The sequence below is a fragment of the Colius striatus genome, chromosome W, assembly GCF_028858725.1.
Source record: "Colius striatus isolate bColStr4 chromosome W, bColStr4.1.hap1, whole genome shotgun sequence".
Lineage (NCBI taxonomy): Eukaryota > Metazoa > Chordata > Aves > Coliiformes > Coliidae > Colius > Colius striatus.
The window spans coordinates 37,383,467-37,505,362 of NC_084789.1; the positions used below are offsets into that span (position 1 = coordinate 37,383,467).

At 44.5% G+C, this 121,896-nt stretch overlaps 1 protein-coding gene and 1 pseudogene across 1 annotated transcript; one reads left to right on the top strand and one right to left on the bottom strand.

The window, feature by feature from the left end:
- Nucleotides 1–18,539: 18,539 nt before the first annotated feature.
- LOC133628394 (endogenous retrovirus group K member 25 Env polyprotein-like) lies at nucleotides 18,540–26,489 on the bottom strand. The gene is made up of 2 exons (XM_062016532.1): nucleotides 26,007–26,489; nucleotides 18,540–23,501 (listed from the first exon to the last, which is right to left on the bottom strand). Exon 2 carries the CDS (start codon nucleotides 20,848–20,850, stop codon nucleotides 18,934–18,936), a length of 1,917 nt encoding a protein of 638 aa, XP_061872516.1. The 5' UTR covers nucleotides 20,851–23,501; nucleotides 26,007–26,489; the 3' UTR covers nucleotides 18,540–18,933.
- A 54,871-nt stretch (nucleotides 26,490–81,360) lies between these two features.
- Nucleotides 81,361–107,448, top strand: LOC133628430 (tektin-3-like; annotated as a pseudogene).
- The last annotated feature ends 14,448 nt before the right edge of the window (nucleotides 107,449–121,896 follow it).

The window sequence follows — 121,896 nt, forward strand, 5'->3', positions numbered from 1 at the left end:
CTCGAAAGTCTTAACTACAGCCATCAGGTCAGCAGTTGAACTGAACTGCCTGGGGAGTGAACAGTTAGATTTTGCCATTTTCCATTCTCCCACCAAACCACTCCCGCTTTTGCTTGGATCTTACTTGCACGGTAAAAACAGTCAGGCCTTTAACGGGTACTGCTGATCTCAACGGCCGGTCTTCCATTTGAAATTTAACAGAAAACAATTTATGGGCCGGATAATGATTATGGATATGACAATAAGGCCCACTGTCATTCATCAGATTGATGCAGTGCCCAGTTCAAGAACTCATCTGTGAGAGGAACGAAAATGACATCTGCCTCAATCCCTGCTATTTCCAGCAGACGTTTCCTGGCCTTAACTATTATTTTCGCAATTGCCTCAAGCCTCGTGGTAATTGTTTTTTGCAAATTATATGCCAAAATATCCACTCCAAGATCCTCAATAGGTCTTTCGCTACTGAATCCCATTGCATCAAGACTGCCATTACATGCTGGTTTTGACTTATCACAGCAATGTTAATTGACAGGTCAGGATCATATGGGTGACTGTAGTTATTGACTATCTTGTTTCCTATTTTTTCTATTGCTTGGATTTGCTGCCGAGACAGTTTTCGCGCACTATCAGCCTCTACTGAGCCCTTTAACAAAGGCATTAGTGGCGCAAGATCCTTATTCGTGATACCACATATGGTTCGTACCCATTGGATATCACCTATTAGCTTTTGAACATCTGTTAAGTAAGCAATATCTGTTTTAATTGCCACCTTCTGAGGATAAATGCGTGCATCGGTGATGATATTACCTAAATATTTCCAAGAGGCGTGCATTTGTACCTTCTCTGGCGCCATCACCAACCCGGAGATGCTTAACTGCCGGTTCACTTCTTGTAGAATACGATGCTGGTCCAGGTCTTTTCCTGCAATCAAGATATCATCCATATAATGGTAAAATAAGACACGAGGGTATTTTTTGCGCAGAGGTGCCAGCGCCCAGGCAACGTAAGTTTGACAAATAGTTGGCGAGTTCTTCACTCCCTGAGGTAAAACAGTCCATTGGTATCGTTTTGCTGGCTCTTGTTTGTTAATCTCTTAGAGGACTGTAATTTAAGTTTTTAAAAGGGTACTTTATACGTAGAAGGCCCGGAGAACTGAGACCTGGATGTGAAAGCCAGTGTTTCAGGCACCCCGTGGGTTCTGGAGGAAAAGGCAAGAGGAAAGAGGACTATAAGGAGAAAGAGAATACCCCTGAAGATTACGACTGCTGCCGAGAAGATCATAAACCTCACTGCTCTAAGCAACCGAGTAGGTGAAGGAGACAGAGGTGTACTGGGAGTGGGGTACAGAGTCTCTCAAAGCCTCAAACTGGGAATCCTAAGATCCCAAGCCTACCTCTAAGAAGGGCAAAAGCGTTGCACCTAAAAGAATGTGGGGTGAAAAACTAAAAAGGAAAGTACCATTTTATTTGATAAAGGCCCCACCCATTATCCGGGGATGGTATGTTGTTATCTGGCTGATGGAGTGGTTAACTCTCCTGCTGCTAGTTATGTTATATCATGAACCCTCCATTTTATGAGGCAATCAAACTGAACCAATCAGACCTTTGAACAGCTCAAAGTGGGTTTGTTCGAAAACCAGTGTAACCCCATGCCTCTTTAAAAGGTATTTAATGCCAGCAGTGAATATTTTATTCAGGTAACCGTTGTTCCATGCATTTTATAATCACCCTGAAGAGTTTGTCTATAATCATTGCAATACCAGCACTTTGTCACATTTGCAGCTGCTTTCCTGTGAAAGCTATCTCTAATCTCACTCACTTCGACTGCTCAACTCACAATTCAAAAAGTACAGACTGTCAGTAGAAGTTATACACTGCCTATGGGAGCAATGTAAAAGCTGGAAGGCAGACCCCACGTACAGCAGTAAGAAGACCCCCATGTAGACTATCAGCCAGCACTGTCTCACATTTGCAACTGCTTTCCTGTGGGAGCTATCTCCAATCCCAAGCTCTTGTCCTCGTCAGTTCCCTTTAAAAATACATTCTGTCAGTAGAAGTTATACAACTGCGTATGGGAGATACAGGAAACATGGAAGGCAGACCCCAACTACAGTGTTAAGTGGGTCCCAATGTAATCTATCAGCCAGCACTGTGTCATATTTGCAGCTGCTGTACTATGGGCACTATATCCAGTCTCACTAACTTGGACGACTCAAGTCGCATTGAAAAAATATATGCTGTAGGTTAAGTTATAGCACTGCGTATGGGAGCTACAAGAAAGCAGGAAGGCAGATCGCACCTACAGTAGTAAGTAGGCCCCCATGTAGTCTATCAGTCAGCACTGTGTCACATTTGCAGCTGCTTTCATGTGGGAGCTATCTCCAATCCCACTCACTTATACTGCTCAACTCCCATTGAAAAAATACAGACGGTCGGTAGAAGTTATACCACTGCGTATGGGAGCTACAAGAAAGCAGGAAGGCAGATCGCACCTACAGTAGTAAGTAGGCCCCCATGTAGTCTATCAGTCAGCACTGTGTCACATTTGCAGCTGCTTTCATGTGGGAGCTATCTCCAATCCCACTCACTTATACTGCTCAACTCCCATTGAAAAAATACAGACGGTCGGTAGAAGTTATACCACTGCGTATGGGAGCTACAAGAAAACAGGAAGGGAGACCGCATCTACAGTAGTAGCCCCCATGTAGTCTATCAGCCAGCACTGTGTCACATTTGCATCTTCTTTCTTGTGGGAGTTATATCCAATCCCACACACTTGTACTGCTCAAATCCCATTGAAAAAATATTTGCTGTCGGTTAAGTTATACCACTACACATGGGAGCTACAAGAAAGAAGGAAGGCAGACCCCACCTACAGTAGTAAGTAGGTCCCCATGTATTCTATCAGCCAGCACTGTGTCACCTTTGCAGCTGCTTTCCTTTGGGAGCTGTCTCCAATCCCACTCACATGGAATGCTCAGCTCCCATTGAAAAACTACATGCTTTCCGTTAAGTTATACTACTGCGTATAGGAGCTACAAGAAAGCAGGAAGGCAGACCCTACCTATAGTAGTAAGTAGGTCTCCATGTAGTCTGTCAGCCAGCACTGTGTCACATTCATCTACTTTCTTGTGAAAGCTATCTCCAATAACACTCACTTTTACTGCTCAGGTCCCATTGAAAAAATATATGCTGTTGCTTAAGTTATACCACCTCGTATGGGAGCTACAAAAATCTGGAAGGCAGACCACACCTACAGTAGTAACTAGGTCCCCATGTAGTCTATCAGACAGCACTGTGTCACATTTGCAGCTGCTTTCCTTTGGAAGCTATCTCCAATCCCCCTCATTTGGACTGTTCAACTCCCATTGAAAAAATACAGACTGTCGGTATGCTGAAGACGATGGGAGAAAAACCCACCCTGTAGTGCAACAAATCTCAACTTTATTTGCAAGGATACAGATCTTTTATAGATACTATAATCAGGCTCGTACATATTGCAAAAGCTAAGCTCGTCATTGGTTCCCAGTTAGATGCAAACCTTGCCCTTGTCTCAACATACTCCAGATACTTGTGTCTGCTTAACACAAACTAAGCTCCGTTTTTTTTTATCTTTAGTCCAACATCCTAACTGTTTAGCCAAGTTCATGCTGGCTGCTCCTCCTGGCAAAAGGGAGGCAACTATGACTTGCTTCAGGTCACTCCAAAATCGTGGGGGACCAATATCAATACAATCAAACTCATAATAAATACGTTTTTTGCGGGAGCTGTTATTATGGTCAGCAAGCTTCATTAGCTTGGTTAAGTTAGGGTGGAATAAAGAGAGTTTTCCCAAATAACAGGGTCCACCCGGGGGATGTACTGGTATTCCGTTCCAGGCCCTTTCTCCGCAGATTAAAAATATACCCGTGGGCAATTTCTTCGGTGATGTAATACCAGAGACATTACAGCTTACAATTGCTTAAATATCGTTTCTGACGATAGAAGAGTCTAAGGTGGCCCAATATTTTCGATTTCTATTAAAGTCATGGATATCCTGTGACATAAAACTTATCCAGTTTTCCCATAATTCCACAAGTCTATTTCCTCAGGGGGTGAGGCTAATATGGTATTAAGGGACTTAATTATCTCACATTGACCTTTCCCGTCTGAATGATCGTGATCATCGCTAATTGTGTTCAGCCCCGTCCTATTACACAAGATGTTATTATCTACTAGTCCACAAAATTCCTCCAAATTCCACACGGGCAATCCTATCAAACATGTTTTAAAAGGATTAGTAACCCCTCCCAAACTAAGACAAAGAGATGATTGACCAGTTTGATTAGCAAAGGTTATCCAAATATTATCTCTTGACTGATTAAAATGCGTCAAGCTGTTAGCAATTATAGTTACACTAAAAGCTATGGTTATAACAAAACATCTCATTATTATTCATTAAAAATCACTATCTTTTTGTTATATAACCTTCAGTCTTTTAATTGTTAGCCAGTCCTCCAATGACCGCAAGACGAGGGTGTATTTATTCTCCAATCTCTTCCTGTCCTTTTTCGGCAGATGATTTGATCTCCGCACCTTCAAGGACAGCTCTTGTCCACCTGACTGGCACCCAAATGGATCTTGTGGGAGAATAAACACACAAACACCCACGTCCCCAGTATAATACTTTGGCCGGAAGCTGCCATATCCCTGTTTTAGGGTCACGATATTTAACCCATATTTCTTTCTTTCTCTCCTTTTGTGCCTTTGGATTATGATGTATTATTACAGGTGGTAGCTTCTGTTCCCCAAACACACACAGGTGGTTCATAACAAATAAGGCCTTTAACAATTTCATATGTGGATCTTTAACATCCCCATATTTACCAAGATATCTTTTGAGAGTCCCATTAGCTCTTTCTATTATGGCCTGTCCTGTGGGGGAATGGGGAATCCCTGCTACATGTTTAACTCCCCATTGCCTCATAAACTGTTCTATCCTTTTACTTATATAGGCAGGTCCATTGTTTGTCTTTATTTTCTGAGGAATTCCCATTGTTGCAAAACAACTATATAAATAACGCTCCACATGTATGGCCCTCTCCCCTGTCTGTGCTGTTGCCCAAACAAATTTGTTCCATGTGTCTATGGTTACATGCACATATTTTAGTCTTCCAAACTGTGGCACGAGTGACATCCATCTGCCAAACTTCAACCCCTTGTTTACACCATGTCCTCACATCTGCCACCACCAGCACCTCCTCTCACTCCACGCCATGCCCATCTCTTCTGTACCTTCCACCTCTCACGTTACAACCCGAGATCTTCCGGACGCCTACCACATCTCCCGCTCCTTATGCTCGATGACTCCAGTGTCCTGTGGCACGGGCTGATACATAACATGTCTGCCCAGCACATATGCTAGCTGAGCCAATTGCAGGAAGATATGATCAGGTGCTGGTCGCGTTCCATTTCACTATTCAATCTTGCCAATAGTTGAGTGACTCCATCTTGATATGCATCACGGCGACCACTCCGAGAAACATGTCAATCTGCAAGAGAGACTCAGCAGACCGTTATACTCATATCTTCTACGTCCCATGCTCTCCCCCTCCCTAAGACGGCTGAGCTGTGAGCGCATTTAACGACCGCCTGTCCCTGGCTAGTGCGAGGGATACCGCGGCTCAATGCATGGGGATAGCTGGTATGTCCATGACCCCTCCGGGCAGCCTGCTCCACTGTTTTTAATAATTCAAATTTTACTAACAAGCATCAGACCTCCATAATCAGCAGCAAAGCTAGCGTGTTTATAGTACTTCTAGTTGGTCCTTTCTTTAAAAGCCAGCTGTAGTTTTCTGTGATAAGCCTTGCAGTTTCACATGCTTCCTCAGCCTCCTCCTTGCTCCAAGTTGTTATCTCGTAGGTATTTTTGCTTCTTCATTTCTCACAGTCGAGAGCAGCTAAAGGAAAATCTGCACATTAGTTTAGCAACTCATGCCTGGTAAGCTGCTTCTTATCCACTGAAAAAAAAAAAATCACAGATGACAAACAAAGTTATTATACTCGTGCTAAAGGTAAAATCTCTATCAGGTCTATGTTGCAAAGTTGTATGGCTAATACTACTTACATTACTAATCAAGTCTTCTAATGTCATTGAGGTTTGGTTACTTTGTTTGCTAGGCCAGCATCCTAATTTGCATAGCTGAGTTAATAAAGCAGATACTCCTACACCTGGAGCAAATATACTAGTTGCTATTATTGCTGAGAGAGACCAAAGGTAACATAGTCATCACATTCGCCAGTAAATGCATGCACAAATTGTTTTGGACAATGATGTTTCTAAATCATTGTGTGATTAGGCATCAAGATCGTCAGTTGTCCCAAACTGCATGTTCCCCTTTGTAATCTCAAGGGTATTCCAGGCCATGTCTGGTCCCCACAGATCAGAAAAATTCCCTTTGGTAACTGTACAGGCACAAGACTAGACCTGGATCTTTTTGGTGAAGTATAATTGCAACAAGATGTTGTGTTCTTATAAACGCCCAGGATCGGATCCACATTCTGTCCCAAATGTTTTGGTATTGCTGGTAAAATTAAACATAACACAAAAATCCATCTTTATAGATCCCAATAATTCTAACTCCTGTGGCTCTGTTGTCATTATTGGCAACCATGAAATGGTCAAATCCCAGCTGTCAACTTTGCCACTGCCCTTAACTAAGGGATTTGGTTTTAATGCATTTGGTACAGGCCATTGTGCCACATCTGATGGAACTCCCACCAAACAGGTAGAAAAAGGATTCTCTGGAGTGGCCATTGATAAACATATTGTAGACTGATTGATTGCTTTGGCCAGTGTAAGCCACATGTTTTGCTTGGGTTGTTGAAATTGCCTAAAACCATTTACCACAATAATTTGAAGCATCAACAGTAAGACAAAATCCTTTTTTTTTTTTTTACTCCTGATCAAAAAAAAAAAAAATCCTTCACCAATGAGTCTAAAACATAAACCATCTTTTAGCTTCTCCATGTCAAAATGTTCTGTTCTTCCAAGTTCCATTCCTGACACCTAAAACACCTTAGACAGTTTCCACTGTAAGAAAACCACTATTCATCATCACATTTACAGCAAAATGCATAACATCACGACCAACAGTTTTTACACTCTTTTAGGCAAGGGATTGAGGACGGAAAGGATGAGCCCAGCGGTCCGTGAGGACTGGGGCCGGCCGTGTCGGCACGAGGTGTGTGTGGGGAGGCACTCCGGAGACACTGACCGGGCGTGGGAAGCGACTACGCTGTGGCGGTGGCGGCTGCGGATGGAAGAGGCGGGGGGGTCTGGCTCACTCCGTGCCATCCCCGGCGCCAGCGGTGCAGTCGGTATTACTCTCTCCTGTGTTTTCTTTGTCTTCCCTTGCGTGCCCGATGGTGCCCAGTCTAACATGGGATCGCGCTCCCCCACTCTCCTCTGATCATCCTGCGTTGCACCCCCGCCCGACTCCGCCCGCTTGGCATTCCCCTGCAAGTCGTCCCAGGGGTAACTCGGCGGGCTGCGCTCGAATGGGAAGCAGCTCTCCCACGTGGGCTCTACTCCAAAGCCCCTTCGCCTCTCTGACTTTGTAAAAACTCTTGTGTAGAGCAGAACTTTTTTCTTTACTCTGCGCAGATGCACCACCCCCCGTCTCCTCACCAGACTCCGTCTTCTAGCTCTCATTTCTGCCACTTCTCCATGCAGATCACTCATCTTCAGTGGCCAACGAGGCGGCGGACTTTTCCCCTTTGTCCCGCCTCCATTTCCGTCAGGCACCAACTTTGGCAGATCGTGGGGTGGCTGACTTTTCTCTTTTCTCGGTATCATCCGCCTCAGCGCCACTCCCGGCACTACTCTCGGTGCTGCTCCCGGCGCCTCTAACGGCGCTTCTCTCGGCGCTTCTCTCGGCGCTACACGTGGGGGGTGGGGGGTAGCATTACTTTTGAGATGGTAGGATCCAAGTGGGTGGATTGGAACCAGTCAAGTTCATAGGTTTTATTCTTACTCTGTGCTGCTGATGCGTGCTCAGCAGCCTTCTTTTCTGCCTGACGTTTCAACAACTCATTGTGCACTATCCTCCAAAGTCTCCCTAACTTTTCAGCTATCTCATCGACTTCCAGGGTAGTCTCCCACAGAAAATCCCCAAATTTACGCCATTCGCTCAATTCATGCACTGTACGTGGATTCTGAAACACTCCCTTAGCATACCCATAAGCTAACAACTCTGGTAGGTCCTTTTGCAGATCTATACCCTTTATCTGTCGCTTCTGCAAGAATGCAGTAAATAAATCATATGCAGCTTGCCTTTCCATACCTATTATCATCAGCGCGCTGTTGCAGCCCTTCAAGGTCTGGCGGCACATATCGGCCGGGCTCGTCTACACGGTCACCCAGGGCACGGCGTGTTTCCAATTTTCACGATTATTGCCGTCCTTCGTTGCTCCGCCGTAGCACCCAGTTGGTATATCACGTCCTTCATGTATCGCGTCGGGGTCACCATTTGCTGAAGACGACAGGAGACAAGCCCACTCTCTAGTGCAACAAGTCTCAACTTTATTTGCAAAGATACAACTCTTTTATAGATACAATAATCAGACTCATACATATTGCAAAAGCTAAGCTCATCATTGGTTCCCAGTTAGATGCAAACCTCAACCTTGTTTCAACATACTCCAGATACTTGTGGTTGCTTAACCCAAACTAAGCTCCTGCTTTCTCATCCTTTTATTATACAACTCTCTTGCTCTCACGTCCTTGAGCAGGAGTCCACTATCTTATTGCTCACTGCCTAACCAGCTGGATTCTATCATGTCCTCTGTCCTCTAGCCAAGTCTCCACAAAACTCCCCACAAGACCCCACCTACAGTAGTAAGTATTTTCCCATGGAGTCTCTCAGACAGCACGGTGTCACATTTGCACCTGCTTTCCTGTGGGAGCTATCTCCAATCCCACTCACTTCGACTGCTCAGCTCCCATTGAAAAAAATACATGCTTTTTGTTAAGTTATACCACTGAGTATAGGAGCTACAAGAAAGCAGGAGGCAGACTCCATCTACAGTACTTAGTACTTCCCCATATAGTCTCTCAGCCAGCAATATTTCACCTTTGCAGCTGCTCTACTGTGGGAGTTATCTCCAATCCCACGCTCTTTGCCTCGTCACCTGCCTTTAAAAATACATTCTCTTGGTCTAAGTTATACCACTGAATATGGGAGCTACAAGAAAGCAGGAAGGCAGATCCCAACTACAGTAGTAAGGAGATCCTCATGTAGTCTATCAGCCAGCACTGTCACGTTTGCAACTGCTTTCCTGTGGGAGCTATCTCTTATCCCACTCACTTGGACTGCTCAGCTCCCATTGAAAAAATAAACGGTGTCGGTAGAATTTACGCCACTGCGTCTGGGAGCTACAAGAAAGCATGAAGGCAGATCCCAAGTATAGTGGTACCTAGGTCCCCATGTAGTCTCTCAGTCAGTACTGTGCCACCTTTGCAGCTGCTTTCCCGTGGCACCTACCTCCAATCCCTTGAGCTTGGCTTGCTCAACTCCCATTGAAAATACAGGTTGGTGTTTAAACTTATGCCTCTGCCTCTGACACCTTTAATAAAAGAGGTACGCAGACCCCATCTACAGGGATACGTACATCCCCGTGTAGTCTATCAGCCAGCACTGTTTCATATTTGCAGCTAGTTTTCTGTGGGAGTTATCTTCAATCCAAAGTACTTGGCGTGCTCAGCTCCCTTTGAAAAAATGAATACTGCCGTTACAACTTACGCCACTGCATCTGGACAGTACAAGAAAGCAGGTACGCAGATCCCACCTACACTGTACGTAGGTCACGTGTGAGTCTATCAACTTGCACTGTGTCACATTTGCAGCTGGTTTCCTGTGGGAGATATCTCCAATCCCACGCACTTGGCCTGCTCAGTTGCCTTTGAAAAAATACAGGCTGTCAGTAGAAGTTATACCACTGAGTATCTTTGGAGAGTTTTGTGGAGACTTGGCTAGAAAGAGGACATGATAGAATACAGTTGGTTAGGCAGTAAGCAATAAGCGATAAGATATTGGACCCTTGCTCAAGGACGTGGTGTCCTTGAGCAAGAGAGTTGTATGATAACAGGATGAGAAAACAGGGTTGAGAAGCCACAAGAGTCTGAATTATGTTGAAACGGGCAGAATTGACATTTAACTGGGAACCAATGATGAGCTTAGCTTTTGCAATATGTGTGAGCCTGATTATTTTATCTGTAAAAGAGTTGCATCTTTGCAAATAAAGTTGAGACTTGCTCAGCACTACAGGGTGTTTCTGTCTCCCGTCGTCTTCAGCAAATGGTGACCCCGACGTAATAGAGGCTTGGCGCCACGGTGGAGCAACGAAGGGGTTCGGGTCCTATGCAACAAGGACGGAAATAAGCGTGAAAATTGGGAAAATGTCGTGCCCTGGGTGACCGTATAGACGAGCCTGTTCGATATGTGCTGCCAGACCTTGAAGGGCTGCAACAGCGCGCTGACGATAATAGGTATGGAAAGGCAAGCGGCATATGATTTATTTACTGCATTCTTGCAGAAGCTGCAGATAAAGGGTATAGATCTGCAAAAGGACCTACCAGGGTTGTTAGCTTATGGGTATGCTAAGGGAGTGTTTCAGAATCCACGTACAGTGCATGAATTGAGCGAATGGTGTAAATTTGGGGATTTTCTGTGGGAGGCTACCCTGGAGGACGATAAGACAGCTAAAAAGTTAGGGAAGCTTTGGAGGATAGTGCACAATGAGTTGTTGCAACATCAGGCAGAAAAGAAGGCTGCTGAGTACGCATCAGCAGCATAGAGTAAGAATAAAAACTATGAGCGTGACTGCTTCCAATCCACCCCGCTGGCTCCTACCATCTCAAAAGTAATGCTCCCCCCCCCGCGTGTAGAATATGGCCCTGGAGGCACGGACGGGGTACGAGAACCATGTGAGTCATCAGCCCCTTCTGAGGAACAGGAGTGTCGGCCTAAAGAGCCCCCGCCTCCCCCCCCCCCCCCCCCCCCACTTGGTGAGCCTGTCTCTGGGGCAGAGAGTGAACTGGCAGAGGCCATCGCAAGGGAGCGGAGGGAGGCTTGGTCTGCACTCGCAAAGGATTGTCTGGGAAAAGGGGATGGCAATGCACTGGAAGCAGCCAGAACTTTGGCGTGTCCACTGGTATTCCAATCCATTGCGGGGGGAGGTATGCAAGCAACAATTTCTGCTCTGTATTGGAAGTTGCTATCCTAGTTGCGGTCCACGGTCAGCCAGTTCGGGGTAAATAGTGAACCAGTGAAACAAATGATTGACTATGTATGGGGAACCCAATTGATACTGCCCACTGACTGTCAAGGCATAGTAAAACTTATTTATACACAACATCAGCAGCTGTTATTTAATGCACATTGGCAGGCATTAGTGAATGAAAGTGTCGCAACTTAGTGTCAGCAAGGCGACCCTCTCTGTGGTGTGACGGTGGAAGAGCTGATGGGTTTGGGACCCTTCCTCCGTACGGAGGCTCAGGCTTTGATAGGGCCTGATAAGTGTAGAGAGGCAATGCGATTAGTAAGGGAGGCTATGGAAAAGGTAAAGGACCCAGGTGGAGTGCCAATATATATGGGAATCAAATAAGGTCGGGATGAAACGTTCGGGACCTTTATTGATAAAGTTGCCTCCGCCATAGAGAGGGCTGGACTTCCGGAATATATGCGTGGCACCTTGCTAAAACAGTGCGCCCTACAGAATTGTAATCCAGCTACCAGGACAGTATTGAGTACGTTAGGAGCCAATTGGTCAATTGAAGACGCTTTAGAGCGTATGGCCCAGGTCCCAACAGGTCAACAAGCTTTTCTCGTGGAAGCTATTAAGGGATTGGGATTAAAGCAACAGGCGAAAGCAACTCAGAATCAGGTGTTAGCCGCCCTTGCACCCCTTCAAGCATCCGCTGTGACCACTCAAAGGGGATCTTCAAGTGGACGAATAAAGTGTTACCGGTGTGTCGGAATGGGACATTTCTGTCGTGAATGCAATGCTACAGGAATCTGGTGTCAAAAATGCCAAACAGACAATCACGACACCGGGACGTGTCGTCGCAGGTCAGGAAACTCCAATTCAAGCGTGTCGAACTGCATTGGCCGCGCTCAGACACAAGTCGCAGCTGCAGCTCAACAGATGTCAGCAGCTGCCTCCAGCCAGCCACAAGTGGGAGCCTCGGAATGGACCTGGCAGCAGCAGTAGATGTTAGCATTATGAAAACAAGCCCATAGAAGATACCCACTGGAGTGAAAGGTCCAACCACTATAGGGGGATGAACAGTGGGCGCATTGTTGTTAGGACGCTTGTCAGCTACCATGCTTGGACTCTTTGTTCTCCCCGGAGTTATTGATGCAGATTATTTGGGAGAAATTATGATCATGGCCCACATCCCCTTTCCACCCATACAAATTATGAAAAATCAGAGAACTCCGCAATTAATACCATTGGAACAAATGTCAAAAGGAATAAGACCAATAAAAGAGGACTTAAGAGGAGAAGGGGGATTTGGCTCCACGGGAGGACTTACACTGTTGACTATGGATCTCAGTGAAAGGCCTAGACGCAAAATAGACCTTGAATTTCAAGGACGAAAAAGGTCCTTGATGGGATTATTGGACACAGGGGCAGATTCCAGCATTATCAGCCCAAGATGTTGGCCACAACACTGGCCCCTGCAACCGGCAGCAACTACTGTGACTTGTGTAGGAGGATTTACTCTGGCTAGTCGCTCTCTACCCATCTTGGTTCATGTGGATGAGAAAACCATAACTGCTAGTTTTTCTGTTGTGCAGTTGCCTCCAACCGTGCAATGTCTTATTGGTCGAGACATACTAGCCAGGATAGGAATGGTCCTAAAAAATGAGCACCCTTTGGCATAATGGCCGTTGCATGGACTTTCCCACTTCCTATTACCTGGAAAACAGCCGAGCCAGTATGGGTTAAGCAATGGCCTTTAAAAAAGGAAAGTCTTGAGCATGCTCATGAGTTAGTGCAAGAGCAACTTGCCCAAGGACATTTAAAGTTATCTACAAGCCCGTGGAACACTCCTATATTTGTTATTAAAAAGAGATCTGGCAAGTATTGTTTGTTACATGACCTACGTGCAGTAAATGAACAAATGGAACCTATGGGAGCATTGCAGCCAGGACTACCCAGTCCGGCTATGATTCCACAGGGTTGGCCTAAAGGACTGCTTTTTTACCATTGCCTTATATCAGCGGGATACAGAACAGTTTGCTTTTACCTTGCCTGCAATAAATAGAGAAGGTCCCGACCATCGTTTTGAATGGACAGTTTTGCCCCAAGGCATGCGTAACAGCCCAACTATCTGTCAGCCGTATGTTGACGCAGCTTTACAACCCTTTTGATGACAATGGCCTAACATTATCATCTACCATTACATGGATGATATCCTCTTTTCTCAGCCTGCACCATTTACAGAACAACAGGTGGAGGAGATTCGACAGGCACTGGCTCAATGCCACCTTGTGCTAGCTCCAGGAAAGGTTCAGTGTACAGCTCCATGGAAATATCTTGGATGGTCTTTATCAGAACAGCTCGTAGTACAACAGAAGTTACAGCTCCAACTACAAATAAAGACCCTGAATGATGCTCAGAAGCTTTTAGGGGATCTGCAATGGCTAAAACCAATAGTGGGAATACCCAACGAGTTGTTAGAAAAACTACGACCACTTTTGAAAGCAAGCAACCCCACGCGTCAAATACAGGTAACACCAGAGCTTCAGGATGTGCTTCAACAAATTATGGACCGTGTCATACAAGGGCAGGTCCGACGTCACGATCTTGACTTACCTATTGACTTAACCACCTGGTATAGCACAAAGTATTTGCTTGGGGCCTTGACACAATCTCAAAAGAAAATGGGGAAGGTAGGGGTTCTAGAACGGATTTCCCCAGCCTTACAACAAACAAAAACCCCTTTTCAAAAAATTGAGATGTTGGCGAGACTAATAAAAAAAGGTCGTGAAAGAGCATTACAAACAACTGGTGCTGAGCCGCATACGATAAGGATACCAATGAAAAGGACTCTTTACAATGGTATTTAGACAATACAGAAGATCTTCAGGAGGCGCTCTTAGGTGGCGGCAGTATAGTAGCAACAGACAAAATAATAAAAGCACCATTACAATGGCTAGGAAAATGGAATTGGCTAGTATGACCCAAACGGGAGCCGGCCCCCATCACGGATGCGTTGACAGCATACACGGATGCAAGAAGAAAGTCTAGAATGGCGGCAATAACCTGGCAAGAGCAAGGGGAGTGGAAGCACCAACTAATAAAAGCAGAAGAGAAAGACACATTACAAACCTTGGAACTGTTGGCAGTAGTATGGGCCATGATGAACCTGAAAGGGCCCCTGAATGTGGTTACAGACTCGTTCTATGTCGTGGGTATTGTAGAGAGAATCGAGGACGCCTCCATTAAGGAAGTGCAGAATCCCAGACTATTTGAATTATTAATACAGCTGCAGAAGGCAATAAAGCTTAGGGAGCATGTTTATGCCATTATACATATCAGGAGCCATAAATGGAACATTGGGCTGGGAGAAGGTAATGCTAGGGCAGATAAGCTGGTCACAGTGACACATAACACGCCTCTGTCCAAACAGATACTAGCCAGAGAAGCGCACTCCCTGTTTCATCAGAATGCACGGGGCTTAGAACGAGAGTTTCGATTATCGCTAAAGGATGCAAAGGCTATTGTTAGAGCTTGTCCCATTTGTAGCCATCAAAATGGAGGTGTTGGCTTAGGCTTGGGGGTGAACCCTAGAGGATTATCTGCAAATGAAATTTGGCAGATGGATGTCACTCATGTGGCAGAGTTTGGAAGACTAAAATATGTGCATGTATCATAGACACATGGAGCAAATTCGTTTGGGCAACAGCACAGACAGGGGAGAGGGCCATACATGTGGAGCGTCATTTATAGAGTTGTTTTGTCGTAATGGGAATTCCTCAGAAAATAAAGATGGACAATGGGCCGGCCTATATAAGTAGAAGCATAGAACAGTTCACGAGTCAATGAGGAGTTGAAGATGCAACAGGGATTCCCTATTCCCCCACAGGACAAGCCATAATAGAAAGAGCTAATGGGAGTATAAAAAGAAATCTTGGTAAATATGGGGATGTGAAAGACCCACATATAAAGTTGTTGAAGGCTTTATTTGTTATGAACCACCTGTGTGTTTGGGGAACAGGAGCTACCACCTATAATAATGCATCATAATCCAAAGGCACAAAAGGAGGGGAAGAAAGAAATATGGATTAAATATCGTGACCCTAAAACAGGGATATGGCAGCCTCCGGGGAAAGTATTATACTGGGGACGTGGGTATTTGTGTGTTGATTCTCCCACAGGATCTATTTGGGTGCCAGCCAGGTGGACAAGAGCTGTCCATGAAGCTGCGGAGATCAAACCATCTGAGAAAAAAGGACAGGAAGAGATTGGAGAATAAATACACCCTCGTCTTGCGGTCATTGGAGGACTGGCTAACAATCAAAACACTAAAGGTTATATAACAAAAAGACAGTGAATTTAATGAATAATAATGAGATGTTTTGTTATAACCATAGCTTTTAATGTAACTATAATAGCTAACAGTTTGACGCATTTTAATCAGCCTAGAGATAATATTTGGATAACCTTTGCTGGTTAATCATCTCTTTGTCTTAGTTTTGGAAAGATTACTAATCCTTTTAAAAGTTGTTGGATAGGATTGCCCGTATGGAATCCTAAGGAATTTTGTGGACTAGTAGACAATAACACCTTGTGTAACAGGACTGGGCTGAACACAATTAGTGCTGCTCATGATCATTCGGATGGGAAACGTCAATGTGAGATAATCAAGTCTATCAGCCAAAACTGTGTCACATTTGAACCTGCTTTCTGGTTGGAGCTGTCTCCAATAACACTGACTTGTACTGCTCAGGTCCCATTGAAAAAATATATGCTGTCGATAAAGTTATACCACTGCGTATGGGAGCAACAAGAAAGCAGGAGGGCAGATCCCATCTACAGTAATAAGTTTGTCCCCATGTAGTCTGTCAGTCAACACTGTGTCACATTTGCACCTGCTTTCTGTGGGCGCTATCTCCAATTCAACTCATTTGGACTGCTCAGCGCCCATTGAAAAAATACAGACTCTCGGTAGAACTTATACCACTGCGTATGGGAGCTACAAGAAATCAGGAAGGCAGACCTAACCTACAGTATTAAGTAGGTCCCAATGTAGTCTATCAGCCAGCACTGTGTCACATTTGCACCTGCTTTCCTGTGGGCACTATCTCCAATCCCACTCATTTGGACTGCTCAGCTCCCATTGAAAAAATACATGCTTTCTCTTAAGTTTTAACAGTGCATATGGGAGGTACAAGAAAGCAGGAAGGCAGGCCCTTCCTACAGTAGTAAGTAGGTCCCAAGGTTGTCTATCAGCTAGAAATGTGTCACATTTGCACCTGCTTTCCTTTGGGACCTGTCTCCAATCCCACTCACTTGGGCTGCTCAGCTCCCATTGAAAAAATACATGCTTTCCCTTAACAGTGCATATGGGAGGTAAAAGAAAGCAGGAAGGGAGACCCCACCTACAGTAGTCTATCTACCCCATCTACATGTAGTCTATCAGCTAGCACTGGGTCACCTTTGAAGCTGCTTTCCTGTTGGAGCTATCTCCAATCCCACTCATTTGAACTGCTCAACTCCCATTGAAAAAATACAGACTGTTGGTAGAAGTTATACCACTGCGTATGGGAGCTACAAGAAAGTAGGAAGGCACAACCAGCTACAGTGTTAAGTAGGTCCCCATGTAGTCTATCAGCAAGCAGTGTGTCATATTTTCAGCTGCTTTCCTGTGGGAGCTATCTCCAATCCCACGCTCTTGGCCTCGTCAGCTCCCTTTAAAAATACACTCTGTCGGTAGAAGTTATACCACTGCGTATGGCAGGTACAAGAAAGCCGGAAGGAAGACCCCATCTACAGTACTAAGTTTGTCCCCATGTAGTCTATCAGCCAGCACTGTGTCACATTTGTACCTCCATTCCTGTTGGCGCTATCTCCAATCCCAGTCATTTTGACTGCTCAGCCCCCATTGAAAAAATACTTACTTGCGGTAGAAGTTATATCACTGCGTATGGGAGCTACAGTAAAGTAGGAAGGCAGACCACAACTACAGTAGTAAGTAGGTCCACATTTAGTCTATCAGCTAACACTGTGTCACCTTTGAAGCTGTTTTCCTGTGGGAGCTATCTCCAATAACACTCACTTGTATTGCTCAGGTGCCATTGAAAAAATATATGTTGTCAATTTAAGTTATACCACTGCGTATGGGAGCTACAAAAAAACTGGTTTGCAGACCCTAACTGCAGTGTTAAGTAGGTCCCCATGTAGTCTATCAGCCAGTACTGTGTCACATTTGCAGCTGCTTTCCTGTGAGCACTATCTTCAGTCTGTTATGGAATAGGTCATTTTCGTTAATCAAATCATGAAAGTATAGTTGTGCAAGGAACCATTTAAAGTCATTTTAAAAGTCTTGTAAAACTTTAACCGTAAAGTCTCTACAATGTGCACAGGTGCAGTTGGCTAAGGTGCTTATAGCAGGTACAATAGGTTGTACATGAGCTGATAAGAGCCAAGAGATGAGTTCATAAGCGGGACACTAGAGGAAGACTACTTCCTCACAATGGAGGAAAGGGAAATGATTCGAAGAGCAGGAATGAGAATCTGGGATCAACAGCACCAGGCAGGACCAGACGCACATGTGAAATGGCCCTTGCAGAGGCCCAATTGGAATAATCAGATGGCGGAGCACAGAGCCCATATTGCAGACCTACGAGCCATCATTGTCCAGGGAATCAGAGAGTCTGTTCCCCGAGGACAGAATATTAAAAAAGCATTCAATGAGAGACAGAGAAAAGACAAAACCCCAACTGATTGGCTTGAGAGATTATGTAAAAGCCTTCAACTGTACTCTGGAGTAGATCCAGCAGCTCCAGTGGGACAGGCATTATTAAAGACCCAATTTGTGGCAAAATCATGGGTAGATATCTGAAAGAAACTAGAAAAATTAGAAGATTGGCAAGAAAAAGGGCTAGAAAGGGAAACAAAAGCCTGGGAGACAGGTGCATTCAACAGGAAGAAAAAAAAAAAAAAGGAATCAAAGGATGATGGACTGTTTTTAAGGAAGAATAGGGGGAGTCAGGGGCTCTATTTGCTGAGGACCACAAGAGTAATCGAGCCCTTGATAAAACTGAAGTTAGGTCCTCAGCGTCAGGAAGTACAATACTCCCATATTGCCAGTTAAGAAATCTGATGGGACTTATAGATTAGTACATAACCTCCGGGAGATAAACAAGAGAACTATTACTAGGTTCCCTGTGGTAGCTAACCCGCACACCTTATTGAGTCAGTTGAGTCCAGAGTACCAGTGGTATAGTGTCAGAGACCAGCTCTTTCCAGGACGATGAAGGACAGGCGGACCACTGCTCTTAGGGCAAGTGACAGTTTATTGCTTCTTCTTATGCTCTTTTTATAGTCAGTACATATCGCAAAGGTCATCAGTATAGGTTAACAAACAATATGAGTACGTATATTTTCTATATGCTACAAATCAATCAAATGTTATCTACAAAATTTATGGTACTGTTTACTACATTTTTGTGATATATGTTCCGTGGCTACAAGACATCTGGTGTCCTTATCATTGTTGTGTATACAGGATGTTTTTGCTTAAGTTAGGGGCTTTGTTTAAGGAGCCAACCCTTTCAGGCAGGCTTCCTTAGAAAGGATTAACCCTTACCAGGCAAATCCTTTCGAGGGCCATTCTACCCTTTCAGGCAGATTGGTCTCATCATTTCACCCTTTTTTCTTTTTATTCAGTATGTATTGTAGCGGGAACGTGTTGTGTAGCCATTAATTGTAATTTTTTAGTTTTTATACTCGTTTGTTTTATCATATCATACATTAAACGAAATATGCAAGGTAATACTATAACTAGGACAATTATGCATAAAGTTGCTCCTATAAGGCAATAGATTCCTTTATAAAATGAAGATAAGGATGGAAAAGAAGCTTTTAAAACACTAACAAAATCATGAGCACGTTGGGCGAGAGGCAACTGCAATCTTTCTATATTTTGTAAAGAGAGAATTTCTCCATGCAATTGTTTTAAGTTAATTGAAGAATTGGCATTATTCCATATCCCTGATAAATGTTTTTGTATCTTAGGCCAATCATAACAGGATTGATTCCAATGAACTGGTGTCACACAGATGGCTTTATATGCCGCATGACACGACAGTGATTCTTTGATGGCTAAAGCTTGAATTTCTTGACCCATAAGATTAACTGTGTCATATAACGCATTTAATTTTCTCTCAATCTTATCATCCCATAATGCTTGTTCTTTCAAAGTATCAATCATAGTTTCAGAAATGTTGTTTATATATTGTGCAGTTTGAATGCTAGTAGTTAAAGATATGGCAGCCATGGTAGTAACTGATATGGCAGTTATTATCGCGAGAACTCCTGCTATTATCATACCTACAATTCGTTTTTGACGCATAAGTGCTTGAGTTACAATAGTTAGCACTTCAGAGCCTTCATCAGCATACCAATCATGTGTTAAATTGACGGGTAAAAACACATATGGTGGTTGTTTCAACATAACAAAATTCAAAATAGAAGAGTTAACACAATTAGATAAAACACAATTTGTACAATTTACAGAGTGATCCGTTGTATTTATAATTAGTGTAGATCCACTCAAAAATACATAAGGTTCTGGTACACATGCTTGAAACCAAATCTCAGTATTGTTGGTAATTTGATGCATTGTTATACCAGATAAAGAAGGTTGCCAGGTGATATTTGCTGCTCGAAAAACAGCTTTATCCATTGCTCCTACAGCTTTCCATATTTGGGTAAATAGAGTAATATTATTCATTGTCCATATACCTTGATATAGTCCAGTAAGTCGTTGTGATGGACGCCAGTCACACAAATTTGTAACGTTATTACAAGTAAGATTGCATGCATGACATAATTTCCAATCTGGAAGAGATGTGCTTATTCTCCTTCGATTACAAAGAGGAATGTTAGCAGGGAAATGTGCTAAATATGTCACACTAAAATTTGGATACAACATTTGAGCAGACCAATGTATTCCGTTATAGTTTTGGAAATCATTCCGGGCTAATTGGGTAACCATAATACATCCATTAGTAGTATTTTTACTAAAACAAATTGGTTGAGTAGTAGAATCAAACAAACCAGAATAATTGTATGGTACAGAGAACCTAACAAGATGAGACAAATCTTCTGGTCCTAAAAAACTAGTGTCATTTGTATACACCGGAATATCAATCGGTTCATCCCATGTTACAGGATGAAGTAAAGGAGGAAATGTAACAAATGCCCAATATTGTGTCGCAGAAACTCCCTTGTGTAACATCCATATTATGCTAAGCCAGTAGGCAAAGATCTGTAATGATGACCAATAGTTAAAATCATGTTGTTGTGGTTGAGGTTGTTGTGGTATCAGCATCAGGCGTTGAAACCTCTTTCGGAGCTTGCCTATTTTCGTTTTTGGCATGTCGAACACAGCGTTCCGGAATCCACCGAGGTACAGGCTCATCTGTTGGGAAAATACAAACATACCCTCTACCCCATAATAGAACCGGGTCAGGGCCTCTCGTGGATCCATCAATAGGATCTTTCCATAATACTGCAGGTTTCTGCTGAGCTGGGGATTGCCAATGACGATCAGCAGCCGAAAGGCCAGCTGCATCGAGAGTAAAAAAGTTTAAAACAAAAAGAGCATGATTTAACAAAGACAAAGGAGTGTCCTTAATCCCCCATGTCCCCGTTTTTAATTTCTTTAATTGTGTCTTCAGAGTAAGGTTAAAGCGTTCAATCATGCCTTGACCCTGTGGATTATAAGGAATCCCTGTTTTATGTGTTATAGAAAAATGAGCACAAAATTTTGAAAATTTAGCACTAGTATATGCTGGGCCATTATCTGTCTTGATAGTCTTTGGTATACCTAAGACTGAAAAACAGTGTAACAAATGTGAAATTACTTGTGCGGTTGATTCTCCAGACAAAGGAGTGGCTACTGCAAAATGAGAAAAGGTATCAAGGGTTACATGGATATAAGAGAGGCGGCCAAAAGAAGGATAATGAGTAACATCCATCTGCCAGAGATCATTAGGTAAAAGACCTCGAGGATTAACTCCATAATGAGGAATTGGTAAAAAAGAAACACATGAAGAACATGTTCGAACAATTTCTCTAGCTTGTTCTCGAGAGATATGGCACATACGTTGTAGAGTAGCTGCAGGTAAGTGATGCAGAGAGTGCAAACGCTGGGCTTCTGCAACAGTAGCAACAGTAAAACGAGTTAACAAATCAGCCTGATTGTTGCCGTGACTCAAAGGTCCAGGTAATTTAGAGTGACTACGAATGTGTCCTACAAAAAGAGGTGCATCTCTTATTATTAAGAGAGATTGAATCAGACCAAAATATCGTTGTATAAAAGAAACTTTAGAAGCTATGACAGGAACTGTTTCTAAAAATTGTAATGAAGTGACAATGTAACGACTGTCAGAATAGATATTCAAAGGCTCAGAAAATTTCAACAGTGCTTGATAAATTGCATATAATTCAGTCATTTGTGCAGAAACATTCTCTAATTTCCAAACAAATTGGTCTGTAGGAGTATACAAAACTGCTTGTCCATTAGATGATCCATCTGTAAAAACAGTCAATGCTCCTGTTATAGGGGCTCCTTTAACGACCCTAGGAAAAGCTAAAGAATGATAGGTAGCAAAACTAAGAATTTTATCAGAAGGGAACTTTTGTGTTATTTCTCCAGGAAAAGCAGCTAAGGCTACAGCAAAATCGTCTACAGTGGCCATCAGCCAAGTAATTTGAGCAGGTGTGTATGGAATTCCAATTACTGCCGGTTCTCTCCCAAGATGAGTAATACATAACTTTCGTCCTTGTTTAATTCGTTCTGCTATCTTTTGAGGATATGAAACAAGAACTCCTTTTGCAGAGTGAGATCCATGTATCCAACACAGAACACCGTCTTGATACAAGACTCCTGTAGGAGTCATTACTGTAGGCAAGATATATAAAAAGAAAGACTTTGTTATGTCTGCATATTGTAATTGAGCATTTTCTATGGCCTTTTCAACCAATCGAAGAGCTTGTTTTCCCTCTTCTGTTAACTTGCGAGGAGAGGTAGGATCAGGGTTTCCCTCAAGTATTTTAAAAAGAGGATGCAAATCGGCTGTTGTTAACTTAAGAAAAGATCTGAGCCAATTAATGTCTCCCAAAAGTTTTTGAAAATCATTCAAGGTTTTTAAAGAATTTGTTCGTATGGCAATTTTTTGTGGCATAAAAGATTTAGGATATAGTTGAAACCCCAAATATTGAAAAGGATATGATTTTTGTACCTTTTCTTGTGCTATTTTCAAACCATGTTTAGTTAACATCTGTTCAATATGAGCATAAGCATGTTGCAACTTATCGATAGATGAGGCTGCTAAAAGGATATCATCCATATAATGGATACAAAGAACATCAGGAAATTGTTGTCTAGTCGCTTTTATACTTTCATGAACAAATTTTTGACAAAGAGTAGGACTATTAGCCATTCCTTGAGGCAATACTTTCCATTGGTAGCGTTCCATAGGTTCACTAAAATTTATGGATGGAATGCTAAAAGCAAATCGACATTTGTCATCTGGATGTAAGTGGATAGTGTAAAAACAATCTTTTAAGTCAATAATTATTTTTTCAAAATTTTGAGGAATGGCAATAGGACTAGGTAGACCAGGTTGTAACGCTCCCATGGTACACATTGTTTTATTGACTTCTCTCAAGTCTTGGAGAAGTCTCCATTTCCCAGACTTCTTTTTTATAACAAAAATAGGTGAGTTCCATGGTGATGTGGAAGGTTCTATATGACCTAATTGTAATTGTTCCACTACTAATTGACGAGCAGCTTGCAATTTTTCTTTAGTTAGAGGCCATTGATCAACCCAAACAGGATGATCTGATTTCCAACAGATTTTATCTGCATACATAGTTACTGATAAATTTATCAGATTAACTGCTAGGCGTATAAAGGTATGCACCCATTTGTGTCAAGATATCTCGGCCCCAGAGGTTAAGAGGCAAGCTTTCTAGTACATATGGTTGAATGGAACCAGAGTGTCCCTCTTTGTCTGTCCAACTTAACAACTTACAGCTTTGAAGAGGCAAATTTGCAACTCCAATTCCTTTTAGATCAGCTGAAGCATGCTGTAAAGGCCATTCTTTTGGCCATTGTTTTAAAGTCATTACCGATACATCTGCTCCGGTGTCCAAGAGTCCTGTAAAATTTTTACCATCAATTGTTAACTGAAGTTCAGGTCTCTGATGATTGATGGGCTGTAAAAGATAAACATCAGTAGATCCAAAACCGCCTGTTCCCCGAATGTGGGAATCAGCTTTTCCTATAGATGAAACATAAGGAATTAAAAGCAACTGTGCAATCTTTGTTCCTGCAGGTAGATTAAAGACAGAAATTTCAGATTGTAACATAACTTTTAACTCTCCTTCATAATCACAATCAATTAGTCCTGGTATAACTCGCAATCCTTTCATGCTCAGACTACTTCGTCCCAATACCAAACCGCATGTTCCCGCAGGTAATGGGCCATATATCCCTGTTGGGATAGCTTGTGCCCCCATTTCAGGTGTTAATACGAAGTGGGAGGAGGAACACAGGTCCAGTCCGGCACTATGACTGGTGGCTCGGTGGAGTTGTGAAATGGATTGTTTAGCTGGTGCTCTGAGGTTTGCACCTGCACAGGATACATCCCCTGTTTGTTTGGGTGGGCCCGGGGCAAGCCCATTGAGAAGTTTCCCGACTGTAAGGAATTGCCGTTCTTATCATATTTAGATCGGCATTCATTAGCCCAATGATTACCCTTTTTGCATTTTGGGCATAAACCTGGATTTTTTCCATTATTACTTGGAGTCTTTTTATTATGACATTGACGTACTTGATGCCCCATTTGTCCGCAATGAAAACAGCTACCAGGAGGGCCTGCAACCCTTCTGTTTTTCTTAAATTGCATTGCAGCTAAAACTTGCTCAACAGGTTTGCCCTGTTGTGCTGCGGCAGTGACTATGCCTTGAATATATCCAGAGCTAACATCAGAACATAATCTGATATAGTCATTTAATGTTGATTTATTTTTCCAAGGTCTTAATATGGATTGACAGATATTATTAGCATTTTCAAAAGCTAATTCCTTAACTAAAATCATAGCTGAATCGGTGTCTTGTATGAGCCTAGATGAAGTTTGTAACAAACGAGATACAAAATCATGATAAGGTTCATCTGGTCCCTGTCGGACTTTAGTTAATTCTTCCCTAGACGTTCCATGTCTAGGTAGCCCTTTCCAGGCTTTCAAACCAATTTCTCGAATGGCATCATATGTCGCAGCAGGATAAGTTAATTGTTGTGCCAGATCAACATGCGGTCCTGTGCCAGCTAACATTTCATGAGTAATTCCTTGTTGGCGAAAGTGTGGTTTTTGAGAATAATCATAACAGGAATCCATAAAATCTGTAAGCCATAACAAATATTCTCCTCCCGTTAAGGTAGCTTTAGCTAAGCCTTTCCAGTCCCATGGGGGAAGAACTTCAGCTGCAATGGTCTCTAAAATAGCAATAGTATATGGTGCAGTTGCACCATATTGAGCAGCAGCTGTTTTCAATTCTTTAAGATTCTTAAATGGAATGGATGTATATGTAGCAATTCTAACATTGGCTTGAGTAGGGTGAGGAGCATATGTTATAGGATAAGCATGCAATATTTTTGAAAACCCACTCACATCTTCACCTTGTTGTTTAGCTTGTAGCAATGATAACTGTAAGGGTGAGTGAGGTGATATTTGATGGTATATGTCAGGAGGGGGCGGACGTCTACCAGCTTCTATTGCTGGTAAAACAACAGGTTCCTTTTTTAAAAGTGTTTGCTGTTTCTTCAATTTAAAAGGCGTGTTAACAAACACTTGATCATCTTCATTATGATACTGAGCAGCTTCTTTTTCTAATTCAGCTTCCTCATCGGAGGATAATTCTTCAGATAATTCTATAGGTCTCAAGGCGCTCTTGCTTTGTTTTAACGGTCGGCATTTTTTACCTCCCGTATTTGAGTACATAAGAAAGGGATTTTTAAAATTAGATTCCTGAATATCTTTTTGTTCATTATTGATTATTGATGGATATTCAGGTGGAGCAGAGGGTTGTGAATCAGGATTAGTAAGAGCAGAAGGTTTTAAACCTGAATCCGCTGAACGAGATCGAGGACGTGTTTGTCGTTGCCATTTATCATATTCAGTATCACCTTGTAAACATTCTTTAATTAAAGTCCATAAAGGAAAAGCATCTATAGGGATCTTATCAGGGCCATTAGCAGCATAATAGCTTTTAATGTTTTCACCAACCTTATTCCAGGTTTCCAAGTTAATAGTGCCTTTATTCGGAAACCAAGGACACACAGTGTCTATAAATTCTAAAAATCCACCCACTTGCTTGGTGGTTATAGATATATTTCGACTTTTTAACAACGTCTTAACCATAGCTACAAACAGCTGTCTTTCCGTACTATGTACATGTCCCATATTTTAAATTGTAAATGCTGAATATGAGGGAGCCCTACCGTTGAGTCACGAGGTTCAGTTTGGACCCCCTTGCTTTCTAAGACACCTTATAGAAAGGGCTTAGGTGCGGCTGGATCCAGACTTAGTCTCAGACTTGGTCAACGGAAAATCTAAGACAAAAAGGGATTTTTGTTTTTATTTTACTGAGATAAATTTCTACTTTCTTATATTTTACACCTTCCTAGTAGTTCTGCCGCCCTTTATTTCCCCTTTTCCTTACCGCGGTTCTGTTGATTCGGAGGCAGCTCACCCTGGTCAAAGGCAACCGAGTTTCCCGGGTTTCGGCACCATTTGTCAGAGACCAGCTCTTTCCAGGACGATGAAGGACAGGCGGACCACTGCTCTTAGGGCAAGTGACAGTTTATTGCTTCTTCTTATGCTCTTTTTATAGTCAGTACATATCGCAAAGGTCATCAGTATAGGTTAACAAACAATATGAGTACGTATATTTTCTATATGCTACAAATCAATCAAATGTTATCTACAAAATTTATGGTACTGTTTACTACATTTTTGTGATATATGTTCCGTGGCTACAAGACATCTGGTGTCCTTATCATTGTTGTGTATACAGGATGTTTTTGCTTAAGTTAGGGGCTTTGTTTAAGGAGCCAACCCTTTCAGGCAGGCTTCCTTAGAAAGGATTAACCCTTACCAGGCAAATCCTTTCGAGGGCCATTCTACCCTTTCAGGCAGATTGGTCTCATCAGTATAGTGTGCTAGACCTTAAGGATGCCTTTTGGGCATGTTCCCTGAAAGAGGAGTGCAGGGATTATTCTGCTTTTGAATGTGAAGATCCTGACACCCATAAAAAACAACAGTTGAGATGGACTGTATTACCACAGGGATTTACAGAGTCCCCCAATCTTTTTGGACAAGCACTAGAACAGATCTTGAGAAATTATGAGTTAGGCAAAGAAGCTATTTTAGTTCAATATGTGGACGATTTATTATTAGCAGGGAGACATGAAGAAGCTGTTAGACAGGAAAGTATTAAATTGCTTAATTTCCTGAGTTTACAAGGGTTGAAAGTGTCTAAATCTAAATTACTGTTTCCTGAAGAAAAGGTAAAATATTTGGGACACTACTTTATAAAGGGAAGTAAGAAACTTGATCCAGATCGAGTAAATGGGATACTGTCCCTACAAGCTCCAAAGAGTAAGAGACAAGTTAGAAAGCTTTTAGGTCTGTTGGATATTGTAGACAATGGATTGAAACTTTTATTAAGAAGGTAAAATTTTTGTACCAGAAATTAACTCGAGATGGATTAGATAAATGGCCCAAAGAAGATGAAAGATATTTTGAGAATTTAAAAGTGGATTAGATTAATGCTCCTCTGCCTAGCCTGCCTGATGTTAGAAAACCTTTTATTTGTTACCTTTGGAGGGGAGTTAAAGGTGTTTTCTCCCCACAACATTCGGGGGAGGTATTACAATAAAACGTGGAAAAATGGATAACAGATGCTAGGCTCTTAAAATATGAAGGTATGTTTGTCCACTCTCCGAAATTAGAAATAGAAACCACCAGTATTAGGAGCCAATACCCCATGGCATCCCCAGTGTTCCGGAAGAGTGAACAGAATGAATGGAGAAATTAAGAAACAGCTAATGAAATTAATGTTGGAAACAGAAATGTCCTGGATTAAATGTTTACCCTTAGCTTTGTTACAGACACGGGGACTTCTCTGTTTGAAATGTTGTAGAAAGGGAATGGTGGTACAGAGACCACCCTTAGATATTGCTATCCACACAGTAAATCCTGGGGACAAAGTCTTGATAAAAACCTGGAAAGAATCATCTTTAACCCCCCGATGGGAGGTTCCTTTTCTTGTCTTATTTAAGGACCAATTTCCCAGGATCAGTGGGAAGCTGCAGAGGTCCCAGGAGAACTGAAACTTCAGTTGCATAAAAAGTGACATGTTAACTGAGGAGTGGAGTGTAGGGATTTCCTTTTTGTAAAATAATAGTTTAATGTTTACATTGTGATCGTCAGAAAGGTGTAAGATAATCGGTGGGACTGTAATACCTATTTTAAAGTAACAGATTGTGGAATAGAAATACCTTAGAAGTATAGAACAATCTGGGTCCAGTGGGGACTGTAATTTAAGTTTATAAAAGTGTGCTTTATACGTAGAAGGCCCGGAGAACCAAGATCTGGATGTGAAAGCCAGTGTTTCAGGCACCCCGTGGGTGCTGGAGGAAAAGGCAAGAGGAAAGAGGCCTAAAAGTAGACAGAGAATACCCCTGAAGATTATGACTGCTGCCGACAAGATCATAAACCTCACTGCTATAAGCAACAGAGTAGGTGAAGGAGGCAGAGGCATACTGGGAGTGGGGTACAGAGTCTCTCAAAGCCTCAAACTGGGAATCCTAAGATCCCAAGGCTACCTCTAAGACGGGCAAAAGCGTTGCACCTAAAAGAATGTGGGGTAAAAAACTAAAATGGAAAGTATTATTTTATTTGATAAAGGCCCCACCCATTATCTGGGGATGGTATGTTGTTATCTGGCTGATGGAGTGGTTAACTATCCTGCTGCTGGATATGTTATAGCATGAACCTCCCATTTTATGAGGCAATCGGACTGAACCAATCAGACCTGTGAACAGATCAAAGTGGATTGGTTCGAAAACCAGTGTAACCCCATGCCTCTTTACAGGTATTTAATGCCAGCAGTGAATATTGTATTCAGGTAACCGTTGTTCCATGCATTTTATAATCACCCTGAAGATTTTGTCTATAATCATAGGAATACCAGCACTGTCACATGTGCAGTTGCTTTCCTGTGGGAGTTATCTCCAATACCATACTCTTGGCCTCGTCATCTCCGTTTAAAAATACATTCTGTCGGTCTAAGTTATACCACTGCCTATGGGAGCTACAAGAAAGCAGGAAGGCAGACCAAACCTACAGTATTAATTGGGTCCCAATGTAGTCTATCAGCCAGCATTGTGTCACATTTGCAGCTGCTTTCCTGTGGGAACTATATCCAATCCCAGTCACTTGAACTGCTCAACGCCCATTGAAAAAAATTATGCTGTCGGTTAAGTTATACCAGTGCATATGTGAGCTAGAAAAAAGCTGGAAGGCAGACCCCACCTAAAGTAGTAGGTAGGCCCGAATGTAGTTTGTCAGCCAGCACTGTTTCACATTTGCACCTGCTTTCCTGTGAAAGCTATCTCCAATCCCACTCACTTGGACAGTTCAACTCCCTTTGACAAAATATATGCTGTCGTTTAACTTATAACACTGCGTATGGGAGCTACAAAAAGTTGAAAGACATACCCCACCTACAGTACTAAGCAGGCCCCCATGTAGTCTACCAACCAGCACTGTGTCACATTTGCACCTGCTTTCCTGTGAAAGCTATCTCCAATCCCACTCACTTGGACTGCTCAACTCCTATTGAAAAAATACAGACTGTCGTAGAAGTTATACCACCGCGTATGGGAACTACAAGAAAGCAGGAAGGCAGACCCCACCTACAGTGTTAAGTAGGTCCCCATGTAGTCTATCAGCCAGCACTGTGTCATATTTGCACCTGCTTTCCTTTGGGAGCTATCTCCAATCCTACTCACATGGCCTACTCAGTTCCCATTAAAAACTACATGTTTTCCGTTAAGTTATACCACTGGGTATAGAAGCTACAATAAAGCAGGAAGGCAGGCCCTTCCTACAGTAGTAACTAGGACCCCATGTAGTCTATTAGCTAGCACTGTGTCACATTTGCAGCTGTTTTCTTTTGAAAGCTGTCTCCAATAACACTCTCTTGTACTACTCAGGTCCCATTGAAAAAATATGCTGTCAGTTAAGTTATACCACTGCGTATGGGAGCTACAAAAGTTGGAAGGCAGAGTCCTCCTACAGTAGTAAGTAGGTCCCCATGTAGTTTATCACCAGGCACTGTGCCACCTTTGCAATTGCTTTCCTGTGGTATTTATCTCCAATCCCACGGTCTTGGCTTCGTCACCTCGCATTGAAGAAATACAGGGTGCCGGGAGAAGTTAGACCACTGCCTCTTGGAACTTTAAGAAAGCTGGAAGGTAGATCCAACCTACAGTAGTAAGTAAGCCCCACGTAGTCTACCAGCCAGCACTGTTTCACATTTGCAGCTTCTTTCCTGTGAAAGCTATCTCCAATCCCACTCACTTGGACTGTTCAACTCCCATTGAAAAAATACCTGCTGCCGATAGAAGTATTACCACTGCCTATGGGAGCTACAAGAATTCAGGAAGGGAGACCCCACCTATAGTAGTAAGGAGGTCCGCCTGTAGTCTCTGAGCCAGCACTGTGTCACTTTTGAATCTGATTTCCTTTGGAAGCTCTCTCTAATCACTCAGTTGGACTGCTTTGATTTCTCTGAAAAAATACATACTGGCAGTAGAAGTAATACCACTGCGTAGTAGAGATATAAGAAAGTAGGAAGGCAGACCACACCTACAGTAGTAAGTAGGTCCCGATGTAGTCTATCAGCCAGCACTGTGTGACATTTGCAGCTGCTTTCCTGTGGGAGCTATCTCCAATCCCGCGCTCTTGACCTCGTCAGCTGCCTTTAAAAATACATTCTGTTGGTAGAAGTTATACCATTGCGTACGGGAGCTACAAGAATGCAGGAAGGCAGACCCCACCTACAGAAGTAAGTAGATGCGCATTTAGTCTATCAGCCAGAACTTTGTCCCATTTTCAGCTGCTTTCCTGTGGGAGCTATCTCCAATAAATCTCACTAGGACTGCTCAGCTCCCATTGAAAAAATACATGCTGGTGGTAGAAGTTATACCACTATTTCTGGGAGCTACAAGAAAGCAGGAAGCAAGACTCCATCTACATTAGTAAGTAGGTCCCCATGTAGTCTCTCAGCCAGCACTGTGTCACCTTTGAAGCTGCTTTCCTGTGGGCGCTATCTCCAATCCCACGCACTTGGAATGCTCACCTCCCATTGAAAAAATACAGACTGTCGGTAGAAGTTATACCACTGCGTATCGGAGCTACAAGAAAATAAGAAGGCAGACCCCACCTACAGTAGTAAGTAGGTCCCCATGTAGTCTCTCAGCCAGCAATGTGTAACCTTTCAAATTGCTTTTTTGTTGGAGCTATCTCCAATCCCACGCTCTTGGCCTCGTAAGCTCCCATTGAAAAAATATATGCTTTCCTTTAAGTTATAGCACTGTGTATGGGATCTATAAGAAAGTAAGAAGGCAGACCCCACCTACAGTAGTAAGTAGGCCACCATTTAGTCTATCAGTCAACATTGTGTCACATTTGCAGCTGCTTTCCTGTACGAGCTATCTCTAATCTCACTCACTTGGACTGCTCATCTCCCGTTGAAAAAATACAGACTGTCGTTAGAAGTTATACCACTGCGTATGGGAGCTACAAGAAAGCAAGAAGGAAGTCGTACCTATAGTAGTAAGTAGGCCCCCATGTAGTCTATCAGTCAGCACTGTGTCACATTTAAAGTTGCTTTTCCAGGCCCTTTCTCCACAGATTAAAAATATACCCGTGGGCAATTTCTTTGGTGATGTAATACTAGAGACAATACAGCTGGAATACCGTTTCTGACTTCAAAGAAGAGTCTAAGGTGGCCCAATATTTTCAATTTCTATTAAAGTCATGGATATCCCGTGACATAAAACTTATCCAATTTCCCCCAGTTCCATTAGTACCGAAGCTTGCATTGGCACTTCCAAACAGGTCTATTTCCTCAGGGGGTGAGGCTAATGTGGTATTAAGGGACTTAATTATCTCACATTGACGTTTTCATATGTGGGTCTTTAACATCCTCATATTTACCAAGATACCATTTGAGAGTCCCATTAGCTCTTTCTATTATGGCCTGTCCTGTGGGGGAATGGGGAATCCCTTCTACATGTTTAACTCCCCATTGCCTCATAAACTGTTCTATGCTTCTACTTATATAGGCCGGCCCATTGTCTGTCTTTATTTTCTGAGGAATTCCCATTGTTGCAAAACAACTATATAAATGACGCTCCACATGTATGGCCCTCTCCCCTGTCTGTGCTGTTGCCCAAACAAATTTGCTCCATGTGTCTATGGTTACATGCACATATTTAATCTTCCAAAATCTTCCACATGAGTGATACCCATCTGCCAAACTTCAACCCCTTGTGCTCCCATCTGCCACCACCAGCACATCCTCTCACTCCACGCCGTGCCCACCTCTTCTGTACCTTCCACCTCTCACGTTACAACCCGAGATCTTCCGGACGCCTACCACATCTCCCCCTCCCTATGCTCAATGAGTCCAGTGTTCTGTGGCACGGGCTGATACATAACATATCTGCCCAGCACATATGCTAGCTGAGCCAATTGCAGGAAGTTATGATCAGGTGCTGGTCGTGTTCCACTTCAGTATTCAATCCTGCCAATAGTTGAGTGACTCCATCTTGATCTCCATCACGGCGAGCACTCCGAGAAACATGTCAATCTGCAAGAGAGACTCAGTAGACCGTTATATCTTCTACGCCCCATGCTCTCCCCCTCCCTTAGACGGTTGAGCTATGAGTGCATTTAACGACGGCCTGTCCCTGGCTAGTGTGAGGGATACCGTGGCTCAATGCATGGAGATAGCTCGTATGTCCATGACCCCTCCCGGCAGTCTGCTCCACTGATTTTAATAACTCAAATTTTACTAACAAGCATCAGACCTCCATAATCAGCAGCAAAGCTAGCATGTTTATAGTACTTCTAATTGGTCCTTTCTCTAAAAGTCAGCTGTAGTTTTCTGTGACAAGCCTTGCAGTTTCACACGCTGCCCCAGCCTCGTCCCTGCCCGAAGCTGCTATCTCGTATGCATTTTTGCTTCTTTGTTTCTCACAGTCGAGAGCAGCTCAAGGACAATCTGCACATTCGTTTAGCAACTCATGCCTGGTAAGCTTCTTCTTATCCACTGAAAAAAAAAAAGCACAGCTGACAAACAAAGTTATTATACTTGTGCTAAAGGTAAAATCTCAAGCAGATCTATGTTGCAAAGTTGTATGGCTAATACTACTTACATTACTAATAAAGTCTTCTAATGTCATTGAGGTTTGGTTACTTTGTTTGCTAGGCCAGCATCCTAATTTGCATAGCTGAGTTAATAAAGCAGATACTCCTACACCTGGAGCAAATATACTAGTTGCTATTATTGCTGAGGGAGACCAAAGGTAACATAGTCATCACATTCGCCAGTAAATGCATGCACAAACTGTTTTGGACAATGATGTTTCTAAATCATTGTGTGATTAGCCATCAAGATCGTCAGTTGTCTCAAACTGCATGGTCCCCTTTGTTATCTCGAGGGTATTCCAGGCCATGCCTTGTCCCCACAGATCAGAAAAATTCCCTTTGGTAACTGTACAGGCACAAGACTAGACCTGGATCTTTTTGGTGAAGTATAATTGCAACAAGATGTTGTGTTCTTATACACGCCCAGGATGGGATCCACATTCTGTCCCAAATGTTTTGGTATTGCTGGTAAAATTAAACATAACACAAAAATCCATCTTTATAGATCCCAATAATTCTAACTCCTGTGGCTCTGTTGTCATTATTGGCAACCATGAAATGATCAAATCCCAGCTGTCAACTTTGCCATTACCCTTAACTAAGGGATTTGGTTTTAATACATTTGGTACAGGCCATTGTGCCACATCTGGTGGATCTCCCACCAAACAGGTAGAAAAAGGATTATCAATAGTATGACAAAATCCATTTTTTTTTTTTACTCCTGATTAAAAAAAAAAACAATCCTTCACCAATGAGTCTAAAAAACAAATCACATTTTATAAACATTTTTAACACTTTTTTCTTTCTTTTTTACTGTGTCACTGAATTCTCAATGCCAAAATGTTCTGTTCTTCCAAGTTCCATTCCTGACACCTAAAACACCTTAGAAAGTTTCCACTGTAAGAAAACCACTATTCATTATCACATTTACAGCAAAATGCAGAACTTCACGACCAACAGTTTTTACACTCGTTGAGGCAAGGGACTGAGGATGGAAAGGATGAGCCCAGCGGTCCGTGAGGTCTCCCAAAAACTCCCCACACTATAACTTATACGACAGCATATATTTTTTCAATGGGACCTGAGCAGTACAAGTGAGTGTTATTGGAGATTACTCCCACAGGAAAGCAGCTGAAAAACTGACAAAGTGCTGGCTGATAGACTACATGGGGACCTACTTTCTAGTGTAGGTGGGGTCTGCCTTCCTGCTTGCTTGTAGCTCCCATATGCAGTGCTATAACTTCTGCCGACAGTCTGTATTTTTTCAATGGGAGCTGAGCAGTCCAAGTTTGTGGGATTGGAGATAGCTCCCACAGGAAAGCAGGTGCTGTCAGATAAATTATACCACTGCGTATGGGAGGAACAAAAAAGCAGGAAGGTAGACCCCACCTACTGTATTAGTACTGTATTAGTAGGACCCCATGTAGTCTGTCAGTCAGCACTGTGTCACATTTGTAGTTTCTTTCCTGTGGAGCTATATCCACTTCCACTCACATGTACTGCTCAACTCCCATTGAAAAAATACAGTCTGTCAGTAGAAGTTATACCACTGTGTATGGGAGCAACAAAAAAGCAGGAAGACAGACCCCCACCTACAGTAGTACGTTGGTCCCCATGTAGTCTATTAGCCAGCACTGTGTCACATTTGCAGTTGCTTTCCTGTGGGAGCTTTCTCCAATCCGAGTCACTTGGACTGCTCGTCTCCAATTGAAAAAATATATGCTGTCGGTTAAGTTATAGCACTGCTTATCGGAGCTACAAGAAAGCAGGAAGGCAGATCCCACCTACAGTAGTAAGTTTGTCCCCATGTAGTATATCAGCCAGCACTCTGTCACATTTGCAGCTGCTTTCCTGTGGGCAATATCTTCAATCCCACTTATACTACTGCGTATGGGAGCTACAAGAAAGCAGGAAGGCAGACCCCATCTACAGTAGTAAGTAGATCCCCATGAAGTCTATCAGCCAGCACTGTGTCACATTTGCAGCTTCTTTCCTGTGGGAGCTATATCCAATTCCATTCACTTGGACTGCTCAACTCCCATTGAAAAAATACATGTTGGTCGTAGAAGTTATAGCACAGCCTATAGGAGCTACAAGAAAGCAGGAAGGGAGACCCCACCTATAGTAGTAAGTAGGTCCCTATGTAGTCTCTCAGCCAGCACTGTGTCACATTTGCAGCTGCTTTCCTGTGGGAGCTTTCTCCAATCCCAATCTCTTGGACTGCTCAAGGCCCATTGAAAAAATACATGCTGTCGGTTGAGTTATACCACTGCGTATGAGATCTACAAAAAAGCAGGAAGGCAGATCCCACCTACAGTAGTAAGTGGACCCCTGTTATAAGTTGCTGTGATAAAGTTCACTAGCCAATTTAAATGACTCACAGATCAAGTTTATTAAGCAAGCGGCAAATAAGCAAAGCAGCTCTGGGCGGCCGGGAGACTCTGCTCCACCAACGACGCGTGACCCCCCCCATCCCTTTTCACAGTCCTTTTATACAGTCCTTATCGGTCTGGTGCATCGCTCCCTGGTGTACTCTGACTCTGTTACAAGACTTTTAAAATGACTTTAAATGGTTCCTTGCACAACTATTCTTTCATGATTTGATTAATGAACATGTCCTCTTCCATTACAATCCCCCCTTTTGTTTTCTTCATGTCGTTCATCAAATCTAAGAACATCTTTAGCCATTTCTAAAATAGGTGTTTCACTTATTTCATCCTCTCCGTTGGCTGCTTGTATTGCTTCCTAACCAGCATTAAGTGGACTGCTTCTAGCCTGCTTTTTACAATCTCCATTACCTTATTGAATACACAAGGCCCAGTCATCAGCACTAATACCAGTAGAATGCCGGGCCCAGCTATAGCTGAAAATAACGTCTTGTGAGCCAAGGGGAATAGTTGAACCATGACTTATACCAAACTTATTGCTATTCCCTTTCTTGTTTTCGTTTCTCCAAGTCCTCCCGTAATTTTGTCATCATGTCTCTCACTATACCGGTATGATCTGCATAAAAACAGCATTCTTCCCCTAGGGCTGCACACAGTCCCCCTTGTTGTAAAAACAGCAGATCCAACTCCCGGCAGTTTTGTAAAGCTACTTCTGAAAGATTGGAATTTCTGGTTCTGCTGCACTAGAGATGTAATCCCTGTCCCTGCTTCCGCTGCCCCAATTGCCATCACGGTAGCTATAGTTAGGGCTATGAAAGGCTCCGGCTTATGCCGGGGCACCCTGATATTCCAATGATTATAGATTATAAAATGCATGGAACAACGGTTACCTGAATACAATATTCACTGCTGGCATTAAATACCTTTAAAGAGGCATGGGGTTACACTGGTTTTCGAACAAACCCACTTTGAGCTGTTCACAGGTCTGATTGGTTCAGTCCGATTGCCTCATAAAATGGGGGGTTCATGCTATAACATAGCCAGCAGCAGGAGAGTTAACCACTCCATCAGCCAGATAACAACATACCATCCCCGGATAATGGGTGGGGCCTTTATCAAATAAAATGGTACTTTCCTTTTTAGTTTTTCACCCCACATTCTTTTAGGTGCAACGCTTTTGCCCTTCTTAGAGGTAGGCTTGGGATCTTAGGATTCCCAGTTTGAGTCATTGAGAGACTCTATATCCCACTCCCAGTACGCCTCTGCCTCCTTCACCTACTCTGCTGCTTAGAGCATTGAGGTTTATGATCTTCTCGGCAGCAGTCGTAATCTTCAGGGGTATTCTCTGTCTCCTTATAGGCCTCTTGCCCACGGGGTGCCTGAAACACTGGCTTTCACATCCAGATCTTGGTTCTCCGGGCCTTCTACGTATAAAGCACACTTTTATAAACTTAAATTACAGTCCCCACTGGACCCAGATTGTTCTATACTTCTAAGGTATTTCTATTCCACAATCTGTTACTTTAAAATAGGTATTACAGTCCCACCGATTATCTTACACCTTTCTGACGATCACAATGTAAACATTAAACTAATATTTTACAAAAAGGAAATCCCTACACTCCACTCCTCAGTTAACATGTCACTTTTTATGCAACTGAAGTTTCAGTTCTCCTGGGACCTCTGCAGCTTCCCACTGATCCTGGGAAATTGGTCCTTAAATAAGACAAGAAAAGGAACCTCCCATCGGGGGGTTAAAGATGATTCTTTCCAGGTTTTTATCAAGACTTTGTCCCCAGGATTTACTGTGTGGATAGCAATATCTAAGGGTGGTCTCTGTACCACCATTCCCTTTCTACAACATTTCAAACAGAGAAGTCCCCGTGTCTGTAACAAAGCTAAGGGTAAACATTTAATCCAGGACATTTCTGTTTCCAACATTAATTTCATTAGCTGTTTCTTAATTTCTCCATTCATTCTGTTCACTCTTCCGGAACACTGGGGATGCCATGGGGTATTGGCTCCTAATACTGGTGGTTTCTATTTCTAATTTCGGAGAGTGGACAAACATACCTTCATATTTTAAGAGCCTAGCATCTGTTATCCATTTTTCCACGTTTTATTGTAATACCTCCCCCGAATGTTGTGGGGAGAAAACACCTTTAACTCCCCTCCAAAGGTAACAAATAAAAGGTTTTCTAACATCAGGCAGGCTAGGCAGAGGAGCATTAATCTAATCCACTTTTAAATTCTCAAAATATCTTTCATCTTCTTTGGGCCATTTATCTAATCCATCTCGAGTTAATTTCTGGTACAAAAATTTTACCTTCTTAATAAAAGTTTCAATCCATTGTCTACAATATCCAACAGACCTAAAAGCTTTCTAACTTGTCTCTTACTCTTTGGAGCTTGTAGGGACAGTATCCCATTTACTCGATCTGGATCAAGTTTCTTACTTCCCTTTATAAAGTAGTGTCCCAAATATTTTACCTTTTCTTCAGGAAACAGTAATTTAGATTTAGACACTTTCAACCCTTGTAAACTCAGGAAATTAAGCAATTTAATACTTTCCTGTCTAACAGCTTCTTCATGTCTCCCTGCTAATAATAAATCGTCCACATATTGAACTAAAATAGCTTCTTTGCCTAACTCATAATTTCTCAAGATCTGTTCTAGTGCTTGTCCAAAAAGATTGGGGGACTCTGTAAATCCCTGTGGTAATACAGTCCATCTCAACTGTTGTTTTTTATGGGTGTCAGGATCTTCACATTCAAAAGCAGAATAATCCCTGCACTCCTCTTTCAGGGAACATGCCCAAAAGGCATCCTTAAGGTCTAGCACACTATACCACTGGTACTCTGGATTCAACTGACTCAATAAGGTGTGCGGGTTAGCTACCACAGGGAACCTAGTAATAGTTCTCTTGTTTATCTCCCAGAGGTTATGTACTAATCTATAAGTCCCATCAGATTTCTTTATTGGCAATATGGGAGTATTGTAAGGGGACATACAGGGCTCAAGTAGTCCTTTAGATATTGGTTTTTCTATTTCTGGTTAATCCTCGTCTACCTTCTTGTGACAAGGGGCACTGCTTTACCCTTACCGGCAGCCCAGGGTTTTTCCTAAGTCTATAATTACGTCTCTCCCTAATAAATTATGATCAGCCTCTGGAACTAACAAAAACGATCCTACAGCATATTTTGCTGCTTCAGATTCTATCAGTACCTCCTTCACAAGAGGTACTTTAAATGTTTCCCCTTTTGCCCTTATTACTTGACTTACACCCCTGGGACAATCACTGGATCGTAGATCTCTCAGCCCGAGTCCACTAAAAAGTCTGCTTCCTGACGCTGAGGACCTAACTTCAGTTTTATCAAGGGCTCGATTACTCTTGTGGTCCTCAGCAAATAGAACCCCTGACTCCCCCTATTCTTCCTTAAAAACATTCCATCATCCTTTGATTCCTTTTTTTTTTTTTTTTCCCTGTTGAATGCACCTGTCTCCCAGGCTTTTGTTTCCCTTTCTAGCCCTTTTTCTTGCCAGTCTTCTAATTTTTCTAGTTTCTTTCAGATATCTACCCATGATTTTGCCACAAACTGGGTCTTTAATAATGCCTGTCCCACTGGAGCTGCTGGATCTACTCCAGAGTACAGTTGAAGGCTTTTACATAATCTCTTAAGCCAATCAGTCGGGGTTTTGTCTTTTCACTGTCTCTCATTGAATGCTTTGTTAATATTCTGTCCTCGGGGAACAGACTCTCTGATTCCCTGGACAATGATGGCTCGTAGGTCTGCCATATGGGCTCTGTTCTCCGCCATCTGATTATTCCAATTGGGCCTTTGCAAGGGCCATTTCACATCTGCGTCTGGTCCTGCCTGGTGCTGTTGATCCCAGATTCTCATTCCTGCTCTTCGAATCATTTCCCTTTCCTCCATTGTGAATAATATAGTTCATCCTAGGTATACAGATTCAGCCCTAAGAACTGATCTAATCTCTCAGACACACCCAGAGGATCCTCTACCAAATCTCCTCTTCAGGTGGGCTCTTAGCTTTCTTTTCCTTAAGAGCGAACAAGGATACCTTATCAGAAGGTTGGGGTATCCAGAGACTTGCATATTCAATTTCCTCTTGGGTAATGGTCTTACCATTTACCCACAAATTGAGGTCTGCTCATAACCAGTCATGAAAAGACCCAAATATGAGCCAAATAATATAATTTACCTGTATCCGAGTCACGGCACCAAATCGTTATAAGTCGGTGTGAAATAGTTCACAGGCCAATTTAAATGACTCACAGATCAAATTTATTAAGCAAGTGGCAAATAAGCAAAGCAGCGCTGGGCGGCAGGGAGACCCTGTTCCACCAACGGCACGCAACCCCCCCCCCCCCCCATCAGAGTCCTTTTATACAGTCCTTATAGGTCGAGTGCATTGCTCCCTCGTGTACTCTGCGCATGTGCCGGTGTTGTTACTAGGGGGTCTTCTTCTGCCTCCTGGTGGTCGTAGGGTGGTGACTGGGATGAAGTCAGAAGTCTTCCTCTAGTGGCTTGCTCATGAACTCATCTCTTGGCTCTTATAAGCTCATGTGCAATCTATTGTACCTGCTATAAGCACCTTAGCCAACTGCACCTGTGCACATTGTAGAGATTTTACGGTTAAAGTTTTACAAGACTTTTAAAATGACTTTAAATGGTTCCTTGCACAACTATTCTTTCATGATTTGATTAACGAACATGACCTATTCCATTACAGACTGGAGATAGCGCTCATAGGAAAGCAGCTGAAAATGTGACATAGTACTGGCTGATAGACTACATGGGGACCTACTTAACACTGCAGTTAGGTTCTGCAGTCCATTTTTTTGTGTAACTCCCATACGCAGTGGTATAACTTAAATCAACAGCATATATTTTTTCAATGGCACCTGAGCAATACAAGTGAGTGTTATTAAGATAACTCCCACAGGAAAACAGCTTCAAAGGTGACACAGTGTTAGCTTATAGACTAAATGTGGACCTACGCAGTGGTATAACTTCTACCGACAGTCTGTATTTTTTCAATGGGATCTGAGCAGTCCAAATGAGTTGAATTGGAGATAGCGCGGACAGGAAAGCAGGTGCAAATATGACACAGTGCTGACTGATAGACTACATGGCGACAAACTTATTACTGTAGATGGGATCTGCCCTCCTGCTTTCTTGTAGCTCCCATACACAGTGGTATAACTTTACCGACAGCATATATTTTTTCAATGGGACCTGAGCAGTACAAGAGATAGCTGCAACAGGAAAGCAGGTTAAAATGTGACACAGTGTTGGCTGATAGACTTAATTATCTCACATTGACCTTTCCCATCCGAATGATCGTGAGCACCGCTAATTGTGTCCAGTCCTGTTACACAAGGTGTTATTGTGTACTAGTTCACAAAATTCCTCCGGATTCCATACGGGCAATCCTATCAAACACCTTTTAAAAGGATTAGTAACCCCTCCCAAACTAAGACAAAGAGATGATTGACCAGTTTGATTAGCAAAGGTTATCCAAATATTATCTCTAGGCTGATTAAAATGCGTCAAGCTGTTAGCAATTATAGTTACACTAAAAGCTATGGTTATAAAAAAACATCTCATTATTATTCATTAAATTCACTGTCTTTTTGTTATATAACCTTCGGTCTTTTGATTGTTAGCCAGTCCTCCAATGACCGCAAGACGAGGGTGGATTTATTCTCCAATCTCTTCCTGTCCTTTTTTGTCAGATGGTTTGATCTCCGCAGCTTCAAGGACAGCTCTTGTCCACCTGGCTGGCACCCAAATGGATCCTGTGGGAGAATCAACACACAAATATCCACGTCCCCAGTATAATACTTTGCCTGGAGGCTGCCATATCCCTGTTTTAGGGTCACGATATTTAACCCATATTTCTTTTATTCTCTCCTTTTGTGCTTTTGGATTATGATGTATTATTACAGATGGTAGCTTCTGTTCCCCAAACACACACAGGTTGTTCATAACAAATAAGGCCTTTAACAATTTCATATGTGGGTCTTTAATATCCCCATATTTACCAAGATATCTTTTTAGAGTCCCATTAGCTCTTTCTATTATGGCTTGTCCTGTGGGGGAATAGGGAATCCCTGCTACATGTTTACCTCCGCATTGCCTCATAAACTGTTCTATGCTTCTACTTATATAGGCCGGCCCATTGTCTGTCTTTATTTTCTGAGGAATTCCCATTGTTGCAAAACAACTATATCAATGACGCTCCACATGTATGGCCCTCTCCCCTGTCTGTGCTGTTGCCCAAACGAATTTGCTCCATGTGTCTATGGTTACATGCACATATTTTAGTCTTCCAAACTCTGCCACATGAGTGACATCCATCTGCCAAATTTCATTTGCAGGTAATCCTCTAGGGTTCACCCCCAAGCCTAAGCCAACACCTCCATTTTGATGGCTACAAATGGGACAAGCTCTAACAATAGCCTTTGCATCCTTTAGAGATAATTGAAACTCTCGTTCTAAGCCCCGTGCATTCTGATGAAACAGGGAGTGCACTTCTCTGGCTAGTATCTGTTTAGACAGAGGCATGTTATGTGTCACTGTGACCAGCTTATCTGCCCTAGCATGACCTTCTCCCAGCCCAATTGCCTTCTGCAGCTGTATTAATAATTCAAATAGTCTGGGATTCTGCACTTCCTTAATGGAGGCGTCCTCGATTCTCTCTACAATACCCACGACATAGAACGAGTCTGTAACCACATTCAGGGGCCCTTTCAGGTTCATCATGGCCCATACTACTGCCAACAGTTCCAAGGTTTGTAATGTGTCTTTCTCTTCTGCTTTTATTAGTTGGTGCTTCCACTCCCCTTGCTCTTGCCAGGTTATTGCCGCCGTTCTAGACTTTCTTCCTGCATCCGTGTATGCTGTCAACGCATCCGTGATGGGGGCCGACTCTCGTTTGGGTCGTACTAGCCAATTCCATTTTCCTAGCCATTGTAATGGTGCTTTTATTATTTTGTCTGTTGCTACTATACTGCCGCCACCTAAGAGCGCCTCCTGAAGATCTTCTGTATTGTCTAAATACCATTTTAAAGAGTCCTTTTTCATTGGTATCCTTATGGTATGCGGCTCAGCACCAGTTACTTGTAATGCTCTTTCACGACCCTTTTTTATTAGTCCCGCCAACATCTCAATTTTTTGAAAAAGGGTTTTTGTTTGTTGTAAGGCTGGGGAAATCCATTCCAGAACCCATACATCCCCTATTTTCTTTTGAGATTGTGTCAAGGCCCCAAGCAAATACTTTGTGCTATACCAGATGGTTAAGTCAATAGGTAAGTCAACATCATGACGTCGGACCTGCCCTTGTATGACACGGTCCATAATTTGTTGAAGCGCATCCTGAAGCTCTGGTGTTACCTGTATTTGATACGTGGGGTTGGTTCCTTTCAAAAGTGATCGTAGTTTTTCTAACAACTCGTTGGGTATTCCCACTATTGGTTTTAACCATTGTAGATCCCCTAAAAGCTTCTGAGCATCATTCGAGGTCTTTATTTGTAGTTGGAGCTGTAGCTTCTGTGGTACTATGAGCTGTTCTGATAAAGACCATCCGAGATATTTCCATGGAGCTGTACGCTGAACCTTTTCTGCAGCTATCACAAGGTGGCATTGAGCCAGTGCCTGTCGAATCTCCTCCACCTGTTGTTCCGTAAATGGTGCAGGCTGAGAAAAGAGGATATCATCTATGTAATGGTAGATGATAATGTTAGGCCATCGTCATCAAAAGGGTTGTAAAGCTGCGTCAACATACAGCTGACAGATAGTTGGGCTTTTACACATGCCTTGGGGCAAAACTGTCCATTCAAAACGATGGTCGGGACCTTCTCTATTGCAGGCAAGGTAAAAGCAAACCGTTGTGTATCCCGTTGATGTAAGGCAATGGTAAAAAAGCAGTCCTTTAGATCTACGATTAACAGTGGTCAACCCTGTGGAATCATAGCCGGACTGGGTAGTCCTGGCGGCAATGCTCCCATAGGTTCCATTTCTTTGTTTACTGCATGTAGGTCATGTAACAAACGATACTTGCGAGATCTCTTTTTAATAACAAATATAGGAGTGTTCCACGGGCTTGTAGATAACTTTAAATGTCCTTGGGCAAGTTGCTCTTGCACTAGCTCATGAGCATGCTCAAGACTTTCCCTTTTTAAAGGCCATTGCTTAACCCATACTGCCTCGGCTGTTTTCCTGGTAATAGGAAGTGGGAAAGTCCATGCAACGGTCATTATGCCAAAGGGTGCTCATTTTTTAGGACCATTCCTATCTGGGCTAGTATGTCTCGACCAATAAGACATTGCACGGTCGGAGGCAGCTGCACAACAGAAAAACTAGCAGTTATGGATTTCTCATCCACATGAACCAAGATGAGTGGAGAGCGACTAGCCAGAGTAAGTCCTCCTACCCCAGTCACAGTAGTTGCTGCCGATTGCAGGGGCCAGTGTTGTGGCCAACATCTTGGGCTGATAATGCTGGAATCTGCCCCCTGTGTCCAATAATCCCATCAAGGACCTTTTTTGTCCTTGAAATTCAAGGTCTATTTTGCGTCTAGGCCTTTCACTGAGATCCATAGTCAACAGTGTAAGTCCTCCCGTGGAGTCAAATCCCCCTTCTCCTCTTAAGTCCTCTTTTATTGGTCTTATTCCTTTTGACATTTGTTCCAATGGTATTAATTGCGGAGTTCTCTGATTTTTCATAATTTGTATGAGTGGATAGGGGATGTGGGCCATGATCATAATTTCTCCCAAATAATCTGCATCAATAACTCCAGGGAGAACAAAGAGTCCAAGCATGGTAGTTGACGAGCGTCCTAACAACAATGCGCCCACTGTTCGTCCCCCTATAGTGATTGGACCTTTCACTCCGGTGGGTATCTTCTGTGGGCTTGTTTTCATAATGCTAACATCTACTGCTGCTGCCAGGTCCATTCCGAGGCTCCCACTTGTGGCTGGCTGGAGGCAGCTCCTGACATCTGTTGAGCTGCAGCGGCAACTTTTGTCTGAGCGCGACCAATGCGGTTCGATGCGCTCGAATTGGAGTTTCCTGACCTGCGACAACACGCCTTGGTGTTGTGATTGTCCGTTTGGCATTTTTGACACCAGATTCCTGTTGCATTGCATTCATGACGGAAATGTCCCATTCGACCACACCGGTAACACTTTATCCGTCCACTTGAAGAGCCCCTTTGAGTGGTCACAGCGGATGCTCGAAGGGGTGCAAGGGCGGCTAACACCTGATTCTGAGTTGCTTTCGCCTGTTTCTTTAATCCCAATCCCAGTTCCTTAATAGCTTCCACGAGAAAAGCTTGTTGACCTGTCGGGACCTAGGCCATTACAATTCTGGAGTACAATTCTCTTAGGCGCACTGTTTTAACAAGGCGCCACGCATATATTTCAGAACTCCAGCCCTCTCTATGGCGGAGGCAACTTTATCAATAAAGGTCCCAAACGTTTCATCCCGACCTTGTTTGATTCCCATATATATTGGCACTCCACCTGGGTCCTTTACCTTTTCCATAGCCTCCCTTACTAATCGCATTGCCTCTCTACACTTATCAGGCCCTATCAAAGCCTGAGCCTCCGTACGGAGGAAGGGTCCCAAACCCATCAGCTCTTCCACCGTCACACCATAGAGAGGGTCGCCTTGCTGACACTGAGTTGCGACACTTTCATTCACTAATGCCTGCCAATGTGCATTAAATAACAGCTGCTGATGTTGTGTATAAGTTAGTTTTACTATGCCTCGACAGTCAGCGGGCAGTAGCAACTGGGTTCCCCATACATAGTCAATCATTTGTTTCACTGGTTCACTGGCTGACCGTGGACCGCAACTGGGATAACAACTTCCAATCCAGAGCAGAAATTGTTGCTTGCATACCTCCCCCCGCAATGGGTTGGAATACCAGTGGCAACGCCAAAGTTCTGGCTGCATCCAGTGCATCGCCATCCCCTTTTCCCAGACAATCCTTTGCGAGTGCAGCCCAGTCCTCCCTCCGCTCCCTTGCGATGGCCTCTGCCAGTTCACTCTCTGCCCCAGGGACAGGCTCACCAAGTGAGGGGGGGCAGAGGCGGGGGCTCTTTAGGCCGGCACTTCTGTTCCTCAGGAGGGGCTCATGGCTCACATGGTTCTCATACCCCGTCCATGCCTCCAGGGCCATTTTCTACACGCGGGGGGGGAGCATTACTTTTTAGATGGTAGGAGCCAGCGAGGTGGTTTGGAACCAGTCACGCTCATAGTTTTTATTCTTACTCTATGCTGCTGATGCGTGCTCAGTAGTCTTCTTTTCTGCCTAATGTTGCAGCAACACATTGTGCACTATCCTCCAAAGCTTCCCTAACTTTTTAGCTGTCTTATCGTCCTCCAGGGTAGCCTCCCAGAGAAAATCCCCAAATTTACGCCATTCGCTCAATTCATGCACTGTATGTGGATTCTGAAACACTCCCTTAGCATACCCATAAGCTAACAACCCTGGTAGGTCCTTTTGCAGATCTATACCCTTTATCTGCCGCTTGTGCAAGAATGCAGTAAATAAATCATATGCCGCTTGTCTTTCCATACCTATTATCGTCAGCGTGCTGTTGCAGCCCTTCAAGGTCTGGCGGCACATATCAATAGGACTCGTCTATACAGTCACCCAGGGCACGGCATGGACCCGAACCCCTTCGTCGCTGCGCCGTGGCGCCAAGCCACTATCACGTCGCGGTCACCATTTGCTGAAGACGACGGGAGACAGTCACACCCTTTAGTGCTGAGCAACTCTAAACTTTATTTGCAAAGATGCAACTCTTTTATAGATACAATAATCAGGCTCACACATATTGCAAAAGCTATGTGGCACCGTTTCCACGGGTATCTGACTCCGATGATGAGTGATCTACATAGAGGAGTGGCAGAAATGAGAGCTAGAAGACGGAGTCTGGTGAGGAGACGGAGGGTGGTGCGCCTATGTGGAGTAAATAAAAAAGTTCTCCTCTACACAATAGTTTTTCCAAACTCAGAGAGGCAAAAGGGCTTCGGAGCAGAGCCCCCGCGGGAGAGCTGCGTCCCATTCGAGCCCAGCCCGTCGAGTTACCCCTGGGACGACTTGCAGGGGAATGCCAAGTGGCCGGAGTCGGGTGGGGGTGCAGCGCAGGATGATCAGAGGAGAGTGGGGGAGCGCGACCCCGTGTTAGACTGGGCACCATCGGGCACACGAGGGAAGACAAAGAAAACACAGGAGAGAGCAATACCGGCTGCGCCGCCGGCGCTGGGGACAGCACGGAGTGAGTCAGACCCCCCCCCGCCCCTTCCATCCGCAACCGTCGCCGCCACAGAGCAGCCGCTTCCCGCGCCCGGTCAGTGTCTCCGGAGTGCCTCCCCACACACACTTCGTGCCGACACGGCCGGCCGCAGCCCTCACGGACCGCTGGGCTCATCCTTTCCATCCTCAGTCCCTTGCCTCAACGAGTGTAAAAACTGTTGGTCGTGAAGTTCTGCATTTTGCTGTAAATGTGATAATGAATAGTGATTTTCTTACAGTGGAAACTTTCTAAGGTGTTTTAGGTGTCAGGAATGGAACTTGGAAGAACAGAACATTTTGACATTGAGAAGCTAAAAGGTGGTTTATGTTTTAGACTCATTGGTGAAGAATTTTTTTTTTTTTTTTGATCAGGAGTAAAAAAAAAAATTCAACAATTCAATTTCAACAACCCAAGCAAAACATGTGGGTTACACTGGCCAAAAAAATTAATCAGTCTACAATATGTTTATCAATGGCCACTCCAGATCATCCTTTTTGTACCTGTTTGGTGGGAGTTCCATTAGATGTGGCACAATGGCCTGTACCAAATGCATTAAAACCAAATCCCTTAGTTAAGGGTAATGGCAAAGTTGACAGCTGGAATTTGATCATTTCATGGTTGCCAATAATGACAACAGAGCCACAGGAGTTAGAATTATTGGGATCTATAAAGATGGAATTTTGTGTTATGTTTAATTTTACCAGCAATACCAAAACATTTGGGACAGAATGTGGATCCCATCCTGGGCGTGTATAAGAACACAACATCTTGTTGCAATTATACTTCACCAAAAAGATCCAGGTCTAGTCTTGTGCCTGTACAGTTACCAAAGAGAATTTTTCTGATCTGTGGGGATAAGGCATGGCCTGGAATACCCTCAAGATAACAAAGGGGACCACGAAGTTTGGGACAACTGACGATCTTGATACCTAATGACACAATGATTTAGAAACATCGTTGTCCAAAACAATTTGTGTATGCATTTACTGGCGAATGTCATGATTATGTTACCTTTGGTCTCCCTCAGCAATAACAGCAACTAGTATATTTGCTCCAGGTGTAGGAGTATCTGCTTTATTAACTCAGCTATGCAAATTAGGATACTGGCCTAACAAACAAAGTAACCAAACCTCAATGACATTAGAAGACTTGATTAGCAATGATATAGTATTAGCCATACAACTCTGCAACGTAGACCTGCTAGAGATTTTACTTTTAGCACAAGTATAATAACTTTGTTTATCAGCTGCGTTTTTTTTTTTGTCAGTGAATAAGAAGAAGCTTACCAGGCATGAGTTGCTAAAACTAATGACCAGATTGTCCTTGAGCTGCTCTCGACTGTTAGAAAGGAAGAAGCAAAAATACCTACGAGATAACAACTTTGAGCAAGGAGGAGGTTGAGGCAGCGTATGAAACTGCAAGACTTGTCACAGAAAGCTACAGCTGGCTTTTAGAGAAAGGACCAATTAGAAGTACTATAAACTTGCTAGCTTTGCATCTGATTATAAAAGTCTGATGCTTGTTAGTAAAATTTGAGTTATAGGCTGCCCGCAGGGGTCATGGACATATCAGCGATCCCCATGCATTGAGCAACGGTATCCCTCACACTAGCCAGGGACACACGATCGTTAAATGCGCTCACAGCTGAACCATCTCAGGGAGGGGGAGAGCATGGGGCGTAGAAGATATGACGATCTACTGAGTCTCTCTTGCAGATTGACGTGTTTCTCGGAGTGCTCACCGTGATGTGGATCAAGATGGAGTCACTCATCTATTGGCAGGATTGAATAGTGAAGTGGAACACGACCAGCACCTGATCATATCTTCCTGCAATTGGCTCAGTTAGCATATGTGCTGGGCAGACACCTTATGTATCAGCCCGTGCCACAGGACACTGGAGTCATCGAGCATAGGGAGGGGGAGATGTGGTAGGCGTCTGCAAGATCTCGGGTTATAACGTGAAAGGTGGAAACTACAGAAGAGGTGGGCATGGGGTGGAGTGAGAGGAGGTGCTGGTGGTAGCAGATATAAGCACATGGTGTAGACAATGGGCAGGCCTATATAAGTAGAAGTATAGAACAGTTTATGAGGCAATGGAGAGTTAAAATTGTAGCAGGGATTCCCCATTCCCCCACAGGACAGGCCATAATAGAAAGAGCTAATGGGACTCTAAAAAAATATCTTGGTTAATATGGGGATGGTAAAGACCCACATATGTAATTGTTAAAGGCCTTATTTGTTATGAACCACCTGTGTGTGTTTGGGGAACAGAAGCTACCACCTTTAATAATGCATCATAATCCAAAGCCACAAAACGAAAGAAAGAAAGAAATATGGGTTCAATATCGTGACCCTAAAACAGAGAAAATCAGAGAACTGCACAATTAATACCATTGGAACAAATGTCAAAAGGAATAAGTCCAATAAAAGAGGACTTAAGAGGAGAAGGGGGATTTGGCTCCACGGGAGGACTTACACTGTTGACTATGGATCTCAGTGAAAGGCCTAGACACAAAATAGACCTTGAATTTCAAGGACAAAAAAGGTCCTTGATGGGATTATTGGACACAGGGGCAGATTCCAGCATTATCAGCCCAAGATGTTGGCTAATAAATGAGCACCCTTTGGCATAATGGCCGTTGCATGGACTTTCCCACTTCCTATTACCAGGAAAGCTGGATACTTGATCTGGCAAGTATCGTTTGTTACATGACCTACGTGCAGTAAACGAACAAATGGAACCTATGGGAGCATTGCAGCCAGGACTACCCAGTCCGGCTATGATTCCACAGGGTTGGCCACTGTTAATCGTAGATCTAAAGGACTGCTTTTTTACCATTGACTTACATCAGCGGGATACACAAGGGTTTGCTTTTACCTTGCCTGCAATAAATAGAGAAGGTCCCGACCATCGTTTTGAATGGACAGTTTTGCCCCAAGGCATGCGTAACAGCCCAACTATCTGTCAGTTGTATGTTGACGCAGCTTGACAACCCCTTCGATGACGATGGCCTAACGTTATCATCTACCATTACATGGATGATATCCTCTTTTCTCAGCCTGCACCATTTACGGAACAACAGGTGGAGGAGATTCGACAGGCACTGGCTCAATGCCACCTTGTGATAGCTCCAGGAAAGGTTCATCGTACAGCTCCATGGAAATATCTCAGATGGTCTTTATCAGAACAGCTCATAGTACCACAGAAGCTACAGCTCCAACTACAAATAAAGACCTCGAATGATGCTCAGAAGCTTTTAGGGGATCTGCAATGGTTAAAACCAATAGTGGGAATACCCAACGAGTTGTTAGAAAAACTACGACCACTTTTGAAAGGAACCAACCCCACGTATCAAATACAGGTAACACCAGAGCTTCAGGATGCGCTTCAACAAATTATGGACCGTGTCATACAAGGGCAGGTCCGACGTCATGATGTTGACTTACCTATTGACTTAACCATCTGGTATAGCACAAAGTATTTGCTTGGGGCCTTGACACAATCTCAAAACAAAACGGGGGAGGTATGGGTTCTAGAATGGATTTCCCCAGCCTTACAACAAACAAAAACCCTTTTTCAAAAAATTGAGATGTTGGCGGGACTAATAAAAAAGGGTCGTGAAAGAGCATTACAAGTAACTGGTGCTGAGCCGCATACCATAAGGATACCAATGAAAAAGGACTCTTTACAATGGTATTTAGACAATACAGAAGATCTTCAGGAGGCGCTCTTAGGTGGCGGCAGTAAAGTAGCAACAGACAAAATAATAAAAGCACCATTACAATGGCTAGGAAAATGGAATTGGCTAGTACGACCCAAACGGGAGCCGGTCCCCATCACGGATGCGTTGACAGCATACACGGATGCAGGAAGAAAGTCTAGAACAGCGGCAATAACCTGGCAAGAGGAAGGGGAGTGGAAGCACCAACTAATAAAAGCAGAAGAGAAAGACACATTACAAACCTTGGAATTGTTGGCAGTAGTATGGGCCATGATGAACCTGAAAGGGCCCCTGAATGTGGTTACAGACTCGTTCTATGTCGCGGGTATCATTGTTGTAGTAGTGCAGGCAATATTCACTTGAAGATGTAGAGAGTCTAAGTAATGCACATGCAGAGATGTACAGGGACAACATAGTACAATCACCAGAGTTGACTCGAAGCCACCCTTCCTTTGCTAGCTACCTCCTTATATGCTGCTTCTGCCCATGAGATCACCCAGGGCCCAAGCTACATCTGTGCCTACATATCGTAGAGAGAATCGAGGACGCCTCCATTAAGGAAGTGCAGAATCCCAGACTATTTGAATTATTAATACAGCTGCAGAAGGCAATAAAGCTTAGCGAGTATGTTTATGCCATTATACATATCAGGAGCCATAAATGGGACATTGGGCTGGGACAAGGTAATGCTAGGGCAGATAAGCTGGTCACAGTGACACATAACATGCCTCTGTTAAAACAGATACTAGCCAGAGAAGCACACTCCCTGTTTCATCAGAATGCACGGGGCTTAGACCGAGAGTTTCAATTATTGCTAAAGGATGCAAAGGCTATTGTTAGAGCTTGTCCCATTTGTAGTCATCACAATGGAGGTGTTGGCTTAGGCTTGGGGGTGAACCCTAGAGGATTACCTGCAAATGGAATTTGGCAGATGGATGTCACTCATGTGGCAGAGTTTAGAAGACTAAAATATGTGCATGTAACCATAGACACATGGCGCAAATTCGTTTGGGCAACAGCACAGACAGGGGAGAGGGCCATACATGTGGAACGTCATTTATATAGTTGTTTTGCAACAATGGGAATTCCTCAGAAAATAAAGACAGACAATGGGCCGACCTATATAAGTAGAAGCATAGAACAGTTCACGAGTCAATGGGGACTTGAATATGTAGCAGGGATTCCCCATTCCCCCACAGGACAGACCATAATAGAAAGAGCTAATGGGACTCTAAAAAGATATCTTGGTAAATATGGGGATGTTAAAGACCCACATATGAAAATGTTAAAGGCTTTATTTGTTATGAACCACCTGTGTGTATTTGGAGAACAGAAGCTACCACCTGTAATAATGCATCATAATCCAAAGGCACAAAAGGAGGGGAAGAAAGTAATATGGGTTAAATATCGTGACCCTAAAACAGGGATATGGCAGCCTCCATCCAAAGTATTATACTGGGGACGTGGGTATTTGTGTGTTGATTCTCCAACAGGATCCATCTGGGTGCCAGCCAGGTGGACAAGAGCTGTCCTTGAAGCTGCGGAGATCAAACCATCTGACAAAAAAGGACAGGAAGAGATTGGAGAATAAATACACCCTTGTCTTGCGGTCATTGGAGGACTGGGAAACAATCAAAAGACTGAAGGTTATATAACAAAAAGACAGTGAATTTAATGAATAATAATGAGGTGTTTTGTTATAACCATAGCTTTTAGTGTAACTATAATTGCTAAGAACTTGACGCATTTTAATCAGCCTAGAGATAATATTTGGATAAGCTTTGCTAATCAAACTGGTCAATCATCTCTTCGTCTTAGTTTGGGAGGAGTTACTAATCCTTTGATAGGATTGCCCGTGTGGAATCTGGAGGAATTTTGTGGACTAGTAGACAATAACACCTTGTGTAATAGGACAGGGCTGAACACAGTTAGTGATGATCAGGATCATTCGGATGGGAAAGGTCAATGTGAGATTATTAAGTCCCTTAATACCACCTTAGCCTCACCCCCTGAGGAAATAGCCCTGTTTGGAAGTGCCAATGCAAGCTTTGGTACTAATGGAACTGGGGGAAATTGGGTAAGTTTTATGCCACGGGATATCCATAACTTTAATAGAAATCAAAATTTTGCGCCACCTTAGACTCTTCTTTGAAGTCAGAAACGGTGTTTAAGCAATTGTATTCTAGCTGTAATGTCTCTAGTACTACATCACTGAAGAAATTGCACACGGGTATATTTTTAATCTGTGGAGAAAGGGCCTGGAACGGAATACCAGTACATCCCCCGCGTGGACCCTGTTATATGGGTAAACTCTCTTTCTTCCACCCTAACTTAACCACGCTAATGCAGCTTGCTGACCATAATAATAGCTCCTGCAAAAAACATAGTTATTATGAGTTTGATTGTGCTAATATTGGTCTCCCACGATTTTGGAGTGAACTGAAGTAAGTCATAGTTGCCACCCTTTTGCCAGGAGGAGCAGCCAATAGGGCCATGAACTTGGCTAAACAGTTAGGATGTTGGATTAAAGATGAGTTTAATAAAACTTCAGAAATGATTGATATGTTAACAGCTGACGTTCAAAGTGTAAATCATGCGGTGTAACAAAATAGAGCTGCCATAGACTTTTTATTATTAGCCCACGGACATGAATATGAAGAATTTGAGGGCACGTGTTGTATGAACCTGTCGGACCATTCCACCTCGATACATGCCAAACTGAAAGAACTTCAACAGGGATTCCATCAGTTGAAACAAGAAGAGGGATTAGGACTTGAAGGATGGCTTAAGGGATGGGGAATAGGCCCTTGGTTGCGAAATGTTATAATGTATGGAATTGGCTTTATGGGTATTGTTTTATTTATATTGTTAGTGTTTCGTTGTTTTATAAATTGCATTCAATGGACAATAGAAAGAATATTTGAGAGGATGTGGCAGGCTAATATCATTTTCCAAAAAGAAAATAGGGGAAATGTGGGGAGTTTTGTGGAGACGTGGCTAGAGAAAAGAGGACATGACAGAATACAGCTGGGTAGGCCGTGAGCATTAAGCGATAAGATATTGGACTTCTGCTCAAGGCCATGAGAGCAAGCGAGCTGTATGATAACAGGATGAAAAAGCAGGAGCTTAGTTTGGGTTAAGCAGCCACAAGTATCTGGAGTTTGTTGAAACAAGGGCGAGGTTTGCACCTAACTGGGAACCAATGATGAGCTTAACTTTTGCTTAACTGATTATTGTATCTATAAAAGAGCTGTATCATTCCAAATAAAGTTGAGACTTGTTGCACTACAGGGTGGACTTGTCTCCCGTCGTCTTCAGCAAATCCCCACCTACAGTAGTAAGTAGGTCCCCATGTAGTCTATCAGCCAGCACTGTGTAACATCTGAAGCTGCTTTCCTGTGGACGCTATCTCCAATCCCACTCACTTGGACTGCTCAACCCCCATTGATAAAATAGAAACTGTCAGTAGAAGTTATACCACTGCGTATAGGAGCTACAAAAAAGGAGGAAAGCAGACCCCACCTACAGTAGTAAGTAGGTCCCCATGTAGTCTATCAGCCAGCACTGTTTCACATTTGAAGCTGCTTTCTTGTGAAAGCTATCTCCAATCCCACTCACTTGAACTGTTCAGTTCTCACTAAAAAAATATATGCTGTCGGTTAAGTTTTAGCACTACTAATGGGAGCTACAAGAAAACAGGAAGGCAGATCCCACCAACAGTAGTAAGTAAGTCCCTACGTAGTGTATCAGCCAGCACTGTGTAACATTTCCTCCTGCTTTCCTGTGGGAACTATCTCCAATCCCACTCATTTGGACTTCTCAGTTCCCATTGAAAAAATACATTCTGTCGTTAGAAGTTATACCAATGCGTATGGGAGCTACAAGAAAGCAGGAAGGCAGACCCCACGTACAGTAGTAAGAAGGTCCCCATGTAGTCTATTAGCCAGCACTGTGTCACATTTGAAGCTGCTTTCCTGTGGGCGCTATCTCCAATCCCACTCACTTGGACTGATCAACCCCCATTGAGAATACATGCTTTCCGTTAAGTTATAGCACTGCGTATGGGAGCTACGAGAAAGCAAGAAAGCAGACCCCACCTACAGTAGTAAGTATGTCCCCATGTAGTCTATCAGCCAGCACTGTGTCACATTTGCAGCTGCTTAACTGTGGGAGTTATCTCCAATCCCACGCTCTTGGCCTCGTCAGCTGCCTTTAAAAATACAGACTGTCGGCAGAAGTTATGCCACTGCGTATAGGAGCTATAAGAAAGAAGGTAGGAAGACCCCATCTACAGTAGTGAGTCCCCTTGTAGTCTATCAGTCAGCACTGTGTCACTTTTGCAGCTGTTTTCCTGTGAAAGCTATCTCTAATCCTACTCACTTGGACTGCTCAGGTCGCTTTGAAAAAAATATATGCTGTCTGTTAAGTTATACCACTGCGCATGGGAGCTACAAAAAAACTGGAAGGGAGACCCCACCTACAGTAGTAAGGAGGTCGTCATGTAGTCTATCAGCCAGAACTGTTTCACATTTGCATCTGGTTGTCTGTGGCCGCTATCTCCAATTGCAGTCAATTGAACTGCTCATCTCCCATTTAAAAAATACAGACTGTCGGTAGAATTTATACCACTGCCTATGGGAGCTACAAGAAAGAAAGAAGGGAGACCCCACCTAGGTAGTAAGAAGGTCCACATGTAGTCTCTCAGCCAGCACTGTGTCACCTTTGAAGCTCCTTTTCTGTGGGAGCTATCTCCAATAACACTCAATGGTACTGCTCACGTCCCATTGAAAAAATACAGACTATCAGTAGAAGCTATACCACTGCGTATGGGAGCTAAAAAAAAGCTGGAAGGCAGACCCCACGTACAGCAGTAAGAAGACCCCCATGTAGTCTATCAGCCAGCACTGTTTCATATTTGCAGCTGCTTTACTGTGGGAGCTTTTTCAAATCCCACTCACTTGGACTGCTCAGTTCCCATTGAAAAAATAAACGGTGTCGGTAGAAGTTACGTCACTGCCTCTGGGTACTACACAAAAGCATGAAGGCAGACCCCAACTACAGTGGTACGTAGGTCCCCGTAAAACCTATCAGCCAGCACTATGCAACCTTTGCCACTTCTTTCCTGTGGAACCTTTATCCAATCACAGGAGCTTGGCTTGTTCAACTCCTATTGAGTATACAGATTCGTGTTTAAAATTACGCCACTGCCTCTGGGACCTTTAATGAAACAGGTACGCAGACCCCATCTACAGGGGTACATAGTTCCCCTCTTAGTCTATCAGCCAGCACTGTGTCATATTTGCAGCTACTTTCCTGTCGGAGTTCTCTCCAATCCCACTCACTTGGACTGCTCAGCCCCCTTTTAAAAAATACATGCTACCGGTAAAACTTACGTGGAGTGGCATTTGGTAAAACTTACGTGCAGTGGCATTTGGGCACTAAAAGAAAGGAGGTATGCAGACTCTACCTAAAGTGGTACGTAGGTCACGTTGTAGTCTATCAGCTTGCACTGTTCCACCTTTGCAGCTGCTTTCCTGTGGGAGCTATCTCCAATCCCACGCTCTTGGCCTCCTCAGCTCCCTTTAAAAAAGCATTCTGTCTTTAGAAGTTATACCACTGCGTAGTGGAGCTACAAGAAAGCAGGAAGGCAGACCCCAATTACAGTGATAAGTACAACTCCATGTAGTCTATCAGTCAGCACTGTGTCACATTTGCAGAATCTTTCCTGTGAGCGCTATCTCCAATCCCACTCACTTGGACTGCTCAACTCCCATTGAAAAAATACAGACTCTCAGTAGAAATTATACTACTGCGTATGGGAGCTAATAGAAAGCAGGATGGCAGACCCCACCTACAAAATTAAGTAGGCACCCATGTAGTCTGTCAGCCAGCACTGTGTCACATTTTCAGCTGCTTTCCTGTGGGAGCTATCTCCAATCCCACTCATTTGGACTGCTCAGCTCCCTTTAAAAATACAGACTGTCAGTAGAAGTTATACCACTGCGTATGGGAGCTACAAGAAAGCAGGAAGGCAGACCCCAATTACAGTGATAAGTACAACTCCATGTAGTCTATCAGCCACCACTGTGTCACATTTTCAGCTGCTTTTCTGTGGGAGCTATCTCCAGTCCCACTCACTTGGACTGCTCATCTCCCATTGAAAAAATATATGCTTTCGCTTAACTTATAGCACTGCGTATGGGAGTTGCCAAAAGTTGGAAGTCATACCCCACCTACAGTAGTAAGTAGGCCCCCATGTAGTCTATCAGCCAGCACTGTGTCACATTTGCACTAGCTTTCCTGTGAAAGCTATCTCCAATCCCACTCACTTGGACTGCTCATCTCCCATTGAAAAAATACAGACTGTTGGTAGAAGTTATACCACTGCGTATGGGATCTACAAGAAAGCAGCTAGGCAGACCCCACCTACAGTAGTAAGTAGGTCCCCATTTAGTCTCTCAGCCAGCACTGTGTCACATTTGCATCTGCTTTCTTTTGGGAGCTATCTCCAATCCCACTCACTTGGACTGCTTAGCTCCCGTTGAAAAACTACATGCTTTCCGTTAAGTTATACCACTGCGTATGGGAGCTTCAAGAAAGCTGAAAGGCAGACCAAACCTACAGTAGTAAGTAGATCCCTATGTAGTCCATCAGCTAGCACTGTGTCACATTTGCAGCTGCTTTCCTGTGGGAGCTATCTCCAATCCCACTCACTTGTACTGCTCAGCTCCCATTGAAAAAATGTATGCTGTCGGTTAAGTTATACCACTGCGTATGAGATCTACAAAAAAGCAGGAAGGCAGACCCCACCTACAGTAGTAAGTGGACCCCTGTTATAAGTTGCTGTGATAAAGTTCACCAGCCAAGTTAAATGACTCACAGTTCAAATTTATTAAGCAAGCGGCAAATAAGCAAAACGGCGCCGGGCGGTCAGGAGACTCTGCTCCATCAAGGATGCGCGACCCTCCCCCCCCCCTTATCACAGTCCTTTTATACAGTCCTTTTCAGTCGGGTGCATCACTCCCTGGTGTACTCTGCGCATGTGCCCGTCTTGTTACTAGGGGGTTGTCTTCTTCCTCCTCGTGGTCGTAGGGTGGTCGCTGGGATGAAGTCAGTAGTCTTCCTCTAGTGACATGCTCATGAACTCTTCTCTTGGCTCTTATCAGCTCATGTACAACCTATTGTACCTGCTATAAGCACCTTAGCCAACTGACCTGTGCACATTTTAAAGACTTTACGGTTAAAGTTTTACAAGACTTTTACAATGACTTTAAATGGTTCCTTGCACAACTATTCTTTCATGATTTGATTAACGAACATGTCCTCTTCCATTACAATCCCCCCTTTTGTTTTCTTCATGTCGTTCATCAAATCTAAGAACATCTTTAGCCATTTCTAAAATAGGTGTTTCACTTATTTCATCCTCTCCGTTGGCTGCTTGTATTGCTTCCTAACCAGCATTAAGTGGACTGCTTCTAGCCTGCTTTTTACAATCTCCATTACCTTATTGAATACACAAGGCCCAGTCATCAGCACTAATACCAGTAGAATGACGGGCCCAGCTATAGCTGACAATAATGTCTTGTGAGCCAAGGGGAATAGTTAAACCATGACTTATACCAAACTTATTGCTGTTCCCTTTCTTGTTTTCGTTTCTCCAAGCCCTCTCGTAATTTTTCATTGTGGAGGAATGGTTAAGGGAGAATGGACATGGATCCCAGGGTATAATGTTAGGCCTGTTGGGGCAAGGCAATCTCAGTTCTAGTTATATGAATTTAATGCACAATCAAGACCAGAGTCAGAGCCATGGTTAAAGTAGTTGCTGTCACGTAGTCAACATAGACAGCAGGCCGCTTTCTGCTCCTTCAAGGTCGGACTGTTCTCAGATAATGAGCTAACAGCTCAAGGTGGAAAACAACTTTGGAGAAAAACAAGATGGGAAAATGTGAGGGAGCTTGCTTATCGCAGAAACCGCAAGTAGGATGAACATAAGAATGTAATCTATTAGCTGCTGTTGCTGAGCTAGCTTTGAAGTTGCTGTGTATATAAGTTAGAGCCTGCTCTCAATAAAGAAGAAGATTTCTGCTATCACTCACATTGAGTAAGACTGATTTCTTCCCACCCAGCTGAGAATTGGACCCTGGGTTGATTGCCGCATGAAGTAGACTTGGAGCTGTTTTTTCAGGCTTCGAGCCTGTGTTTTTTCAGGCTTCGAGCCTGGTTTCAGGCTTCGAGCCTGGGTTTTTCAGACTTAGAGTCTGGTTCATTTTTCAGGCTTCGAGCCTGGGTTTTTCAGGCTTCGAGCCTGGTTCCAGGTGAAGATCCTGACACACATAGAAAACAATAGTTGAGATGGACTGTATTACCACAGGGATTTACAGAGTCCCCCAATCTTTTTGGACAAGCACTAGAACACATCTTGAGAAATTATGAGTTAGGCAAAGAAGCTATTTTAGTTCAATATGTGGACGATTTATTATTAGCAGGGAGACATGAAGAAACTGTTAGACAGGAAAGTATTAAATTGCTTAATTTCCTGAGTTTACAAGGGTTGAAAGTGTCTAAATCTAAATTACTGTTTGCTGAAGAAAAGGTAAAATATTTGTGACACTGGTTTATAAAGGGAAGTAAGAAACTTGATCCAGATCGAGTAAATGGGATACTGTCCCTACAAGCTCCAAAGAGTAAGAGAAAAGTTAGACAGCTTTCAGGTCTGTTGGATATTGGAGACAATGGATTGAAAATTTTATTAAGAAGGTAAAATTTTTGTACCACAAATTAACTCGAGATGGATTAGATAAATGGCCCAAAGAAGATGAAAGATATTTTGAGAATTTAAAAGTGGATTAGATTAATGCTCCTCTGCCTAGCCTGCCTGATGTTAGAAAACCTTTTATTTGTTACCTTTGGAGGGGAGTTAAAGGTGTTTTCTCCCCACAACATTCGGGGGAGGTATTACAACAAAAGGCGGAAAAATGGATAACTGATGCTAGGCTCTTAAAATATGAAGGTATATTAATCCACTCTCCGAAATTAGAAATAGAAACCACCAGTATTAGGAGCCAATACCCCATGGTATCCCCAAAGTTCCGGAAGAGTGGACAGAATGAATGGAGAAATTAAGAAACAGCTAATGAAATTAACGTTGGAAGCAGAAATGCCCTGGATTAAATGTTTACCCTTAGCTTTGTTACAGACATGGGGACTTCTCTGTTTGAAATGTTGTAAAAAGGGAATGGTGGTACAGAGACCACCCTTAGATATTGCTATCCACATGGTTAATCCTGGGGACAAAGTCTTGATAAAAACCTGAAAAGAATCATCTTTAACCCCCCGATGGGAGGTTCCTTTTCTTGTCTTATTTAAGGACCAATTTCCCAGGATCAGTGGGAAGCTGCAGAGGTCCCAGGAGAACTGAAACTTCAGCTGCATAAAAAGTGACATGTTAACTGAGGAGTGGAGTGTAGTGATTTAACTGAGGAGTGGAGTGTAGTGATTTCCTTTTTGTAAAATATTAGAGTTTAATGTTTACATTGTGATCGTCAGAAAGATAATCGGTGGGACTGTAATACCTATTTTAAAGTAACAGATTGTGGAATAGAAATACCTTAGAAGTATAGAACAATCTGGGTCCAGTGGGGATTGTAATTTAAGTTTTTAAAAGGGTGCTTTGTCATAAATTGAGACCACAATGGATCATAAGCCAATTATAATTTTATTAATTGTAGCAAGTAGAATAAGAGCAAAGACAGCGCTGGACGACAGGGGAGTCTGCGCTCCGCCAACTGCCGTACTGATTAGTTTAAACAGTCCTTTTTATACATTTTACATCCGTGGCTGTGAAGTAGGAAAACTGCTCTGCGCATGCTTCAGTTGCTGTGAGGGGTCGGTTTTTTTTTTCTTCTGTTTTTCGGTGGTTACTGAGTAAGAAGTTTTCCTTCTTTGTTCTCACTTAGAGTTGTTTATTTTATCTTCGTCAGTCCCTTAGAACATCTTGTAGTCATCCTTGAGCAGTATCTCTCCTGTTTACACAAATGGTGTCTGGTATGTGAAGGCAATTGCAGCTATCTTATCTCACATGAGTGATGTCCTGCAGCTGTTCGCATAAGCACTTTCTTTTCTTTTGTCGCTTAACCTTTACATTGAACTTAACATAAATTTTAATAAACAATACCTTAATTCATAGTTTCTTACAATCCCCCCTTTTTTTCTTTTATCCTATTATTGTTTATTAGATGCTATTTTCATTTTCGACACTGCAGGCAAACTTTTTCCACAATCCCAACATGTATCATAACACTCACAAGATAATACCTTACAATTACAATACCTTACAATTATAATCATAGTTTTCACGCGGCATATCGCATTCACAACAGTCTTCGTTATCTTCATCTTCATTAGTAGGTATACTTTTATAATCTGTCTCAGCTCTCCGTAGTTAGAATGAGTAGTTTAGCTATGTCAAACCGCTCCTTAATAAAATGTAAAATATAGCGTAATATGCATGGTTCAAATATAAGTCCCAGAATCAACATAATAAGCGGTCCTGCTAAGGCAAACAATAAAGTGATTAGCCAGGGTGAAACGTTAAACCAATTTTTATACCATGATCTGCCCACCTCACGATCCTTTTTACGTTGATTTAACCTTTTCCGAAGTTTAGACATGGTGTTATTCCGATGTCTGAACTAACCCATTTAGTTCCTGGTGTCGGGATAGCCCATTTGTCATATCTGTGTTGTGGTTTCTTACATCCAGGAGGTCCCCAAGTGATGTCTATATATCTATCTCCTGTTGTTTTCCAATCTGAAGCTATTGTCTCACAACCCCAATAACCACAATAATAATGTCCCGGGTAATTACAATAACTTTTTTCCAGGGTTTGAGGCTGGACATATGTACCATGCCTTGCATTGCGCTTGGGTGTAACCCAAATTTAAACAGTTTGTTGGATGACATCCCATTGCTTCAAAAGGTATTAGTGAAAATAAAGATACAGTAAAATTCCAATTTCCTTCCGAACTGCTTCGATTTTGTATAAGCTTACTTTCCTGTAAGTTATATAATTTCCAGAGCATTGGCTCATGGGGGTTCCCATTTGCTTGAGTTAGTATCAATAGCAAAACCACCAGTATACCAGGAAAAACGGTATTTGTCAATTTTACCAATTTAAGTATAATTTTACCAGTCCTAGGGAAGTTCGACCATGGTTGCTTTTGCGTCCCATTGTTTTGGTTCTTTTCTCCACAGTTTGTTCCTCCTCTGCCTCGCCTGTCGACTCGGTTGCTTCGAGCCACGGGGTGTACCATCTTCTCGGCAGCAAGGGAATTCTTCAGGAGATAGCTTTTACCTATTTACATAGGCTTTAATGGGACAAAGCAAGATACAGTTAGCACTTTTCTTTATAGTTAGGATTTCAACTACAAAGAGGATTGGTTCGTTGGAGTGGTTTCCCAACACTGTGTGTAAACTCTTATTGGAGGGTATCCACATTCACCATTTATCCTGGCATACCTTGCACCTAAAACAAGCAAATGGATATCAATTGCAATTTAAATTATTACATCTAATTCGTATATCTAGAGTGTATACCTATTATTTACATCTGCATATTGTCTATATTCAACATTGTGTGGTTGTATGAGTTTAGCAATTCCCTTCAGCACACTTTGTACGCTTAGATAAACAAAGAAATAATGGATAAACAAGAAATAATTATTGCAAATATAAATGACAATACACTTTATACCAAAAGGTAACGCAGCAAAATAATCAAATAAAGTCTCTATCATTACGTTATCTTTTCAGGGTTATCTTGGTGTCACTTGGAGTACTGATTACTTTCCAGTGGGGTCTCGTTATTGGGCCTTTAATGCGATTGGCATGAGTCCATCCACGCTCAGCAGTCCAGACAGCCGTTTCTGTTGTAAGCAAAACAAGATAAGATCCCTCCCAGCTGGGTCTTAGAGTTTCTTCCTTCCACACTTTAATCAATATCCAATCTCCAGGTTTGACATTATGAATTTTTAAGTCCAACGGGGGTCGTTGCACAATCAGTCCATGCTCCCAAAGCTTGTTACGATGTTCTGCTAATTGCGAAACATATTCATTAATCACACGATCTCGAATTAAAACATTTGTTTGTGGACTTTCAATCCTATAGGACATTCCATACACCATTTCAAACGCTGATATTCCCATATCTGCTCGGGGTCTGGTTCTAAGAATTAACAGTGCCATAGGTAAGCACTTAATCCATGATAATTTGGTTTCTATCATTAATTTAGTCAAAGTAGTTTTGATTTCTCCATTCATTCTTTCAACCTTTCCCGAACTTTGTGGATGCCATGGTGTATGGTATTCCCATTTAATACCCAAGTTTTCTGTTAGATCTCTAACAATTTTTGACACAAAGTGTGTTCCTCTGTCCGAATCAATTACATCAGGTACTCCATATCGAGGTATAATGTGTTCAAGTAATATTTTAGTAACTTGGTTAGCAGTTGCCTTGGAGGTAGGAAAAGCCTCAACATAATGTGTTAAATGATCCACCATGACTAATAAATATTTGTAACGCCCTACCCTAGGTAGTTCAGTAAAATCCACTTGTATGTGTGAGAAGGGTCTGTATGCTGGGGAACGTCCCCCAAGGGGTTTTTGTCTCATGTTATTTCGATTAACCTTTTGACAGGTCTCGCAGGCTGCTGTGTGCATAGTCAAAATCGTATTATAATTGCCTGCCACTCGTTTTGCTTCTGTATCGGCGGCATTATTTCCCCTGACTTGATAACTTGTATCTCGCTGGTGTCCCTTTATATGTACAACTGCTATTTTATTCGGCATTTTTAATGCCCCCAGAACTCGCTGAATCAATTCCGGGTGTATCAATTCTTTTCCCTGCGAGTTAACAAATCCTCTTTCATCCCATATTTTTCCAAAAGTGTGTACTACTCCGAATGCATAGCGTGAGTCTATATATATAGTTCCGTCTTTTTCCTCCTTTTCACATTTCCCAGCGCTCTGTGTTCCCCGCTGCAGTGCGGCTGGGACGGCATTGCTGGGGGGGTGGGGGGGAGAGTGGGCAGCAGCAACAGCAAGTCCTATCCTCATGCCAGGGCGAGCAGGACCAGCTCGGGGGGGGGCGGGAAACCTTGCACAGCCCCAGGCTGGCAGCCAGGGGAGGCAGGCAGGGCTGTGCCTGGGCATCCCCACGGCAGCCAAAACAATCCTCAGGGCAGCACCCAGGGGCTCTGCACCGTGACCCGGCCGTACAGCTCCAGATACCGCCACTGCTGCCAACAGCTATGATCCAGCTGCCCCCTCCAAAAACACTTCTTCCAGGGGGAAGAGGAGCAGGGTAGGGGCACAAGCGGGGCCTGATTCTATTATCTTAAACTCTCCTTTTTCCAACTTAACGATGGCATATCCGGACAATCGTTTACCTTCCACTATTCGTGATGACCCATCTATAAATAATACTTCTCCATATTATAGTTCTTCTTCTTCTAAGTCTGGCCTAATATGTGTCTGCTGTTCAATTGTTTGAAAACAATTGTGTAACAGTTCATTATCTTCTCCTGGGTACAAAAATTCAGCAGGGTTAGCTGCTCCAATAGTTTTTAAAGATAGTTTAGGGGATTCCATAAGTATTCCCTCATACTTTAATAATCGGCTATCTGTAAGCCATTTTTCTACTTTTTATTGCAACACTCCTCTGATGTTATGTGGAGCATATAAGACAACTTCTCCATTAAAGGTAATACGATTTGTTTCTTCAAGTAATAAGGCAGCAGCAACAATGATTTGTAAGCAGCTCGGCCAACCCCTGCTCACAGCGTCTAACAGCTTTGATAGGTATGCCGCCGGTTTCTTTTGTCCGGCCCATTCCTGAGTTAATACTCCGAATGCCGTTCCTTCATGTACGTTAACAAATAAATGGAACGGCCGCTTTAAGTCTGGTAAACTTAAAACCGGTGCTTGACTTAGCTCTCTCTTTAAACTGGCAAAATGCTCTTGATCCTGAGAGGTCCACTTAGGTATTTTATCTTTGGACAGTTGTTCATATAAAAATTTAACTTTAAAGCTATAATTCTCTATCCATTGCCTGCAATATCCAAATAGTCCTAATGCCTGCCGAATTTGCCTCTTAGTGACAGGCATGGGTAATTCCAGAATTCCTTTAATGCGCTCTGGATCCAATATCTTTTTCCCATTAAACAAATAATGTCCCAAATATTTCACTTTTTCCTCCACAAATTGTAACTTCTCTTGTGATACCCGTAGTCCCTTTTGTGCAAGAAAGTTTAGGAATCGAATGCTTTCTTTTCTTACATTTTCCTTATTATTCCCTGCTATAAGCAGATCATCTACATATTGTAACAGTACATTTCCCGTTTGTACCTGGTATTCTTTTAAGAGCTCTTCCAGGGCCTGTCCAAACAAATTAGGGGACTCGGTGAACCCTTGGGGGAGCACGGTCCATCTCAATTGCTGTCTACGGCCTGTTTCTATGTCTTCCCATTCAAAAGCAAAATAATCACGGCATTCTTCTGCCAGTGGACAGGCCCAAAAGGCATCCTTTAAATCAATCACACTATACCAGGAGTTATGGGGTCCTAACTTGCTTAGCAATGTATATGGATTTGCTACTACAGGGAACCGGGTGATAGTTCTTTTATTTATTTCCCTTAAATCCTGTACGAGCCGATATTTTCCATTTGGTTTTTTTACAGGCAGAATGGGGGTGTTAAAGGGTGACATACAAGGCTCTAAAATTCCTTGTGCTAATAATCGATCAATTTCTGGTTTTAATCCTCTCCGTCCTTCTAGAGATATGGGATATTGTTTTACCCTCACAGGTATGTGGGGTTCAGAAATTTGGACTTTAATCGGTGGAATTTCCAGTCTGCTAATTGTGTCCGGAGAGTACCAGACATCGGGGTTAATTTGTTTTTGGTCTTCCACGGTCAAAGGATAAGCAGACACTGTTAGCTCTTGATTCTTTACTTTAATTTCTAATTGCAATTCAACAATTAAATCTCGTCCTAGCAGATTAAATTCTGCTTCAGGGACGAGCAGGAGTTCACCCATTCCGAATTTATTTTCAGTTTCAAATAATACATTTTTGATTTTGTTTACTTTAAATGGTTCTCCTTTTGCCCCAATCACTTGTACTTTTTCGGGGGAAATTTTACATCCCTCAGGTATTTGTTTAATAGTCGATTTTTCAGCCCCAGTGTCTACTAAAAAGGTGAACTCTTGTTTATGGGGACCTATTTTTAATTTTATCAAGGGCTCATGATGACTCCGGTCCCCCAAAATATAGAGCCCCTGACTCTTCCTATTCCGCTTTCAAAATTTCCTCATCCCTGATCCTTTCTCTACAATTCTTCTTTACATGTCCCTTTTTTCCACAGTAAAAACAACACCTCTGTTCCTTCTTTACTACTACATTCCTTTGTTTCACTCCAGCAGATTTATGTTCATCAGTTCGTCCTTTACGATCCTCTCTGACCGCTGCTACCATCATTTTCACTTGCCGCTTGCTGCTCTCCTCCTCTCGCCTTACATAGACTTTCCGGGCTTCCCTCAATAATTCATCCAACCCTCTCACTTGCCAGTCTTCTAACTTTTCAATCTTCTTTCTGATATCCCCCCATGATTTTGCTACAAACTGAGTTTTGAGGAGTGCTTGCCCTTCGTCAGGATTTACCCCGAGATACAGCTGAAGGGCTTTCCTCAGTCGTTCTAACCACTCAGTAGGGCTCTCATTTTTCTTTTGCATTTCATTAAATGCTTTATTGATATTCTGGCCACGGGGTACTGCTTTTCTAATTCCCTGAATTACTATAGTTTTCAGGTCCTGCATATGAGTTTTATGCACTGGATCATGATTATCCCAATTAGGTCTTTGGAGTGGCCATTTTAATATTTGCTTTAGGTCCCTGGGCATGTTGAGCATCCCACAATCTCATTCCTGCTCGTCTAATCATGTCTCTTTCCTCGGTAGTAAATAATTGACCAAGGATAGATTGCATTTCATCCCAAGTATAAAGGTTTGATCCCAAAAGGAGGAGGGAGAGACTTTCGTTCCAACTCCGGTGGGGGAGTGGGTGCTCTGGGGACCTCTGGAGAGGCTGTGGGAGCAGGAGGGGAAATGTAAGGGGGGGTTAGAAGGGTTTCGTCTAACTCTTCCTTCTTTTTCTTTTGTTTAGCTTTTATTTCACTCAGCGGGTAAAGTCTAGTTCCCGGTCTTTTTAGCCACACTTCCGCATACTGACTTTCTTCCGGGTTAAGGGGTTTTTTATTATTAACCCAGAAATTTAATTGTGGTCTTATCCAATCTTCTTCTGGCCCGCAGACTAGCCAAAAGACATTTTCAGAAATCTTCTTCCCTCCCCATATCTTAGTACAGTATTCTATTATTTTCTGCTTATCTTTCCCTAGGGTTTCAGGGAAATATCTCCAATTGTCTAAGATATATGCCAGAGGGGTATTCTTAGGTACAGCAGGTACCCTTCCCATGGGTGTCGAAGGCTTGCTGCCCTTCGCCCCCATCTTCTGGATTATCCACAAACACACACTCACTTGCTCCCCTTGTTCCTGGCCCAGTCCCTCGCGGGAGATGGGAAACGCAGTACTTAAGGGTCCACACTCGCTTGGTTCAGTATATCGAACCTCTCATTTGTTATAATCCAGGATACCCAATCCCGCCCGAACGGATAACCCGCGAACCAATTTTCGCAATATACTCACGCGTCCCTGCGTCTTCGTCCGGACTCCCGTGCACAGAATTTTTATGGGATTTTACCGGTTTCCCCTTTGCTCATTATTCTAGAATTTAGGTTCGTCGGTAAGGTTGAGGTAGGCTGTCAGTCACGGGGCCGCGGATTGCCGCGGGGCGCCTCCCCGGAGGACTGAAGCTCACCGTTCCTTATCCGAGTCACGGCACCAAGATTGTCATAAATTGAGACCACAATGGATCATAAGCCAATTATAATTTTATTAATTGTAGCAAGTAGAATAAGAGCAAAGACAGCGCTGGACGACAGGGGAGTCTGCGCTCCGCCAACTGCCGTACTGATTAGTTTAAACAGTCCTTTTTATACATTTTACATCCGTGGCTGTGAAGTAGGAAAACTGCTCTGCGCATGCTTCAGTTGCTGTGAGGGGTCGGTTTTTTTTTTCTTCTGTTTTTCGGTGGTTACTGAGTAAGAAGTTTTCCTTCTTTGTTCTCACTTAGAGTTGTTTATTTTATCTTCGTCAGTCCCTTAGAACATCTTGTAGTCATCCTTGAGCAGTATCTCTCCTGTTTACACAAATGGTGTCTGGTATGTGAAGGCAATTGCAGCTATCTTATCTCACATGAGTGATGTCCTGCAGCTGTTCGCATAAGCACTTTCTTTTCTTTTGTCGCTTAACCTTTACATTGAACTTAACATAAATTTTAATAAACAATACCTTAATTCATAGTTTCTTACATGCTTTATACGTAGAAGGCCCGGAGAACCGAGACCTGGATGTGAAAGCCAGTGTTTCAGGCACCCCGTGGGTTCTGGAGGAAAAGGCAAGATGAAAGAGGACTATAAGGTGAAAGAGAATACCCCTGAAGATTACGACTGCTGCCGAGAAGATCATAAACCTCACTGCTCTAAGCAACAGAGAAGGTGAAGGAGGCAGAGGTGTACTGGGAGTGGGGTACAGAGTCTCTCAAAGCCTCAAACTGGGAATCCTAAGATCCCAAGCCTACCTCTAAGAAGGGCAAAGATTTGGCACCTAAAAGAATGTGGGGTGAAAAACTAAAAAGGAAAGTACCATTTTATTTGATAAAGGCCCCACCCATTATCCAGGGATGGTATGTTGTTATCTGGCTGATGGAGTGGTTAACTATCCTGCTGCTAGCTATGTTATAGCATGAACCCCCCATTTTATGAGGCAATCAAACTGAACCAATCAGACCTGTGAACAGCTCAAAGTGGGTTTCTTCGGAAACCAGTGTAACCCCATGCCTCTTTAAAAGGTATTTAATGCCAGCAGTGAATATTGTATTCAGGTAACCGTTGTTCCATGCATTTTATAATCACCCTGAAGAGTTTGTCTATAATCATTGGAATACCAGCACTGTGTCACATTTGCAGCTGCTTTCCTGTGAAAGCTATCTCTAATCTCACTCACTTGGACTGCTCAACACCCAATTCAAACACTACAGACTGTCGATAGAAGTTATACCACTGCCTATGGGAGCAACATGAAAGCAGGAAGGCAAACCCCACCTACAGTAGTAAGTCGGTCCCAATGTAGTCTATCAGCCAGCACTGTGTCACATTTGCATCTGCTTTCCTGTGAAAGCTATCTCCAATAACACTCACTTGTACCACTCAACTAGCAATGAAAAAATAAAAACTGTCAGTTAAGTTATAGTAATGCATATGGGAGCTAAAAGAAAGCAAGAAGGTAGACCCCAACTACAGTGTTAAGGAGGTCCCCATACAGTCTATCATCCAGCACTGTGTCACATTTGTACGTGCTTTCCTTTGGGAGCTATCTCCAATCCCAGTCTCTTGGACTGCTCTATTCCCATTGAAAAAATACATGCTTTCCGTTAAGTTATTGCACTGCGTATGGGAGCTACAATAACGCAGGAAGGCACAGCCCACCTATGCCGCGAAGTTTTCGGCTCTTGGCCTAAAAAACAGACTTGAAGTCTGAAAACCAGGCTCGAAGCCTGAAAAATGAACCAGACTCGAAGTCTTAAAAACACAGGCTCGAAGCCTGAAAAACCATCTCTAAGCCTATTTCATGCGGCGATCAACTCAGTGTCCAGTTCTCAGCTGGGTGGGAAGAAATCTGTCCTACTCAATGTCAGTGATAGCAGAAATCTTCTTCTTTATTGAGAGCAGGCTCTAACTTATATACATTGCAGCTTCAAAGCTAGCTCAGCAACAGCGGCTAATAGATTACATTTTCTTGTTCATCCTATTTCGATTTCTGCCATAAGCAAGCTCCCTCACATTTTCCCATCTTGTTTTTCCCCAAAGTTGTTTACCACTTTTAGCCAAAAACAGTCTGACCTTGAGGGAACAGAAAGCGGCCTGCTGTCTACATGACAGCCACTGCTTTAACCATGGCTCTGACTCTGGTCTTCATTGTGCATTGAAAGCATATAACTAGAGCTCAGGCTGCCTTGCCCCAACAGGCCTATTGTTATATCCCGGGATCCATGTCCATGCTCCCTCATTTTTTTCTCCACACACCTACAGTAGTAAGGAGGTCCCCATGTAGTCTATCAGCCAGCACTGTGTCACATTTGCAGCTGCTTTCCTGTGAGAGTATGGTAGTTTGAGTCTTGTTTGATGCCAGGTACCCACCACACAGCTTTATCCACCACCTCCTCAGCAAGCCAGGGAAGGGGAGGAAATAAGATGGGAGTCTCGTGGGTTGAGATAAAAGCAGTTTAATAAAGAAGCAGTAAAGCCGTGTGAGCGGGAAGCAAAGCAAAATCAGATAAAACTGTTATTCTCTACTTCCCATCAGCAGTGATGTCCGGCCACCTCCCGAGAAGCAGAGCTTCAGTACGCCTAGCGGTTGCTATGGGAAGGCCAGAAATGAATCTCGCCTCCCCTTCCTGCTCCTCTCCCCCAGTTTATATTACTGAGCTGACGTCATATGGTATGGAATATCTCCTTGGTCAGCTTGGGTCATCTGTCCTGGCCATAGTCCCTCCAACGATCATGCCCACCCACAGCTGTTGGTGAAGGTGGGGGAAGGAATGCTGGAGGGACAGCCCTGATGCTGTGCAAGCGGTAGTCAGAATATTGATATCAACAGTAAACACAGCACTGCAGGAGCTGCTGTGGAAAATCACTACCATCCCAGACCCACTACAGTCTCCACCCCTTATTCCATACCATTTATGTCATGCTCAGACAAACCATTTTAACAATCCTTATACATTCTTATACACTCTCATTAACCAGTACCCCTACTCTTCAACATACATCATTCTTTTATTCCCTCTTGCATCTTGCATCAAACAAACAAACAACATTCTTATATCTTTCATTCTCTGTAGATGTTCACTGGAGCAGGCCATAACTTCTGTCTCATCCATCAAGATGGATCTCCAGGCCAGGGGAGACAATATGTTCAGTGTTGGGCACCAGCACCGGCTTGGTTTGTCCACTTGTCCCGTTTTTCTTGCAAAGTTCATCTACAACAGATAACGCACATAGGTTATTTTTCCCCCAAGGTTAAGTCTCCTTGAGGTACACATCGAGTTTCCCCATCCTTTCTCATCACCCACCAAGTACACCCAGGCCCTTGAGCAAAGACAATCCCACGAATGGGTTTGCCCTTTCCCATGGGAGGTGCAACCCATACTGCCTTCCCCAGCCATTTCCCTGGGTGCACTACAGGGACCTTATCTCCTCCCACAGTATGTAGTGGTTTTGTTTGAGCAGGACCAGGACGGTTAGTTGAACCTCTGCTGTTAACCAGCCAAGTGGCTTCTGCTAAATTTTTATCCCACTGCTTCCATGCCCCATTGCCGAGTGCTCTCAACATGGTCTTTAGCAATTCGTTATATCTCTCAATCTTTCCAGAGGCTTATGGGTCATAGGGGATGTGGTATATCCACTCAATGCCATGTTTCTTTGCCCAGGAGTTTATGAGATTATTTCGAAAATGAGTTCCATTATCTGACTCAATTCTTTCTGGAGTGCCGTGTCGCCACAAAACTTGTCTTTCAAGACCCAAGACAGTATTTCGGGCAGTGGCATGGTTTACAGGGTATGTTTCCAACCAACCGATAGTTGCTTCCACCATGGTGAGTATTGAACACTTGCCTTGATGTGTTTGTGGTAGCGGTCCAACATAGTCAATTTGCCAGGCCTCACCATATTGAAAACCCCATCATCGGCCTCCGTTCCAGGGAGACTTGATTCATGTGGCTCGCTTGATTGCAGCACACATTTCACATCCGTGGGTGACCTGTGTAATGGCTTCCATGGTCAAGTCCACCCCTTGATCACGAGCCCATCTATATGTTGCATCTCTTCCCAGATGTCCTGATGTTTCATGGGCCCATCGAGGTATAAATAGCTCACCTTTATGCTCCCAGTCTAGGTCTACCTGAGCTACTTCAATTTTGGCAGCTTTATCTACCTGTTGGTTGTTCCACTGTTCTTCATTGGCACGGCTTTTTGGCACGTGAGCATCTACATGACGTACCTTCAGAGTCATATTTTCCACCCGAGCAGCAATGTCTTGCCATAATGCAGCAGCCCAGATGGGTTTACCCTTGCGCTGCCAGTTGGTCTTCTTCCATTGCTGTAGCCATCCCCATAGAGCATTAGCCACCATCTGGGAGTCAGTATAAAGATAGAGTACTGGCCACTTCTCTCGTTCTGCAATCTTCAGAGCTAGTTGGATGGCTTTCACTTCAGCAAACTGACTCGACTCACCTTCTCCTTCAGTGGCCTCAACAACTCGTCTTGTGGGACTCCACACAGCAGCTTTCCACTTACGATGATTTCCTACCACGCGGCAGGATCCATCAGTAAACAAAGCATAACGCCTCTCATCTTCTGATAGTTCATTATATGGTGGTGCCTCTTGGGCACCAGCTAATTCCTCAGGCAATGCTCAAAAATCTCTGCCTTCTGGCCAGTCCATGATTTCTTCCAGGATTCCTGGGCGATTAGATTTCCCCAGCCGAGATCGTTGTGTAATCAACGCCATCCACTTACTCCATGTAGCGCTGGTTGCATGATGTATAGAAGGGGTTTTCCCTTTGAACATCCAGTGTAACACAGGCAGACGTGGTGCCAAGAGGAGATGAGCTTCTGTGCCAATGACTTCTGAAGCAGCTCAAAGTCCCTCATATGCTGCTAGTATTTCTTTTTCAGTTGGGGTGTAGTGGGCTTCCGATCCTCGATATCCTCGGCTCCAAAATCCTAATGGTCGACCTCGGGTTTCTCCAGATGTTTTCTGCCAGAGGCTCCAGGTGAGACCATGCTCTCCAGCAGCAGTGTAGAGGATATTCTGCACATCTGATCCTGTACGGATCGACCCAAAAGCGACTGCACGAGCTATTTCCTGTTTAATTTGTTGAAAAGCTTGTTGTTGCTCAAGGCCCCACTCAAAACAGTTCTTCTTTCTGGTTACTCTAAAGAGAGGGCTCACAAGCTGACTATAACCTGGGATATGCATCCTCCAGAATCCCACAAGGCCCAGGAAAGCTTGTGTTTCTTTCTTATTAGTTGGTTGAGACATAGTCGCTATTTTGTTCACAACATCCACAGGCACATGCCGACGTCCATCTTGCCATTTTATGCCTAAAAACTGTATCTCTTGTGCAGGTCCCTTTACTTTGTTTCTTTTTACAGCAAAACCAGCTTTTAGGAGAATCTGTATTATTCTTTTCCCTTTCTCAAACACTTCTTCTGCCTTGTTGCCCCATACAATTATGTCATCAATGTACTGTAAACGTTCAGGGGCTTCACCCATTTCCAGTACAGTTTGGATTAGACCATGACAAATAGTAGGACTATGTTTCCACCCCTGGGGCAATCGATTCCAGGTATATTGGACACCTCTCCACGTGAAGGCAAATTGTGGCCTGCACTCTGCTGCCAATGGAATTGAGAAAAATGCATTAGCTATATCAATCGTAGCATACCACTTAGCTGCTTTTGACTCCAGTTCATACTGGAGCTCTAACATGTCTGGTACAGCAGCACTCAGTGGTGGTGTCACTTCGTTCTGGCCATGATAGTCTACTGTTAACCTCCACTCTCCATCAGATTTTTTCACAGGCCATATGGGACTATTAAATGGGGAATGAGTTTTGCTAATTACTCCTTGAGCCTCCAGTTGATGAATCAACTCACGGATGGGAGTCAGGGAACCTCGGTTTGTGCGATATTGCCTCCGGTGCACCGTCCGGGTAACAATTGGTACCTGTTGCTCTTTAACTTGCAGCAATCCCACAACAAAAGGGTCTTCTGAGAGGTCAGGTAAATTAGAGAGTTATTTGATTTTCTCTGTATCTACAGTGGCTATACCAAAAGCCCATCGACACCCCTTGGGGTCTTTGAAGTACCCTCTCCTGAGGTAATCTATGCCAAGAATACAAGGGGCCTCTGGACCAGTCACAATGGGGTGTTTTTTCCATTTGTCCCCTGTTAAGCTCACTTCAGCCTCTAATACAGATAATTCTTCACATCCCCCTGTCACTCCAGAGATCCAGATAGAATCTGTGCCTCTATACCTTGATGGCATCAATGTACACTGTGCCCCTGTGTCTACTAAGGCTTTATACCTTTGTGGGTTTGATGTGCCAGGCCATCGAACCCACACAGTCCAGTAGATTCGGTCATCCCTTTCCTCCTCCTGGCTGGAGGCAGGGACCCTCTGTTTCTGTTCTTCATCAGAGTATTCGCTATCTGATCCTTGCAATTTTAGACCTGAAGTCTCCTCATTGGCATCGAAGGAAGTAGTTGCAGTTCTTCTATGTCTTGGAGATTGTTGATTGTCCTCTTTTGTTTTGGCAGTTACTATGCTGACAGCCCTCTTGGGTGGTCCTTTTCTAACAGCTGTCTTCCCCCTTAGTTCACGTACACACACTTCCAGCTTAAAAGTGGGTTCACCATCCCATTTCCTCATATCCTCTCCTTGGCCACGCAAAAAGAGCCAGAGTTTATTTCGAGGTGTACTCCTGCGTCTGGGACTTCCTTTTCCCCTGGTCGGGACAGTGGATGACCGAATTCTTGAGGCAGTTCTGACAGTCAGACCATCATCCCACACTGCTGAGGAGGTGCAGAGGCACTCTTCATAGTTCTGTAACCAAGAAGATACCCTCTCCACTGTTGGTATAGCTATGTCTGGATGATACACCATTGTCAAGATATTCGAATATGTAGCTGGGGCACTCTGAATCACTTTTCTCAACATGGCCCGTGTACACTGGACATCGTCTGGATCTGTGGAGGCCTCGGCATTATCTAGATCACCATAGATGACTTCCAACACAGCTAATTCCCTTAGATATTGGATCCCTTCATTAGCTCTAGTCCACTTTCCTCGGGCATTTACAAGGTCTTCCTTGAATGGGTATCTTGCCCGTACACTTGAGAGGAGCCGTTTCCAGAGACTACAAATTGAGGTCTTCTTTCCAATGCCTCTATCAATTCCCCGGTCCCTAGCAAGAGATCCTAGCTGTTGGGCTTCTCTGCCTTCCAATTGCTGACTGTCAGCCCCGTTATCCCAACATCGGAGCAGCCAGGCACCAATCCACTCACCTGGCTGGCGACTGTAAGCTTTTCGCATATCTCTAAGTTCTGTTGAGGTGAGGGACCGAGTAGTTTCCATTTCCTTTTCGATTTCTTTCACTCCTTCTCCTGATCTCCTTACCGAAGGACCAGTTTCTTCTTCTAGCCTTTCCTCTTCCTCCTCTTCTGCCCTTACTAATCGATGATATGGACTTGACCTCCTTATCCACTGCTTCTTTTTCACTACTGGGGCAACCACTGTGGTTGTTGTTTGATTCCCTGACTCAACCATGGTAGTCTCAGGTATAGTTTGAATTTCCACCTCCTCCATAGTTCTCTGAGAGGACTGGACTGCGACTGACTCAACCATGGTGGTCTCAGGTACCGTTTGAGTTTCCACTTCAATCATAGTTCTCTGAGAGGACTGGAATGCAGCTCGGTAGGCAGAGGCTAGGCCCCAGTATAGTGCCTGAACCTGATGGGCCTCATTAGGGTAGGTAAGACACCCTTCTATCAGGTGGCGTGACAGTAAAGCAGGGTTTTTTATCTGTTCAGATGTAAAATCCCAGGTTACAGGAGGTGATAACCATCCTAGGAATTTGCCCAAATTCATCCACACACCCTGCCACCCAGGGACTGGCCGCTTCAGGGGACATTTTAACATGTTTCCATCGCAAATTTGTCCTTTCTGATACCCAGATGAGTCCAGATTCCACAAAATATGTCATATACCAACCATGTTAATTAGTAATATTAAAACTCTTATATAAGGGTGACTAAGGACCTGGGAAGTCTGTATAACAAAATTGTCTAGATCGTCCGAGCTGAGGGGAAAGAGCTGCTTTGCCCAATGGCCTCCACAAGATAGCTCCCACAGCACAGTAAATCCATCAGTAACAGAATGAGACTTGCTATTATTATTTGGGCCATCATGTTCCCAGGCCCTTTCATCCTTTTCACAAAATCATATAGCCAGCTTAGCAAAGCTATTAAGGTTAAAGCACAGCACAGAGTCAATGTTAGTAGCATCGTGTTCCCAAACATTAGAAAGTGTAAGATAAGCTGCATAACAGCAAGGCTCTGTGATCACCACAGGAACTTTGAACTCATTGGCTTACTGTAATTGCAATGCAGTTAATGTAAAACTGCTATTATCTCGCCCCACGTTGGGTGTCAAAAGGGCTGTGGTAGTTTGACCCTGGCTGGATGCCAGGTGCCCACCACACCGCTCTATCCCCCACCTCGTCAGCAAGCCAGGGAAGGGGAGAAAATAAGATGGGAGTCTCGTGGGTTGAAATAAAAGCAGTTTAATAAATAAGCAGCAAAGCCGCACGCGCGGGAAGCAAAGCAAAAGCAGATAAAACTGTTACTCTCTACTTCCCATCAGCAGCGATGTCCGGCCACCTCCCGAGAAGCAGGGCTTCAGTACGCCTAGCGGTTGCTTTGGGAAGGCCAGAAATGAATCACGCCTCCCCTTCCTGCTCCTCTCCCCAAGTTTATATTACTGAGCTGACGTCATATGGTATGGAATATCTCCTTGGTCAGCCTGGGTCAGCTGTCCTGGCCATAGTCCCTCCCAAGATCATTCTCACCCACAGCTATTGGTGAAGGTGGGGGAAGGAATGCTGGAGGGACAGCCCTGATTCTGTGCAAGTGGTAGTCATAATATCAACAGTAAGCCCAGCACTGCAGGAGCTGCTGTGGAAAATCACTACCATCCCAGACCCACTACAGGGAGCTATCTCCAATAACACTCACTTGTACTGCTAAGGTCCCATTGAAAAAATAGAGACTCGGTAGAGGTTATACCACTGCGAATGGGAGCTACAAGAAAGCAGGAAGGGAGACCCCACCTACACTAGTAAGTAGGTCCTCATGTAGTCTATCAGCCAGCACTGTGTCACATTTGCCCCTGCTTTCCTGTGGGCGCTACCTCTAATCCCACTCACTGTGCCTGCTCAGCACCCATTGAAAAAATACATGCTGTCGGTAGAAGTTATACCACTGCCGATGGGAGCTACAAGAAAGAAGGAAGGCAGACCCCACCTACAGTAGTAAGCAGGTCCCCATGTAGTCTATCAGCCAGCATAGTATCACATTTGCAGCTTCTTTCCTGTGGGAGGTATCTCCAATCGCACTCACTTGGACTGCTGAAGTCCCATTGAAAAAATATATGCTGTCGGTTAAGTTATATCACTGCGTATGGGAGCTACAGGAAAGCAGGAAGACAGACCCCAATTACAGTTTTAAGTAGTCCGCATGTAGTCTATCAGTCAGAACTGTGTTACATTTGCAGCTGCTTTCCTGTGGGAGCTATCTCCAATCCCACTCACTTGGACTGCTCAACTAACATTGAAAAAATATATGCTGTAGGTTAAGTAATATCGCTGTGTATGGGAGCTACAAGAAAGCAGGAAGGGAGACCTCACCTACAGTAGTCAGTAGGTCCCCATGTAATCTATCAGCCAGCACTGTGTCGCGTTGGCATCTGCTTTGCTGTAGGAGCTATCTCCAATAACACTCACTTGTACTTGTCAGGTCCCATTGAAAAAATATATGCTGTCGGTTAAGTTATACCACTGTGTATGGAAGTCACAAAAATGCTGTAAGGCAGACCCCACGTACAGTAGTAAGTAGGTCCACATGTAGTCTGTCGGCCAGAACTGTGACACCTTTGAAGCTGCTTTCCTGTCAGAGCTATCTCCAATGCCACGCTCTTGGCATCGTCAGCTCTCTTTAAAAATATATTCTTTCTGCAGAAGTTATACTACTACGTATGGGAGGTACAAGAAAACAGGAAGGCAGACTCCACCTACAGTAGTAAGTAGTTCCCCATGTACTCTGTCATTCAGCACTGTGTCACATTTTCAGCTTCTTTCCTCTGGGAGTGTCCTGATTTGAGTCAGAATAGAGTTTATTCCCATGAGGAACCAGGAAAGGGCACAGTCTGAACAGCTGACCCAGGTTGGCCAGCAGGTATTCGATACCATCCTAACCGTCATGCCCAGGGTGAGGGCTGGCCGGAATAAGCTCTTCCCTGGAATAAGCTCTTCCGGGTGGTGCGGACCCTCGGTCGCCGGTCCGGAGCGGTCGCTCACGTCGGGTCCCGGGTGGTGAGCAACTGTATCACTCACCAGTTTTCTTTGTAATATCCCCTTGTCTTTATTATAGTTGTTACTCTTCAATTTTCCCCAGTAAACTGTTCTTATTTCAACTTACGCGGGCTCTTTTACTTTTGTTTTTCTCCCTCTCTGATCCCCTCCACATTCCGTCGAGAGGGGGAGGGGGAGGAGTCGGGGTTTCCTTCGCCTTTGCTCTGCCTGGGCAAAACCACGACAGGGAGCTCTTTCCACTCACACTCACTTGGACTGCTCAACTCCCATTGAAAAATTACAGACTGTCAGTAGAAGTTATAACAGTGCGTATGGGAGCTATAAGAAAGCAGGAAGGCAGATCGCAACTACAGTGTTAAGTAGGTCCCCATGTAGTCTATCAGGCAGCAGTGTCACATTTGGAGCTGCTTTCCTGTGGGAGCTATCTTCAATCCAACTCACTTTGGCTGCTCATCTCTCATTGAAAAAATACATGCTGGCGGTAGAAGTTATATCACTGCCGATGGGAGCTACTAGAAAGCAGGAAGGCAGACCCCACCTAAAGTAGTAAGTAGGTCCTCATGTAGTCTATCAGCCAGCACTGTGTCACTTTTGCAGCTTCTTTCCTGTGGGAGCTATCTCCAATCCCACTCACTTGGACTGCTCAACTCCCATTAAAAAAATATATGCTGTCGGTTAAGTTATACCACTGCGTATGGGAGCTACTAAAAAAGCTTGAAGGCCGACCCCACCTACAGTAGTAAGTAGATCCCCATGTAGTCGATCAGCCAGGACTGTGTCACAGTTGCAGCTGCTTTCTTTTGGGAGCCTGCAGAGGCTGGTTCATGCCAAGGCCACGCTGGAGCACGACCTCTCTGTCAAGGCCAACTCGCTCTTCCTGGACCAGGAGAAGTGCCTGGGGCTGTGCAAGGCCTTCCCCAGCACCGTGCGGCTGCTCGGCTACGTGTAGGCTGGGCCCAGCGGCCCTCACTGCATCTCCTGTTGGAGCTGTTCCCAGTTTGGCCCGAGCGCACTCCCACTTTTGCTTTGATCCTTTTTGTGGCATAGTTAGATTCTGCTTCCTTCTGAAAGGCCTGAGTGGGAATTAAATGATCGTTTGGTGTGTTACATGGTCTGCCCGGGTTTTCTTTTGCCTTTGGTTTTTCTCTTTCTGCCGCTGTTCTTTCACGGTGGGACAGAGAGCAGCCGAAAGGAGGTTGTAGCCAGGTGGGGGTCGATCTCTTCTCTCCAGTAAGGAATGACAGGGCAAGTTGCATCAAGTTGCAGCAGAGGAGGTTTAGATCGGAGATGAGGAAGAGTTCTCAGGGACACGGGGACACAGTAAGAGTTCACTGGGGTGGGTTTCACCCAGTATCTATTAGGAAGAAGCCCAGTGGTTTTGGGAGAGCCACTCTGGACACTTTGCATCACCACGGGCTTGCAGGAGGGCCTGTACGCTCATAGAATCGTAGAACTGTAGGGATTGGAAGGGACCTCTCGAGACCATCTAGTCCAATCCCCCTGCCAAAACGCGTCCACCTAGATCAGGTCACAGGAACGCGTCCAGGCGGGTTTGGAGGTCCTCCCAGGGAAGGAGCCTCCACACCCTCCCTGGGCAGCCTGTGCCAGTGCTCCCTCACTTCAACTGCAACACAAGGTTTTTCTTGTGTTTAAATGGGATCTTTTGTGTTCCAGCTTCATCCCATTGCCCCTTGTCCTGTCACCAGGTACAACAGAAAAAAACTATGGACTATAGCACTTGGTTTTATTCCACCACTGCCCATAGAATTTGTCACCCTGGAGTCATAATTTTTGAAAGGTTCCTGTCTTGATGACTGAGCTGGGCTGTCTCCCAGAACACGTAAGTTAATTTGGAAATGGCCACCACTGTTGGTACTTTGCAGAATTAATTGTTCCTTAGACTTTCAGGGAAATCGGAAACAGCATTGTTGGGAGCCTATGGGCAGAAGTCCCACCTGGCCGTGAATTCAGCTTCTCACCTGCTGTTTCAGTGCATCCTGAATTCTGCAGAGGCTGTTCACATTGTCTGCGGACACCCAGGTACTGATCACCTGGGCAGCCAGAGTTAAACTAGCAGTTCTAAGAAAGATCTTGAGATTTTGAAAGAAAGATGTTCAAAAGAAAGCCAAGTTGGCATGGAATTTCCCGATTCCAGCAATTATTTACTGAAGCACAACTTCTCTGTGAGATCTAGGTACAGGGCACGTAACTCCCATTCTAGGACCAGCAACTTTCATAAATCTCCAACTCACAAAAATTTCTCTGCCCCTGATGCGCTTGCGGACTTTGATTTGTGAGATTTTTGAGATATCCTGAATTAGTTGCTGGGACTTATCTTTATTCATTATACAAAACCACTGGACTGGAACCTACTCAGAATTCTCCACCTGTCTGTAGGCAGTGTAAAAATCTATTTTGATGGCCTTGTTCATCGTGGTGAGAAATTCCAGTGCCCAATGGAATAGAATCCAGTCTAATTGCTCCCTCACAGAGAGAGCAACTCCATCTCCTTGAGAAGGGGAGGGTGAGGAGAGGCCGGGAGCAGGTTGCCCATTCCTGCATCCAGCCGCCCTCACAGCTGCCGGGACTGGCCCACGCAGAATGAGGTCACAGAGCCACCTGCGCCCCTGGCAATGCTCCCTGGGCCTGTGTCCCCGTGTCCCTGACAGGGCCACATTGGCCGTGGGGCCACTGAGCCAACAGCACACAGTGAGCAGCAGCTCCTGGGCACCGCCAGCCCCCCGGGCTGAGCCTGGCTGGGAGCAGCAGGGACGGGACGGGTTCGGGGAAGGACACGTCCCTGCAACACGGCAGCTGCCTGCAACTGCCGCAGGGACTTTCTGTGCCAGGGGCTGACACCTGTACCCACACAGGAGCTTCATGCCCAGCTCAGCAGACCCTCCTGGGGTGTGTTGGGTACATTTGGTGGCCCTCTGCTCAGAAGGGGCTGAGAATCTCCACCTGGAAAGAGAAAGAGCCCCCAGAGTGCCATAGGCAGCTCTCAGGAGCTCAATCTTCCTGTGTGGTCTTTCCTCCCAGGGTTACTGCAAGGCTGCTGTTTACAAGACGCTCTGACAAGGCTGTGGGATCTCTCCCTTCCAAGCATGTTCCCTTGGCATCAGGTGAGCCACAGACCGGTTTTCTTCCTTTGAGATCAAGAGATGGCTGTTCTGGGGGAGGAGGGGGTGGGTTGGTCACCTGTGGGCCCCGTCCTGCAAAGCTCAGCTCCCCTGCAGAGTCCTCAGCCCAGCATTTCATGCTGTGAAGACAGAGAGGATGAGGATGGAGTCCCTGGCCCACAGCTGGTGCTGAGCTGGGAGCGGCTGTGTCTTCACAGCCCTCGGGGCTGGCAATGGAGCTTTTCAAGTGAAAATGATCCCTGGAGGCCTCTGAGGTCAGCAGATATGCCAGCCAAAAGAAAGAGATGGGCAGTGGAGGAAGGGCAAGTGCACTTGCCCTGGACTGACAGATTGAAGGAAGATGAAGGCCCGGTGTCAGCCCTTCTCCTCAGCAGCCGTGGTTTGCTCCTCTGACCTGGTGCTGGATCCCAGCCCCACAGTCCAACTCTGACTTAGGCAAACGCTTGGGGAGGGATTTGTTTTCAAGGGCTTTAGCACAGGCCACGTGTGGGTGCCGTGTGCGTCGCCGTTTGTGCTCTCAGCTGTTGCTGTCAGGCAAGTGCAGGAGCTGACTGAGGGAAGTTGTCTTCTCCCGTCTCCTCTGTGCAGGACACGTCCCGGAAGAGAATGGACCTGCTTGGCTCTCCCTTAACCGCCACATCCGCTCACCCCAAGTCAACTCCTACCCGCTTTCTGCCTGCCATCAGCCCCATGGCTTCGAGCTACAAGAACCGTGCTCCTCGCTACGCCGTGCTGCAGAGCTACGGCCTCCCCTGGATGCCCAGAGCCTACTATAAGGCCGCTGCCACCCACCCCACTCTGGCTCCCTTGTCTGGCACCTGCCAGGGCTTGAGCCCCAGCGAGATGCTGCCTTCTGTGTCAAACAGAACGGCACTTTTCACCCGCTACAGCCCCGGCGACTGGTACCGCTCCAACCAGAGCAACTACCACTAGGCGGAGACGTCCCGGCGCAAGGCGGAGCTGCTGACTGCTGATACCTCCTGCCTGGTGCAGGACAAATACCAACAGACCAGCAAGAGCCAGGCAGACAACACAAAGAAGCTGGGGCAGCGAGTCAGCGACATTGAGTTTTGGAAGGCGGAGCTCTGCCATGAGCTGGCAGAGATCATCAAGGAGAGCGATGCCCTGAGAGAGATGAAGGCACGGCTGGAGAGAGCTCTGGCCGAGACAGAGGCCCCTCTCCAGGTGAGCACCCTGTGCGTGGGCCGCAAGCTGTAGCCCACTGCTGCCGCTGCACCAGGGACACGTGTGCTCTCTCCTGGGGCTTTCATGCTGCCGCTGCATGAAACGAGCTCTGCCGCCCATTAGTCGTGGCCTAAACCGGCTGCCCAGGGCGCTGCTTGCCCTTGTCCTCGTCTCTGTGTCCACCTCCCCTTTCTTGTCTGCCCTGTCCTGAGCCGGGCAGCATCCCTGCGGGAAGCCCTGCAGCCGGCACCAACGGCCTCTCCCCAACAGGTTGCTCGGGAGTGCCTCCTGCAGCGGGAGAAGAGGATGGGCATCGACCTTGTCCATGATGAGGTGGAGAAAGAGCTTTTAACAGTAAGTCTGGATGCAGATCCCACCTTCCAGTTGAGGTCAGCAGAGCTGTCAGCCGTGACGCTGGAGCGTGGCCTCTGATGGCTTGTGCTTTGCCTCTCTCTGCCCAGGAAGTGGATGGCATCAGGGCCTGCCAGGAGAGGATACGGCTATTCCTGGAGAAGGCAAAAGCCCAGCTCATGTAAGGAGGAGCCCCGTATCTCCCTGGGGAGCGGGCAGTGATGTTGGTGGGAGCACAGAGCTGCCCGGGAGGGATGGAAGGGGAGTTGGGAGGAAGGGAGAAAGGGAGCTGAGCGGCCATGGGAAGGGGAGGAGACCGTCCCACCCACACGTGGCCACCACGGTTGTCCCTGTGCTTTTAAGGACCAACTGGGCGGCCCAGCACGAGCTGGAGAAGGACCTGACCAACAAGCAGGCAGTCTGCCGCATCAAAGGCAAGTGCCACCAGCTGAGGAACTGTTCCGACGGCATCAGCTACTACCACGGGGTGCAGCGGGTGGATGCCATGTGAGTGCGCGCCTGGCAGCGCTGGCACCCGGCCGTCCTGGGATGCTCGGTGCCGCTCCATTTCCCCGACAGGAAAGGCCACCAGGGAAGGCTCTGTCTGTGCAGGGCCTGGCCCTCCCAGCACGGGCTGACCGTGGGCCTCTCCTTTCCTCCCACCAGCATCTCCGTGCCCGAGTCGTGGGCCAAGTTCAGCGATAACAACATTCTCCAGTCGCAGAGAGAGCGGGTGGCCTCCGCCCAGCTGCGGGACTCCATTGAGAACCTGAAGGAGGTGACAGCCACCGAGATGCGGTGCCAGTTCAACAGGGTGAACGTGGCCCTCACCAACCGCATCGCCGAGATGCCAAGAACAAGCTTCGGGCCCACCTGGCCAAGGTAGACCAACCCCTCACTGTGTGTGTGACGCCCTCACCTCCCTGGGACACCGACCACCCTCCACACAGACCTGGCCCGGGAAGAGACCAATCCCACTCACTTGGAATGCTCATGTCCCATTGAAAATATATATGCTGTCGCTTAAGTTATACCACTGCGTATGGGAGCAACAAAAAACCAGGAAGGCAGACCCCATCCAAAAGTAGTAAGTAGATCCAATGTAGTCTATCAGCCAGCACTGTGTTACATTTGCAGCTGCTTTCATGTGGGACCTATCTGCAATTCCAGTCACTTGAACTTCTCAACGACCATTGAAAAAATACAGACTGTCAGTAGAAGTTAGTGCGTATGGGAGCTCCAAGAAAGCAGGAAGGCAGACCCCACCTACAGTAGTAAGTAGGTCCCCATGTAGTCTATCAGTATGCGCTGTTTCACATTTGCAGATTCTTTCCTGCGGGAGTTATCTCCAATCCCACTCACATGTACTGCTCAAATCCCATTGAAGAAATACAGACTGTCGGTAGAAGTTATACACTGTCAATGGGAGCTACAAGAAAGCAGGAAGGCAGACCCCAACTACAGTAGTAAGTAGGTCCTCATGTAGTCTATCAGCCAGCATTGTGTCACATTTTCAGCTGCTTTCCTTTGGGAGCTATCTCCAATCCCACTCACTTGGACTGCTTAGGTTTTTCAGGCTTCGAGCCTGGTTTCAGGCTTTCAGTCTGCGTTTTTCAGATTTCGAGTCTGATTCATTTTTCAGGCTTCGAGCCTTTTTTCAGGCTTCGAGCCTGATTTTCACACTTTAAATCTGATTTTTTCAGGCCAAGAGACAAAAAACTTCGCGACATAGCTGCTTTCCTGTGAAAGTTGTCTCCCATCCCACTAACTTGGACTGCTCAACTCCCACTGAAAAAATGCAGACTGTGGGTAGAAGTTATACCACTGCATAACGGAGGTACAAGAAACCAGGAAGGCAGACCCCACCTACAGTAGTAAGTAGGTCCCCATGCAGTCTATCAGCCAGCACTGTGTCACATTTGCAGCTGCTTTCCTGTGGGAGTGTGGTAGTTTGAGCCTGGCTGGATGCCAGGTGCCCACCACACTGCTTTATCCCCCACCTCCTCAGCAAGCCAGGGAAGGGGAGGAAATAAGATGGGAGTCTCGTGGGTTGAGATAAAAGCAGTTTAATAAAGAAGCAGCAAAGTCGCACACGCGGGAAGCAAAGCAAAAGCAGATAAAGATGTTACTCTCTATTTCCCATCAGCAGCGATGTCCGGCCACCTCCCGAGAAGCAGAGCTTCAGGATGGGTAGCGGTTGCTTTGGAAGGCCAGAAATGAATATCGCCTCCCCTTCCTGCAGCTCTCCCCCAGTTTATATTACTGAGCTGATGTCATATGGTATGGAATATCTCCTTGGTCAGCCTGGGTCAGCTGTCCTGGCCATAGTCCCTCCCAAGATCATGACCACCCACAGCTATTGGTGAAGGTGGGGGAAGGAATGCTGGAGGGACAGCCCTGATGCTGTACAAGAAGTAGTCATAATATTGATATCAAAAGTAAGCACAGCAGTGCAGGAGCTGCTGTGGAAAATCACTACCATCCCAGACCCACTACAGGGAGCTGTCTCCAATAACACTCACTTGGACTGCTCAACTACCATTGAAAAAATACATGCTGGGGGTAGAAGTTATACCACTGCGTATCGGAGGTACAAGAAAGCCGGAAGGGAGACCCCACCTACACTAGTAAGTAGGTCCTCATGTAGTCTATCAGTCAGCACTGTGTCACCTTTAAAGCAGCTTTCCTGTGGGCGCTATCTCCAATTCCACTCACTTTGACTGCTCAACTCCCATTGAAGAAATATAGAGTGTCGGTAGAAATAATACCACTCGGTATAGGAGGTAAAGGAAAACAGGAAGGCAGACAAAAACTACAGTGTTAAGTAGGTTCCCATGCAGTCTATAAGCCAACACTGTGTCACATTTTCAGCTGCTTTCCTGTGGGAGCTATCTCCAATTCCAGACACTTGGACTGCTAAACTCCCTTTAATAATACACTGAAAATATATATGCTGTTGCTTAAGTTGTACCACTGCGTTTGGGAGCTACAATAAAGCAGGAAGGCAGACCCAACTTACAGTACTAAGTAGGTACCGATGTATTCTATCAGCCAGCACTGTGTCACATTTTCATCTGCTTTCCTGTGGGAGCTATCTCCAATCCCACTCATTTGGACTGCTCAGCTCCCATTGAAAAAAATACAGACTGTCGGTAGAAGTTATACCACTGCCTATGGGAGCTTCAAGAAAGAAGTAAGGCAGACCCAACCTACAGTAGTAAGGTCCCCATGTAGTCTATCAGCCAGCACTGTGTCACATCTGCAGCTGCTTTCCTGTGAAAGCTATCTCCAATCCCACTCACTTGTACTGCTCAGGTCCTACTGAAAAAATATATGCTGTTGCTTAATTTATACCACTGTGTATGGGAGTTCCAAGAAAGCTGGAAGGCAGACCCCACATAGAGTAGAAAGTAGGCCCCTATGTAGACTATCAGCCAGCACTGTGTCACATTTGCAGCTGCTTTCCTGGAAAGCTATCTCCGATCCCACTCCCTTGGACTGCTCAACTCCCTTTAATAATACAATCGGTAGAAGTTATACCACGGCGTATGATAGCTACAAGAAAGAAGGAAGGCAGACGCCACCTACAGTGTTAAGTAGGTCCCCATGTAGTCTCTAAGTTGTCACCATGGCACCTTTGCCTCTGCTTTCCTGTGGGAGCTATCTCCAATCCCACTTACTTGGACTGCTCAGCTCCTATTAAAAAAAAAATATATGCTGTCACTTTAGTTATACCACTGCGTATAGGAGCTACAAGAAAGCAGGAAGGCAGATCCCACCTACAGTAGTAAGTAGGTCTCCATGTAGTCTGTCAGCCAGCACTGTGTCACATTTGCAGCTGCTTTCCGGTGGGAGCTATCTCCAATCCCATTCACATGGACTGCTCAGCTCCCATTAAAAACTACATGCTTTCCGTTAAGTTATACCACTGCGTATGGGAGCTACAAGAAAACAGGAAGGCAGACTCCAGCTACAGTAGTAAGTAGGTCCCCATGTAGTCTATCAGCCAGTTAAATTTGCAGCTGCTTTCCGGTGGGAGATGTCTCCAATCCCACTGACCTTGACTGCTCAGGTCCCATTGAAAAAATATATGCTGTCGTTTAAGTTATACTGTGGGGAGTTATGTGGACACTTGGCTAGAGGAATAAGGACATGATAGAATACAGCTGGTTAGGCAGTGAGCATTAAGCGATAAGATATTGGACTCCTGCTCAAGGACGTGAGAGCAAGAGAGTTGTATGATAACAGGATGAGAAAACAGGACCTTAGTTTGGGTTAAGCAGCCACAAGTATCTGGAGTATGTCGAAACAAGGGCGAGGTTTGCACCTAACTGTGAACCAATGATGAACTTAGCTTTTGCAATACATATGAGCCTGATTATTGTATCTATAAGAGAGTTGTATCTTTGCAAATAAAGCTGAGACTTTTTGCACTACAGGGTGGGCTTGTCTGCCGTCGTCTTCAGCAAATGGTGACCCCGACGCGATACACGGAGGACGTGTTATACCGACTGGGTGCCACAGCGGAGCGACGAAGGGTACTATGCAGCAAGGATGGCAATAAGCGTGAAAATTGGGAACACGCCGTGCCCTGGGTGACCGTATAGACGAGCCCAGCCGATACGTGCCACCGGACCTTGAAGGGCTGCAACAGCGCGCTGACAAACAGGTATGGAAAGGCAAGCAGCATATGATTTATTTACTGCATTCTTGCAGAAGCGGCAGATAAAGGGTATAGATCTGCAAAAGGACCTACCAGGGTTGTTAGCTTATGGGTATGCTAAGGGAGTGTTTCAGAATCCACATACAGTGCATGAATTGAGCGAATGGCGTAAATTTGGGGATTTTCTCTGGGAGGCTACCCTGGAGGACGATAAGACATCTAAAAAGTTAGGGAAGCTTTGGAGGATAGTGCACAATGTGTTGCTGCAACATTAGGCAGAAAAGAAGGCTGCTGAGCATGCATCAGCAGCATAGAGTAAGAATAAAAACTATGAGCGTGACTGGTTCCAAACCACCTCGCTGGCTCCTACCATCTAAAAAGTAATGCTCCCCCCCGCGTGTAGAAAATGGCCCTGGAGGCATGGACGGGGTATGAGAACCATGTGAGCCATGAGCCCCTCCTGAGGAACAGAAGTGCCGGCCTAAAGAGCCCCCGCCTCTGCCCCCCCTCACTTGGTGAGCCTGTCCCTGGGGCAGAGAGTGAACTGGCAGAGGCCATCGCAAGGGAGCGGAGGGAGGATTGGGCTGCACTCGCAAAGGATTGTCTGGGAAAAGGGGATGGCGATGCACTGGATGCAGCAAGAACTTTGGCGTTGCCACTGGTATTCCAACCCATTGCGGGGGGAGGTATGCAAGCAACAATTTCTGCTCTGGATTGGAAGTTGTTATCCCAGTTGCGGTCCACGGTCAGCCAGTGAACCAGTGAAACAAATGATCGACTATGTATGGGGAACCCAGTTGCTACTGCCCGCTGACTGTCGAGGCATAGTAAAACTAACTTATACACAACATCAGCAGCTGTTATTTAATGCACATTGGCAGGCATTAGTGAATGAAAGTGTCGCAACTCAACGTCAGCAAGGCGACCCTCTCTATGGTGTGACGGTGGAAGAGCTGATGGGTTTGGGACCCTTCCTCCGTACGGAGGCTCAGGCTTTGATAGGGCCTGATAAGTGTAGAGAGGCAATGCGATTAGTAAGGGAGGCTATGGAAAAGGTAAAGGACCCAGGTGGAGTGCCAATATATATGGGAATCAAACAAGGTCGGGATGAAACGTTTGGGACCTTTATTGATAAAGTTGCCTCCGCCATAGAGAGGGCTGGAGTTCTGAAATATATGCGTGACGCCTTGTTAAAACAGTGCGCCCTACAGAATTGTAATACAGAATTGTAATGGCCCAGGTCCCGACAGGTCAACAAGCTTTTCTCGTGGAAGCTATTAAGGAATTGGGATTGGGATTAAAGAAACAGGCGAAAGCAACTCAGAATCAGGTGTTAGCCGCCCTTGCACCCCTTCGAGCATCCGCTGTGACCACTCAAAGGGGCTCTTCAAGTGGACGGATAAAGTGTTACCGGTGTGGTCGAATGGGACATTTCTGTCGTGAATGCAATGCTACAGGAATCTGGTGTCAAAAATGCCAAACAGATAATCACAACACCAAGGCGTGTTGTTGCAAGTCAGGAAACTCCAATTCGAGTGCGTCGAACCGCAGTGGCAGCGCTCAGACACAAGTCACCGCTGCAGCTCAACAGATGTCAGCAGCTGCCTCCAGCCAGCCACAAGTGGGAGGCTCGGAATGGACCTGGCAGCAGCAGTAGATGTTACCATTATGACAACAAGCCCACAGAAGATACCCACTGGAGTGAAAGGTCCAATCACTATAGGGGGACGAACAGTGGGCGCATTGTTTTTAGGACGCTCGTCAACTACCATGCTTGGACTCTTTGTTCTCCCCGGAGTTATTGATGCAGATTATTTGGGAGAAATTATGATCATGGCCCACACTCCCTTTCCACCAATACAAATTATGAAAAATCAGAGAATTGCACAATTAATACTATTGGAACAAATGTCAAAAGGAATAAGTCCAATAAAAGAGGACTTAAGAGGAGAAGGGGGATTTGACTCCACGGGAGGACTTACACTGTTGACTATGGATCTCAGTGAAAGGCCTAGACGCAAAATAGACCTTGAATTTCAAGGACGAAAAAGGTCCTTGATGGGATTATTGGACACGGGGGCAGATTCCAGCATTATCAGCCCAAGATGTTGGCCACAACACTGGCCCCTGCAACCGGCAGCAACTACTGTGACTAGGGTAGGAGGACTTACTCTGGCTAGTCGCTCTCCACCCATATTGGTTCATGTCGATGAGAAAACCATAACTGCTAGTTTTTCTGTTGTGCAGCTGCCTCCAACCATGCAATGTCTTATTGGTCGAGATATACTAGCCCAGATAGGAATGGTCCTAACAAATGAGCACCCTTTGGCATAATGACTGTTGCATGGACTTTCCTACTTCCTATTACCTGGAAAACAGCCTAGCCAGTATAGGTTAAGCAATGGCCTTTAAAAAGGGAAAGTCTTGAGCATGCTCATGAGTTAGTGCAAGAGCAACTTGCCCAAGGACATTTAAAGTTATCTACAAGCCTGTGGAACACTCCTATATTTGTTATTAAAAAGAGATCTGGCAAGTATCGTTTGTTACATGACCTACGTGCAGTAAACGAACAAATGGAACCTATGGGAGCATTGCAGCCAGGACTACCCAGTCCGGCTATGATTCCACAGGGTTGACCACTGTTAATCGTAGATCTAAAGGACTGCTTTTTTACCATTGCCTTACATCAGCGGGATACACAACGGTTTGCTTTTACCTTGCCTGCAATAAATAGAGAAGGTCCCGACCATCGTTTTGAATGGACAGTTTTGCCGCAAGGCATGTGTAACAGCCCAACTATCTGTCAGTTGTATGTTGACGCAGCTTGACAACCCCTTTGATGACGATGGCCTAACGTTATCAATGACCATTACATGGATGATATCCTCTTTTCTCAGCCTGCACCATTTACGGAACAACAGGTGGAGGAGATTCGACAGGCACTGGCTCAATGCCACCTTGTGATAGCTGCAGAAAAGGTTCAGTGTACAGCTCCATGGAAATATCTTGGATGATCTTTATCAGAACAGCTCGTAGTACCACAGAAGCTACAGCTCCAACTACAAATAAAGACCCCGAATGATGCTCAGAAGCTTTTAGGGGATCTGGAATGGCTAAAACAAATAGTGGGAATACCCAACGAGTTGTTAGAAAAACTATGACCACTTTTGAAAGGAACCAACCCCATGCGTCAAATACAGGTTACACCAGAGCTTCAGGATGCGCTTCAACAAATTATGGACCGTGTCATATAAGGGCAGGTCCGACGTCACGATGTTGACTTACCTTTGCTTGGGGCCTTGACACAATCTCAAAACAAAACGGGGGAGGTATGGGTTCTAGAATGGATTTCCCCAGCCTTACAACAAACAAAAACCCTTTTTCAAAAAATTGAGATGTTGGCGGGACTAATAAAAAAGGGTCGTGAAAGAACATTACAAGTAACTGGTGCTGAGCCGCATACCATAAGGATACCAATGAAAAAAGACTCTTTACAATGGTATTTAGACAATACAGAAGATCTTCCGGAGGCGCTCTTAGGTGGCGGCAGTATAGTAGCAACAGACAAAATAATAAAAGCACCATTACAATGGCTAGGAAAATGGAATTGGCTAGTACAACCCAAACGGGAGCCGACCCCCATCACGGATGCGTTGACAGCATACACGGATGCAGGAAGAAAGTCTAGAACGGCGGCAATAACCTGGCAAAAGGAAGGGGAGTGGAAGCACCAACTAATAAAAGCAGAAGAGAAAGACACATTACAAATCTTGGAACTGTTGGCAGTAGTATGGGCCATGAGGAACCTAAAAGGGCCCCTGAATGTGGTTACAGACTCGTTGTATGGATTATCTGTAAATGAAATTTAGCAGATGGATGTCACTCATGTGGCAGAGTTTGGAAGACTAAAATATGTGCATGTAACCATAGACACATGGAGCAAATTCTTTTGGGCAACAGCACAGATAGGGGAGAGGGCCATAGATGTGGATCGTCATTTAATTAGTAGTTTTGCGGTAATGGGAATTCCTTAGAAAATAAAGACGGACAATGGGCCGACCTATATAGCAAAAGCATAGAACAGTTCACGAGTCAATGGGGAGTTGAATATATAACAGGGATTCCCCATTCCCCCACAAAACAGGCCATAATAGAAAGAGCTAATGGGACTCTAAAAAGATATCTTGGTAAATATGGGGATGTTAAAGACCCACATATGAAATTGTTAAAGGCCTTATTTGTTATGAACCATCTGTGTGTGTTTGGGGAACAGGAGCTACCACCTGTAATAATGCATCATAATCCAAAGGCACAAAAGAAGAGAAAGAAAGAAATATGGGTTAAATATCGTGACCCTAAAACAGGGATATGGCAGCCTCTGGCCAAAGTATTATACTGAGGACGTGGGTATTTGTGTGTTGATTCTCCCACAGGATCCATTTGGGTGCTACCCAGGTGGACAAGAGCTGTCCTTGAAGCTGCGGAGATCAAATCATCTGACAAAAAAGGACAAGAAGAGATTGAAGAATAAATACACCCTCATCTTGCGGTCATTGGAGGACTGGCTAACAATCAAAAGACTGAAGATTATATAACAAAAACACAGTGAATTTAATGAATAATAATGAGCTGTTTTGTTATAACCATAGCTTTCAGTATAACTATAATTGCTAACAGCTTGACGCATTTTAATCAGCCTAGAGATAATATTTGGATAACCTTTGCTAATCAAACTGGTCAATCATCTCTTTGTCTAAGTTTGGGAGGGGTTATTAATCCTTTTAAAAGGTGTTTGATAGGATTGCCCGTGTGGAATCCGGAGGAATTTTGTGGACTAGTAGACAATAACACCTTGTGTAATAGGACGGGACTGAACACAATTAGCGATGATCACGATCATTCAGATGGGAAATGTCAGTGTGAGATAATTAAATCCTTTAATACCACATTAGCCTCACCCCCTGAGGAAATAGACCTGTTTGGAAGTGCCAATGCAAGCTTTGGCACTAATGGAACTGGCGGAAATTGGATAAGGTTTATGTCACGGGATATCCATGACTTTAATAGAAATCGAAAATATTGGGCCACCTTAGACTCTTCTTTGAAGTCAGAAAGGGTATTTAAGCAATTGTATTCCAGCTGTAATGTCTCTAGTATTACATCACCAAAGAAATTGCCCACGGGTATATTTTTAATCTGTGGAGAAAGGGCCTGGAACGGAATACCAGTACATCCCCCGGGTGGACCCTGTTATTTGGGGAAACTCTCTTTATTCCACCCTAACTTAACCACGCTAATGCAGCTTGCTGACCATAATAATAGCTCCCGCAAAAAACGTATTTATTATGAGTTTCATTGTACTGATATTGGTCCCCCACGATTTTGGAGTGAACTGAAACAAGTCATAGTTGCCACCCTTTTGCCAGGAGGAGCAGCTAATAAGGCCATGAACTTGGCTAAACAGTTAGGATGTTGGACTAAAGATGAGTTAAATAAAAATTCAGAAATGATTGACATGTTAACAGCTGGCGTTCAAAGTGTAAATCATGGGCTGTTACAAAATAGAGCTGCCATAGACTTTTTATTATTAGCCCACTGTAGTGGGTCTGGGACGGTAGTGATTTTCCACAGCAGCTCCTGCAGTGCTGTGCTTACTGTTGATATCAATATTATGACTACCGCTTGCACAACATCGGGGCTGTCCCTCCAGCATTCCTTCCCCCACCTTCACTAATAGCTGTGAGTGGGCATGATCTTGGGAGGGACTATGGCCAGGACAGCTGACCCAGGCTGACCAAGGAGATATTCCATACCATATGACGTCAGCTCAGTAATATAAACTGGGGGAAAGGAGCAGGAAGGGGAGGCGAGATTCATTTCTGGCCTTCCCAAAGCAACCGCTACGCGTACTGAAGCCCTGCTTCTCGGGAGGTGGCCGGACATCGCTGCTGATGGGAAGTAGAGAGTAACAGCTTATCTGCTTCTGCTTTGCTTCCCGCGCGCGCGGCTTTGCTGCTTATTTATTAAACTGCTTTTATCTCAACCCACGAGATTCCCATCTTATTCTCTCCCCTTCCCTGGCTTGCTGAGGAGGTGGGGGGTAAAGCGGTGTGGTGGGCACCTGGCATCCAGCCAGGCTCAAACTACCACACCCACGGACATGGATGTGAAGAATTTGAGGGCATGTGTTGTATGAACCTGTCGGACCATTCCACCTCGATAGATGTCAAACTGAAAGAACTTCAACAGGGATTCCATCAGTTGAAACAAGAAGAGGGATTAGGACTTGAAGGATGGCTTAAGGGATGGGGAATAGGCCCTTGTTTGCGAAATGTTATAATGTATGGAATTGGCTTTATGGGTATTGGTTTATTTGTATTGTTAGTGTTTCCCTGTTTTATAAATTGTATTCAACGGACAATAGAAAGAACACTTGAGAGGATGTGGCAGGCTAATATCATTGTCCAAAAAGAAAACGGGGGAAGTGTAGAGAATATTGTGGAGACTTGGCTAGAGGAAAGGGGACATGATAAAATACATCTGGTTAGGCAGTAAGTATTAAGCGATAAGATATTGGACGTGGTGTTCTTGAGCAAGAGAGTTGTATGATAACTTGATGAGAAAACAGGAACTTAGTTTGGGTTGAGCAGCCACAAGTATCCAAAGTATGTTGAAACAGGGGCAGGATTTAACTGGGAACCAACGATGATCTTAGCTTTTGCAATACATATGAGCCTGATTATTGTATCTATAAAAGAGTTGTATCTTTGCAAATAAAGTTGAGACTTGCTCAATACTACAGGGTGTGACTGTCTCCCGTCGTCTTCAGCAAGTATGGGAGCTACAAGAAAGCAGGAAGGCAGACCCCACCTACAGTAGTAAGTAGATCCCCATGTAGTCTATCAGCCAGCACTGTGTCACATTTGCAGCTGCTCTCCTGTGGGAGCTATCTCCAATAACATTCACTTGTACTGCTCTAATCCCATTGAAAAAATATATGCTGTCTGTTACGTTATAACACTGCTTATGGGAGCTACAAAAAAGCTGGAAAGCAGACCCAACCTACAGTAGTGTATTGGGTCTGGGATGGTAGTGATTTTCCACAGCAGCTCCTGCAGTGCTGTGCTTACTGTTGATATCAATATTATGACTACTGCTTGCACAGCATCAGGGCTGTCCCTCCAGCATTCCTTCCCCCACCTTCACCAATAGCTGTGGGTGGGCATGATCTTGGGAGGGACTATGGCCAGGACAGCTGACCCAGGCTGACCAAGGAGATATTCCATACCATATGACGTCAGCTCAGTAATATAAACTGGGGGAGAGGTGCAGGAAGGGGAGGCAATATTCATTTCTGGCCTTCCAAAAGCAACCGCTACGTCTCCTGAAGCCCTGCTTCTCGGGAGGTGGCCGGACATCACTGCTGATGGGAAGTAGAGAGTAACAGTTTTATCTGCTTTTGCTTTGCTTCCCGCGCGTGCGACTTTGCTGCTTTTATTAAACTGCTTTTATCTCAACCCACGAGACTCCCATCTTATTTTCTCCCCTTCCCTGGCTTGCTGAGGAGGTGGGAGATAAAGCGGTGTGGTGGGAACCTGGCATCCAGCCAGGTTCAAACTACCACAGTTCTTTTGGCTCTCAACGTGGGGCGAGATAGTAGCAGTTTTACATTAACTGCATTGCAATTACAGTAAGCCAATGAGTGCAAAGTTCCTGTGATGGTCACAGAGCCTTACTGTTATGCAGCTTATCTTACACTTTCTAATGTTTGGGAACACGATGCTACTAACATTGACTCTGTGCTGTGCTTTAACCTTAATAGCTTTGCTAAGCTGGCTATATGATTTTGTGAAAAGGATGAAAGGGCCTGGGAACATGATGGCCCAAATAATAATAGCAACTCTCATTCTGTTACTGATGGATTTACTGTGCTGTGGGAGCTATCTTGTGGAGGCCATTGGGCAAAGCAGCTCTTTCCCCTCAGCTCGGACGATCTAGACAATTTTGTTATACAGACTTCCCAGGTCCTTAGTCACCCTCATATAAGAGTTTTAATATTACTAATTAACATGGTTGGTATATGACATATTTTCTGGAATCTGGACTCATCTGGGTATCAGAGAGGACAAATTTGCAATGGAAACATGTTAAAATGTCCCCTGAAGCGGCCAGTCCCTGGGTGGCAGGGTGTGTGGATGAATTTGGGCAAATTCCTAGGATGGTTATCACCTCCTGTAACCTGGGATTTTACATCTGAACAGATAAAAAACCCTGCTTTACTGTCACGCCACCTGATAGAAGGGTGTCTTACCTACCCTAATGAGGCCCATCAGGTTCAGGCACTATACTGGGGCCTAGCCTCTGCCTACCGAGCTGCATTCCAGTCCTCTCAGAGAACTATGGAGGAGGTGGAAATTCAAACTATACCTGAGACTACCATGGTTGGGTCAGGGAATCAAACAACAACCACAGTGGTTGCCCCAGTAGTGAAAAAGAAGCAGTGGATAAGGAGGTCAAGTCCATATCATCGATTAGTAAGGGCAGAAGAGGAGGAAGAGGAAAGGCTAGAAGAAGAAACTGGTCCTTCGGTAAGGAGATCAGGAGAAGGAGTGAAAGAAATCGAAAAGGAAATGGAAACTACTCGGTCCCTCACCTCAACAGAACTTAGAGATATGCGAAAAGCTTACAGTCGCCAGCCAGGTGAGTGGATTGGTGCCTGGCTGCTCCGATGTTGGGATAACGGGGCTGACAGTCAGCAATTGGAAGGCAGAGAAGCCCAACAGCTAGGATCTCTTGCTAGGGACCGGGGAATTGATAGAGGCATTGGAAAGAAGACCTCAATTTGTAGACGGTTCCTCTCAAGTGTAAGGGCAAGATACCCATTCAAGGAAGACCTTGTAAATGCCCGAGGAAAGTGGACTAGAGCTAATGAAGGGATCCAATATCTAAGGGAATTAGCTGTGTTGGAAGTCATCTATGGTGATCTAGATAATGCCGAGGCCTCCACAGATCCAGACGATGTCCAGTGTACACGGGCCATGTTGAGAAAAGTGATTCAGAGTGCCCCAGCTACATATTCGAATATCTTGACAATGGTGTATCATCCAGACATAGCTATACCAACAGTGGAGAGGGTATCTTCTTGGTTACAGAACTATGAAGAGTGCCTCTGCACCTCCTCATCACTGTGGGATGATGGTCTGACTGTCAGAACTGCCTCAAGAATTCGGTCATCCACTGTCCCGACCAGGGGAAAAGGAAGTCCCAGACGCAGGAGTACACCTCGAAATGAACTCTGTCTCTTTTTGCGTGGCCAAGGAGAGGATATGAGGAAGTGGGATGGTGAACCCACTTTTAAGCTGGAAGCGCGTGTACGTGAACTAAGGGGAAGACAGCTGTTAGAAAAGGACCACCCAAGAGGGCTGTCAGCATAGTAACTGCCAAAACAAAAGAGGACAATCAACAATCTCCAAGACATAGAAGAACTGCAACTACTTCCTTCGATGCCAATGAGGAGACTTCAGGTCTAAAATTGCAAGGATCAGATAGCGAATACTCTGATGAAGAACAGAAACAGAGGGTCCCTGCCTCCAGCCAGGAGGAGGAAAGGGATGACCGAATCTACTGGACTGTGTGGGTTCGATGGCCTGGCACATCAAACCCACAAAGGTATAAAGCCTTAGTAGACACAGGGGCACAGTGTACATTGATGCCATCAAGGTATAGAGGCACAGATTCTGTCTGGATCTCTGGAGTGACAGGGGGATGTGAAGAATTATCTGTATTAGAGGCTGAAGTGAGCTTAACAGGGGACAAATGGGAAAAAACACCCCATTGTGACTGGTCCAGAGGCCCCTTGTATTCTTGGCATAGATTACCTCAGGAGAGGGTACTTCAAAGACCCCAAGGGGTATCGATGGACTTTTGGTATAGCCACTGTAGATGCAGAGAAAATCAAACAACTCTCTAATTTACCTGGCCTCTCAGAAGACCCTTTTGTTGTGGGATTGCTGCAAGTTCAAGAGCAACAGGTACCAATTGCTACCAGGACGGTGCACCGGAGGCAATATCGCACGAATTGAGATTCCCTGACTCCCATCCGTGAGTTGATTCATCAACTGGAGGCTCAAGGAGTAATTAGCAAAACTCATTCCCCATTTAATAGTCCCATATGGCCTGTGAAGAAATCTGATGGAGGGTGGAGGTTAACAGTAGACTATCGTGGCCTGAATGAAGTGACACCACCACTGAGTGCTGCTGTACCAGACATGTTAGAGCTCCAGTATGAACTGGAGTCAAAAGCAGCCAAGTGGTATGTGACGGTTGACATCGCTAATGCATTTTTCTCAATTCCATTGGCAGCAGAGTGCAGGCCACAATTTGCCTTCACGTGGAGAGGTGTCCAATATACCTGGAATCGATTGCCCCAGGGGTGGAAACACAGTCCTACTGTTTGTCATGGTCTAATCCAAACTGTACTGGAATTGGGTGATGCCCCTGAACATTTACAGTACATTGATGACATAATTGTATGGGGCGACAAGGCAGAAGAAGTGTTTGAGAAAGGGAAAAGAATAATACAGATTCTCCTAAAAGCTGGTTTTGCTGTAAAAAGAAACAAAGTAAAAAGACCTGCACAAGAGATACAGTTTTTGGGCATAAAATAGCAAGATGGACGTCAGCATGTGTCTATGGATGTTGTGAACAAAATAGCGACTATATCTCAACCAACTAATAAGAAAGAAACACAAGCTTTCCTGGGCCTTGTGGGATTCTGGAGGATGTATATCCCAGGTTATAGTCAGCTTGTGAGCCCTCTCTTTAGAGTAACCAGAAAGAAGAACTGTTTTGAGTGGGGCCTCGAGCAACAACAAGCTTTTCAACAAATTAAAAAGGAAATAGCTCGTGCAGTCGCCCTTGGACCAATTCGTACAGGATCAGATGTGCAGAATATCCTCTACACTGCCGCTGGAGAGCATGGTCTCTATCTTTATACTGACTCCCGGATGGTGGCTAATGCTCTATGGGGATGGTTACAGCAATGGAAGAAGACCAACTGGCAGCGCAAGGGTAAACCCATCTGGACTGCTGCATTATGGCAAGACATTGCTGCTCGGGTGGATAATATGACTTTGAAGGTACGTCATGTAGATGCTCACGTGCCAAAAAGCCATGCCAATGAAGAACAATGGAACAACCAACAGGTAGATAAAGGTGTCAAAATTGAAGCAGCTCAGGTAGACCTAGACTGGGAGCGTAAAGGTGAGCTATTTATACCTTGATGGGCCCATGAAACCTCAGGACATGTGGGAAGAGATGCAACATATAGATGGGCTCGTGATCGAGGGGTGGACTTGACCATGGAAGCCATTACACAGGTCACCCACGGATGTGAAACGTGTGCTGCAATCAAGCGAGCCACACAAATCAAGTCTCCCTGGAACGGAGGCCGATGGCTGGGTTTTCAATATGGTGAGGCCTGGCAAGTTGACTATGTTGGACCGCTACCACAAACACATCAAGGCAAGCGTTATATACTCACCATGGTGGAAGCAACTACCGGTTGGTTGGAAACATACCCTGTAAACCATGCCACTGCCCAAAATACTGTCTTGGGTCTTGAAAGGCAAGTTTTGTGGCGACACGGCACTCCAGAAAGCATTGAGTCAGATAATGGAACTCATTTTCGAAATAATCTCATAAACTCCTGGGCAAAGAAACATGGCATTGAGTGGATATACCACATCCCCTATCACCCACAAGCCTCTGGAAAGATTGAGAGATATAACGGAATACTAAAGACCATGTTGAGAGCACTGGGCAATGGGGCATGGAAGTAGTGGGATAAAAATTTAGCAGAAGCCACTTGGCTGGTTAACAGCAGAGGTTCAACTAACCGTCCTGGTCCTGCCCAAACAAAACCACTACATACTGTGGGGGGAGATAAGGTCCCTGTAGTGCACCCAGGGAAATGGCTGGGGAAGGCAGTATGGGTTGCACCTCCCATGGGAAAGGGCAAACCCATTCGTGGGATTGTCTTTGCTCAAGGGCCTGGGTGTACTTGGTGGATGATGAGAAAGGATGGGGAAACTCGATGTGTACCTCAAGGAGACTTAACCTTGGGGGGAAAATAACCTGTTATGTGCGTTATCTGTTGTAGATGAACTTTGCAAGAAAAACCGGACAAGTGGACAAACCAAGCCGGTGCTGGTGCCCAACACTGAACATACTGTTTCCCCTGGCCTGGATCTTGATGGATGAGACAGAAGTTATGGCCTGCTCCAGTGAACATCTACAGAGGATGAAAGATATAAGAATGTTGTTTGTTTGTTTGATGCAAGAGGGAATAAAAGAATGATGTTTTTCTGTTGAAGAGTGAGGGTACTGGTTAATGAGAGTATATAAGAATGTGTATGGGTTGTTAAGATGGTTTGTCTGAGCATGACATAAATGGTATGGAATAAGGGGTGGAGACTTTAGTGGGTCTGGGATGGTAGTGATTTTCCACAGCAGCTCCTGCAGTGCTTTGCTTACTGTTGATATCAATATTCTGACTACCGCTTGCACAGCATCAGGGCTGTCCCTCCAGCATTCCTTCCCCCACCTTCACCAATAGCTGTGAGTGGGCATGATCTTGGGAGGGACCATGGCCAGGACAGCTGACCAAGGCTGTCCAAGGAGATATTCCATACCATATGACGTCAGCTCAGTAATATAAACTGGGGGAGAGGAGCAGGAAGGGGAGGCGAGATTCATTTCTGACCTTCCAAAAGCAACCGCTACGCGTCCTGAAGTCCTGCGATATGGTGGGCACCGGGCATCCAGCCAGGCTCAAATTACCAAAAGTAGTAAGTAGGCCCCCATGTAGTCTATCAGACAGCACGGTGTAACATTTGCAGCTGCTTTCCTGTGGGAGCTATCTCCAAAAACACTCACTTGTACTGCTCAGGTCCCATTGAAAAAATATATGTTGTCTCTTAAGCTATACAACTGCATATGGGAGGTACAAGAAAGCAGGAAGGCAGACCCCACCTACAGTAGTAAATAGGTCCCAATGTAGTCTCTCAGCTAGCACTGTGTCACCTTTGAAGCTGCTTTCCTGTGGGAGCTATCTCCAATCCCACGATCTTGGCCTCGTCAGCTCCCTTTAAAAATACATTCTGTCAGTAAAAGTTATTCCACTGCGTATGGGACGTAAAAGAAAGCAGGAAGGCAAACCCCACCTACAGTAGTAAGTAGGTACCCATGTAGTCCATCAGCCAGCACTGTGTCACATTAGCACCTGCTTTCCTGTGGGTTCTATCTCCAATCCCAAAGTCTATGGCAGCTCTATTTTGTAACAGCGCATGATTTACACTTTGAATGTCAACTGTTAACATATCAATCATTTCTGAAGTTTTATTTAACTCATCTTTAGTCCAACACCCTAACTGTTTAGCCAAGTTCATGGCCTTATGGGCTGCTCCTCCTGGCAAAAGGGTGGCAACTATGACTTGTTTCAGTTCACTCCAAAATCGTGGGGGACCAATATCAGTACAATCAAACTCATAATAACTACGTTTTTGCGGGAGCTGTTATTATGGTCAGCAAGCTGCATTAGCGTGGTAAAGTTAGGGTGGAATAAAGAGAGTTTCCCCAAATAACAGTGTCCACCCGGGAGATTTACTGGTATTCCGTTCCAGGCCCTTTCTCCACAGATTAAAAATATACCCGTGGGCAATTTCTTCGGTGATGTAATACTAGAGACATTACAGCTGGAATACAATTGCTTAAATACCGTTTCCGACTTCAAAGAAGAGTCTCAGGTGGCCCAATATTTTCGATTTCTATTAAAGTCATAGATATCCCGTGACATAAAACTTATCCAATTTTCCCCCAGTTCCATTAGTGCCAAAGCTTGCATTGGCACTTCCAAACATGTCTATTTCCTCAGGGGGTGAGGCTAATGTGGTATTAAGGGAATTAATTATCTCACATTGACGTTTCCCATCCGAATGATCGTGATCACCGCTAATTGTGTTCAGCCCCGTCCTATTACACAAGATGTTATTGTATACTAGTCCACAAAATTCCTCCGGATTCCACACGGGCAATCCTATCAAACACGTTTTAAAAGGATTAGTAATTCCTCCCAAACTTAGACAAAGAGATGATTGACCAGTTTGATTAGCAAAGGTTATCCAAATATTATCTCTAGGCTGATTAAAATGCGTCAAGCTGTTAGCAATTATAGTTATACTGAAAGCTATGGTTATAACAAAACAGCTCATTATTATTCATTAAATTCACTGTGTTTTTGTTATATAATCTTCAGTCTTTTGATTGTTAGCCAGTCCTCCAATGACCGCAAGATGAGGGTGTATTTATTCTTCAATCTCTTCTTGTCCTTTTTTGTCAGATGGTTTGATCTCCGCAGCTTCAAGGACAGCTCTTGTCCACTTGGCTGTGTTCTGGTTTAGCAAGGAGTAGCTTTTGGCTCAGTAACAGGGGGAGCGGGTTGCAGTGAAGACCAGGTAAAGAGATTGCGGACTCTCTCCCGGCTCCTGGGTTCACACCCACCTCCGGCCCGGCTGGGCCAATCTGGCGCCTCTGCGATCACTATTTAGGGGACGGGAATTCGAAATGCGAGGGGGGAGGTGTAAGAGTGATACAAGATGGAGGCGACCACGCAGATCCTTCAGCCAGAGAGTGAGGCAGGAAGGAGAAGCAATAGACCAGAGACTCCTCTGCAAGTCGTGGCGAGAATGCAAGCTGTGCCCCTGCAACCTATGGAGATCCATGGCAGGACCGAGAGTTACCAGCAGCTCCATATGAGTGAGCCCGGACGGGCGAGGGACTGTGTGGAGAGACGGTCATGGCCCAGGTCGTGTTGGAGAGTCTGCACGTCGCAGAGCAGCCCCACACGAGAGGCAAAGAGGAGCTGCAGCCTTTGGAATAAGTGCTCGTCGGAGCAGCCCGTGCAGGTCTCCCGTGTGTGTGAGTTACCCCACGGACTTGCAGGGAGGACTGGTGTGGAGTTCACCCGTCCTGAGGAGGGACAAACGGCAGAAGCTATCGGGAACAGACTAACTGAAATCCCCACTGCCTGCCCCACCGAACTGTTCAGGGGATCAGGGCTCTGAGCCTGGAAAGAGGGGAGGTGTGGCAAGAAGGTGTTCTTAAAAAGACTGGTTGGACTCTTCATTGATTACTCTGTGTTGTTTCATTTTGGTTATGTTTTGGGTTTTTGGGGGTATGTTTTACTTGATGTTGCATTAAAATATTTTTCTGTTTTCTTCCCCAAACCGAGTAGCCTGGTCTGTTTTGTCCTGAAACTTAAGGGACAATTAAGCTCTCCCTGCCCTTGAGCAATTCTCAGTCTCTTCTGTACTTCTGGCTAATCGTGGTCTTTGTTCTCTGATGGGCCTAAACCATGACAGGCTGGCACCCAAATGGATCCTGTGGGAGAATCAACACACAAACACGCACGTCCCCAGTATAATACTTTGGCTGGAGGCTGCCATATCCCTGTTTTAGGGTCACGATATTTAACCCATATTTCTTTCGTTCTCTTCCTTTGTGCCTTTGGATTATGATGCATTATTACAGGTGGTAGCTTCTGTTCCCCAAACACACACAGGTGGTTCATAACAAATAAGGCCTTTAACAATTTCATATGTGGGTCTTTCACATCCCCATATTTACCAAGATATCTTTTTAGAGTTCCATTAGTTCTTTCTATTATGGCCTGCCCTGTGGGGGAATGGGGAATCCCTGCTACATGTTTAACTCCCCATTGCCTCATAAACTGTTCTATGCTTCTACTTGTATAGGCCGGCCCCTTGTTTATACCATGTGCTTATATCTGCTACCACCAGCACCTCCTCTCCCTCCACCCTGTGCCCACCTCTTCTGTACCTTCCACCTCTCACATTACAACTCGAGATCTTCCGGAAGCCTACCACATCTCCCCCTCCGTATGCTCGATGACTCCAGTGTCCTGTGGCACGGGCATATGATCAGGTGCTGGTCGTGTTCCACTTCACTATTCAATCCTGCCAATAGTTGAGTGACTCCATCTTGATCTGCATCACAGGGAGCACTCCGAGAAACACGTCAATCTGCAAGAGAGACTCAGTAGACCGTTATATCTTCTACGCCCCATGCTCTCCCCCTCCCTAAGACGGTTGAGCTGTACTTTTAAAGTAGTGTGAACGCATTTAAAGACCGCCTGTCCCTGGCTAGTGTGAGGGATACCGTGGCTCAATGCATGGGAATAGCTGGTATGTCCATGACCCCTCCGGGCAGCCTGCTCCACTGATTTTAATAACTCAAATTGTACTAACAAGAATCAGAACTCCATAATCAGCAGCAAAGCCAGCGTGTTTATATTACTTCTAATTGGTCCTTTCTCCAAAAGCCAGCTGTAGTTTTCTGTGACAAGCCTTGCAGTTTCACACGCTGCCCCAGCCTCCTCCTTGCTCCAAGTTGTTATCTCGTAGGTATTTTTGCTTCTTCGTTTCTCACAGTCGAGAGCAGCTCAAGGACAATCTGCACTTAGTTTAGCAACTCATGCCTGGTAAGCTTCTTCTTATCCACTGAAAAAAACCACAGCTGACAAACAAAGTTATTATACTCGTGCTAAAGGTAAAATCTCTAGCAGGTCTATGTTGCAAAGTTGTATGGCTAATACTACTTACATTACTAATCAAGTCTTCTAATGTCATTGAGGTTTGGTTACTTTGTGTGCTAGGCCAGTATCCTAATTTGCACAGCTGAGTTAATAAAGCAGATACTCCTACACCTGGAGCAAATATACTAGTTGCTATTATTGCTGAGAGAGACCAAAGGTAACATAGTCATCACATTCGCCAGTAAATGCATGCACAAATTGTTTTGGACAATGATGTTTCTAAATCATTGTGTGATTAGGCATCAAGATCGTCAGTTGTCTCAAACTCCATGTCCGCTGTTACAAAATAGAGCTGCCATAGACTTTTTATTATTAGCCCAAGGACATGGATGTAAAGAATATGAGGGCATGTGTTGTATGAACCTGTCGGACCATTCCACCTCGATACATGCCAAACTGAAAGAACTTCAACAGGGATTACATCAGTTGAAACAAGAAGAGGGATTAGGACTTGAAAAATGGCTTAAGGGGTGGGGAATAGGCCCTTGGTTGAGAAATGTTATAATGAATGGAATTGGCTTTATGGGTATTGTTTTATTTATATTGTTAGTGTTTCCCTGTTTTATAAATTGTATTCAACGGACAATAGAAAGAACATTTGAGAGGATGTGGCAGGCTAATATAATTTTCCAAAAAGAAAATGGGGGAAATGTGGGGAGTTTTGTGGAGACTTGGCTAGAGGAAAGAGGACATGATAGAATATAGCTGGTTAGGCAATGAGCATTAAGCGATAAGATATTGGACTCCTGCTCAAGGACGTGAGAGCAGAAGAGTTGTATGATAACAGGATGAGAAAACAGGAGCTTAGTTTGGGTTAAGCAGCCACAAGTACCTCTGGGCGAGGTTTGCATCTAACTGGGAACCAATGATGAGCTTAGCTTTTGCAATATGTATGAACCTGATAATCATATCTATAAAAGAGCTGTATCTTTGCAAATAAAGTTGAGACTTGTTGCACTACAGGGTGGGCTTGTCTCCCGTTGTCTTCAGCATTATACCACTGCGTAGAGGAGCTACAAGAAAGCAAGAAGGCAGACTCCATCTACAGTAGTAAGTGGATCCCCATGTAGTCTATCAGCCAGCACTGTGTCACATTTGCAGCTGCTTTTTTATGGGAGCTATCTCCAATCCCACTCTCTTGGACTGCTCAGCTCCCATTGAAAAAATACACGCTTTCTGTTAAGTTATAGTACTGCGTATAGGATCCACAAGAAAGCTGGAAGGAACACCCCACCTACAGTAGTAAGCAGGTCCCCATGTAGTCTATCAGTCAGCACTGTGTCACATTTGCAGCTGCTTTCCTGTTGGAGCTATCGCCAATCCCAGTCACTTGGAATGCTCAGCTCCCATTGAAAAAGTTTATGCTGTCGATAGAAGTTATACCACTGATTTGGCATATTTAATAGCTCGCGCTAAGAATATTACGGTGCGTTATAACCCTTTTGATAATTGGCTTCAATCAGCTTTTAGGGGATTGTCACCTTGATTGACTATGTTAATCAAAGAAGGGTTAAGATGGATTTTTGTTATTTTGCTTTTGCTTGTAATATTTAAAATAATATATAGTTGTATTATGAAGGCAGTGCAATGACTGACTGACTCAGTCTTGATTGTGCACAAACAAAACGGGGGAATTGTGGAGGAATGGTTAAGGGAGAATGGGCATGGATCCCAGGGTATAATGTTAGGCCTAATGGGACAAGGCAATCTGAGCTCTAGTTGTATGAATTTAATGCACAATCAAGACCAGAGTCAGAGCCATGGTTAAATTAGTTGTTGTCACTTAGTCAGCGCAGACAGCAGGCCGCTTTCTGCTCCTTCAAGGTCGGACTGTTTTCAGCTAACGAGCTAACAGCTCAAGGTCAGGCTGTTTTCAGCTAACGAGCTAACAGCTCAAGGTGGAAAACAACTTCGGAGAAAAACAAGATGGGAAAATGTGAGGGAGCTTGCTTATCTCAGAAACCGCAAGTAGGATGAACATAAGAATGTAATCTATCAGCTGCTGTTGCTGAACTAGCTTTGAAGCTGTTGGATATATAAGTTAGAGCCTGCTTTTAATAAAATGAAGATTTCTGCTGTCACTCACATTGAGTAGGACTGATTTCTTCCCACCCAGCTGAGAATCGGACCCTGGGTTGATCGCCGCATGAAGTAGGCTTGGAGCTGGTTTTTCAGACTTTGAGCCTGGTTTCAGACTTCGAGTCTGGTTTTCAGACTTCGAGTCTGGTTCATTTTTCAGGCTTCGAGCCTGGTTTGCAGACTTCGAGTCTGGTTTGCAGACTTCGAGTCTGGTTTTTTTTTCAGGCCAAGAGCTGAAAACTTCGATGCAGTGGCCCTTGAAAGGAGAAAGACTACACCAGGCCAATCTCCTGGTACAGGAACAACTTCAATTGGGTCATATTAAGCCCTTGGAATACTCCTAATTTTGTTATACCTAAGAAATCAGGGAAATTTCGCTTGTTGCATGATTTGCGAGCCATCAATGATCAGATGCAGGACATGGGGGCCCTACAACCTGGCATGCCGAATCCGGCAATGTTGCCTGAAAATTGGGCTATCTTAATAATAGATTTGAAGGACTGTTTTTTCTCTATTGCGTTACATCCAGATGATCATCAGCGGTTTGCATTTGCGATACCAGCAGTGAATAGAGAGAGTCCAGCACAGAGATATGAGTGGACTGTGCTGCCACAAGGGATGAAAAATAGTCCAACAATTTGTCAGCTGTATGTAGATAATGCCCTGCGACCCATTCGGCATAAGTGGCCCCATGCACTTGTGTATCATTATATGGATGATATCCTCATTGCTCAGGAGGAGGCATTTACTGCAGATCAAGAGAGAGATCTAGAAACCATATTACAAGCACAGGGACTGACTCTTGCTCCTGAAAAGGTACAAAGATGTCCAGCATGGCAGTATTTGGGCTGGAGTATTACAGAGGCTCATATTAGGCCTCAAAAGCTCCATATTCATACCAAGATAAAAACTGTAAATGATGCACAAAAATTAATGGGGGATTTGCAATGGTTGCGCCCTATTGTTGGAATCACTAATGACATGCTAGAACCGCTGCGCCCCCTATTGAAGGGAACAGACCCGTCGGCAAAAGTACAGCCAACAGCAGAACAACTGCAAACCATTGCTGAAATTTCTGACCTCATTACCACTCGGCAAGTCGATCGTCGTGATCCAGATTGCCCCATTGATTTGACGATTTTGCAGGGCAAAGAACAGTTTCTTGGTGCATTAACACAGTGCAAAAAACAAAAAGAGAGGCTAATCGTCCTGGAATGGCTATTCACCACGTTACAGCCTAAATGGACAATTGAACAAAAAACTGTGGGCTTAACAATGCTTATTAGAAAGGGACGCACTCGAATCTTACAGGTGAGCGGCCAAGAGCCAGGAACGATATATGTGCCTATAGCGAAAAGAGATCTGGAATGGATCATAGCAACATCAGAGCCTCTACAGCTTAGTTTATTGTTATCTGCCCAAAAAATAAACATGCAGTCCCTAAAATCTAAGGTGTTGGCGTGTATGACACAACAACAGTGGATTATTCGTCCTAAGCTAAGTGAGCAACCTTTGTCAAATGCCGTTACAGCATATAAAGACGCAGGAAAGAAATCTCAACGGACTGTAAAAGACTGGGAAGAGGCAGGACAATGGAAACACCAGCTATTACATGCCACGGAAATGGACTCTTTACAGACTTTAGAACTTTTTACGGTTGTTCGGGCCCTTGAAATGTGGTGGTGTAAACCGTTGAATATTGTAACTGACTCTTTTTATGTTGCAGGAATTTCTCAGCAAATAGAAGATGCTTGCATTAAAGATGTGCGCAATCGACACCTTTTTGACCTACTTAGAGCCATGCAGGCCGCTATCCGGCAGCGCACATCTCCATATTGTGTAATACATATCAGAAGTCATAAGTATGACATTGGTTTAGGAGCAGGAAATGCTAGAGCGGACAAGCTGGTAGCTTTGGGGGTGCCTGTAAATAAATTCAATCAGGCAAGAGAAGCCCATGCCACCTTTCATCAAAATGCCAGAGGTCTAAAGAGAAGTTTTGACCTTTCAATAGAGGATGCTGGAGCAATACTGAGGGCTTGCCTGCAGTGTAGCCACTACGGCCCAGGGTTAGGTCTGGGAGTCAACCCCGGGGGTCTGGGACCATTAGAATTGTGGCAGATGGACGTCACTCACATTTCTGAATTTGGAAGGCTTAAATATGTTCATGTAACTGTGGATACATTCAGTAAGTATATATGGGCAATAGCTCAAGCAGGAGAAAGAGTAACGCATGTAATACGACATGCCACTGCATGTTTTGCTGTTATGGGGGTGCCAGGCACCATTAAGACTGATAACGGCCCTGCGTATGTTAGTCATCGGGTGAGACAGTTTTTCCAAACCTGGGGAGTGAAACACATTACAGGGATATCACACTCACTGATAGGATGGGCTATAGTGGAACGAACTCATCAAGTGTTAAAATCATATTTAAGTAAGATGTCTGACATACAGGACCCACAGGAACAGTTGTCTAAGGTATTGTTTACTATAAATCATTTATGTATCTTTGGGGAGGAGAAAGAACCTCCAGCTCGACTACATCAAGGAATGGTGGAAACATCCAAAAGACTGCCGGCAATGTGGGCAACTTACAGAGATCCACAAACAGGTATATGGCAGGGCCCAGCTAAAGTGCAGTATTTAGACAGGGGTTATATGTCTGTGCTTACATCTACAGGTCCAATATGGGTTCCTGCGAAATGGACTAGAGTGGCTGTTACTCCTAATAATCCTGATGGTGACAGTTCACACATCGCCATTGAATCAAGTGAATCCACGTCAGAACATGTGAGTCACCTGGGTGAATCAGACAGGCCAAGCTGACTTTTGTCTGCATCTTCAGTCGGTGAGTGATACATTCCGCACCTGTCTGGTTGGAATATCAGATTTTGATCCTAGTGATTTCCAGAAATATGTCAGCGGGAGCGCCTCCTGTTCCAGCAAAGTGACATTGGACTGTGCTGCAGACTCGTTAAGTCGTCTCAAAGTCCCTCTTCCCTGGGACCCACAAGAGTTGGAGTTGCTGGGAAGTCAAGCAATCGGAAACATAACGAATGGGAGTTGGACTCGTACTTGTTTTAGCTTTGGGACTAAATATCAAGGACTAAGAGGAATGGAACAATATAAAAATATGGTTAAGCAGTGGACTGATGTTTCCCCTGAAGGTGCATATAGTCGATTTGTAGATCCAAAAGGAAGATATTGTGGATTGGCCATAGGACAATTTGGTGGAACTTGGATGGTCAATTTATCTGGGTTGATATATGGGGGGAGTAACACTGGTTGGGAACGCGGAAACCCTCAGGGGCCTACTCTGTGGAGCAATGGGTCTGCTAAAGCTCTACCCAATAACATCTTCTTAATATGTGGGGATCGAGCGTGGCAGGGAATCCCAGCTAACCCAATTAGGGGGCCATGTTATTTAGGGAAACTAACTTTGTTTGCTCCTCGACAGCAGGACTGGTTAAAAAGTACCAAGTTACGGAAAACAAGAGATACCCACAACTTAAAAGGAGATTGTGATGGTAAAGTACAATTGTGGTCCATTACGGCGAATGTATTTGCTTCAGCATTTGTACCTGGGTCGGCTGCAGCCCAGGCCTTACGGCAGTTAGAAAGATTAGTGTGTTGATCGGAGCAGCAAGCTAATGTTACTACTGATGTTATTGAAAAAATTGTTGGCAGACCAGAAAAGCCTTAGACATGCCTTATTGCAAGATCGTGCAGCTATTGATTTTTTGCTATTGGCGGAAGGACACGGATGTCAAGACTTTGAAGGCATGTGTTGTTTTAATCTTTCTGATCATAGTGAATCTATTCACAAAGATTTGGCATATTTAAAGGCTCACGCTAAGAATATTACGGTGGGTTATAACCCTTTTGATAATTGGCTTCAATCAGCTTTTAGGGGGTTGTCACCTTGGTTGATTATGTTAATCAAAGAAGGGTTAAGATGGATATTGATTATTTTGCTTTTGCTTATAATGTTTAAGATAGTATATAGTTGTATTACGCAGGCAGTGCATAGACTGACTGACTCAGTCTTGATTGTGCAAAAACAAAACGAGGGAATTGTGGAGAAAAAATGAGGGAGCATGGACATGGATCCCGGGATATAACAATAGGCCTGTTGGGGTAAGGCAGCCTGAGCTCTATTGATATGAATTTAAGGCACAATCAAGACCATGAGTCAAGAGTCAGAGCCATGGTTAAAGCAGTTGCTGTCATGTAGACAGCAGGCCGCTTTCTGTTCCCTCAAGGTCGGACTGTTTTCGGCTAAAAGTGGTAAACAACTTTGGGGAAAAACAAGATGGGAAAATGTGAGGGAGCTTACTTATCGCAGAAACTGCAAGTAGGATGAACAAGAAAGTGAAATTTATTAGCTGCTGTTGCTGAGCTTGCTTTGAAGCTCCTGGGTATATAAGTTAGAGCTTGCTCTCAATAAAGAAGAAGATTTCTGCTATCACTCACATTGAGTAGGACTGATTTCTTCCCACCCAGCTGAGAATCGGACCCTGGGTTGATCGCCGCATGAAGTCAGCTTACAGCTGGATTTTTAGGCTTTGAGTCTGGATTTTAAAGACTTCGAGTCTGGTTCATTTTTCAGGCTTCGAGCCTGGTTTCAGGCTTCGAGATTGGTTTTTACGCCAAGATCCGAAAATTTCGCATCATATGGGAGCTATCCCCAATCCCACTCACTTGGACTGCTCAGTTACTATTGAAAAAATACAGACTGCCGGTTAAGTTATACGGGAGGTACAAAAAAGCTAGAAGGCAGACCCCACCAACAATAGTAAGTAGGTCCCCAAGTAGTCTATCAGCCAGCACTGTGTCACATTTGCAGCTGCTTTCCTGTGGGAGCTACCTCCAATCCCATCCTCTTGGCCTCGTCATCTCCCTTAAAAATACATTCTGTCAATATAAGTTATATCACTGAGCATGAGAGCTACAAAAAAGCAGGTACGCAGACCGACCTACAGTAGTAAGTAGGTCCCCATGTAATCTCTCAGCCAGCACTGTGTCACATATGCAGCTGCTTTCCTGTGGGAGCTATGTCCAATAACACTCACTTGTACTGCTCAGGTCCCATTGAAAAAATATATGCTGTCGGTTAAGTTATACCATTACGTATGGGAGCTACAATAAAGCAGGAAGGAAGACCTCATCTACAGTAGTAAGTAGGTCCCCATGTAGTCTATTAGCCAGCACAGTGTCACATTTTCAGCTTCTTTCCTGTGGGAGCTATCTCCAGTCCCACTCACTTGGAGTGCTCAGCTCCCATTGAAAAAATACAGGCTGGTAATAGAAGTTTTACCACTGCGTATGGGAGCTACAAGAAAGCAGGAAAAGAGACCCACCTTGAGTAGTATGTCCCCATGTACTCCATCAGCCAGCACAGTGTCACCTTTGAAGTTACTTTCCTGTGGGAGCTATCTCCAATCCCACGCTCTTGGCCTCGTCAGCTCCATTTAAAAATAGATTCTGTCGGTATAAGTTATATGACTGCATATAGGAACTAAAAGAAAGCAGGAAGAGAGACCCCACCTGCAGTGTTAGTAGTAAGTAGGTCCCCATGCAGTCTCTCAGCAAGCATTGACACCTTTGAAGCTGCTTTCTTGTGGGAGCTATCTCCAATCCCAATCGAACTGCTCAGATCCCATTGAAAAAATACAGACTGTCGGTGGAAATAATACCACTGCGGATGGGAGCTACAAGAAAGCAGGAAAGCAGACACAACCTACAGTAGTAAGTAGGTCCCCATGTAGTCTATCAGCCAGCACTGTGTCACATCTGCACCTTCTTTCCTTTGGGAGCTATCTCCAATCCCACTCACTTGAACTGCTCAGATCCCTTTAAAAACTACATGCTTTCCGTTAAGTTATACCACTGTGTATGGGAGCTACAAAAAACCATAAACGCAGACCCCACCTACAGTAGTAAGTAGGTCCCAATGTAGTCTACCAGCCAGAACTGTGTCACATTTACAGCTTTTTTCCTGTGGGAGCTATATCAAATCCCACTCACATGGACTGCTCAGCTCCCTTTAAAAACTACATGCTTTCCGTTAAGTTATTCCACTGCGCATGGGAGCTACAAAAAACCAGGAATGTAGACCCCACCTACAGTAGTAAGAAGGTCCCCATGTAGTCTATCAGCCAACACTGTGTCACATTTGCAGCTGCTTTCCTGTGGGAGCTATCTCCAATCCCACTCACTTGGACTGCTCAACGCCCGTTGAAAATATATAGACTATTAAGTTATACCACTGCTTATGGGAGGTACAAGAAAGCAGGAAGGCAGACCACAACTACAGTAGTAAGTAGGTCCACATTTAGTCTATCAGTCAGCACTGTGCCATCCTTGAAGCTGCTTTCCTGTGGGAGCTATCTCCAATAACACTCACTTGTACTGCTCAGATCCAATTGAAAAAATATATGCTGTCGGTTAAGTTATACCACTTTGTATGGGATCTCCAAGAAAGCTGGAAGGCAGACCCCAACTACAGTGTTAAGTAGGTCCCCATGTAGTCTATCAGCCAGCACTGTCACATTTGCAGCGGCTTTCCTATGAGCGCTGTCTCCCGTCTGTAATGGAATAGGTCATGTTAGTTAATCAAATAATGAACAAATAGTTGTGCAAGGAACCATTTAAAGTCTTTTTAAAAGTGTTTTAAAACTTTAACCGTAAAGTCTCTACAATGTGCACAGGTGCAGTTGGCCAAGGTGCTTGTAGGCGGTACCATAGTTTGCGCATGAGCTGATAAGAGCCAAGGGATTAGTTCATGAGTGGGCCACTAGAGGAAGACTACTGACTTCATCCCAGTCACCACCGTACGACCACCAGGAGGCAGAAGAAGACCCCCTAGTAACAAGACCGGCACATGCGCAGAGTACATCAGGGAGTGATGCACTCGACCTATAAGGACTGTAAGGACTCTGATACGGGGGAGGGGGGAGGGTTGCGTGCCGTTGGTGGAACAGGGTCTCCTGGCCACCCAGCACTGCTTTGCTTATTTGTCGCTTGCTTAATAAATTTGATCTGTGAGTCATTTAAATTGACCTGTGAACTTTTTCACAGCAACTTATAACAATTTGGTGCCGTGACTCGGATACAGGTAAATTTGGTATTGGATTCCCAGACTAGGGGGGCGCCCCATCTGCAGACGGCCGTGGTGTGGGAAATTCCTTTGCCAAACTCTGTATTCCGAACCCCTTCTAAATTTGGCAAATAAGCAAATAAACCTGCAGTACCCCATAATTTTTGTGCACGAAGATCCAAACGAAGACTCTGGATTGAGTAAGTATTTGCGTGGTTCCGTTCGGTCGGGGTGGTTATCCTAGAGTGCGAGTTACTGAGAGGTCTCAAGGAGACCAAGTGAGTGGGGACCCTCCAGTATTGCAGTTCTCATTGCCCGCGAGGGCGTGGGTCACGACCGAGGGGAACGATTGTGAGAACGAGTAAAGGGCACTCTAGAAGTTGGGACAGAGGAAGAGCAAGCCCTCTGATCCCATGGGTGGCATAAGGATAGGCTGCCAGATATTCCCCCAGAAAGTCCTCTGGGGATGATGAAAAAATTTTGTAATGATTCCCCCCTGTAGAAGACAAAAGAGTAAGGAAAAGATGGTACATTACTGTATGGAAGTTTGGGGTGGGGGGAAGAGTCATTAGGAAATCCCCATATTATTTGGCCCATATTTGGGTCTTTTGAGGACTGGTTATGAGCAGACCTCAATTTGTGGGTAAATGATAAGAAGACCGTTACCCAAGAGGAAATTGAATATGTGAGTCTCTGGATACCCCAACCTTCTGATAAGGTATCCTTGTTCGCTCTTAAGGAAAAGAAAGCTAAGAGCCCACCTGAAGAGGAGATTTGGTAGAGGATCCTCTGGGTGTGTCTGAGAGATTTGATCAGTTCTTAGGGCTGAATCTCTATACCTGGATTGAACTATATTATTCACAATGGAGGAAAGGGAAATGATTCGAAGAGCAGGAATGAGAATCTGGGATCAACAGCACCAGGCAGGACCAGACGCAGATGTGAAATGGCCCTTGCAAAGGCCCAATTGGAATAATCAGATGGCGGAGCACAGAGCCCATATGGCAGACCTACGAGCCATCATTGTCCAGGGAATCAGAGAGTCTGTTCCCCGAGGACAGAATATTAAAAAAGCATTCAATGAGAGTCAGAGAAAAGACAAAACCCCAATTGATTGGCTTGAGAGATTATGTAAAAGCCTTCAACTGTACTCTGGAGTAGATCCAGCAGCTCCAGTGGGACAGGCATTATTAAAGACCCAGTTCGTGGCAAAATCATGGGTAGATATCTGAAAGAAACTAGAAAAATTAGAAGACTGGCAAGAAAAAGGGCTAGAAAGGGAAACAAAAGCCTGGGAGACAGGTGCATTCAACAGGAAAAAACAAAAAAAAAGGAATCAAAGGACAATGGAATGTTTTTAAGGAAGAATAGGGGGAGTCAGGGGCTCTATTTGCTGAGGACCACAAGAGTAATCGAGTCCTTGATAAAATTGAAGTTAGGTCCTCAGCGTCAGGAATTAGAATTTTTAGTGGACTCGGGCTGAGAGATCTACGATCAGCCAGTGCTGTGTCACATTTGCAGCTACTTTCCTGTGGGAGCTATCTCCAATCCCACTCACTTGGACTGTTGAACTTCCATTGAAAAAATACAGACTGTCTGTAGAAGTTATACCCATGCGCATGTGAGCTACAAGAGAGCAGGAAGGCAGATCCCATCTACAATATTTAGTTGGTCCCCATGTAGCCTATCAACCAGCACTGTGTCACGTTTGCACCTGTTTTTCTGTGGGAGCTATTTCCAATCCCACTCACTTGGACTGCTCAACTCCCATTGAAAAAATATATGCTGTCACTTAAGTTATACCACTGTTTATGGGAGCTACAAAAAAGCTGGAAGGCAGACCCCACCTACAGTAGTAAGTAGGCCTCCATGTAGTCTATCAGCCAGCAGTGTCACATTGCAGCTGCTTTCCTGTCGCAGCTATCTCCAATCCCACTGACTTGGACTGCTCAGCTGCAATTGAAAAACTACATGCTGGCAGTAGAAGTTATACCACTGCGTATGGGAGCTACAAGAAAGCAGGAAGGGAGACGCTGCTGAAGACAACGGGAGACAAGCCCACCCTGTAGTGCAACAAGTCTCAACTTTATTTGGAATGATACAGCTCTTTTATAGATACAATAATCAGGCTCATACATATTGCAAAAGCTAAGCTCATCATTGGTTCCCAGTTAGATGCAAACCTCGCCCTTGTTTCAACATACACGAGATACTTGTGGCTCCTTAACCCAAACTAAGCTCTTGTTTTCTCATCTTGTTATCATACAACTCTCTTTCTCTCATGTCCTTGAGCAGGAGTCCAATATCTTATCGCTTAATGCTCACTGCCTAACCAGCTGTATTCTATCATGTCCTCCTTCCTCTAGCCAAGTCTTCACAAAACGTTTTCTCTTTGGAAAATGATATTAGCCTGCCACATCCTCTCAAATGTTCTTTCTATTGTCCATTGAATACAATTTATAAAACAGGGAAACACTCACAATACCAATAAAACAATACCCATAAAGCCAATTCCATTCATTATAACATTTTGCAACCAAGGACCTATTCCCCACCCCTTAAGCCATCCTTCATGTCCTAATCTCTCTTCTTGTTTCAACTAATGGAATCCCTGTTGAAGTTCTTTCAGTTTGACATGTATCGAGGTGGAATGGTCCGACAGGTTCATACAACACATGCCCTCAAATTCTTCACATCCATGTCCCTGGACTAATAATAAAAAGTCTATGGCAACTCTATTTTGTAACAGCACATGATTTACACTTTGAACGTCAACTGTTAACATATCAATCATTTCTGAAGTTTTATTTAACTCATCTTTAGTCCAACATCCTAACTGTTTAGCCAAGTTCATGGCCTTATTGGCTGCTCCTCCTGGCAAAAGGGTGGCAACTATGACTTGCTTCAGTTCACTCCAAAATCGTGGGGGACCAATATCAGTATAATCAAGCTCATAATAACTACGTTTTTTGCGGGAGCTGTTATTATGGTCAGCAAGCTGCATTAGCGTGGTTAAGTTAGGGTGGAATAAAGAGTTTCCCCAAATAACAGGGTCCACCCGGGGGATTTACTGGTATTCCGTTCCAGGCCCTTTCTCCACAGATTAAAAATATACCCGTGGGCAATTTCTTCGGAGACATTACAGCTAGAATACAATTGCTTAAATACCGTTTCTGACTTCAAAGAAGAGTCTAAGGTGGCCCAATATTTTTGATTTCTATTAAAGTCATGGATATCCCGTGACATAAAACTTATCCAATTTTCCCCCAGTTCTATTAGTACCGAAGCTTGCATCGGCACTTCCAAACATGCCTATTTCCTCAGGGAGTGAGGCTAATGTGGTATTAAGGGACTTAATTATCTCACATTGACGTTTCCCATCCGAGTGATCGTGATCACCGCTAATTGTGTTCAGCCCCGTCCTATTATACACGATGTTATTGTCTACTAGTCCACAAAATTCCTCCGGATTCCACATGGGCAATCCTATCAAACACGTTTTAAAGGGATTAGTAACCCCTCCCAAACTAAGACAAAGAGATGATTGACCAGTTTCATTAGCAAAGGTTATCCAAATATTATCTCTAGGCTGATTAAAATGCATCAAGCTGTTAGCTATTATAGTTACATTAAAAGCTATGGTTATAACAAAACACCTCATTATTATTCATTAAATTCATTGTCTTTTTGCTATATAACCTTCAGTCTTTTGATTGTTAGCCAGTCCTCCAATGACCTCAAGACGAGGGTGTATTTATTCTTCAATCTCTTCCTGTCCTTTTTCGTCAGATGGTTTGATCTCCGCAGCTTCAAGGACAGCTCTTGTCCACCTGGCTAGCACCCAAATGGATCCTGTGGGAGAATCAACACACAAATATCCACGTCCCCAGTATAATACTTTGCCTGGAGGCTGCCATATCCCTGTTTTAGGGTCACGATATTTAACCCATATTTCTTTCTCTCTCTTCTTTTTTGCCTTTGGATTATGATGCATTATTACAGGTGGTAGCTTCTGTTCCCCAAACACACACAGGTGGTTCATAACAAATAAGGCCTTTAACAATTTCATATGTGGGTCTTTAACATCCCCATATTTACCAAGATATCTTTTTAGATTCCCATTAGCTCTTTCTATTATTGCCTGTCCTGTGGGGGAATGGGGAATTCCTGCTACATGTTTAACTCCCCATTGCCTCATAAACTGTTCTATGCTTCTACTTATACAGGCCGGCCCATTGTCTGTCTTTATTTTCTGAGGAATTCCCATTGTTGCAAAACAACTATATAAATGACGCCCCACATGTATGGCCCTCTCCCCTGTCTGTTCTGTTGCACAAATATATTTGCTCCATGTGTCTATGCTTACATGCACATATTTTAGTCTTCCAAACTCTGCCACATGAGTGACATCCATCTGCCAAACTTCAACCCCTTGTTTACACCATGTGCTCACATCTGCCACCACCAGCACCTCCTCTCACTCCACCCCATGCCCATCTCTTCTGTACCTTCCACCTCTCACGTTACAACCTGAGATCTTCCGGACGCCTACCACATCTCCCGCTCCCTATGCTCGATGACTCCAGTGTCCCGTGGCACGGGCTGATACATTACGTGTCTGCCCAGCACATATGCTAGCTGAGCCAATTGCAGGAAGATATGATCAGGTGCTGGTCATGTTCCACTTCACTTTTCAATCCTGCCAATAGTTGAGTGACTCCATCTTGATATGCATCACGGCGACCACTCCGAGAAACACGTCAATCTGCAAGAGAGACTCAGTAGACCGTTATATCTTTTATGCCCCATGTTCTCCCCCTCCCTTAGACGGTTGGGCTATGAGTACATTTCCCTGGCTAGTGTGAGGGATACTGTGGCTCAATGCATGGAGATAGCTGGTATGTCCATGACCCCTCCGGGCAGCCTGCTCCATTGATTTTAATAACTCAAATTTTACTAACAAGCATCAGATCTCCATAATCAGCAGCAAAGGTAGCGTGTTTATATTACTTCTAATTGGTCCTTTCTCTAAAAGCCAGCTGTAGTTTTCTGTGACAAGTCTTGCAGTTTCACACGCTGCCCCAGCCTCGTCCCTGCCCGAAGCTGCTATCTCGTATGCATTTTTGCTTCTTCGTTTCTCACAGTCGAGAGCAGCTCAAGGACAATCTGCACATTAGTTTAGCAACTCATGCCTGGTAAGCTTCTTCTTATCCACTGAAAAAAAAAAAGCACAGCTGACAAACAAAGTTATTATACTCGTGCTAAAGGTAAAATCTCTAGCAGGTCTATGTTGCAAAGTTGTATGGCTAATACTACTTACATTACTAATCAAGTCTTCTAATGTCATTGAGGTTTGGTTACTTTGTTTGTTAGGCCAGTATCCTAATTTGCATAGCTGAGTTAATAAAGCAGATACTCCTACACCTGGAGCAAATATACTAGTTGCTATTATTGCTGAGGGAGACCAAAGGTAACATAGTCATCACATTCGCCAGTAAATGCATGCACAAACTGTTTTGGACAATGATGTTTCTAAATCATTGTGTGATTAGGCATCAAGATCGTCAGTTGTCTCAGACTTCATGGTCCCCTTTGTAATCTCGAGGATATTCCAGGCCATGCCTGGTCCCCACAGATCAGAAAAATTCCCTTTGGTAACTGTACAGGCACAAGACTAGACCTGGATCTTTTTGGTGAAGTATAATTGCAACAAGATGTTGTGTTCTTATACATGCCCAGGATGGGATCCACATTCTGTCCCAAATGTTTTGGTATTGCTGGTAAAATTAAACATAACACAAAAATCCATCTTTATAGATCCCAATAATTCTAACTCCTGTGGCTCTGTTGTCATTATTGGCAACCATGAAATGATCAAATCCCAGCTGTCAACTTTGCCATTACCCTTAACTAAGGGATTTGGTTTTAATGCATTTGGTACAGGCCATTGTGCCACATCTGATGGAACTCCCACCAAACAGGTAGAAAAAGGATTATCTGGAGTGGCCATTGATAAACATATTGTAGACTGATTGATTGCTTTGGCCAGTGTAATCCACATGTTTTGCTTGGGTTTTTGAAATTGCCTAAAACCATTTACCACAATCATTTGAAGCATCAACACTATGACAAAATCCATTATTTTTTTTTTACTCCTGATCAAAAAAACCCCTATCTTTCATCAATGAGTCTAAAATATAAATCACTTTTAAAAAACGTTTTTAACCCTGTTTTCTTTCTTTTTTAATATGTCACTAACTTCTCAATGCCAAAATGTTCTGTTCTTCAAAGTTCCATTCCTGACACCTAAAACACCTTAGAAAGTAACCACTATTCATCATCACATTTACAGCAAAATGCATAACATCATGACCAACAGTTTTTACACTCTTTGAGGCAAGGGATTGAGGATGGAAAGGACGAGCCCAGCGGTCCGTGAGGGCTGGGGCCGGCGGTGTCGGCGTGCGGTGTGTGTGTGGAGGCACTCCGGAGACCCTGACCGGGCGTGGGAAGCGGCTGCGCGGTGGCGGCTGCAGATGGAAGGGGCGGGGGGGGTCTGGCTCACTCCATGCCGTCCCCGGCGCCGGCGGCGCAGCCAGTATTACTCTCTCCCGTATTTTCTTTTTCTTCCCTCTCGTGCCCGATGGTGCCCAGTCTAACATGGGGTCGCGCTCCTCCACTCTCCTCTGATCATCCTGCGCTGCACCCCCACCCGACTCCGCCCGCTCGGCATTCCCCTGCAAGTCGTCCCAGGGGTAACTCGGCGGGCTGGGCTCGAATGGGAAGCAGCTCTCCCGCGGGGGCTCTGCTCCGAAGCCCCTTCGCCTCTCTGACTTTGTAAAAACTCTTGTGTAGAGAAGAACTTTTTTCTTCACACCGCGTTACCGCACCACCCCCCGTCTCCTCACCAGACTCTGTCTTCTAGCTCTCTTTTCTGCCACTCCTCCACGTAGATCACTCATCTTCGGTGGCCAACGAGACGGCTGACTTTTCCCCTTTGTCCCGCCTCCATTTCCTTACTACTGTAGGTGGGGTCTGCCTTCCTGCTTTCTTGTAGCTCCCATACGCAGTGATATAACTTCTACAGACAGCCTGTATTTTTTCAATGCGAGTGGAGCAGTCCAAGTGAGTGGGATTGGATATAGCTCCCAGAGGAAAGAAGCTACAAATGTGACACAGTGCTGACTGATAGACTACATGGGGACCTACTTAACACTGTAGTTGGGGTCTACTTTCCTGCTTTGTTGTAGCTCTCATATGCAGTGTTATAACTAAAGCGACAGAATGTATTTTTTCAATGGGAGTTGAGCAGTCCAAGTGACTGGGATTGGAGACAGCGCCCACAGGAAAGCAGGTGCAAATGTGACACAGTGCTGGATGATAGACTAGATGGGGATCATCTTAGTACTGTAATTGGGGTCTGCCTTCCTTCTTTCTTGTAGCTCCCATACCCAGTATAACTTCTAACGACAGAATGTATTTTTAAAGGGAGCTGACGAGGCCAAGAGCGTTGGATTGGAGATAGCTCCCACAGGAAAGCAGCTGCAAATGTGGCACAGTGCTGGATGATAGACTACATGGGGGCCTACTTACTACTGTAGGTGGGGTCTGCCTTCCAGCTTTTCTGTACCTCCCATATGAACTAGTATAACTTAACCAACAGTGTGTATTTTTTCAATGGTAACTGAGCAGTCCAAGGGAGTGGGATATCAGATAGCTTCCATATGCTTCGAAGTTTTCGACTCTTGGCCTAAAAACCAGACTCAAATTCTGAAAACCAGTTTTTAAGCCTGAAACCAGGCTCGAAGCCTGAAAAATGAACCAGTGTCGAAGTCTGCAAACGAGGCTCGAAGCCTGAAACCAGGCTCGAAGCCTGAAAAATGAACCAGACTCGAAGTCTGAAAACCAGGCTCGAAGCGTGAAACCAGGCTCGAAGCCTGAAAAATGATCCAGACTCGAAGTCTGAAAAACCCAGGCTCGAAGCAGTTTCCGAGCAGTCTTATCTTCGTCTATAACCAAGTCCTAAGTCCCATATGGTCTCCACTCCTCCTCATCAAAATATTTCTCAGAGTCCTTAAAAAAGCCTTTGCAATTACCATATACAAGTAGACCAGATAAATCGGTCAATTTAAAGTGCAGCCCCCGCTTTTCTAAAAAGCGATGTAAAAGTGAGAGTGCTACCTCCTTATGCATGTTGTCGGATCCTCGTCTCACTGCAACCTGTAGTCACTCCCCCGGGTACAGCAACCTCTGCTTGGGATCCGGCAGGCTTCCTCCTCCTACGACTGCCCCTGCCTCCGGATTTTCAAGTCTCAGCTCCCAGCAGACAGGCTCTTTACCCGGTAACACACAGTGATGGTCCCTGTTCGGGCGCCATATGCAGCGAAGTTTTCGGCTCTTGGCCTAAAAACCAGACTAGAAGTCTGAAAACCAGACTCGAAGCCGGAAACCAGGCTCGAAGTCTGAAAATCCCAGGCTCGAAGCCTGAAAAACCAACTCTAAGCCTACATCATGTGGCGATCAACCTAAGGTCCGATTCTCAGCTGGGTGGGAAGAAATCAGTCCTACTCAATGTGAATGATAGCAGGAATCTTCTTATTTATTGAGAGCAGGCTCTAACTTATATACACAGCAGCTTCAAAGCTAGCTCAGCAACGGCAGCTAATAGATTATATTTTCTTGTTCATCCTACCTGTGGTTTCTGCGATAAGCAAGCTCCCTCACATTTTCTCATCTTGTTTTTCCTCAAAGTTGTTTACCACTTTTAGCCGAAAATAGTCCGACCTTCTAGAAATAGAAAGCGGCCTGCTGTCTACACGACAGCAACTGCTTTAACCATGGCTCTGACTCTGGTCTTGATTGTGCATTAAATTCATATAACTAGAGCTAAGGCTGCCTTGCCCCAACAGGCCTAACATTATACCCTGGGATCCATGTCCATGTCCCTCATTTTTTCTCCAAACCCATAGGAAAGCATGTGCCAATATGACACAGTGCTGGCTGATAGACTACATGGGGACCTACTTACTACTGTAGGTGGGGTCTGCCTTCCTGCTTTCATGTAGATCCCATGCATAGTACTATAACTTA

Excerpts from the sequence above, each read along its gene's own strand:
- LOC133628394 (XM_062016532.1), bottom strand. The coding sequence starts at position 20,850 with ATGCAGCTGGCCTTTCGGCTGCTGATCGTCATTGGCAATCCCCAGCTC.